A 144,179-nucleotide genomic window follows, 5' to 3' on the forward strand; every position below is an offset into this window, starting at 1 on the left:
TTATACTGTCTGAGGTAATTTTGTGCCTAAACTGAAATCAGCCCCCTTTTAAGTCTGTAATGCCAGTCTGGGTACTGTGTACACATATACTTCGCCCACTGTGTACACAGACTTAGTTTGCCACCTCAGAAGCTGTGCATCTGCACTGTGTACTGAGTCTGGAGACCCAGCCACCCCATTTAGAAGCCGTGCATCTCCGTACCCTCATGCCGCCATAATGGCCGGCGACCCGCTAACCGGGACGCTGGCTTAGTACTCACCACTCTTCTTTCTTCTGGCTCTTTTAGGGGTGTTGGCGTGCTGCGGGAATGTACGCTCGCCGTGGTGGGGCTTGCGAATAGTTCCCTCAGGAGCTAATGTCCAGTCAGTGGGGAACGGGACCATTAACCCTTCAAGAGATTGGGCCATTCCCCACCCTAAGTCCCATGAAGCAGGCAGGCTGGTGCCATCCAGTCCTGCCTGAAAATAATAAACAGATAAAATAAATGCAGAAAACTCTTCAGGAGCTTCCAGCGACGTGACCGGCTCCTCCGGGCACATTTTCTAAACTGAGTCTGGTAGGAGAGGCATAGAGGGAGGAGCCAGCACACACTATCAAATTCTTAAAGTGCCCAAGGCTCATAGTGGACCTGTCTATACCCCATGGTACTAAATGGATTCCCAGTATTCCCAAGGATGTAAGAGAAATCACCATTTTCTCCTTTTTTTCTCCGGATGTTGGGGTTGTTCCGCCTGAGGCCTGCGCATGGATCTTCAAGGGGCCTGCCCAGTGGGATCTTGTTCCTGGGCAGGGCTAGGGGATGGGCCAGGTGTAGGAGCCACCCTGAGACTGTGGCCAGGGAGGTCTGCGATGGCCTGTATGCCTTGTCGAATACTGGCGGAGATGTCACATATGCCTTGTTGCATATTGGAGGACAGGTCACGGACCATGGAGGTCAGGGCACGGACTGAAGAGGACAGGTCACGGACCTCCCGGAGCATCTGGTCATGGAAGTTGGTGTTGATTTTCCCATGGGTCACAATCTCATCCAGAAGCTCTGGGAGAGTGGGTTGGGGCAGTGTGGCCAGTGGCAAACGCAGGATTTCTAGAGAGGGGTTTCCAAATGTAGTCCACAATCTCCGAATCTGCAGAACACTGGAGTAAGTGCAGGAGTCTGGGGGAGCGGTGGAAGAACCTAGTAACGACCCTGGACATTAATGTACACATTCGTCTTTTTATACATTGGATACTGGAATACATTATTAATATTTAAAACTTTAGATGGTCTATAGTATGGGCTGTATCAAACATTTAAATTATATGAAGAAGTGGTCAGGAAAAGGTTAAACAAACTATAAAAGGTTAAACAAACTATAAATAAGTACACAACTATAGTAGAACCAGTACTGCACTTTCTAAGCACACATTCTCCCACCTCATGGTAAGCTCCTGTCTCTTCTTCCTGGTAACTACTCTCTAGTCCAGAGCACTGACTGAGGACTCAGATCCTCACATAGAGCAAATTTGGTAGAAGAAGATGCTACCACTGGGCATGTGCAGCAGCTCTGCTCTGTTCCATAACCTGCATGATGTGGCAGCAGCTCTAGTAATCGTATTATACTGTATACTATTGCTATTATTGTCATAGTTTGAGAAACTTGCCAAGAGGAGGGGGGTTTCCAGGCAACCAGAACCCCCCCCCCCCCCCCCCCGCGTTTGCTTATGGTGGCAGTGTGTGGTTGTGATGGTGGCCCTTCCTGCCCCACACTGGAGCTGTCACTCAATCCCCCCTCCTTTTCTGTGATTGGAAAAGGAGATAAAAGGACCCTACATTTTACAAATTTTAACTAAATACATTTTTAACAATATGAATTTACTTTCCAAGGCATGTGAACCTTCCATGGCAGGTGTGTCGGTGTCAGTAGCGGATCTTGCCACGGGCAAGCAGGACTTTTGCCCGGGGCGCCGCCTTCCGGAGGGCGCTGGCGCCATCCGGAGGGCGCTGCATCGTGGCAAGATCCGCCACTGCTGCCCGCTGTGTCCCCCGTCCGCCTCCGCTGCCCGCTGCCGTCCACGTCCGCCTCCTGTGAAGGGAACTAGTTTCCCTTCGTGGAGAGTAACTTTGCTGAGCGGTGCGCGATGACGTCATCGCGCACCGCACAGCAAAGGTCCTCTCCACGAAGGGAACTAGACGCATAGCGTCTAGTTTCCCTTCGTGGAGAGGACCTTTTGCTGTGCGGTGCGCGATGACGTCATCGCGCACCGCTCAGCATTCAAGCGGCGCTAGCAATGTACAGGGGGCGTAACTGGCCACGCCCCCTGTATTAGGCCACGCCCCGTTTCCTGCCCGGGGCGCAGAGCGCCCTTGAACCGGCCCTGGTCGGTGTCCGTTTTGGACACACCTGCTACCTCCTCATAAGACACACAGACCATCGCCTGCTCCGCCAACTCGGTGAATTCTACAGTCTCAGGGAGTGGCCCTCCACCTGTTGCCCTCGAAGCATTCCAGTGTGCAGACTTTTTTTTGCTTCAGGTGGGACTTGAAGTCAGCCCAACTACAGTTGTATTTGTGTTTGGAGGAAATGAGAAGAAACAAAACATTATTACATTTTATTTACTTTTTTTGTTTTAATGATCAATTGTATACATAAAGCATTCAGAAATATCACATCCTACATTCCTTTGGTTCACTTCTACTTGTACACATACATAGCACTAAGGGGCCTATTTATCACCATCCGCATCCAGGATGATAAAATCGCCCCAACTCGCAATGCGATAATTGATTACATTGCAGGGATGTATCAATTATCGCGTGCAGGAACAGAGCTTGCGGTCAAGCTCTGTCCCTGCGATGCCTCTTCGCAGCATCATCGGGGTATTTTTTGGAAAAAATACCCCGATGTCCTGTAGCGTATGCGCTGACAATGCCGCTACCACCGCCGCTACCTTCTCCTACGCTGTGACCCCCGGTGCTGTAAAAGTGCGCTGCCGTTTTGCAGAATCACTTTACTGCACCGGGGTCACAGCGCAGCATATGGGAGACCCGGCGCCCGGCAGCGCTCACTGAAACAGCGGACACCGGCTCCCTGGACAGGTGAGAATGTTTTGTTTTTGAACGTTTTTTTTATTTTTACACTGTGATCAGCTTGTGCAGCTCCAGGCCCACTCTCCCAAATAGGCCCACAGCATCTTACAGATCTTGGTGTGCTGTAGATAGGAGAAAAAAAAATTCCTGCTACTGCAGCCTGATTCACCCCACTGCCGCCTCTCCCGGAGGTCACCCGCGCAGCCCTGCGCTTCCCTGCTTCGTCCTCCTCAACAGGCGGTGCCGCTTCCCGAGTCCCAACTGCCTCACTCTCTGGCCGGGACATATGCCACTCCTTCAGCACTGGGCCCGGGGCGGGCTGTCCTCTGCTGGCCCAACCCCTCCTCACAGGGCTGCCTCAGCGTTCTGAACGCTGTCAGGAGGAGACCAGGGAAGCGCAGCTCTGCTCTCCAGTACTAACGATTCTTTCAGAAATCTTCAACCATCGGTGAGTTCCCCTTTTTAAAGCCTCCTCTAGTGTCCCCTGCCCGTATTCTTCCCGCATGCTGCTCCTCAGCCAGCGCACAGCATAGCTCCAGGAACAACACGCGCCAGCTCTGCACACCACTGTCACCAATGCAAGATAATTTCAGTTAATACTGGGGTAGTGCCTGCAGTTGCATTGTGACCATTAACCCTGTCACTAATGAGGTGTGGGGATATAGTATGAGCTATGAGTAGATAATTCAGAAGTGTAGTGAAGTAGTGCAGTGTTGTATTGTGGGTAGGTGGTGCAAAGTGGGGAGGTAGTATAGCGCAGCTTTGTAGTCAGGCCCAGTGACAGGGGGGGTCAAAGGGGACTCCCGTACAGGGCCCCGACATTGTGAGGGGCCCCAAGGTTTGGTTATTATAGGCAGTATTCGTACTGTATGTATTAAACATGGCAGTCCCCTTTGCCAGTGCGGTGGCTACCATGATCACTCCGAGTCCGACTCGGCCCACCTCTGGTAACCCACCACTGGCTTCCCCGAGGTCATCTGTCAATATCCCATCGAGTGTGGGCATGGTGTCACGATGTTCGACACTGCGCCCCCCTTCAAACACTTCTATGTTATGTCTGCACTCTGCAGATGGGATTGGGGACGGTCTCCACCTAGGAGGAGCGCTGGAGCGGTACTGCGGCCAGTGGGCTGGCATCATTGTCCTGTCACTGACTGACTGCAGCAGGACTCAGAGAAACAGCCTAACAGGCTCAGCCAGGCAGCGTCAGCATAGGGAGCCTGGATAGTGGCAGTGACACTGTATTGGTAAGTGTGTCACGTGTGTGTGTGTGTGTGTGTGTGTGTGTGTGTGTGTGTGTGTGTAAAGGTTGGGGGTAATAGACTGCGCTCCTGAACAGTGTGTGTGTGTGTGTGTGTGTGTGTGGGAAAAGGTTGGGGGTAATAGACTGCGCTCCTGAACAGTGTGTGTGTGTGTGTGTGTGTGTGTGTGTGTGTGTGTGTGTGTGTGTGTGTGTGTGTGTGTGTGTGGAAAAGGTTGGGGGTAATAGACTGCGCTCCTGAACAATGTGTGTGTGTGTGTGTGTGTGTGTGTGTGTGTGTGTGTGTGTGTAAACGTTGGGGGTAATAGACTGCGCTCCTGAACAAATGCTCTATATCTCCAGAGGTATGCAGCTTTTAGGTGTAGGGGTCATGGCTGGCGACAAGGGTGTACTAAGGGAATACTCTTCCCAGGCCCCAAGGTTCAGAGGGGCACCTAAGTTTGAATCATATGCAGACTGCACCAGCTATCCATCTGGTGCCATACAATAGCACCTAACACACACACAATAAAGCCTGCCAGGGTAAACCCCCACCCCCTCAAACGATCCCCTCCACATTCTAATGTAAGGTCAAGGGGGACGGAGGGACAGGAGACCCCGACGACATAAGTGTACCGGGCCCTGAGATTTCTGTTGCCAACCATGTTTGTAATGTGGGGAGACAGTGCAGTGAAGTAGTATAGTATGGGGAGTTAGTGTAGTGATATTGGGGGTCATTCCGAGTTGTTCGCTCGTTGCCGATTTTCGCCATGCTGCGATTTGTTGCTAATTGCGCATGCGCAAAGCACGCAGTGCGCATGCGCTTAGTTATTTAACTAAAAACTTAGCAGATTTGCTGTGGATCCTGCGGCGCTTTTCAGTCGCACTACTGATCGGTGAGTGATTGACATAAAGGGGCGTTTCTGGGAGGTAACTGAGCGTTTTCCGGGAGTGTGCTAAAAAACGCAGGCGTGTCAGGGAAAAACGTGGGAGTGTCTGGAGAAATGGGGGAGTGGCTGGCCGAACGCAGGGCGTGTTTGTGACGTCAAAGCAGGAACTAAACGGACTAAGCTGATCGCAATCTAGGAGTAGGTCTGGAGCTACTCAGAAACTGCAAAGAATTATTTAGTAGCAATTCTGCTAATCTTTCGTTCGCTATTCTGCTAAGCTAAGATTCACTCCCAGAGGACGGCGGCCTAGCGTGTGCAATGCTGCTAAAAGCAGCTAGCGAGCTAACAACTCGGAATGAGGGCCATTGTGTGGAGACATGGGGGTCATTCAGATCTGATCGCTGGGCTGCGTTTTTTGCAGCCCTTCGATCAGATAGTCGCCGCTTACAGGTGGAGTGGTTTTTCGCTGTGCAGGTGTGCGATCGCATGTGTAGCAGAGCCGCACAAACTGATTTTGTGCAGTCTGTGCGCAGCCCAGGACTTACTCTTCCAGCGCGATGAGTACAGGCTGATCGGGACCAGAGCTGACGTCACACACCCTCCCTGAAAACACTTGAACCCGCCTGTGTTTTTCCGTACACTCCCTGTAAACGGTCAGTTGCCACCCACAAACAGCCTCTTCCTGTCAATCTCCTTGCGAACGCCCGTGGGAATGGATCCTTCGCACCATCCCGTTGCAGGACGCCGATGCCCATTGTAGCTGTGTGATGCACCGGCGCAGTGCGGCTCAGACGCATGCGCAGTTCGGATCTGATCGCCCAATGTGCAAAAACGCACAGCAGCGATCAGATCTGAATGACCCCCGTAGTGCAATAATGTGTAGGGAGGTAGCACCGTAATGTGGTGTGGGGGTCAGTACCCTGCTACTCTCTTGACATGATGATATCTTAGCAAGGCTGTGTGTGTCTCAGAGACTGTCACGGTAATGGGCCCCATAGAGCTGCTGACGCCTCGCAGTACTGTTTCCAGCAAATCTGTATAACCACTTGCTTGTACGCTTACACTCTGTGTGTGGGTCTCCCATGGCTCCAGACTGTGACCGCTGATTCTCCACAGCAGCGAGCAGCCGTATGCTCACTGCTGCTACAGTGACATTACCTGAGCCCAGAGAAGGCCACTGGCACCTGTGCGGTGAACTCAGACAGCTCCCAGCAGTGACCACTGACACTACAGTGTAGTCCTGCGATACCCGGCTGACTCCCCCCAGAGGTAACCTCTGGCCAACTACACTTAGCAGTGGCCACTTTACAGTGCAGCTTACTGCTCGGGGTCGCCCCTGCCGCCGGAAGGAGGTTGTCAGTCGCTCCCTCGACCATGGCACACCCTGTTGGAGCCGTCTCCTGCCAGAAGGAGGATGCTGGCACTCCTCCACCGTGATCCCAGCCAACCCCGCACTGGAGGCAAGCATTGCAGCCTGGCATCCTCCCCCTCTTCTTATTATTGATAAGGGCCCACAGGTTTGTTGCCCAGAGGCCCCCACAAACCTTAATCTGGTCCTGAAGGTAGCGCAGTAATGTGGTGTGGGAAAGTAGATATGGGGGGTCATTCCGAGTTGTTCGCTCGCAAGCTGCTTTTAGCAGCATTGCGCACGCTAAGCCGCCGCCTACTGGGAGTGACTCTTAGCTTATCAAAATTGCGAACGAAAGATTAGCAGAATTGCGAATAGACACTTCTTAGCAGTTTCTGAGTAGCTCCAGACTTACTCGGCATCTGCGATCAGTTCAGTGCTTGTCGTTCCTGGTTTGACGTCACAAACACACCCAGCGTTCGCCCAGACATTCCTCCGTTTCTCCAGCCACTCCCGCAGTTTTCCCAGAAACGGTAGCGTTTTTTCGCACACACCCATAAAACGGCCAGTTTCCGCCCAGAAACACCCACTTCCTGTCAATCACATTACGATCACCAGAACGAAGAAAAAACCTCGTAATGCCGTGAGTAAAAAACCTAACTGCATAGCAAATTTACTTGGCGCAGTCGCACTGCGGACATTGCGCATGCGCATTAGCGACTAATCGCTCCGTTGCGAGAAAAAAATAACGAGCGAACAACTCAGAATGACCCCCATAGTGCGGGAATATAGTCTGGGGAGCAGTGAACTAGTGGTGAGGTAGCATAGTGATATACTGCAGGGATGTAGTGTGGGGAGGTAGCTTAGTGATGTCGTGTGGAAGGTATAGTGTAGAGATGTAGTGTAAGTAGGTAGCCTAGGGATGTAGTGTGGGGAGTAGTTTGGGGAAGTAGATATAGTGAGGTAATGCAGTGTGGGGAGTAATATAGTGGTGTAGTGTGGGGAGGTAGTGCAATCAATAGTATGTCACCACAGCCTCCTACCCACCTGGAAGAATTTCTCTATGGTGCTGATCACACTACCTGCGACGGCACATAATAGGCCTTTCCTAAATTTCAGCTCCAGGCCCATGTGGACCTTAATCTGGCACTGACTCTGCCGGGTTCCCACTCAGCTTTCTCTGCTAGGAGCAAAAACTGGGCAAATGCCACATTATCGCAGTGCTGCCCTGTGAACTCGCCAGCCTGAGCTGGCGAGATTATCACAGGATACATTGCGATATTTTTTTTATTTTTTTTTTAGTAAATTTGGCCCCATCACATTTCCCATTATAAAAAGGGGGAATGCGATATGGGTTACCAAAAAAAAAAAAAAGTGAATTAAAGGGTTTGGAGCAGTTTTTTTATGAAAACGGCTCCAAATGCCCTTTAATACATTCAAGTGATACTAAAATAATGTGAAAAGGGTGTGAAAACAGAAAACCCCCTTTTTCACATTATTTTAGTAAAAATAATGTTAATAAATAAACCCCTAAATCTTGTAATATGGAAATTTAACTTAAAGATCCATATAGAAACATAGCAAACAAAGACTAAGCTGTTCATTTATGTAGCACCTTCTACAAGTGTACATATGTAATATTCTTAGTTGCTATAGGCAACATTACTTCAAAACCAACCTCCCATCTTAGTGAATGCAGACAATAGTGTGTTTGAGTGTGTCTCAGTATGTACTCACCGTCTCCTGACTTCTTGTGGTGTGCGGACACTTGTTCCCACCACATTAACTGCATTGTTGATCTCCCTCCAGAGACGGTCCTTGGTCCCAGCGCCCATATTTTTACTGCCAAAATGAATTTTCTTAATGGATTGTGGGACCAGAATGATCAACTCCCTCTTGGTAAATGGTGGTTGGCGTCTTCTCTTTTGGGTCCTTGTCTGTGATGCAGTAGCCTGAGAACTATTTTCAGCTTCCTCTTCACTGTGTGGGGCTGATTCTTGAGTTTGCGTAGTTGGCCCAGAGTCTTCCTCAGTTTTGACCCACATCTTCCTCAGCCAGGGAACTCACACCAGCCTCTTGTTGTGTTTCTTCTCCAGTAGATGGAGCTACTTCACTACTGGGTTCTTCTGCTGGCTCCTCAAAGCCTCTTTCTTGCTGTTCAACCAATTGCTGGAGCCTAGCTTCTACTCGCTACTGTCTCCTCCTGACTGCTGCATACTCCTCTCTGATTTTCCGCATAGGGCTCTGGGGTTGTTGTTTTTTTATACCTGCATATGCATGCGTAATCGTAATTAGCACAGGTGATGCATACGCAATGTGATTGTAAACACTATTTAAGCATGTTCTACCCACCTGTGGTTTGTGGGTGTATGCAGGGGGATCCGGTCTGAAGATCGACAGTATCTAGGTCGACAATGTTTAGGTCGACCACTATAGGTCGACAGTCACTAGGTCGACATGGATGGAAGGTCGACAGGGTTTCTAGGTCAACATGTGCTAGGTCGACAGGTCTAAAGGTCGACATGAGTTTTTCACATTTTTTTTCTTTTTTTGAATTTTTTCATACTTAACGATCCACGTGGACTACGATTGGAACTGTAATCTGTGCCGAGCGAAGCGGTAGCGGAGCGAAGGCACCATGCCCGAGCATGGCGAGCAAAGCAAGCCATGCGAGGGGACGCGGTGCACTAATTTGGGATCCCGGTCACTCTACGAAGAAAACGACACACACAAAAAAAATCCCCATGTCGACCTTTAGACCTGTCGACCTAGCACATGTCGACCTAGAAACCCTGTCGACCTTCCATCCATGTCGACCTAGTGACTGTCGACCTATAGTGGTCGACCTAAACATTGTCGACCTAGATACTGTTGATTTGATGAACCACACCCGTATGCAGGCGTGGAGTTGGTGTTTTGTCGAGGTGGTGATTGTTTATTTAAGGTAAGAGATGTTTGTGTTTTGATGTTTTCATATGCATTGTATCCATGCAAATTTGTATGAAGTAATGTAGATGTGTAGGTGTGTGTAATTTTGTGACCAATTGTGTGAAGTATGTTGTTTGCTGATGTGTATGCACCACGTTCCGGTGCATTTTTTTTTTTTTGTACTAATGCACAGCGTGATGCACAAACATATTTTTATTTTATTTTGGGTCTCTTGTTTTTGTGTTGGCATGTATTGTAGTGTACTGGAAACCTGATTTAAAAAAAAAAAATCTCAATTTTTCACAAATGAACAACAGTATATTTATCTGAGAGTAAGTATATGCATGTTCACAGGTGTGTGTGGTGTGGTTTTTTTTTGTATCTATGTGTGTGTTTATTATGCTTTTTTCTTTTTCTTCTGAAGGAAGCATATTTTTTGATTTATAATTTTTTTGGCAGAGTAGCCCTTTTATTTTGTTGTGGCCTCTTGCCTTTTTTTGGACTCAAGTTCATCTGCGGGTAAGTATGTGCATGCTCATAGGTGTGTGTTGTGGGGTGTGGTGTTGGGTTCTCTTAGTGTGCTTATTCTGTGTTTTGTTTGTTCCCTTCTGAAGGAAGCATATTTTTTGTTTTTTGTTTTGTTGCCAAAGGAGCCCATTTATTTTGTTCTTTGGTCTTTTGCCTTTTATATCCATTTTTGAAGCTCATCTGTGGGTTGGTATCTGCATGCTCATAGGTGTGTGTTGTGGGGTATGGGGTTCTCTTAGTGTGCTAATTCCATGTTTTTGTATTTTCTCCACCTTCTGAAGGCAGAATATATTTTTTTTTGTTTTTGGCTGTAGTAGCTTTTTCTTTCAGTTATTTGACCTTTTGGCTATTTTTGGGGGGATAGAAGCTCATCTGCAGGTATGTGCATGCTCATAGGTGTGTGTTGTGTGGTGTGGTGTGGTGTGGTGTTCTGTTATTGTGTTTTCTTTCTTTTTTTTTTAAAGTTTATCCTCTCAAGGCAGTGTTAATTGTTGTTATTTGTGGGGTAATTCCGACCCGATCGCTCGCTGCAGTTTATCGCAGCGCAGCGATCGGGTCGGAACTGTGCATGCGCCGGTACTGAAGACCGTCATTGCCTAGCGATCGCCTCTGCCTGATTGACAGCCAGAGGCGGTTGCTGGCCGGGAGGCGTTGAGCTGCCATTTAGGGGTTGCGGTCCGGCCAACGCAGGCGTGGCCGGATCGTTGGGGGGCGGGCCGCGGCGGCTGCGTGACGTCACATGCAGGGCCGGTGCTAGGGTGTTCGGCGCCCCCCTGCAAACTATAAATTTGCGCCCTCCCATATTCCTTTGGCACGCGCCAGGAAAAGGGGTGTGGTCTCACAAGGGGCATGGCAACACAATAGTACCCCCATTTAAAATTACGCCAAAATGTAGCACAATCTTATTTATCTTATACGTAATGCCCCACCCGTAGTAGTAGCGTCCTTATGCATAATGCCCCCCCCCAGTAGTATTAGCGTCCTTATACATAATGCCTCCCCCGTAGTAGTAGTGTCCTTATGCATAATGCCCCCCCCAGTAGTATTAGCGTCCTTATACATAATGCCTCCCCAGTAGTAGTAGCGTCCTTATGCATAATGCCCCTTCCAGTAGTAGTAGCGTCCTTATACATAATGCCTCTCCAGTAGTATTAGCGTCCTTATACATAATGCCTCTCCAGTAGTAGTAGCGTCCTTATACGTAATGCCTCCACCAGTAGTAGTAGCGTCCTTATACGTAGTGCACTCCAAGTAGTAGTAGCATCCTTATACATAATGCCCCTTCCAGTAGTAGTAGCGTCCTTATACATAATGGCCCCCCCAGTAGTAGTAGCATCCTTATACGTAATGCCCCCCAGTAGTAGTAGCGTTCTTATACGTAGTGCACTCCAAGTAGTAGTAGCGTGCTTATACGTAGTCCACCCCCAGTAGTAGTAGCGTCCTTATACGTAATGCCCCCCCCCCCCAGTAGTAGTAGTAGCGTCCTTACACGTAATGGCTTCCCCAGTAGTAGTAACATCCTTATACATAATGCCCCCCAGTAGTAGTAGCATCCTTACAAGTGATGCCCCCCCAGTAGTAGTAGCGTTGTTATACGTAGTGCCCCCCCAGTAGTAGTAGCGTTGTTATACGTAATGCCCCCCTGTAGTTGCGTCCTTATACGTAATGCCCCCCAGTAGTAGTAGCGTCGTTATACGTAATGCCCCCCCAGTAGTAGTAGCGTCCTTATACATAATGCCCCCCAGTAGTAGTAGCATCCTTACAAGTGATGCCCCCCCAGTAGTAGTAGCGTTGTTATACGTAGTGCCCCCCCAGTAGTAGTAGCGTTGTTATACGTAATGCCCCCCTGTAGTTGCGTCCTTATACGTAATGCCCCCCAGTAGTAGTAGCGTCGTTATACGTAATGCCCCCCCAGTAGTAGTAGCGTCCTTATACGTAATGCCCCCCCTGTAGTAGTAGCGTTGTTATACGTAATGCCCCCCCTGTAGTTGCGTTCTTATACGTAATGCCCCCTAGTAGTAGTAGCGTTGTTATACGTAATGCCCCCCCAGTAGTAGTAGCGTTGTTATACGTAATGCCCCCCCTGTAGTTGCGTCCTTATACGTAATGCCCCCCAGTAGTAGTAGCGTTGTTTTACGTAATGCCCCCCCTGTAGTTGCGTTCTTATACGTAATGCCCCCTAGTAGTAGTAGCGTCGTTATACGTAATGCCCCCCCAGTAGTAGTAGCGTTGTTATACGTAATGCCCCCCCTGTAGTTGCGTTCTTATACGTAATGCCCCCTAGTAGTAGTAGCGTCGTTATACGTAATGCCCCCCCAGTAGTAGTAGCGTTGTTATACGTAATGCCCCCCTGTAGTTGCGTCCTTATACGTAATGCCCCCCAGTAGTAGTAGCGTCGTTATACGGAATGCCCCCCCTGTAGTTGCGTTCTTATACGTAATACCCCCCCTGTAGTAGCGTCCTTACATGTAATGCACCCCCCAGTAGTAGCGTCCTTATACATAATGCCCCCCCAGTAGTAGTATCGGCCTTATACGTAGTGCACACCAAGTAGTAGTAGCGTCCTTACATGTAACTTCCCCCCATAGTAGTAGCGTTATACATAATGCCCCCCCAGTAGTAGTAGCAACCTTACACGTAATGGCCCCCCCAGTAGTAGTAGCGTCCTTACACGTAATGGCCCCCCCAGTAGTAGTAGCGTCCTTACACGTAATGGCCCCCCCAGTAGTAATAGCGTCCTTACATGTGATGCCCCCCCAGTAGTAGTAGCGTCGTTATACGTAATGCCCCCCCTGTAGTGGCGTCCTTATACGTAATGCCCCCCCAGTAGTAGTAGCGTCGTTATACGTAATGCCCCCCCTGTAGTGGCGTCCTTATACGTAATGCCCCCCCTGTAGTAGTAGCGTCATTATATGTAATGCCCCCCCAGTAGTAGCGCCCTTACACGTAATGCACCCCCCCAGTAGTAGCGTCCATAAAGCACGTGCGCACACACACAATTCACACATATAGACGCACACATACACAGCCACCATATATATACACACACACACACACACACACACACACACACACACACACACACACACACACACACACATTTCTCAGTCACCCTCCACTTACCAAAGACCGAGAGTAACCTCACCGCTGAGCAAAAAGTTCCCACCATTGGTTACAATGGAGCGCATAGGCGCTACATTGTAACACTGCCGTGTGCCGCCTGTCATACAGTACAGGAGCACACAGCCAATCAGGAGGGTGCCAAACGTGGCGCTCCCTGATTGGCTGATGGAACCTTCTTGGACTTAAGTCAGAGGGGGTTCCAGGCATTCGGGGAAAGGGGACCCATGTGAAAACATGGGTCCCCTTTCAGTGCGAGGTCGGGTATCCGTTTTTTTATTTTTACAAGTACGTGGATTACAAAAGGATTTACCGAGGAGCCGAAAACACTGGATTATGTGAGTATAATTTTTTCTACAGGTACACCATGGATTCTACTGGAGAAGAGGACCGACCTGCGTGGGAACATAAGGTGATAAAGCTAAATATTTATCGTATATAAAACACTTTAAGAGGTCTAAGAACACTGTACGCTATCTACGTAAGAAGTACCGTAAGGGTACGCAAGTTGTGTAGCGATCGCTCAACCGTAGTCGAGACGCTCAAGCGTCACGTTCGCTTACGGCCCAGTGATCACAGGCAGGCACGCTATTGGCTGCCGACTAACGTAATGATTCGCTATAGCGTAGCGTACGCTCGGGACCACGAGGAGATCACCAGCGGTGCAGACGCTTACAACGTTTAAACCTTTATATCTATACCTTTAACAATGAGATACACAGTATACCTTAGTGTAGAGACAGAGTGTAAGTGCAACCTGGTGTAACCTGATTAGCTACAAAGCTGATTGAGCGTCACCGATGCTCAGAGAATACTTAACACTATAAAGAATACACAGATACCTGGGCTTAGGGTCCAAAACCTATTATATGTATTTTAACTATTATACTTGCAAAAGGAATCACAGTACAAATGATACACTACAATATAACATAAACCAACTAACCAGATAACTACACTGGAAATACCATACAATACAATTAAAGGAAAATACGAGAGAAAGAGTAGAGAGAGAGAGAGATGGCTCACAGTAAGACAATATGATTACGGAGAAAACTTACGCACAAGGGGAACGATCGCATGCGCCTCGATATCCAGCTCCCGATTATCAGCAATGAGAACCGTTGATGAGAGTGAATCTGGATATGGTCGGCCTGCCTATTTATGCCCCACACACAATACAATTCAATGGTCCCTACAATCTCATTGTCCATTGGACACAGGAATTCGGCTTCGCATTATAACAAAAGGTCATAGGTTGATTCATACAGGTGGGCTGTGACTGTTTCCAACTGTTCAGGTGGGTGGGATACTGGGTTTCCCGCCGCATGACTAAGTAAGAACAAATAATAGTAAATGGACATAAACTTCTTATGTCCATAACTATTCGCACGAGCGATTAATCCGCTCCAAACCAACACCGGAATATTGCTATTTAAATACTCTTCCGATGGGTACCAAACACTACTGTATGACCCCTGTTAGACCCTTCGTACAATACAAAGAGGAATCTCTCCGTTCAGGAACATGCTATGTTAACCAAACTTTCAGAATCTATCAAAGGGACCATGATCTATAAAATACCTTATTAGTGAAAATATGTAACGATTGAGTCGCACGCTACGACTACACAAACTTTACCGTAAATACGCATACCGAGCACCAGCGGGTGCACGCAACAGCGGGTATGCGCACTCACGGGAGAGCGCACGCATGCGCAGCGCGGACCTGAATGAGGTGCAAATATGGCAGTGTGCATAGAGATATTTTTCTGACTTTGACAGTCCACCCTTTGGCAGTCAATAATAACTGCCACCTTCTAAAACATTTCAAAAGGAGAAAAATATATGTCAGGGGTTAATTCATTTCCATGGTTGGGTAAGGGAGGAGAGAGGAGTAGGTGTGAAGAGGGTATGACCTAGTGAGATAGCAGAAGCATGTGTGTATGAGTCCATGTTTGGGGGGTCATGTATCATCGTGCCGTACGTGTTGTAAATCAAGCTTCGAGGTATTGCGAAGTATACATTTGAATTCCTTCTTATCCCGTGGTACGGGTCTGTGGATGGGCTGTCAAACTTTACCGAGCTCTTTTCGGATTTTGAACAAAATGGGGAGCACATTTTAGTTGATGATACATGAATGGGGGAATATGTGATTGCTGATATCTGTGCCTGTATTCCCTATACTATGTGTGTCATTACCTGAGGGTTGTAGAAATGAAGAAAAGACATAATTACGGTAAATGCGGTGGTATTCTATGTCAGGTTAATGTACATCTGTCGGTTGAAGTTTTGTTCGGTATCAGTTGAAAGTCGTCTTCTTTGCGCTGTGTTGCCCATTAGGTGTGAGCAAAAAGCTTTGTCAATGCCATTAGATTTACAAAAAATGTTGGGCTAGCGTAAGTTTAAGAATTCTAGGGAAACTGGGGATCCATGGCAAAGTTCATCAAATGTCCGTATCTACAGTGGTCAAAACTTCTTCTTTGGTCAATCCGTTGTCTGTATAGCGTCTCGTCAACTTCCTCGTCCAAGGGGGTCTTTTTATCTTGGAGAAAAGCAGAAAAACAGGTGAAAGAAACGGACCGTATAATCGCATTTTCATTACATCATTGTTTCTATCATTGGGTCATAAATCAAATCCAGGTTAATTACAGTTTCCTCACTCCTCAAACTCATTACCCTGGTACGATGTTTGCACTTCATTAAAGCCTGACCGCATCTAAATATCAATCCAATCGATATGACAACACCTAAGATACATAGGAGAAACTTCCCAACATCCATTATGACTCCTTGAGCCCAGTCTCCCAAACCGAAGAACCAATTTCGCGGGTTCAACCATGACACCCAACCAGTCAGCTCATTACCTACAGCAGCAAGAGTGAGATTGTGTTTTCGGCGAAATTCCCACTTCAATTGGAGAATATCGTCCATCTTTTGGTCTATGACCTCGACCGGATCCTCGGTGCTATTCGTGATATACGTGCAACACTTCACGCCGTACTGTGTTGCTAATGTAACACAATATCCGCCTGTCACTGCTGTGAGGTAATTAAGAACCATTCTATGCTGCACCAGTTCTGTTTTATAAGCTTGAAGTTCCCTTCCAGTATATCTAAACGTGTCATCATACATTTCAGTGATATTATCTAACAAATTTGCGAGCGCCGATATGTATTTATAATTCAGCACTCCTCTGGCGGTGCGGGTGAAATCTAACGCGATTAAGAATTGAATCCCGGTGGATTCACTTATCAGATCAGAGGCCGGATGCTCTGTCTTCTCTATCAGGTGCCTTTTAACAACGTGCTCGTAATGGGTGTGAGTATAAGGAGCTTGGGCACCACGATGTATGTCTTTCATTTTATCATGTGTTATAGTCATTACTTCAGGCAATACTTTTCCAATATAACACAATCCTTCAGAGTTTGGGGCAAGCCACTTGTACGCCTTTCTCCCGCATATGAAATATGCATCATCGGGGAGAACATATGGGACGGAGTAGGACATAACCATATTACACACCTTCCATGTGAAATCTCCTAACCCTAATTCTTCCATCTGCTTAGTACACGTATCAGGTTGTACGATATGTGCACAGTATCCTGGTGATACTTCTCCAACTCTCGTAATCCTATTTCCTAAGGTGTACCTATACCGGAAAGATTTTCCTCTACTGGCTATGTGGCGTACAAGCTCTGTATCTGTAGGCATTCTATCTGCTCTATGCGAAAAGGTCATGGTGTGGTTACTCCATGACACTTCCCAATTTCCCGGCTTTCTGGGATTGGAGATGTTGAAACATAATAGGGACCTATCCACATGGTATTGGTGGAGCTTCAAACTAGGAGGGCTGGAGATATTAAACCTCCTGTCCACCGGTCTCCCACCATTTAACTCAAGTACCTCCTCTATCGTTAAAGGAAATGGCACTAGCCCTGATTTGCTATGACCTTGAGGTACTTGAGAGCATACCCAACAATCTGTTTTGTTTAACACATTACCCACTAAGGAGTGATAGTCACTCAATGGATGCCGGTCCATATGGATATTAAAACTGGATTGGCATTTCTTAATGCACCCATCTTCAATGACATTGTTACAGAGCCTACAGATACAGTTTTCCTCAGCTAACAATCCGTCACAATTCCTTCTATGGTCAATGCTATCGGATCGTTTTCTGATACTCGCCTTTGCTTGTTGGTTAGGTTGATCTTGGAAAACTACGCCTCCATCTTTATCATCAGAACCCATTCCAGAACCTCTATCGACCTCCATGGTACTCTCGCCGGAACAGACTGCTCTGGTCAACATCATGGTCAACAGGAAAATCCGGATCACAGTCTCTTGGGGCAAGTCCATCTTATAGGAGGAAACGGAGAAGAATGAGAAGGAGGAAAAAGAAATTTGAGGGAGAGGGGATGGGAAGTGGAGGAAAATAATAAAAGGGAGTGGGGAGTCGACAACAGCTCTCGGTCTTCAAGGCTCAGGTGCCGCCTCAGTCCTCCTGGAACAGACACTCCAGTGATACAACCTCTACCGTCTGTTCCTTATCACGGGACTTCTCTGGATCAGCAACCTTCTTGCAGTGGGATGAATGGACCCAAGTCTCTCATCAACGGTTCTCATTGCTGATAATCGGGAGCTGGATATCGAGGCGCATGCGATCGTTCCCCTTGTGCGTAAGTTTTCTCCGTAATCATATTGTCTTACTGTGAGCCATCTCTCTCTCTCTCTACTCTTTCTCTCGTATTTTCCTTTAATTGTATTGTATGGTATTTCCAGTGTAGTTATCTGGTTAGTTGGTTTATGTTATATTGTAGTGTATCATTTGTACTGTGATTCCTTTTGCAAGTATAATAGTTAAAATACATATAATAGGTTTTGGACCCTAAGCCCAGGTATCTGTGTATTCTTTATAGTGTTAAGTATTCTCTGAGCATCGGTGACGCTCAAGCAGCTTTGTAGCTAATCAGGTTACACCAGGTTGCACTTACACTCTGTCTCTACACTAAGGTATACTGTGTATCTCATTGTTAAAGGTATAGATATAAAGGTTTAAACGTTGTAAGCGTCTGCACCGCTGGTGATCTCCTCGTGGTCCCGAGCGTACGCTACGCTATAGCGAATCATTACGTTAGTCGGCAGCCAATAGCGTGCCTGCCTGTGATCACTGGGCCGTAAGCGAACGTGACGCTTGAGCGTCTCGACTACGGTTGAGCGATCGCTACACAACTTGCGTACCCTTACGGTACTTCTTACGTAGATAGCGTACAGTGTTCTTAGACCTCTTAAAGTGTTTTATATACGATAAATATTTAGCTTTATCAATTGGGGGCTCGTCCGGGATTCCCGCCGCATGACTAAGTAAGAACAAATAATAGTAAATGGACATAAACTTCTTATGTCCATAACTATTCGCACGAGCGATTAATCCGCTCCAAACCAACACCGGAATATTGCTATTTAAATACTCTTCCGATGGGTACCAAACACTACTGTATGACCCCTGTTAGACCCTTCGTACAATACAAAGAGGAATCTCTCCGTTCAGGAACATGCTATGTTAACCAAACTTTCAGAATCTATCAAAGGGACCATGATCTATAAAATACCTTATTAGTGAAAATATGTAACGATTGAGTCGCACGCTACGACTACACAAACTTTACCGTAAATACGCATACCGAGCACCAGCGGGTGCACGCAACAGCGGGTATGCGCACTCACGGGAGAGCGCACGCATGCGCAGCGCGGACCTGAATGAGGTGCAAATATGGCAGTGTGCATAGAGATATTTTTCTGACTTTGACAAAGGTAAGTATGTGTATATGGAGGTGTGGATGGATGTATTAAAGTTATACTTTCAAGGTGTGTGTGTGTTGTCTTTTTTGGGGTATTTTTTTAGTAGTAGTACTACAGGTACCAGCGGGCCCATTTTTCCGCCGCATGCTGGTACTTGTGGTTCTCCAAGTACCAGCTTGCGGGGGAGGCTTGCTGGGCCTTGTAGTACTGCTACTAAAAACAATATCATTCACTTTGAACAAAGGCTATCAGCCCCCCATCCGCAGCCCATTGGATGGGGGGGACAGCCTCGGGCTTCACCCCTGGCCCTTGGGTGGCTGGGGGGGGGACCCCTTGATTGAAGGGGTCCACACTCCCCCAGGGTACCCCGGCCAGGGGTGACTAGTTGGATATTTGATGCCACGGCCGCAAGGCACTGTATAAAAGTGACCCCCGGCTGTGGCATTATCTGTCCAGCTAGTGGAGCCCGGTGCTGGTTTCAAAAATACGGGGGACCCCTACTCTTTTTGTCCCCCGTATTTTTGGAACCAGGACCAGGCGCAGAGCCCGATGCTGGTTGTTTAAATATGGGGGAACCCCTGTCCATTTTTTCCCCATATTTCTGCAACCAGGATCGGCTCAAAGAGCCCGAGGCTGGTTTGCCTTAGGAGGGGGGACCCCACGCAATTTTTTTTTTACATTTAAACATTTTTTTATTTTATTTACAAGGTGCACAATGAAGCCCAGCACGGATCTCTCAGATCCGGCCGAGATTCATTGTATTAAAGTCGGCAGTGTTTTACAAGTCACTCACGTAAAACACTGCCAAAAAAAACGAATGACATCGACATTGGAAAACCCGAAAATGCAGAATACGGCAGCTTAGTAAATTAGTCGTAATCAATTCAAAAAGTTGCATATTTACACTTTCGATGTCATTCGTGATTGAACTTTGACCTCAAACGGGAAAATACGAATCTTAGTAAATTTACCCCACTGTCTCCCTCAGTACAGCACTGCAGCAGCCTGGTCCGTGTAGCTCTGCCCCTTCTGTCCCGTTTAGCTCCGCCCATTCCGGCCAGTGTAGCTCCGCCCCCTCCTTTGATATGTACCGAGCCACTGACACAGACACACAGGTGAGGGGAGGAGGTGAGGGGAGAGGAGGGGAGGGGAGGGGAGGGGAGGAGGGGAGGGGGAGTGGGTTTTTCATGCTGCCAGCGCCGCACAGCCGCTGGCAGCAGCAGCAGCAGTGGGGTCAGGACGGCGCAGCAGGGAAGGGATGCAAAGCAGGGTGAGCGCCTCTCCCTCCCAGCGCCTCCCTGCACTGCATCCCTTCGCTGAGCGGGTAGCGCCGGGCCTGGTCACACGCAGCCGCTGAGACCCGGGCAGCGAAGAGTTTCTCTCGGCCATCCGCAGGAGCTGTGTTGGCCGGGAGTTACTCCTCGAATGCGAAAGCATCGCCGCTGTGCGATGCTTTTGCATTTCTGCGGCGGGGGGGGGGGGGGTATGGGGGGCACTGACATGCGGGGCGGACTAGCCCTGTGCTGGGCATCCCCCCGCATGTCTGAGTGCCTGATCGTAGCTGTGCCAAATTTAGCACAGCTACGATCAACTCTGAATGGCCCCCTGTATGCCCTAAACATCCTTGTTTTTGTGTTTTACTTATTGTTGTTGTTTTATTTAGTATATGCATGCTCATTGTGTTGTTCTGCTGTGTTGTGTTTTTATGACTAATAATGGTTTATGAAATTATTCTTAAAGTTAACAAGGTTTCTTTTCTCCTGGTGTTCCCAATTTATGGATTTCCCCACAGCTGCAAGTGGTTATTGTATTCTTTAATAGATTGTGACAAATGTTTTGGTAATATCTTTGGATTTTGCCTTTATACTCTGTTAAATCTGTCTTTCAGATGGTGATGGCAGCACACCTGAATGCCTTATCTGGCCAATCCCATTCTGACCCTCATCCTCGAAGGCAACGGAGATGTGCAAGGCCTAGTATCTTCCGTACCACTGTCACCCTTTTTGGAATGCCAGATGATGAGGTGTTGCACCGCTATAGGCTGCCCCCTCATGTCATCCTACAAACTCTCTCAATAATAGAGAGTGACCTAGAGAGTTCAATTCGGCATCCTACATCAATTCCACCACTGACACAATTTCTTGCTGTCTTACATTTCTGCGTCTCAGGGTCCTACCAGCATGTAGTTGGTGTCCTGGTAGGCAGAGCTGGCCCTAACCAATATGATGCCCTAGGCAAGATTTTGGCTGGTGCCCCCTAGCACCGCCGCTAGTTCTGCAGGAGATGCCTGGCATGAGTCAGCTGGCAGCTCTGCTAACGTTGGGAGCCTTTTGTTTGTGAAAATGCATCTTATTTGCATTACTATGTGGCTAGGATGCACAAGCAGCTTCTGCTGATTAAAATGATATGCAGTATGCCTATATTCTATGTGCAACTGCGGCTGTATCTGCATATGAAATGCTACATTACATTGATTTCCAGGAATGCACTGCAACATAGCATTTCGTATGCAGATACAGCCGCAGTCACACACAGAATATAGGCATGCCACAAATCATGTTAATCAGCAGAAGCTGCTGGTGCCCCTAAGCATAACAAATGCCCTAGGCATTTGCCTAGTATGCCTATGCCTAAGGTCGGCTCTGCTGGTAGGCGTCTCCCAGGCAGCATTTTCAAGGATCCTGAGGTGCATAATTGCTGCCTTCCTGAAAAGAATGAAGCAGTTCATTTCTATGCCATTGGATGTGGGGTCCCTAGCTGTGTTAAAGCATCAATTCCATGAAAGGGGGGAGTCGCTTCTCACACGTTATTGGGGTAGTGGATGGGACACATGTTCCACTTGTGGCACCAACACATAAAGAAATATATAGGAACCGAAAAATGTTGCACTCTTTGAATGTGATGGTTGTTTGTGGCCCATCCCTCCAGATCCTGTCCCTGAACGCCCAGTACACAGGAAATGCCCATGATTCCCACGTGATTCGGCAATCAGGGATATGGCAAAGATTAAGGATGTTGGAAGGCCAAGATGCGTGGATATTGGGTGAGTTTGATCGGTTCTGGTATGAATGGTCGACCATGTTATGGTTGACAGTCATTAGGTCGACCACTATTGGGCGACATTGGCATGGTCGACATGGACAAAAGGTCGACACATGAAAATGGTCGACGTGTGAAAGGTCAACACATGAAAAGGTCGACATGAGTTTTTTTACTTTTTTGGTGTCGTGTCCTGCCTAAAGTGACGGGGAACCCCAATTAGTGCACTGCGTCCCCTCGCATGGCTCGCTTCGCTTGCCATGCTTCGGGCAAGGTGCTTCGCTCCGCTACCGCTGCGCTCGGCACAGATTTCCGTTCCCGATCGTAGTCCACGGGGATCGTAAAGTATGGAAAAGTTCCCCGAAAGAAAAAAAAATGTGAAAAGCTCATGTCGACCTTTTCATGTGTCGACAATTTTCACGTGTCTTCCATGTCGTCCATATCAATGTCGACCAATAGTGGTCGACCTAATGAATGTCGACCATAACATGGTCGACCATCCAAACGGATACCAGTTTGATCCACATCATGTAGTAAAGGTTAAGTGCTGTTGGTTTGTACTTGCTGTTCTTATTTTTGAGGTCATATTGTATTGTGCTTTGACTCCTTACAGCACACCCACACCAGGGCCACAAACGACATTTAATTCCGCGCTTACAGCCACTAGGCAGCTGGCGGAGCGCACAATTGGCATCCTGAAAGGAGGCTTCCGTGTGCTTCACCGCACTGGTGGAGACCTCATGTATTCACCGGAAATGGTAAGTAAAATTGTGGTCCTGTGTGCAATCCTGCACAATATTGCTGTAAGGAGGCATGTGGAGCTGCCTCAAAATGAGGTATTGGCCTCAGAGGATGAGGAGTCAGTGGTTGGCCAGACATGGAGGCGGGGCTCCGATTCCCAGCGGGGACATGCCCTTAGGGCACGAATAGTCAATGAATATTTCAGGTGCAGTATGTTGCGGTTGACATCACATCAGAAAAGTGTTCATGGGTGTATTTATACAGATATTTCAGCAAGGTATAACATATGTAGTTACTGATTTAAATCAAACAATGGCCCTCATTCCGAGTTGTTCGCTCGTTATTTTTCTTCGCATCGCAGCGATTTTCCGCAAACTGCGCATGCGCAATGTTCGCACCGCGCCTGCGCCAAGTAAATTTGCTAAGAAGTTTGGTATTTTACTCACGGCTTAACGAATAAATTTCTTCGTTCTGGTGATCGGAGTGTGATTGACAGGAAGTGGGTGTTTCTGGGCGGAAACTAGCCGTTTTATGGGTGTGTGCGGAAAAACGCAGCCGTTTCTGGGAAAAACGCGGGAGTGTTTGGAGAAACGGGGGAGTGTCTGGGCGAACGCTGGGTGTGTTTGTGATGTCAAACCAGGAACGAAACTGACTGAACTGATCGCAGTGGCAGAGTAAGTCTCGAGCTACTCAGAAACTGCAAAGAAATTTCTAATCGCAATTCTGCTAATCTTGCGCGCGCAATTCTGCTATGCTAAGATTCACTCCCAGTAGGCGGCGGTTTAGCGTGTGCAAAGCTGCTAAAAGCAGCTAGCGAGCAAACAACTCGGAATGAGGGCCAATGTGTTTTGTTGTTGTTTATTGTTTAAATATTATTACTGTTTTTGTTTTTGGTGGAAAATATAAATATGTAATTGTTTTAGGCTTAAAAAAAACAAAAAAAAATTATGGTTTTGACATTTTTTTTAAAGCATGTAGATAATTAACCCCAGTAGTGTTGTGGTGTCAACATATATATTGTATATATCAGCAATCTGGAAATGTGTTGGTTTTTTTTACACATTTTATTTTATGTGTTTTTCTTTATAAATGGTACATATCTGTTTTTGTTAACATTCATTCATCTGCCTTATTTGGTTTCTTTTTCCCTCCACGTATAAAAATATACACACTAATACAACAATTCTGCAATGTTTAGCTGAGTAATGAGCAGATAATTATGGTAAGTTTGTTTGCGAAAGCTCCATTAACAGTAGCATACAGTCGCAAATGCGTACGCAACTAGGCACACGGATCACACTGTTAACGTACAGTAAAATAAATAAAGTTTATCAATACATGTCTGCACCATAGGTGACGTCCAATCAACAGTAAGTAGACAGTATAAATATTAGCATCTGTGATTAATACACCATTGGCACCATGGGAGCTGCCACGTTCAGCCTGAGGGAGCTGCAGCTCCTCACTGTGGTGATGGAAAGCTGTGTAGGCTGCACGGGCCCATATGTGTCCAATGGGCGAAAGTGTGCAGCCTACGCGGAGGTCCGCAGAAAACTGTGACAGAGGGTCCGTACCCGGCAGACTATTGTCCAACTTGAGCGGTGGTGTTCAGACCTCCGCCGCCATCAATCTTCCTCCTCCTCTCAACCACCCTGCCCCCTCAATCTTCCGTCGCTTCTCAACCACCCGCCCCCTCTCAATCTTCCTCCCCTCTCAACCACCCTCCACCCTCAATCTTCCTTCCCCTCTCAATCTTCCTCCCCCTCTCAACCCCCCCTCAATCTGCCCCCCCATCCTCCATCGCCCAATCAAAATCTAACCACCCTTGACCTTCCCACCCCCTCACAATCTGATCCTCCTTCCCTATTTAACCTCCCACCCCCTTTTTATTATTATTATTATCCTTTATTTATATGGCGCCACAAGGGTTCCACAGCGCCCAATTACAGAGTACATAATTAATCAAACAGGATAACAGCAACTTACAGTTGATGACAGTATAGGACAAGTACAGGGTAAATAAACATAGTTACATCAGAAGATGACACTGGAATAAGTATCAGGTGGCAGAAGACTGCAGGATTTGATGCAGTTGAAGACTATTAAAGTAAGAAAAAGGATAAGCACATGAGGGAAGAGGGCCCTGCTCGTGAGATCTTACATTCTAAAGGGGAGGGGTAGACAGACATGGGTGACACAGACGGGGTACATAGAGAACGTGGAACAGAGGGTTAGGATGAGATTTGGCTGGGTTTGGTGAAGAAGTGGGTCAAGACCCTTCCCCCATCCAACCTCCATCCCCTTCTTTGCTAAATGAAGAGGAGGCAGAGTGGACGGCTATGGCCTCACATCAAGAGGAGGATGATTGGCGGATATGGAGGATAGTAATCATATTTATTTTTCCTAACTTTTTTCTTCATTCTTATAATTGGATACAACATGTGTCTTCAACCTGTGTCCCTGCAGCTGCTGTGGAAATCCACATCCCACCATTCCCTGCCACAGTTTGCCTATTAAGGCATGCTATCACTGAGGCAGGCCATGCTTGGATGTGTAGTTCCACAGCAGCTGGAGGCACACAAGTTCAGTACACATGTACTGCAACAGATTACAGTAAAACATTCATTGTTTAGCAAAGTTGGTCATAACAGACATAGAGGTAGGTAGGCACAGATTCTTACAAAACAAATAAAATATATTTCTGAATTTCAAACAATACTAGGAAGAAATTCTAGCACTATCATAGTGAGCCAACTTTCATTATGTATTTTGTAATGATTTAAAAAAGGATTAAGAAAGTAATGTGTTGTAGGTGCAGAGGTGTAACTAGGTGCCGTGGTGCCCTGGCAAGGGTATGTTTTGGCGGCCCCCTACCCTGTACTGAATTAGGAGCCTAGCCAACATATGGTGGCATGTTACATTTCAAAATAAACATTATTTAAAATTCCTAATTTGATCACAGGGGCTGTTCTAGACTTGGTGGAGCTCAGGGCGGAAGTTTCCTTTGGGTGTCCATGTTTAAAATAGGGTCAGTTCATGCCAAAGGCTTGCAACAACAATAAAGAGGCATGGCAGTACGGATGGTGTAATGGTTAGCATTACTACCTCACAGCACTGAGCTCGTGGGTTCAATTCCCACCATGGCCCTAACTGTGTGGAGTTTGTACATTCTCCCCGGGTACTCCGATTTTCTTCCACAATCCAAAACTATACTGGTAGGTTAATTGGCTCACAACAAAAATTAACCCTGTTGTGTGTGCATGTGTATGATTGATATGATGTAATATAGATTGTAAGCTCCCATGGGGCAGAGACTGATGTGAATGGCGAAATATTCTCTGTCAAATGCCGTGGGATATGTGTGCGCTATATAAATAACCGGTAATAATAAATAAATAATGGCTTCACTGGGAAGGGGTGTGGTCACAGAATAGTACTAATTCACATTACACTGTACAGTAGTGTCCGTTATTCACATTACACCACACAGTAGAACCCCTCATACACATTATGCTACACAGTAGAGCCCATTATACACATTACACCACACAGTAGAACCCCTCATACACATTATGCTACACAGTAGAGCCCATTATACACATCACACCACACAGTAGAGACCCTTATACACATTACACCACACAGTAGAGCCCCTTATACACATTACACCACACAGTAAAACCCCTTATACATGTTAAGCCACACAGTAGAGACTATTATACACGTTGCACTATGGTTGAGCCTCTTATATACATTACATGGTAGAGTCGCTATGGAAGTAGCTGTATTTAACTATATATTTTTTTTAATTCAAACAAAATGAAAAACACTTTTATGCACCGACTGACCTGACCTCCCATCCCCCCCAATTCCTTACTGTAAATAAAGCCCCAAATGTGACTCCCACAGACCTGATAACCCCTAATCTCTGAATGAAAATAATGCACCAAAACTGCCCCCCAGATCAGATAATCCCCCAATGCCTCAATGAAAATAATACCCTAGAACTGCCATCCCAGACCTAATAATCCCACTATGCGTCAATAAAAATAATGTCCCAGAATTGCCTGAGGGGCAGAGAGAGCTGTGCTGCAGCAGCCTGAGGGGCAAAGAGAGGGGCTGCAGCAGCCTGAGTTATAGAGTGAGGTGCTGCAGTAGCAGCTGGGGCAGATAGAGGTTCTGCAGAAGCTAGGGAAGAGAGTGCGCTGCAGCATCTGAAGTAGAGACATATGCTGCAGCTTCCAGAAGATAGAGTAGCTGCAGCAGGGGCAGAGAGTGGTATTGCAGGACAGAAATAACCCTGTTACGCAGCTACAAGCAGACAGTGAGACATATAAAGATGGCGGGCAGAGCTCTGGCATGTGCCGGCTGTCAGTGTCTCCTGCTGTTGCTTCCGGACTACCGTGTTCCCTACCTAGTCTCAGAGTGAGTGTTCGCTCCCTCTGCTTCTCCTCCTCCTGCTCTGCAGCAGTGCCAGTACAGTGGTCAGCTGGAAGGGGGTGTGGCGGATGACAGCGTGCCCTCTAACTTTTTTGGCGCCCGGAGCTCGTGCTCTACCGGAGTCACCCTCGCTATACCCTTGTGTAGGTGCATCTAAAAGGCTTGTCTGAAGAGCTAAGTATACCGGACCATCTTAAGATGTGTGTGAGACCATTACATAAGATCGGTAGTGGCCCAACAAACTCCAGAAATTGTGTTTTGGAAGAAATGAGCCGTTAACATGACAGATGCATAGTGTAGATGGGATCTGTGTGCTTTGACTAGATAAGGGCAGAAATATATATTTAATTATGAAATATGTAGGCTAATAATTGTTTGGAGATGTGATTTTACGTCATTAATCAGTAGCATATGTGAAGACCATAATCATCTTTACAGTGGCATTCTTAATATGCTGTAGTTATGTGGATTTTTGGAATATGTATTTATTTGTTAATTTATTCATTTTCACATTCTTCCCTACTTCTTACAGATCCTGAGGTTGGAGATCGTGACCAGACCACAAGGAGGGAGCTGGTGGCCATGGAACCTCCGGGTCCTGCTGTCAATTTATTGAATTTGTTTTCATTTTTGTTTCTACGTTTAAAAAAACAAACATTTGTTGACATTTTATTTTTAGTAAACTTTAAAAACTATGCTATTGTGTTGCGTTTTTATTATACTGAATTTTAGACCTTTTTATCTGTTTTTTTCTCTATTTCATCTGTCCTCTGATTCTTCAATATGTGTATTTATCTTTCTCCTACATTTCTTTTTTTTTTTTTTTTTTTTTTGGGGGGGGGGGGGTTAAGTACATCACTATTTTTTTTTAAAATGCAGCTTTTAAAAATAGTATTAAGTGTATGATGCAAATAGGACAACAAACATATTTTGTGGAAACAGTATGTTTGGTGTCTTAATTGCTGAATGTTATTGAACAATTAGGTTGACAAACTCTTAATTTTGCAGTGTTTGATCACTTAATTGATTAATCACATTACAATTCCTTATGGTAATTGTTTTTTCAAATGTGTGTGGGGGGGAACTCATTGTGCGATTATTTGCAAGCTAGCGAATGCAACGCACAATTTGCAGCCTTGCAAACACATCGCTCCGGTGTGAAGCAGAATGGCATATGCCTCTTTTTTGCACTGGTACACATTTGTGTGCACTCTTGCATGGTGGACGTGAATTTGCACTCTTGCATCGCGGTCGCTCGCTTGCGAATGCTGCTTGCGTGCGCATCGAACAGCGGTCAGGTCTGAATTAGGCCCATGGTATGGTATATAGACAATGCTGCACCAGCGGACATGAAACCAAGATAAGCATCAGGAAGGCAGAACTGAGAATTACAGTAGGTGCCATTGTAGGGAGTATGCAGTAGTCTAGGTACAGTAAGAGAAGGAAAGCACATGAGGGGATAGGACCATCCTCAGACAGACAGGGGTGGCACAGATGGGGAAAACAGTGAGCATGAAACAGAGGGTTACGATGAGAGATGACTGGGTTTGATGAAGAAGTGGGTCTTGAGAACCTGTTTAAAGTTTTGTAGAGAGGTGGAGAACCTGATAGGGAGAGGTAGAGAATTCCAGGGGTATGGAGTACCACAGCAAAAATCTTGGAGGCAGCAATGGGAGGAAGTAATCAGCTGGCAGGAGAGACGTCATGTATTTGTGGAGCGAAGAGGGTGGGTTGGAGTGTAGAGGAAGATCAGATATGTAAATGGGAGAGGTATCAGTAAGAGCTTTATAAATGAGTGTAAGAAGTTCGAATTGTACTCGGAAAGGGAGCCAGTGTAGGGCTTGTAAGAGAAGGGAGGTGGGCGTAATGCGTTTGGAAAGGAAGATGAGCCGGGCAGCAGCATTGAGGATAGATTGGAGTGGAGAGAGGTATTTGTCAGGAAGGCCAGATAGGAAAAGATTACAGTAGTCCAATCTGGAAATGACCAATGAGTGGATGAGGATTTTAGTAGCATCCATGGTGAGAAAGGGTCTTATCCCGGAAATATTTTTGAGATGGAAGCAGCAGGACTATGAGAGATACTTTCTGTGAAGGAGGAATCAAAGAGAACTCCAAGACAGCGTACTTGAGTACTAGAGGAGATAGATGTGCCATCAATGGGAGGTGAGGTTTTGTGGGAAGTTGGGAAGATGATCAGCTCAGTCTTAGACATGTTAAGTTTAAGAAAGCGCTGTGACATCCAAGAAGATAGTTGGAGAAACGAGTGAGGAAAGAAGGGGAGAGGTCAGGGGAGGATAGGTAGATATGAGTGTCATCAGCATAGAGTTGATATTGTAAGTTGAAAAAGCAAATGAGCTCACCTAAAGAGGATGTATAGAGAAAGCAGGCAGAGATCCGCATAGGCTCGAAGCCACATAAACACCCTGAATTTTTCTGACATGTGTTGAGGATAGGCAGGGCTAGCCTTAGTGATTGACAGTTGTGGTCAGGTGACAGATGGGTGCCTATTGGGGATATGTAGGAGGAGTGTACACAGGGGTATATAGTCCTGAGATTTGGCAGCCATCTTCCTCTTGCCAGTTTTTCTTGGATGGGGTAAGAGTATTACTGTCACTTGCCGATTTATCCTCCTCCTATATATACTGCTCCTACTGCTACTTCCCCTCCTGATACTAGTGCTCCTACTGCTCTTTAATTCCCCTTGCTGCACGTGCGCAAGCTGTACCAGCTTTTATCAGGTTCGGCCCGGCACTATGCCTCGTCCCAAGAGAGCTGCGCCCCCTCCCCGCCGCCTGGCGGAGGCCGCCCGTCCGCTCACAGCGGCTGGCTATCGCCGGCCACGTGTGCGGGTGGTTCCCCCCTCCGATTCGCCGCCCGCCGGAGACAGTGTCCTGCTCTCCTCGGGCGGTGGTGTCTCTCCCGCGACGGCCGCTCTGGGAGCCCGGCGCAGCGGTAGAGCCGCGCACGCCCGGGCTCCGGCCTCCAGGGTCAGTCGTGTTCTCCTCCCCACGGCCTCAGTTAGCGGGTCAGGTGACCCATCGGGCGGGTCCCGCGGCGCCGCACATGGGAATGGGATGAGGGGTCTATCACCAGCCAGCTCCCCTGCGGGTGCCTGGCTGGTGCAGGACATAGTGTCCCTGCCATCTCTCACAGGGACAAGTCGAGGGGCGGGGCCTTCATTTGCACAGTCGCAAACCATGTTTCCCCCCGCGGTTCCCATGGTTTCCAATGCAGTGGGGGGCAGTGGGGTGTCGGGCGTCGGGGGCAGGCATCTGGGATTTACCCGGGGGCGCTCCCGGTATCCCAGATCCTGCTGCCGCCAGTGAGTGGCCTGTGGCCCGGTGAAGCGACGCCATCTGCTGGCCAGCTCATGGTACAGCAGATGGGGTCAGGACACACTTCCGTGGCCGCTTCATTTGCGTACCGAGGCGGCACATATCAAGCTACGCACACGGGTTTCCTACCGGCGGCTTCCGTGGCGGTGGCCTGGTCTGGGGCACTGCAAATCCCGGTCATTACTTCCGGGGCGGCACCCGATTTCCGAGGGGGTCGGGCCCCCTTTTCGTCCCCTTATTTGCCGGCAGCGTTTACGCACGCGCAGGGATCAGTGACCTCCTGGCCCACGCCGAGTGGTCCGGGGTTTGCTCCATGGCGGGGTTCTTACGCCGGCGGTTTTACCCCCGGGGCTCTCGCGCAGACGCCTTACTGGGCGGCGCCGTTTTCTCAGGCTCTGCCCAATTGGTACGCTGGTTTTACCTCCCCGGCCACATGGCCTCCAGCGTCTGGCGCAGCCGTCGAATTGGCTGGCGATGCGTCACTGGGCATGCCCACCCTCGGGTCACGGCCCCCTCTTGCTGCTTCCCCCCCTCCGCTACCTCCGGTTCCCCCGCCGGAGGCGGCCGCTTTTGTGCCTCCCCCCCCCCCCCTTCTGTTTCCCCATCAGGTGCCGGTACGTTGAGGGGGGTCTCTCCCCCGGGTGGATCGTCGGGAGCCACGGCAGCAGCAACATCCGGCGAAGCACAGCCAGGAGCGGAGAAGCAGGCTGAACGAGTGGGAGCGGGGGGATCTCGGGTCCCTGAAGAGGTTCCATCCGGCCCCGCCACCGCGGCAGAAGAAGCGGGCGGTCCTTCTGGAACGGGTGAGACGGTTAATCCTTCTTCTGATAGTTCTTCTTCCAGCTCCTCTTCAGATACTAGGTCTTCCGGGTCCCCCAGGCGCCCGCGTAAATTAGCCAGGCTCATTGCGCATCGCTTGCACAAGAAAGATAGGAAGGCCAAAGGCGCAGTTGCGGCAGTCACACAGGACCCTCCGCGTTTTACGGAAATGGTGCACTGCGCAAACACTGCGATCACCAGGGGTTTACGTAAACGGATGAGGGAGAAGATTAAGAAGGGTAAATATGTCGACATGTTCACCCTTACGGATGACATGCGGAAGGCGTTCCATAAGGCCAAGAAGGTCGGGGGCATTGGCGAGAATGCATTTCGCAATTTTCACCAGTGACTCCGAGGGTTTTTAGTGTTCACAGCGTGCTACGCCGAGACGAGGCCTACGGAATATCACAACACGGTCAAGTATTTGTACCTGGTGCACGAAATGTACTTGACCTCCAAGGGTTACGCGTGGCGGGATTACGATGAGAAATTCCGTCGTAACCAAGACGGTAACCCGACACTGCCCTTGGGGTTCAAGGACGTTGAAGTTTGGTTAGAGGTCACGCAACATAATAAGCCCCTTTATGAAGCCCAAGGCGGCAAGCCGGGTTTATGTGTCCGGCCGAGCCCGCCTATGGGGAATAAAGGGAAATGCTTCGCTTTCAACGAGGGCAAGTGTTCCCGGGGGGCTAACTGCCGTTTTCGCCACTCCTGCAAGGTGTGCGGCGGGGGGCACCCGGCCAAGGATTGCCAGTCCCCTTCCGGGCCCAGGCCCTCTGATGCTGCCGAGGTGCCCGGAAGTGGAAAGTAAGGCTTTTTCCCCCATCAACGTCCCCGAATTGACTAAATGGTTGGGCATTTACCCCGACGTCACTTCGGGGTTGTTTTAGTTGGAAGGTTTCCGTAGCGGTTTCAGGCTTCCCATCCCGGATTCGGTCCTCGTGGTTTCCAGGCGCAATTTAAAATCCGCACGCGATTTCTCCTCCGTGGTCGCCCGTAAGGTCCAGGCGGAAATCGATTTGGGGCGCATGTGCGGCCCTTTCCCGTCCCCACCACTGCCCCGTCTGTGCGTCTCACCATTAGGGGTGGTCCCCAAGAAAGCCCAGGGTCAATTCCGCCTCATTCAGCATTTGTCACACCCCCGTGGCGGCTCGGTCAACGACGCCATCCCGGAGGAAGCTTGCAGGGTGCGATATAAATCGTTTGACGAGGCCCTGCGGTTAGTCCAAAGGGCGGGTCCCGGCGCCCGCATGGCCAAGCTGGACATTGAGTCCGCTTTCCGCCTCCTGCCCATCCACCCCGATTCCCTGCGTTTCCTTGGGTTCAGGTTAGGGGGTGGGTTTTATGTAGACAGGTGCTTGCCTATGGGGTGTTCCATTTCTTGTGCCTACTTCGAGAAATTCAGTTCGTTTTTACATTGGTGCGTAGTGTCAGCTTCCGGCCACCAGGGGGTTGCCCACTACCTAGACGATTTTCTCTTTGTGGGTCCAAGGGAGGGGTCGGTTTGCGGGGATGTACTGGGTTTAGCCCAGAGTTTGTTCGGTCGCCTAGGAGTGCCCGTGGCCTCGGATAAGACCGAGGGGCCCACGGTGTGTCTCAGTTATTTGGGCATTGAAATTGATTTGTAAGCCGGTTGCTGCCGCTTCCGGCCGATAAGGTGCACAAGTTGCTGGGTCTCATAGAGCAATGCCTCCTCACGTGCAGGGTCAGATTACATCGGGTCCAGTCGTTGCTTGGGTCTTTTAATTTTGCGTGCAGGATCATACCCATGGGTCGGGTTTTCTGCCGTAAGCTTGAGAGATCCATGGCGGGGGTGCGGAAACCTCATCATACGGTGTACATTTCTCGCGAGGTCAGGGAAGATTTGAGAATCTGGTCCACGTTTCTGGTCTCTTTTAACCGGGAGGTGTTGTGGCCAGCGAAGCGGTGTTCCAACGCCGCGTTACAACTGTTTAACGACGCCGCTGGGGGTTCGGGCTTTGGGGCTTTTTTCAGGACAGAGTGGTGCGCCGCGCCTTGGCCTGCAGCATGGGTGACCCGAGGTTTTACAAAGAACTTGCTGCTTCTAGAGTTGTTCCCCTTGATAGTGGCTGTCGAATTGTGGGCACCCAGCTTGTCGGATCGGAGTATTGTATTCCGCTGCGACAATCTGGGCGTCGTGCACGCCGTTAATAACCAGCGCTCATCCTCTCCTGAGGCTCTGCGCTTGTTGTGTTATCTAGTGCTTAAATGCTTGAGGCATAACATTCATTTCACGGCTACGCATGTCCCGGGGGTTGACAATAGAATTGCTGACGCACTGTCGCGTTTTGAGTTTGATAAGTTTAGGGAGCTGGTTCCTGATGCTGCGATTGGGGGTCTATTGGTGCCGCCCTTCCTGTGGAGAATCATTGACTAAGGCCCTCCCCGGTGAGTGGGTATTGCCTATGCGGGCTGGATACCGTTTGGGGATGGCAGCCCGTTATCGGTTGGCTAGGCTTGCGCCTGGTCTAAGGAATATGATAAGTATTTTATTATTGCGCCTGTTGCGCGAACCCGGAAACGTGTTTTACTCGTCGGTTTTTGAACGGCTAGCGTTCAGAAATGGAGGGTGTGAAGTGAATTTTTAAATTTTTCTCCGAGGGGACCGAATTACAATTGGCATCACACACGGTTCACGGGAGGTTTTTTGAGTTTTCTCCTTCACTCGGGTTCTTAATTGCATGTTTTAAGTTATTGTTTTTCGGTATGTTATAGTGTCTGACGGTAGGAAATTTTATTTTGCAGCTACTTTGGACGTCTCGGATCAGATTTGGCTCATTGGCCATTCTTTTATTTTTTGGGCGGAGAGGCATCCGATGGCAGGACGAACAGGGGAATTGTTTGGGGACAAGGTAGTCAGATGGTTGGGCGTTAGAGGCTTGCGGTGGATGGGTTTACTTCGCTTGCTGTTTCGCCATGAGCGAAGGTGGGGGTGGCCCGGCTGGGTTGTCATTCACCTCGGGGGGGGAATGATATGGGGCGGGTCAAAGGCATCGATCTCATTTTGAGTATCAAAGCGGATTTAGTGGTGTTGCGGGCTTCCTGGCCCCGGGTGATAGTTGTGTGGTCTGACATGGTGCCCCGCTTCCATTGGCGGGGTGCCGTTCGTTTTTCTGCTATTGAGAAAGCGAGCAAGAAAGTTAATTCCGCGGTGTCAGTATACGTACAGGCGATAGGGGGTTTGGTAGTTAGGCATCCGCTTTTGGTTCTGCACAATGTTCAGTTTTATAGGGAAGACGGTGTTCACCTTTCCCCTGTGGGTATTGGTGTGTTCTTGGAAAGTATTTTCAGAGTGCTGTCTGGTTGAGTCTCTTCTTCTGTTGTTGGTTGGATGGCGGTCTGCGGTTTTTGTTAAAATCCTCGTTGTGGCGGAAAGTCGCTACCAGCCAGCGGTCAAAAAGTTACATAAGTGGTCACTGTGGGGCACCCCCTTTTGATTGAACAGCGAGTATGCCCTCCCCTTGCGGGTGGACTACGGATGTTCCCGTGCGGGTTCGTCCACGGCTCTGCTAAAGTAAGGGGGGTGAGTCCTGCGCAGTGCGGGTTATGTTAAGGAGGTGGTTGTGAGGCCCCTCCTATTTTATTGTTTATTATAGTTGACTGGTGCTGGTGAGTTGGTAGCGCCTTTTCTCGCCATCCTCCAATATTCTTAGTTTAAACGACAGGTCACCAAACAATAAATATCTGTTTGACCTTTAAATCTAGCAGTTGGTGTCCGTGTGGTTATTTCTTAGTGATAAGCTAGCTAATATAAATGTTAAGTTCGTCGGAATAAAGTCATGGGTGGTTTAAGGAAAGGAGAGGAAAGGAGAGGACCAAGAAAAGAACCTTGGGGGAGAGGTGGAGTCATGAGAGAAGACAGAGAAGGAGCAGTCAGAGAGGTAGGAGGACAGCCAGGAGAGGACAGTATCATGCAGACCAAAGGAGTGAAGGATTTGCAGGAGGAGAGGGTGGTCCACAGTGTCAAAAGCAGCATAGAGGTCAAGGAGAATAAGCAGTGAGTAGTGGCCCTTGGATTTGGCAGTTGAAGACCGGATGAGGGCCATTACTTCATCTCTAGACACAGGGAAGAGAGAAAAGAGAAGTCAGGGTTGGTGTGATGGATGGGGAGGAGTGGTCAGTGAAAGGGGGGGTCGGGTTGTTGAGGGTCTGTTGGGTTGTGATATCCTGGTGTACGCAGTCAATTTTGGATGTGATGTAGATGGCACAGTCAAGGGCAGAGAATGAAAAAGGGAGTCGAGGTGGGGGTGGGCGGAGGAGGGAGTTGGGAGTTGTCCTCATCTGGCATTCTCCCTACATCAGCCTCCTGCTTTAGCTCAAATTTGATGGTGTGGCAGTCTGTTTGATGGGATGGCGGCCTGTTTGATGGCAAGGCGGTCTGTTTGATGGGATGGTGTCCTGTTTGATGGCAAGGTGGTCTGTTTGATGGCAGGGCACTCTGTTTGATGGCAGGGCGCTCTGTTTGATGGCAGGGCGCTCTGTTTGATAAGATGTGGTCTGTTTGATGGAAACGCGTTCTGCTTGATGGGATGGCGGTCTGTTTGATGGGATGGCGGTCTATTTGATGGGATGGTGGTTTGGTTGATGGGATGGCGGTCTGTTTGATGGGATGGAGGTCTGTTTGATGGGATGGCGGCCTGTTTGATTAGATCAGGGGTGGCCAACCAGTCAGAGACAAAGAGCCAAAAAATCTTGTTAGGTACGTCAAAGAGCCGAAGGTGAGCATGCAAAAATGGGGTGTGGCCTTGTGCCTGCTAGGACACGCCCCTGGTGTAGAATACATTGAAAAAGCCAGATCCACATAAATAAAATTTTAAATCCAGATCCAACATAAAATACATTGAAGAAGTCACTTCCGCATAAAATAATTGAAAAAGCCAGAACCACATAAAATATAATGAAAGATGATTCACATAGTACACTTCAGCTCTCCCATGTGTCACTCCAGCCAGCGTCCTCCTGTCACTCCACTCAGCTCCCCCACGTGTCACTCCTGCTAGCACCCTCCTATGTCACTTCAGCCAGCTCTCCCACGTGTCACTCCTGCTAGCACCCTCCTATGTCACTTCAGCCAGCTCTCCCACGTGTCACTCCTGCTAGCACCCTCCTATGTCACTTCAGCCAGCTCTCCCATGTGTCACTCCTGCCAGCATCCTCCTGTCACTCCACTCAGCTCCCCCACGTGTCACTCCTGCTAGCACCCTCCTATGTCACTTCAGTCAGCTCTCCCATGTGTCACTCCTGCTAGAACCCTCATGTGTCACTTCAGCCAGCTCTCCCATGTGTCACTCCTGCTGGCATTCTCCTGTCACTCCACTCAGCTACCCCACGTGTCACTCCAGCTAGCACCCTCATGTGTCACTTCACCCCCCCCCCCCCCCCCCATCTCATGCCATTGCAGCAGATCCTTATTACCCCTTTCACACCGCACAAATATCACAGTACCGACCTGGCATATTGCTGTGTCAACACGGCTTGGTGTGCGGTGTGAAAGAGCCATGGTCGAATTCCCGGGTTGCCTGACCCAGTAATTCAACCCGAGTTGTAAGCAGTGTTATTCCCGGGTTGAATACCGTGTCAGCGTAAACGGGTTCCTGGGTCGATGCGACCTGGGACCCGTTTACTACATAGGGAGAGGTGGCGCGGAGATGGCTCATCTCCCAGCGCCACCTCTACCCCCCCCCCCCCCGCTGCTATGGCAACCTGTTAGGGTCCAATGCGGTGTTTCACCTCTAGTATCTGGCTCCCTCAGTCCACAGCCCCCATAGTGCTGCCGCGTGTCTTTCTGGAGTGCAGTGGTTACCAAATCTGTTGTGGTAATGTGACTTCAAGTGTTGGAGCCACATTTAAAGAAAGAAAGAGCCACATACGGCTCAAGAGCCACAGGTTGGCCACCGCTGGATTAGATGGTGGTCTGTTCAAAGGGATAGCTGTCTGTTTGATCAGAGGTAAATAAAGAACAGGAACAATATGCTTCTGAACAAGGTTATGGAGACATAGGTTTTCAAGGGAGGTTAAGGCCCTAATGATAAGGTGAACATCAATAACAACCCTAACAGCTTTCTCAGGCCACATCAAGACAGTATTCTGGGGGGGTGGGGAGCGAGGGGGGTGGAGTCTGCTCTTTGTAAGGGGAGGTGATAAGAGAAGGAAAATTATTTTGCAGGGGATTTAGTCATAGGAGTAGATTTACTAAAGCTTCTAAAAATGAACACTGGTGATGTTGCCCGTAGCCACCAGATTATGTCTATCATTTCTCTATTGCATCCTAGAAAATGATAGACGGAATCATTAGTTGCTATAAGCAACATCACCACTTTTAATTTTTAGAAGCTGTAGTAAAATAACCCCCATAGTGTTGACATCATAATGTGGACATCACATCATTTTCACGGAGAACCTGGCCAGATTCTGAATAGCATTTGTCTTTGTTACTAGATAAAAGTAGTAGATTGCAGCTGCTCCGCATGTAACGTATTACAGAGTGTCATCAATGAGTTAATGAGAACACAAATTCCTGGGCAGATAAATCACACGCATAAGGCTTCTTGTCCTTGAAATTCTGACAAATACTTTCAAAGAAGCCAAGAAAAAGGGAGTGAAATGCGTGAGTTACACACCTGTGAGCGAGGCTGTTTTGCATGGAAATAGCTGCAAACAACCTGAAATGCCTGTGTCATCTGGAGTGCAAATGATAAGCACATAACAGTCTCGGATTAACTATGTCATTAAGTTATATATCTACAGGTAACTCTTAATATGCCCAATCAGTGGCTATATCATTTCAAACACTGGCTCTAGAAGACGTACCCCTTGACTAGTTGTGCATTGAATTTGTGCCTGTGACTAGGGATGACCATCAATGATTTTTTTTGACAAAAAAAAACCTATCCTCAGGTTCTGATTGGCTCATGGGTCAGTCAGTCAAAGAACAGAGATGACCGTTGGTTGGTGAAGCCATCGATGGTCATCCATTACATAGTTGGCTAGCATTGATGGCCACTTGCCATATCACTATGGATGGTAACCAGTGATGGCAATCACACCACTGGCCTATGCTACCTGTGACCTGGTTTCCCCTTTGCCCACTCCCCACACATGCTTCCAGGCATGTGTAGTTGCTGTCTGATGCTGTGGCTCCGGAGGTGTAAAGATCCTGAACTCCAGAGGGGTTTCTGACTGCCAGTTTTAGATTGAAATTAATTCAGGAGATGCATTACCTCCTAGAAGTCCAACACTGGGCCCAGAAGGGGCAGAGATACACCATGAAACATATGTCGTCCTGGACGTAATTGAGGCAGATTTAGGGTGAGATGTATCAAACCTTTTAAAGAGAACAGGTGAAGTTGCTCATAGCAACCAATCAGATTCTAGCTATCAGTTTATAGAATGTACCAGATAAAAGACAGCTAAAAGTTGATTGGTTCCGACGGGCAGCTACTGCACTTGTCCAATAGTTTGAAGCATCACCCCCCCTGAGGAGGGAGCACAAATGTTAAAAAGTGGGAAAATGCTGATTCTCTTGCAAGTAATCACTGTGGGGGCGTGAGGCTGGACACAGGCCGGCAGTACCCACTGTGTGCACAACACTGTGATAAAGGGTGGAAAACACACGTATATAGTCTATTTATTAAGCCTTGGATGGAGATAAAGTCGCTGGAGCTAAAGTATCAGCCAATCAGCTCCTAACTGTCATTTTTCAAACACAGCCTGTAACATGACAGGAGCCGATTGGATGGTACTTTATCTCCAGCAACTTTATCTCCATCCAAGGCTTAGTAAATAGACCCCATAGTGTAAACACTTCTCAACCTACAGACATCCACCAATCAGGGTGCATCATTCTCTACCTGCCTCCTAGCCTGCTGCCAGACAGTGAATGGCTGCAAGAATGCCGATTGGTGGATGGCTGGACTTATCCACCAATCAGAGTGCAGCATTCTCTACCTGCCTCCCAGCCTGCAGCCAGACATTGAATGGCTGTCAGCACGCTGATGGGGGATGGCTAGAGCTATCCACCAATCAGAGTGCTGACAGCCATTCACTGTATGGAAACATGTCTAAGTTATGGGTTATTTTTTTATATGTATTTCCCTACAATCAGTATCTATAATGGGTGCATACGCCCCTGTCTACAATGCTTTTAAACCGGCTCTGCCAGCACCATTATCCCGGTGATATCTTTACTGCAGCGGTGGCAGAGAGGTAAGTATAGTCAAGGTGTGCAGGTTGGGCCCCCCTGGACCCATTCACCCATGTGCACCTTGGTGTGCACACCCTAGAGTTATCATCTATCCAGCATTAGTCTTGACAATCCGGTAATCTAAATAATAGTGCAGACTCCAGTGTCCCGCAGGGCACACTGCCCCGTGAGACACCGTGGCTTGTAGGTTACAGAGTGCATCCCGCCTGCAGAACACTGTGGTACTGCAGTGCCCAAATAAATGACCCATTGAAATTAGGACTATTGGGAGGGATGCCCAAAGAGTCATAGTTATCTGTGTTTGCACTAGTGATGTGCACCGGAAATTTTTCGGGTTTTGTGTTTTGGTTTTGGATTTGGTTCCGCGGCCGTGTTTTGGATTCGGACGCGTTTTGGCAAAACCTCACCGAAATTTTTTTGTCGGATTCGGGTGTGTTTTGGATTCGGGTGTTTTTTACAAAAAACCCTAAAAAACAGCTTAAATCATAGAATTTGGGGGTCATTTTGATCCCATAGTTTTATTAACCTCAATAACCATAATTTCCACTCATTTCCAGTCTATTCTGAACACCTCACACCTCACAATATTATTTTTAGTCCTAAAATTTGCACCGAGGTCGCTGGATGGCTAAGCTAAGCGACACAAGTGGCCGACACAAACACCTGGCCCATCTAGGAGTGGCACTGCAGTGTCAGGCAGGATGGCACTTCAAAAAAATTGTCCCCAAACAGCACATGATGCAAAGAAAAAAGAGGCGCACCAAGGTCGCTGTGTGACTATGCTAAGCGACACAAGTAGCCGACACAAACACCTGGCCCATCTAGGAGTGGCACTGCAGTGTCAGGCAGGATGGCACTTCAAACAAATTGTCCCCAAACAGCACATGATGCAAAGAAAAAAAGAGGCGCACCAAGGTCGCTGTGTGACTAAGCTAAGCGACACAAGTGGCCGACTCAAACACCTGGCCCATCTAGGAGTGGCACTGCAGTGTCAGGCAGGATGGCACTTCAAAAAAATTGTCCCCAAACAGCACATGATGCAAAGAAAAATTAAAGAAAAAAGAGGTGCAAGATGGAATTGTCCTTGGGCCCTCCCACCCACCCTTATGTTGTATAAACAGGACATGCACACTTTAACGAACCCATTATTTCAGCGACAGGGTCTGCCACACGACTGTGACTGAAATGACTGGTTGGTTTGGGCCCCCACCAAAAAAAGAAGCAATCAATCTCTCCTTGCACAAACTGGCTCTACAGAGGCAAGATGTCCACCTCATCATCATCCTCCGATTCCTCACCCCTTTCACTGTGTACATCCCCCTCCTCATAGATTATTAATTCGTCCCCACTGGAATCCACCATCTCAGGTCCCTGTGTACTTTGTGGAGGCAATTGCTGCTGGTGAATGTCTCCACGGAGGAATTGATTATAATTCATTTTGATGAACATCATCTTCTCCACATTTTCTGGAAGTAACCTCGTACGCCGATTGCTGACAAGGTGAGCGGCTGCACTAAACACTCTTTCGGAGTACACACTGGAGGGAGGGCAACTTAGGTAGAATAAAGCCAGTTTGTGCAAGGGCCTCCAAATTGCCTCTTTTTCCTGCCAGTATACGTACGGACTGTCTGACGTGCCTACTTGGATGCGGTCACTCATATAATCCTCCACCATTCTTTCAATGGTGAGAGAATAATATGCAGTGACATTAGACGACATGTCAGTAATCGTTGGCAGGTCCTTCAGTCCGGACCAGATGTCAGCACTCGCTCCAGACTGCCCTGCATCACCGCCAGCGGGTAGGCTCGGAATTCTTAGCCTTTTCCTCGCACCCCCAGTTGCGGGAGAATGTGAAGGAGGAGATGTTGACGGGTCACGTTCTGCTTGACTTGACAATTTTCTCACCAGCAGGTCTTTGAACCTCTGCAGACTTGTGTCTGCCGGAAAGAGAGATACAATGTAGGTTTTAAATCTAGGATCGAGCACGGTGGCCAAAATGTAGTGCTCTGATTTCAACAGATTGACCACCCGTGAATCCTGGTTAAGCGAATGAAGGGCTCCATCCACAAGCCCCACATGCCTAGCGGAATCGCTCTGTTTTAGCTCCTCCTTCAATGTCTCCAGCTTCTTCTGCAAAAGCCTGATGAGGGGAATGACCTGACTCAAGCTGGCAGTGTCTGAACTGACTTCACGTGTGGCAAGTTCAAAGGGTTGCAGAACCTTGCACAACGTTAAAATCATTCTCCACTGCGCTTGAGCAGGTGCATTCCCCCTCCTTTGCCTATATCGTGGGCAGATGTATAGGCTTGAATGGCCTTTTGCTGCTCCTCCATCCTCTGAAGCATATAGAGGGTTGAATTCCACCTCGTTACCACCTCTTGCTTCAGATGATGGCAGGGCAGGTTCAGGAATGTTTGGTGGTAGTCCAGTCTTCTGTATGCGGTGGCTGAATGCCGAAAGTGGCCCGCAATTCTTCGGGCCACCAACAGCATCTCTTGCACGTCCCTGTCGTCTTTTTAAATAATTCTGCACCACCAAATTCAATGTATGTGCAAAACATGGGACGTGCTGGAATTTGCCCAGATGTAATGCACGCACAATATTGCTGGCGTTGTCCGATGTCACAAATCCCCAGGAGAGTCCAATTGGGGTAAGCCATTCTGCGATGATCTTCCTCAGTTGCCGTAAGAGGTTGTCAGCTGTGTGCCTATTCTGGAAAGCGGTGATACAAAGCGTAGCCTACCTAGGAACGAGTTGGCGTTTGCGAGATGCTGCTACTGGTGCCGCCGCTGCTGTTCTTGCTGCGGGAGGCAATACATCTACCCAGTGGGCTGTCACAGTCATATAGTCTTGAGTCTGCCCTGCTCCACTTGTCCACATGTCCGTGGTTAAGTGGACATTGGGTACAACTGCATTTTTTAGGACACTGGTGAGTCTTTTTCTGAGGTCTGTGTACATTTTCGGTATCGCCTGCCTAGAGAAATGGAACCTAGATGGTATTTGGTACCGGGGACACAGTACCTCAATCAAGTCTCTAGTTGGCTCTGAATTAACGGTGGATACCGGAACCACGTTTCTCACCGCCCAGGCTGACAAGGCCTGAGTTATCTGCTTTGCAGCAGGATGACTGCTGTGATATTTCATCTTCCTCGCAAAGGACTGTTGGACAGTCAATTGCTTACTGGAAGTAGTACAAGTGGTCTTCCGACTTCCCCTCTGGGATGACGATAGACTCCCAGCAGCAACAACAGCAGCGCCAGCAGCAGTAGGCGTTACACTCAAGGATGCATCGGAGGAATCCCAGGCAGGAGAGGACTCGTCAGACTTGCCAGTGACATGGCCTGCAGGACTTTTGGCTTTCCTGGGTAAGGAGGAAATTGACACTGAGGGAGTTGGTGGTGTGGTTTGCAGGAGCTTGGTTACAAGAGGAAGGGATTTAGTGGTCAGTGGACTGCTTCCGCTGTCACCCAAAGTTTTTGAACTTGTCACTGACTTATGATGAATGCGCTGCAGGTGACGTATAAGGGAGGATGTTCCGAGGTGGTTAACGTCCTTACAGCTTGACAAAGGCAACACACGGCTTGACACCTGTTGTCCGCATTTGTGTTGAAATAATTCCACACCGAAGAGGTGATTTTTTTTGTATTTTGACCAGGCATGTCAATGGCCATATTCGTCCCACGGACAACAGGTGTCTCCCCGGGTGCCTGACTTAAACAAACCACCTCACCATCAGAATCCTCCTTGTCAATTTCCTCCCCAGCGCCAGCAACACCCATATCCTCATCCTGGTGTACTTCAACAGTGACATCTTCAATTTGACTATCAGGAACCGGACTGCGGGTGCTCCTTCCAGCACTTGCAGGGGGCGTGCAAATGGTGGAAGGCGCAAGCTCTTCCCGTCCAGTGTTGGGAAGGTCAGGCATCGCAACCGACACAATTGGACTCTCCTTGGGTATTTGTGATTTAGAAGAACGCACAGTTCTTTGCTGTGCTTTTGCCAGCTTAAGTCTTTTCATTTTTCTAGCGAGAGGATGAGTGCTTCCATCCTCATGTGAAGCTGAACCACTAGCCATGAACATAGGCCAGGGCCTCAGCCGTTCCTTGCCACTCCGTGTCGTAAATGGCATATTGGCAAGTTTACGCTTCTCCTCAGACGCTTTTAATTTTGATTTTTGGGTCATTTTACTGAACTTTTGTTTTTTGGATTTTACATGCTCTCTACTATGACATTGGGCATCGGCCTTGGCAGACGACGTTGATGGCATTTCATCATCTCGGCCATGACTAGTGGCAGCAGCTTCAGCACGAGGTGGAAGTGGATCTTGATCTTTCCCTATTTTAACCTCCACATTTTTGTTCTCCATTTTTTAATGTGTGGAATTATATGCCAATATCAATAGCAATGGCCTACTACTATATTTACTGCGCACAACTGAAATGCACCACATGTATGGATGGATAGTATACTTGACGACACAGACGTAGGTACAGCAGTGGCCTTCCGTACCGTACTGCTATATATAGTATACTGGTGGTCACTGTGTCAGCAAACTGCAAAACTAAAATGCACCACAGATATAGAATGTAGATGAGTATACTTAATGAATGACGACACAGAGGTAGGTACAGCAGTGGCCTTCCGTACTGCTATATATAGTATACTGGTGGTCACTGTGTTAGCAAACTGCAAAACTAAAATGCACCACAGGTATAGAATGTAGATGGATAGTATACTTAATGAATGACGACACAGAGGTAGGTACAGCAGTGGCCTTCCGTACTGCTATATATAGTATACTGGTGGTCACTGTGTCAGCAAACTGCAAAACTAAAATGCACCACAGGTATAGAATGTAGATGGATAGTATACTTAATGAATGACGACACAGAGGTAGGTACAGCAGTGGCCTTCCGTACCGTACTGCTATATATAGTATACTGGTGGTCACTGTGTCAGCAAACTGCAAAACTAAAATGCACCACAGGTATAGATTGTAAATAGATAGTATACTTAATGAATGACGACACAGAGGTAGGTACAGCAGTGGCCTTCCGTACCGTACTGCTATATATAGTATACTGGTGGTCACTGTGTCAGCAAACTGCTAAACTGAAATGCACCACAGGTATAGAATGTAGATGGATAGTATACTTAATGAATGACGACACAGAGGTAGGTACAGCAGTGGCCTTCCGTACTGCTATATATAGTATACTGGTGGTCACTGTGTCAGCAAACTGCAAAACTAAAATGCACCACAGGTATAGAATGTAGATGGATAGTATACTTAATGAATGACGACACAGAGGTAGGTACAGCAGTGGCCTTCCGTACTGCTATATATAGTATACTGGTGGTCACTGTGTCAGCAAACTGCAAAACTAAAATGCACCACAGGTATAGAATGTAGATGGATAGTATACTTAATGAATGACGACACAGAGGTAGGTACAGCAGTGGCCTTCCGTACTGCTATATATAGTATACTGGTGGTCACTGTGTCAGCAAACTGCAAAACTAAAATGCACCACAGGTATAGAATGTAGATGGATAGTATACTTAATGAATGACGACACAGAGGTAGGTACAGCAGTGGCCTTCCGTACTGCTATATATAGTATACTGGTGGTCACTGTGTCAGCAAACTGCAAAACTAAAATGCACCACAGGTATAGAATGTAGATGGATAGTATACTTAATGATTGACGACACAGAGGTAGGTACAGCAGTGGCCTTCCGTACTGCTATATATAGTATACTGGTGGTCACTGTGTCAGCAAACTGCAAAACTAAAATGCACCACAGGTATAGAATGTAGATGGATAGTATACTTAATGAATGACGACACAGAGGTAGGTACAGCAGTGGCCTTCCGTACTGCTATATATAGTATACTGGTGGTCACTGTGTCAGCAAACTGCAAAACTAAAATGCACCACAGGTATAGAATGTAGATGGATAGTATACTTAATGAATGATGACACAGAGGTAGGTACAGCAGTGACCTTCCGTACCGTACTGCTATATATAGTATACTGGTGGTCACTGTGTCAGCAAACTGCAAAACTAAAATGCACCACAGGTATAGAATGTAGATGGATAGTATACTTAATGAATGACGACACAGAGGTAGGTACAGCAGTGACCTTCCGTACTGCTATATATAGTATACTGGTGGTCACTGTGTCAGCAAACTGCAAAACTAAAATGCACCACAGGTATAAAATGTAGATGGATAGTATACTTAATGAATGACGACACAGAGGTAGGTACAGCAGTGGCCTTCCGTACTGCTATATATAGTATACTGGTGGTCACTGTGTCAGCAAACTGCAAAACTAAAATGCACCACAGGTATAGAATGTAGATGGATAGTATACTTAATGAATGACGACACAGAGGTAGGTACAGCAGTGGCCTTCCGTACTGCTATATATAGTATACTGGTGGTCACTGTGTCAGCAAACTGCAAAACTAAAATGCACCACAGGTATAGAATGTAGATGGATAGTATACTTAATGAATTATGACACAGAGGTAGGTACAGCAGTGGCCTTCAGTACTGCTATATATAGTATACTGGTGGTCACTGTGTCAGCAAACTGCAAAACTAAAATGCACCACAGGTATAGAATGTAGATGGATAGTATACTTAATGAATGACGACACAGAGGTAGGTACAGCAGTGGCCTACTGTACCGTAATGCTATATATTATATACTGGTGGTCACTGGTCAGCAAAACTCTGCACTGTACTCCTCCTATATAATATTATACTGGTGGTCCCCAGTCCCCACAATAAAGCAGCACACTGAGCACAGATATGGAGTGTTTTTCAGGCAGACAACGTATACTGGTGGTCACTGTCAGCAAAACTCTGCACTGTACTCCTGCTATATTATACAGCTGCTCCCCAGTCCCCACAATTAAGCAGTGTGAGCACAGATATATGCAGCACACTGAGCACAGATAAGGAGCGTTTTTTTTCAGGCAGAGAACGGATAAAACTGGTGGTCACTGATCAGCAAAACTCTGCATTGTACTCCTCCTATATACAGCTGCTCCCCAGCCCTCCCCACAATTAAGCAGTGTGAGCACAGATATATGCAGCACACTGAGCACAGATATGGAGCGTTTTTTTTCAGTCAGAGAACGGATAACTGGTGGTCACTGATCAGCAAAACTCTGCATTGTACTCCTCCTATATACAGCTGCTCCCCAGCCCTCCCCACAATTAAGCAGTGTGAGCACAGATATATGCAGCACACTGAGCACAGATATGGAGCGTTTTTTTTCAGTCAGAGAACGGATAACTGGTGGTCACTGATCAGCAAAACTCTGCATTGTACTCCTCCTATATACAGCTGCTCCCCAGCCCTCCCCACAATTAAGCAGTGTGAGCACAGATATATGCAGCACACTGAGCACAGATATGGAGCGTTTTTTTTCAGTCAGAGAACGGATAACTGGTGGTCACTGATCAGCAAAACTCTGCACTGTACTCCTCCTATATACAGCTGCTCCCCAGCCCTCCCCACAATTAAGCAATAGTGCACAGCACAATCAAGTTCAACAATAACGGAGAGGACGCCAGCCACGTCCTCTCCCTAACATTTCCAATGCACGAGTGAAAATGGCGGCGACGCACGGCTGCTTATATAGAATCCGAATCTCGCGAGAATCCGACAGCGGGATGATGACGTTCGGGCGCGCTCGGGTTACCCGAGCCATACGGGAGAATCCGAGTATGGCTCGGACCCGTGTAAAAAGGGTGAAGTTTGGGGGGGTTCGGTTTCCAAAAAACCGAACCCGCTCATCACTAGTTTGCACTAATGCTACGACCTTACTTTGCTGACCTTCACGCCGATAACGTAAAATATGTGTCAGAATATATCACATATGTGATGGAGGACTGTAGTGTGCATGACTACACTCTGCTAATCACATGCAGTTACCAACCAACGCTGGCTGCATCCTCTTTGCTGGAAGGCTCTGGAACACATCCTAAAATAAAAGTTTCATTTAATACTTCAGCTTACCAATGCTTATAAAAGTAATATTCTAATAATCATAATAAAAAATAAGGGCACATATTGCAAACCTCCCCCAAAAACTAAATATTAAATAAAAGGACTATACAGGCGGGAGAAAGGAGGTGAGAGGGGGCTGCTGCAGGGCGTGTTTGGAAGGAAAACGGGAGGGATTTGAAAAGATCTGCGTGCCAATCGGAGCCTGGGATTAGACTTCGCAGGAGCATCAGGGGTTGATCATGGCTCCGTGTCCCAGCACTAATAAAAAAAAAAAAAACAGGGGGCTCTAAGCCATTGATTGTGAAGAACAATTGGATCTTCGCCATCAATGGCAACACCATCTAACATTGGTGGTTAACCATCGATGGTTTGCAGCCATCAATAGTTAGTAAAAGGCAATGATCGATATCCAACCCTAGGCTCTTTTGCGTTACCTCTACATACATATCTGCGCAAATTTTAAAATGTGAAATGTTTTTCTTTTTTTTCTTTTATGAACAGAATGTTGATAAATATGCCCAGAATGAGCATTATATAGTGAAAGGAACAGAGATTCCCAACAGCACAGTGTAGGAAGATTGTGGTGAACACACACACACTACTGTAGATGTCCCACGGGCCACGGCGTTGAAAGGGTTCTCCTCCTCTCTCTCCCCCTCTTACGCAGTGTCTCTCTTCTTCCTCATACGTCTCTCTCTCTTATCAGCACTTCATTTTATTTTATTGTTAATCCTTAGCATTACTTTTCATCTTCACTGTTGTACATTTTGGGATGATCTCACCTTGACCCATCTACAAAACATGCACCCCTGTGTGCTGATAAAGCTAAATATTTATCTTATATAAAACCCTTTATGAGGTCTAAGAACACTGTACGCTATTCACGTATGGAGTACCGTAAGGGTACGCTCGTTGCGTAGCAATCGCTTAGCCGTAGTCGAGACGCTCAAGCGTCACGTTCGCTCACAGCCAAGAGATCACAGGCAGGCACGCTATTGGCTGCCGTCTAACGTAATGATTCGCTATAGCGTAGCGGACGCTCGGGACCACGAGGAGATCACCAGCGGCGCTGACGCTCACAATGTTAAACCTTTATATCTAAACCATAAACAGTATATTATGCAGTAAAACCTTAGTGTAGAAATAGGGTGTAGATGCAACCTAGTGTAACCTTATTAACTCAAAAGCTGTTTGAGCGTCACCGACGCTCTGTGAATACTTAACACTACAAGAAATACACAGATACCTGGGCTTAGGGTCCAACGCCTAATATATATATATTATGAATGATATACTTGCAAAAGAATTAACACAATACAAGTCATACACTACAATATAACATAGACTACCTAACCAGATAACTACACAGGAAATACAATACAATACAATTATGTTTTAAGGGAAAATAAGAGAGAAAGAGGAGAAGAGAGAGAGAGAGAAATGGCTCACAATAACAGTAAGAACAATATGGTTGCGGAGAAACACTTACGCACAAGGGGAAATGATCGCATGCGCCTCTGGACATCCAGCTCCCGATTTTCAGCAATGATAACCGTTGAAGAGTGAGCTGGATGTGATCGGCTTGTCTATTTATGCCCCACACACAATACAATTCAATGGTCCCTACAATCTCATTGTTCATTGGACACAGGAATTCGGCTTCGCATTATAACAAAAGGTCATAGGTTGATTCATACAGGTGGGCTGTGACGATTTCCAACAGCTCAGGTGGGTGGGATACTGGGTTTCCCGCCGCATGGCTAAGTAAGAGCAAATAATAGTAAATGGACATAAACTTCTTATGTCCATAACTATTCGCACGAGCGATTAATCCGCTCCAAACCAACACCGGAATATTGCTAATTAAATACTCTTCCGATGGGTACTAAACACCACTGTATGACTCCTGTTAGACCCTTCGTACAATACAAAGAGGGATCCCTCTGTCCAGGAACATGCTATATTAACTAAACTTTCAGAATCTATCAAAGGGACCATGATCTACAAAATACATTATATAGTTAAAATATGTAACGATTGAGTCGCACGCTACGATCACATAAACTCTACCGTAAATACGCATACCGTGCGCCTGCGGGTGCCCGCGACTGTGAGTATGCGCACGCACGGGAGAGCGTACGCATGCGCAGCGCGGACGTATATGAGGTGCAAATATGGCAGTGTGTATAGAGATATTTTTCTGACTTTGACAGTCCACCCTTTGGCAGTCAATAATAACTGCCACCTTCTAAAACATTTCAAAAAGAGAAAAATATATGTCAGGGGTTAATACATTTCCATGGTTGGGTAAGGGAGGAGAGAGGAGAAGGTGTGAAGAGGGTATGACCTAGTGAGATAGTAGAAGCATGTGTGTATGAATCCATGTTTGGGGGGGCCATGTATCATCGTGCCGTACGTGTTGTACATCAAGCTTCGAGGCATTGCGAAGTATACATTTGAATTCCTTCTAATCCGTGGTACGGGTCTGTGGATGGGCTGTCAAACTTTACCGAGCTCTTTTCGGCTTTTGGTTGTAACAAAATGGGGGAGCACATTTTAGTTGATGATACATGAATGGGGGAATATGTGATTGCTGATATCTGTGCCTGTATTCCCTATACTATGTGTGTAATTACCTGAAGGTTGTAGAGATGAAGAAAAGACATAATTACGGTAAATGCAGTGGTATTCTATGTTAGGTAAATGAACATTTGTCGGTTGAAGTCTTGTTCGGTGTCTGTTGAATGCAGTCTTCTTTGTGCTTTTGCCCATAAGGTGCGAGCAAAAGCTTTGTCAATGTCCATAGATTTACAAAAGTGTTGGGCTAGCGTAATTTTAAAATTTCTAGGGAAACTGGGGATCTATGGCAAAGTTCATCAAAAATCTGTGTATCAGGTTGTCAAAGCTTCTTCTTTAATCCATCTGTTGTCTGTATATCGGCTCATCAAATTCCTCGTCCAAGTGGGTCTTTTTACCTTGGAGGAAACGGAAAAACAGGTGAAAGAAACGGACCGTAGAAATCGCATTTTCATCACATCATTGTTTCTACATTTGGGTCATAAATCAAATCCATTGGAATTACAGTTTCCTCACTCCTTAAACTCATCACCCTGGTACTTCGTTTACACTTCGTTAAAGCCTGACCGCATCTAAATATCAAGCCAATCGTTATGATAACACCTAAGATACATAGGAGAAACTTCCCAACATCCATTATGACTCCTTGAGCCCAGTCTCCTAAACCAGAGAACCAATTTCGCGGGTTCAACCATGACACCCAACCAGTCAGCTCATTACCTACAGCAGCAAGAGTGAGATTGTGTCTCCTGCGAAATTCCCACTTCAGTTGGAGAATATCGTCCATCTTTTGGTCTATGACCTCGACCGGGTCCTCGGTGCTATTCGTAATATATGTGCAACATTTCACGCCGTATTGTGTTGCCAGTGTGACACAATATCCGCCTGTCACTGCTGTGAGGTAATTAAGAACCATTCTATGCTGTACTAGTTCTGTTTTATAAGCTTGAAGTTCTCTTCCAGTATACCTAAACGTGTCATCATACATTTCAGTGATATTATCTAACAAATTTGCAAGCGCAGAGATGTATCTATAGTTCATCACTCCTCGAGCGGTGCGAGTGAAGTCTAACGCAAGTAGAACCTGAATCCCGGTGGATTCATGGATCATATCCGAGGCCAAATGCTCTGTCCTCTCTGTCAGTTGCCTTTTAACTACGTGCTCGTAATGGGTATGAGTGTAAGGAGCTTGGGCACCACGGTGTATGTCTTTCATTTTGTCATGTGATACAGTCATTACTTCAGGCAGTACTTTTCCAATATAACACAATCCTTCAGAGTTTGGGGCAAGCCACTTATACGCCTTTCTCCCGCATATGAAATATGCATCATCGGGGAGAACATATGGGACGGAGTAGGACATAACCATATTACACACCTTCCATGTGAAATCTCCTAACCCTAATTCTTCCATCTGCTTAGTACACGTATCAGGTTGTACGATATGTGCACAGTATCCTGGTGATACCTCTACAACTCTCGTAATCCTATTTCCTAAGGTATACCTATATCGGAAAGATTTTCCTCTACTGGCTATGTGGCGTATAAGCTCTGTATCTGTAGGCATTCTATCTGCTCTATGCGAAAAGGTCATGGTTTGGTTACTCCATGACACTTCCCAATTTCCCGGCTTTCGGGGATTGGAGATGTTAAAACATAATAGGGACCTATCCACATGGTATTGGTGGAGCTTCAAACTAGGAGGGCTGGAGATATTAAACCTCCTGTCCACCGGTCTCCCACCGCTTAACTCAAGTACCTCCCCTAACGTTAAAGGAAATGGTACTAGCCCTGATTTGCTATGACCTTGAGGTACTTGAGAGCATACCCAACAATCTGTTTTATTTAACACACTACCCACTAAGGAGTGATAGTCACTCAATGGATGCCGGTCCATGTGGATATTAAAACTGGATTGGCATTTCTTAATGCACCCATCCTCCACTACGTTGTTACAGAGCCTACAGATACAGTTTTCTTCAGCTAACAATCCTTCACAATTCCTTCTATTGTCAATGCTATCGGATCGTTTTCTGATACTCGCCTTTACTTGTTGGTTAAGTTGTTCTTGGAAAACTACGCCTCCATCTTTATCATCAGAACCCATTCCAGAACCTCTCTCGACCTCCATGGTACTCTCGCCGGAACAGACTGCTCTGGTCAACATCATGGTCAACAGGAAAATCCGGATCACAGTCTCTTGGGGCAAGTCCATCTTGTAGGAGGAAACGGAGAAGAATGAGAAGGGGGAAAAAAAATAATTTGAGGGAGAGGGGATGGGAAGTTGGAGAAAAACAATAAAAGGGAACAGGGGATCGACAACTGCTTTTGGTCTTGTGATTTTCAATGCTCAGGTGCCGCCTCAATCCTCCTGGAACAGACACTCCAGTGATACAACCTCTACCGTCTGTTCCTTATCACGGGACCTCTCTGGATCAGCAACCTTCTTACAGTGGGACGAATGAACCCAAGTCTCTCTCTCAGCAACCTTCAATGCTGTAGTGCTAGTCAATAAGACCTGGTATGGTCCTTCCCATCTGTCAATAAGGCAACCTGAGCGTAGAAAATTCCGTATCATTACATAATCCCCAGGTTCAATGTCATGACAATTACTATCTGGTAAATCAGGAATCACTAACTTCAGATTATCATTTTGATTCCTTAACTGTTTACTCATGTTAATCAAGTATTTTACAGTCACTTCATTGTTACACTTCAAATCATCCTGAGGGTTAATCATAACATGCGGTTGTCGACCAAACAAGATTTCAAAGGGAGACAGATTAAGAGGGGACCTGGGAGTGGTTCTGATGCTGTACAGTACAATGGGTAAAGCTTCTGGTCATGTCAATCCTGTCTCTGCCATCACTTTACTCAGTTTATTTTTAATAGTGCTGTTCACTCTTTCCACTTTCGCACTCGCCTGTGGACGGTATGGAGTGTGCAGCTTGCTATCAATTCCCATCAATTTACACATTCCTTGAAAGACATCACCTGTAAAATGGGTACCCCTATCACTTTCGATAATTCTAGGGATACCATATCTACATACAAATTCCTGCACAATTTTCTTAGCAGTAAACATAGCGGTATTTGTGGCCGCAGGAAATGCTTCAACCCAATTTGAGAAAACATCTATACAAACAAGTACATATTTCAAATTCCGACAAGGGGGTAATTGTATAAAGTCAATCTGTATTACCTGGAAAGGGCCGCCTGCAGGTGGGATATGAGATGGTTCTGTAGGTATTGCCTTTCCGATGTTCTTTCTCAAACAGGTAAGGCATGACATTGCTCTTTTACTCGCATGAGATGAAAATCCTGGGGCACACCAATATGCTCTTACCAACTTGCACATCCCTTCCTTGCCCAGATGAGTCAGCCCGTGAGCTGCCTCAGCTAAACATGGAAGGTATGCTCTGGGGGCCACTGGTTTACCGTGTCCATCCGTCCAGAGTCCTGAGGACTCCTGGCCATATCCTTTTGCCTTCCAGACTGCCTTTTCCTGTGTGGAACACAAATTTTGCATCTCACACAACTTCTGTGTGTTGATGGTATTAAATACCATCAGTTGTGTGGTGTCTGTCTGTCTGGGGGTACCAGCTGCTAACTTAGCAGCTTCGTCTGCTCGGCTGTTACCAAGTGATACTGGGTCTTGGCTATATGTGTGTGCTTTACATTTGATAACAGCCACTCTGTCGGGTTCCTGTATCGCTGTTAGAAGCCTTTTTATGTGAGCTGCATGCGCTATCGGTGTACCAGCTGCCGTCATTAAATTTCTGAGGCGCCATAGGGCTCCGAAATCATGGACTACCCCGAATGCGTATCTAGAGTCGGTGTAGATATTGGCTGATTTGCCCTTAGCCAATTCACATGCTCTGGTTAGGGCGACCAGTTCAGCAACCTGGGCTGAGTGAGGTGGGCCTAGCGGTTCCGCTTCTATGGTGCCTTGGTCATCTACGACTGCGTATCCAGTACATAAGTCTCCCGAGTCTGACTGTCTATGACAACTACCGTCCGTGTAGAACGTAAGTTCTACATCTTCCAGTGGGTTGTCACTGATGTCAGGCCTTGCGGTAAAATTTTGGGTCAAATATTCCATACAATCATGTGTGTCTTCCTTTGTATTAAATCCTCCTTCCCCACCACTCTCATCCTCCACCCCTTGTGCCTGTCCAGGCACACCTGGGAGATATGTTGCAGGATTTAATGCACTGCATCTCCTTATGGTGATGTTTACGGGGGCCATTAGTGCCAATTCCCATCTTGTAAACCGCGCTGATGAGACGTGCCTGGTTTGGGCAGAATTCAGCAAGGCTGACACTGCATGTGGTGTATGAATTGTGAGGTTGTGACCTAGCACTACATCTTCGCTTTTTGTTACTAGCAATGCTATCGCAGCAACGCTTCGCAAGCATGTGGGGAGGGATCGCGCTACCGTGTCTAGCTGAGCGCTGTAATATGCTACTGGCCTGCTGGCATCACCGTGCTTTTGGGTTAGTACGCCTGCCGCGCAACCAGCACTTTCTGTTCCGTACAGCTCAAAGGGTTTCCCATAGTCTGGCATACCTAATGCTGGTGCCTGCGTTAGGCACTGTTTAAGTCTCTCAAATGCCGTCTCAGACTCGTCTGTATGCGAAATCCGATCAGGTTTGTTTGAGGAGACCATCTCCTGCAAGGGTAACGCTAGAATGGAAAACCCTGGGATCCAGTTACGGCAATACCCACACATTCCTAAAAACGTTCTGATCTGTTGCTGGGTTTGTGGCAGAGTCATGTCTCTAATTGCTTGAATTCTATCAGCGGTCAGGTGTCTCAGTCCTTGTGTTAGACAGTGTCCCAAATATTTTACCCTAGTTTGGCATAATTGCAACTTGTCTTTGGAAACCTTGTGTCCTGTGTCTGAAAGATGAAACAGGAGCTGTTTCGTATCCTTCAGGGATGCTTCCAATGAATCAGAACACAGTAGTAGATCATCCACGTACTGTATTAATACTGATCCACTCTCTGGTTGGAAAGACTGTAAACAATCATGCAAAGCCTGGGAAAATATACTTGGACTATCTATGAATCCTTGTGGTAATCAAGTCCATGTGTATTGGACTCCTCTGTATGTAAATGCGAACAAATATTGGCTGTCAGGGTGCAGAGGTACCGAAAAGAAAGCGGAGCAGAGGTCAATAACAGTGAAAAATTTTGCAGTGGGAGGGATTTGCATTAGGATGACAGCTGGATTTGGCACTACGGGGAACTGACTCTCAACTATTTTGTTAATCCCCCTTAGATCCTGCACTAGCCGGTAACCCCTCCCCCCACTCTTTTTCACAGGGAAGATGGGACTATTGGCAGTGCTGGACGTTCTTACCAGAATGCCCTGTTGTAGCAAGCGCTCTATTACTGGGTAAACTCCTAACTCCACCTCTGGCTTCAGAGGGTACTGTGGGATTTTTGGAGCTATCCTACCATCTTTTACTTGTACAACTACCGGAGCTACGTTTGCCATTAATCCAGTGTCCTGTCCATCTTTAGTCCAAAGTGACTCTGGTATCTGAGATGTCATTTCTTCTACTTGGGAGGGAGTCCTATTTGTCATAATGGTATGTGACATTAATTTTGATGGGGAGTCTAACATGTCTCGCACTTCCTGAGCGTGATTCTCAGGTATGTCCAAGAATACACCTTCAGGAGTACAATAAATGACGCACCCCATTTTACACAGTAAGTCTCTTCCCAGGAGATTGGTCGGTGCCGATGCAGCCAGCAAAAAGGAATGCTTGGTATGTAAAGGCCCTATTGTAATTAGTGATGAGCGAGGTTCGGTTTTACTCGGTTTTACTCGGTTCTCAAAACGGCATCTTATTGGCTATCCAAAACACGTGACATCCGTGAGCCAATAAGATGCCGTTTTGAGAACCGAGTAAAACCGAGTAAAACCGAGTAAAACCGAACCCGCTCATCACTAATTTGTAATCTCGGCTGGCTTGCTAACAGGGTAATGCTGGACTACTCCTGTTACTCCCATGGCTGGAATTGTCCTACCAGTGGTTCTCATGCCCACTGTCGAATTTATCACTGATTTGGCCGCCCCCGTATCTACAAGAAAGTTTAATGATTTACCAGCTACATTAATTGCAACTTCGGGTTCACTTCCAAGGCTTGCAATCAATTTTACTGGCTGCAGATTACAGGTATGGCCACACCCCTATTGGGTATGGTGACCTCCCTGAATCCCGCTGGCAGCAACTACTTGTGGGGGAGTTAGCTGGGAACTACCAGAGGCGTGCCAGTCTCTGTTCGGGGGGTATCTTTTTGTTTCCCCTGTATGTGGCTCATAACTCCGTCTCTGTGGACCCTGATCCCAATGTCGTGTGTCGTGTCGTTGTCTAGGGGGTTGATAAGATTTTTGTACATTTCTCGATCTACAGTCTCGTGCAAAGTGTCCCTGTTTGTGACAAAAATAACATGTTACCACATTTGACTTACCCACAGGGTTTGGTGATATTAACACAGGCTGTTTTGTGGTCAGGGCCTGTATACTTACTGACATTAACTTATCACCTTGTGACTCCCTGTGTCTGGTGATATTCCGGTCGTGATCAATAGCAGCCTCTCTCAAAGTAGCCACAGACAGACCTCGCCAACATGGTTGTGTGGTCTGTACCCTAGTCTTTAATGACTCTTTTAAACCATCCATCAGTACCGATACTGCTACTTCTCGATGGTTTATGTTTGTTTTAATGTCCTCTATGCCTGTGTATTTTGCCATCTCTGATAATGCTCTGTGAAAATACTCTGCAGCTGTTTCTGACTCCTTTTGTTTAATGGAGAATATCTTGTTCCATTTAACTACCGCTGGGAAATATTCCTTTAACTGTAAACTTATTCTTTTTGCATTATCTTTGTTGTACACATCTGTAAGAGGTACATCCTGATCTAATCCACAGTCAGCTAAAAATTGAGCTGCGTCGACATTGGAGGGTAAACAAGCTCTTAGCAGTACTTGCCAATCTTTATTATTGGGCTCTAAAGTGTTTCCTAGGTCTCTGATGTATTTTTGGCTAGCAACTAAATCTTTTCTAGGGTCAGGGAATTCAGACACTATGGTTCTTAATTCCATTCGGGTAAACGGGCTATACATGGCGATGTTCCTAACAGGAGTGACTCCTGAAGTGTCCGTTTTCCCATTTGGCACTACTATTACCTTAACAGGATTAATTCTAACAACATCATTCTGTGTAGATTCTGCAGTTTGTGGTGAAATAGTTTCAGCATAGTGTATGGTGCCGTACTTACCCGTTGATACGACCTCACCTGTCCCTCCGCTAGGGGGCTTTGTTACTAATCTTATGGGTTGGGCCGTGCCTACTGTTGTTTCTGATATGGTGGCTGCTAGAGAGAGCGCTGATATTGTTGCCGATTCGTCCTCTTGATCACACTCCTGGGGAAAGTTCAAAACAGGGTACAACTTGCACGGGTTAATACTTGCATTGGTTAATTGGTTAACATTATCTTTGACATTTACACAGTTGCTAAGTGTTTGTTTGTTACACCTTAGTGCGTCATTCTCCGCAACCAATTTCTCTCCTGATATGTATGGTGGCGGTGGGGCCGTGGCTATCAGTTTCTTGATAGAGCCAGATCCCGCCGCCTGAGCCAATCCTCTCTGTATGTCACCCTCCTGTTGCCACAACTGCAAATAATCATAATGCTTGATTCGTCTCTTTGCTGATTTAATGAGACATATCCTTCTCCTTAAATTCGTTAACACTTCTGTGCAGAAGCTACCTACTCTTGGGAATTTCTCCCCGTCATGTACTGTCGTTCTCTCCCATTCATCACATAAAGCTTCTGTGTGACTTCCGTACTTTTCACACATTACGTACCTTGCCGACCCGACTGGTCGGTTTATAGAATCAACCCGAACCGAGGTTGATCGCCCCCTTCCTGAACAACTGGCCCCCATAATTTGCAGGTGTTACGGAACCTTACAAAAAACCAAGATATTCACGATAGGTTGGCGGTGAAGTTTACCGAGCACCTCACTCACTCGCCCACGCTGACCAATACGACCTGATCACACTGATATAGTGCTGGCGTACTCCACCCAGGGCCCCTATTAACCTTTGTTTACTGGAACATGTGAGTGTGATCCGCAGAGCATTAACCCCTTCCAGTTAAGGTGTGGTTGTCAGATAGTTCCTGAGTGACCAGCGAACTTCCCTTTTTGAAAAAATAAAAAATTACACAAATCACGTTAGAATGTACAAATAGCGTTTATGACCTTCGTACACAAATAGTACCGGTCAGGTTTACTAATGCACACAATTACGTGCGGTACAATCGTTCAGCACATAAGCAACTAATCTTATGTACGGAGCGACCAGCGGAATCGAAAATTGCGGCTGCGAATTCCTTCAGCAAGAGCTTGTATGGCCTATATGGGTGTTGCACCAACCCTTTTCTTTGGTGTTGTGCCTGTGGACTCTATAGCGGACTTCCTTGTCTGCTGTACCTAGACCTCCTGGTCTGTTATGCGACCTCCTGGTCTGACCTCCTGGTCTGTTACAGTATGACCTCCTGGTCTGCTACACTCTAATGCTCAAATTTTATGTTTAACCAAGGATGCCTCCCTAGCCACCATGTATGTCACTTACACGTATGTACCTCTGCGAGAACTCGACTTCTTGTGGTTCAACCTGTAAAATTGTATAAACTTATATATACAAAACACTCACTCACCACACGTACACTTTTGCTTCTATTTCTATTTCTGCGCAGAAATTTCTCTTTAGACCAGATGTGTTACAAATTAGGAGAAGGATCTGTTAATTTAAATTTCGAATTTAAAATAGATTTGCGCTACTTATCGCCTGTTGCGCTATTTATCGCTTGTTGCGCTATTTAAAAATCAACACTATCGTGTGACCTGAGTTACGTGGGCGTACCCAGACGCTCCGTTGCGTAATTTACGCTGCGTGCGTCGGCCTTTGCGTACGCGAGTCTCAGCCCTTTGTTAGAGACACGTGTACACAAAACCAATGTCCACCGCAACACACCTAACACGTTTATCAATGTAGATGATCCTCGATCATCTACCGCACACCACACCAATCTCTCCTTTTTCCTTTAGGTAGAGCTGTGTGTATTTCTATACCTTAACTGTATTACCTTTACTCTTTAACTATGAAATAGCGGCAAATCTCTCTTAGTACGTTTATCAATTATACAATGGCAAACAGGAGAGTGATATATGAAAATACACGAATGAAAAGAAATGCAGATATGCGTGCGTGTGTACGCAAGACAGAAATAAACAGTTTTAAAAAGACACTATCGTTTTGTTCTTACCTCCGGTCCCGGATTCCTTCAGCACCCTTTACTAAGCGAAGCAGACGCTTATCCAAACAGCACTACGAGGAATATGACCTCCCGCCCTTTGCTGCTGGATAATGTCTGCTGAAATTACCTAGTGCAGATATGTGAAGGACGGGCGAGCCGCCAATTGATAAAGCTAAATTGATAAAGCTAAATATTTATCTTATATAAAACCCTTTATGAGGTCTAAGAACACTGTACGCTATTCACGTATGGAGTACCGTAAGGGTACGCTCGTTGCGTAGCAATCGCTTAGCCGTAGTCGAGACGCTCAAGCGTCACGTTCGCTCACAGCCAAGAGATCACAGGCAGGCACGCTATTGGCTGCCGTCTAACGTAATGATTCGCTATAGCGTAGCGGACGCTCGGGACCACGAGGAGATCACCAGCGGCGCTGACGCTCACAATGTTAAACCTTTATATCTAAACCATAAACAGTATATTATGCAGTAAAACCTTAGTGTAGAAATAGGGTGTAGATGCAACCTAGTGTAACCTTATTAACTCAAAAGCTGTTTGAGCGTCACCGACGCTCTGTGAATACTTAACACTACAAGAAATACACAGATACCTGGGCTTAGGGTCCAACGCCTAATATATATATATTATGAATGATATACTTGCAAAAGAATTAACACAATACAAGTCATACACTACAATATAACATAGACTACCTAACCAGATAACTACACAGGAAATACAATACAATACAATTATGTTTTAAGGGAAAATAAGAGAGAAAGAGGAGAAGAGAGAGAGAGAGAAATGGCTCACAATAACAGTAAGAACAATATGGTTGCGGAGAAACACTTACGCACAAGGGGAAACGATCGCATGCGCCTCTGGACATCCAGCTCCCGATTTTCAGCAATGATAACCGTTGAAGAGTGAGCTGGATGTGATCGGCTTGTCTATTTATGCCCCACACACAATACAATTCAATGGTCCCTACAATCTCATTGTTCATTGGACACAGGAATTCGGCTTCGCATTATAACAAAAGGTCATAGGTTGATTCATACAGGTGGGCTGTGACGATTTCCAACAGCTCAGGTGGGTGGGATACTGGGTTTCCCGCCGCATGGCTAAGTAAGAGCAAATAATAGTAAATGGACATAAACTTCTTATGTCCATAACTATTCGCACGAGCGATTAATCCGCTCCAAACCAACACCGGAATATTGCTAATTAAATACTCTTCCGATGGGTACTAAACACCACTGTATGACTCCTGTTAGACCCTTCGTACAATACAAAGAGGGATCCCTCTGTCCAGGAACATGCTATATTAACTAAACTTTCAGAATCTATCAAAGGGACCATGATCTACAAAATACATTATATAGTTAAAATATGTAACGATTGAGTCGCACGCTACGATCACATAAACTCTACCGTAAATACGCATACCGTGCGCCTGCGGGTGCCCGCGACTGTGAGTATGCGCACGCACGGGAGAGCGTACGCATGCGCAGCGCGGACGTATATGAGGTGCAAATATGGCAGTGTGTATAGAGATATTTTTCTGACTTTGACAGTCCACCCTTTGGCAGTCAATAATAACTGCCACCTTCTAAAACATTTCAAAAAGAGAAAAATATATGTCAGGGGTTAATACATTTCCATGGTTGGGTAAGGGAGGAGAGAGGAGAAGGTGTGAAGAGGGTATGACCTAGTGAGATAGTAGAAGCATGTGTGTATGAATCCATGTTTGGGGGGGCCATGTATCATCGTGCCGTACGTGTTGTACATCAAGCTTCGAGGCATTGCGAAGTATACATTTGAATTCCTTCTTATCCCGTGGTACGGGTCTGTGGATGGGCTGTCAAACTTTACCGAGCTCTTTTCGGCTTTTGGTTGTAACAAAATGGGGGAGCACATTTTAGTTGATGATACATGAATGGGGGAATATGTGATTGCTGATATCTGTGCCTGTATTCCCTATACTATGTGTGTAATTACCTGAAGGTTGTAGAGATGAAGAAAAGACATAATTACGGTAAATGCAGTGGTATTCTATGTCAGGTAAATGAACATTTGTCGGTTGAAGTCTTGTTCGGTGTCTGTTGAATGCAGTCTTCTTTGTGCTTTTGCCCATAAGGTGCGAGCAAAAGCTTTGTCAATGTCCATAGATTTACAAAAGTGTTGGGCTAGCGTAATTTTAAAATTTCTAGGGAAACTGGGGATCTATGGCAAAGTTCATCAAAAATCTGTGTATCAGGTTGTCAAAGCTTCTTCTTTAATCCATCTGTTGTCTGTATATCGGCTCATCAAATTCCTCGTCCAAGTGGGTCTTTTTACCTTGGAGGAAACGGAAAAACAGGTGAAAGAAACGGACCGTAGAAATCGCATTTTCATCACATCATTGTTTCTACATTTGGGTCATAAATCAAATCCATTGGAATTACAGTTTCCTCACTCCTTAAACTCATCACCCTGGTACTTCGTTTACACTTCGTTAAAGCCTGACCGCATCTAAATATCAAGCCAATCGTTATGATAACACCTAAGATACATAGGAGAAACTTCCCAACATCCATTATGACTCCTTGAGCCCAGTCTCCTAAACCAGAGAACCAATTTCGCGGGTTCAACCATGACACCCAACCAGTCAGCTCATTACCTACAGCAGCAAGAGTGAGATTGTGTCTCCTGCGAAATTCCCACTTCAGTTGGAGAATATCGTCCATCTTTTGGTCTATGACCTCGACCGGGTCCTCGGTGCTATTCGTAATATATGTGCAACATTTCACGCCGTATTGTGTTGCCAGTGTGACACAATATCCGCCTGTCACTGCTGTGAGGTAATTAAGAACCATTCTATGCTGTACTAGTTCTGTTTTATAAGCTTGAAGTTCTCTTCCAGTATACCTAAACGTGTCATCATACATTTCAGTGATATTATCTAACAAATTTGCAAGCGCAGAGATGTATCTATAGTTCATCACTCCTCGAGCGGTGCGAGTGAAGTCTAACGCAAGTAGAACCTGAATCCCGGTGGATTCATGGATCATATCCGAGGCCAAATGCTCTGTCCTCTCTGTCAGTTGCCTTTTAACTACGTGCTCGTAATGGGTATGAGTGTAAGGAGCTTGGGCACCACGGTGTATGTCTTTCATTTTGTCATGTGATACAGTCATTACTTCAGGCAGTACTTTTCCAATATAACACAATCCTTCAGAGTTTGGGGCAAGCCACTTATACGCCTTTCTCCCGCATATGAAATATGCATCATCGGGGAGAACATATGGGACGGAGTAGGACATAACCATATTACACACCTTCCATGTGAAATCTCCTAACCCTAATTCTTCCATCTGCTTAGTACACGTATCAGGTTGTACGATATGTGCACAGTATCCTGGTGATACCTCTACAACTCTCGTAATCCTATTTCCTAAGGTATACCTATATCGGAAAGATTTTCCTCTACTGGCTATGTGGCGTATAAGCTCTGTATCTGTAGGCATTCTATCTGCTCTATGCGAAAAGGTCATGGTTTGGTTACTCCATGACACTTCCCAATTTCCCGGCTTTCGGGGATTGGAGATGTTAAAACATAATAGGGACCTATCCACATGGTATTGGTGGAGCTTCAAACTAGGAGGGCTGGAGATATTAAACCTCCTGTCCACCGGTCTCCCACCGCTTAACTCAAGTACCTCCCCTAACGTTAAAGGAAATGGTACTAGCCCTGATTTGCTATGACCTTGAGGTACTTGAGAGCATACCCAACAATCTGTTTTATTTAACACACTACCCACTAAGGAGTGATAGTCACTCAATGGATGCCGGTCCATGTGGATATTAAAACTGGATTGGCATTTCTTAATGCACCCATCCTCCACTACGTTGTTACAGAGCCTACAGATACAGTTTTCTTCAGCTAACAATCCTTCACAATTCCTTCTATTGTCAATGCTATCGGATCGTTTTCTGATACTCGCCTTTACTTGTTGGTTAAGTTGTTCTTGGAAAACTACGCCTCCATCTTTATCATCAGAACCCATTCCAGAACCTCTCTCGACCTCCATGGTACTCTCGCCGGAACAGACTGCTCTGGTCAACATCATGGTCAACAGGAAAATCCGGATCACAGTCTCTTGGGGCAAGTCCATCTTGTAGGAGGAAACGGAGAAGAATGAGAAGGGGGAAAAAAAATAATTTGAGGGAGAGGGGATGGGAAGTTGGAGAAAAACAATAAAAGGGAACAGGGGATCGACAACTGCTTTTGGTCTTGTGATTTTCAATGCTCAGGTGCCGCCTCAATCCTCCTGGAACAGACACTCCAGTGATACAACCTCTACCGTCTGTTCCTTATCACGGGACCTCTCTGGATCAGCAACCTTCTTACAGTGGGACGAATGAACCCAAGTCTCTCTCTCAGCAACCTTCAATGCTGTAGTGCTAGTCAATAAGACCTGGTATGGTCCTTCCCATCTGTCAATAAGGCAACCTGAGCGTAGAAAATTCCGTATCATTACATAATCCCCAGGTTCAATGTCATGACAATTACTATCTGGTAAATCAGGAATCACTAACTTCAGATTATCATTTTGATTCCTTAACTGTTTACTCATGTTAATCAAGTATTTTACAGTCACTTCATTGTTACACTTCAAATCATCCTGAGGGTTAATCATAACATGCGGTTGTCGACCAAACAAGATTTCAAAGGGAGACAGATTAAGAGGGGACCTGGGAGTGGTTCTGATGCTGTACAGTACAATGGGTAAAGCTTCTGGTCATGTCAATCCTGTCTCTGCCATCACTTTACTCAGTTTATTTTTAATAGTGCTGTTCACTCTTTCCACTTTCGCACTCGCCTGTGGACGGTATGGAGTGTGCAGCTTGCTATCAATTCCCATCAATTTACACATTCCTTGAAAGACATCACCTGTAAAATGGGTACCCCTATCACTTTCGATAATTCTAGGGATACCATATCTACATACAAATTCCTGCACAATTTTCTTAGCAGTAAACATAGCGGTATTTGTGGCCGCAGGAAATGCTTCAACCCAATTTGAGAAAACATCTATACAAACAAGTACATATTTCAAATTCCGACAAGGGGGTAATTGTATAAAGTCAATCTGTATTACCTGGAAAGGGCCGCCTGCAGGTGGGATATGAGATGGTTCTGTAGGTATTGCCTTTCCGATGTTCTTTCTCAAACAGGTAAGGCATGACATTGCTCTTTTACTCGCATGAGATGAAAATCCTGGGGCACACCAATATGCTCTTACCAACTTGCACATCCCTTCCTTGCCCAGATGAGTCAGCCCGTGAGCTGCCTCAGCTAAACATGGAAGGTATGCTCTGGGGGCCACTGGTTTACCGTGTCCATCCGTCCAGAGTCCTGAGGACTCCTGGCCATATCCTTTTGCCTTCCAGACTGCCTTTTCCTGTGTGGAACACAAATTTTGCATCTCACACAACTTCTGTGTGTTGATGGTATTAAATACCATCAGTTGTGTGGTGTCTGTCTGTCTGGGGGTACCAGCTGCTAACTTAGCAGCTTCGTCTGCTCGGCTGTTACCAAGTGATACTGGGTCTTGGCTATATGTGTGTGCTTTACATTTGATAACAGCCACTCTGTCGGGTTCCTGTATCGCTGTTAGAAGCCTTTTTATGTGAGCTGCATGCGCTATCGGTGTACCAGCTGCCGTCATGAAATTTCTGTGGCGCCATAGGGCTCCGAAATCATGGACTACCCCGAATGCGTATCTAGAGTCGGTGTAGATATTGGCTGATTTGCCCTTAGCCAATTCACATGCTCTGGTTAGGGCGACCAGTTCAGCAACCTGGGCTGAGTGAGGTGGGTCTAGCGGTTCCGCTTCTATGGTGCCTTGGTCATCTACGACTGCGTATCCAGTACATAAGTCTCCCGAGTCTGACTGTCTATGACAACTACCGTCCGTGTAGAACGTAAGTTCTACATCTTCCAGTGGGTTGTCACTGATGTCAGGCCTTGCGGTAAAATTTTGGGTCAAATATTCCATACAATCATGTGTGTCTTCCTTTGTATTAAATCCTCCTTCCCCACCACTCTCATCCTCCACCCCTTGTGCCTATCCAGGCACACCTGGGAGATATGTTGCAGGATTTAATGCACTGCATCTCCTTATGGTGATGTTTACGGGGGCCATTAGTGCCAATTCCCATCTTGTAAACCGCGCTGATGAGACGTGCCTGGTTTGGGCAGAATTCAGCAAGGCTGACACTGCATGTGGTGTATGAATTGTGAGGTTGTGACCTAGCACTACATCTTCGCTTTTTGTTACTAGCAATGCTATCGCAGCAACGCTTCGCAAGCATGTGGGGAGGGATCGCGCTACCGTGTCTAGCTGAGCGCTGTAATATGCTACTGGCCTGCTGGCATCACCGTGCTTTTGGGTTAGTACGCCTGCCGCGCAACCAGCACTTTCTGTTCCGTACAGCTCAAAGGGTTTCCCATAGTCTGGCATACCTAATGCTGGTGCCTGCGTTAGGCACTGTTTAAGTCTCTCAAATGCCGTCTCAGACTCGTCTGTATGCGAAATCCGATCAGGTTTGTTTGAGGAGACCATCTCCTGCAAGGGTAACGCTAGAATGGAAAACCCTGGGATCCAGTTACGGCAATACCCACACATTCCTAAAAACGTTCTGATCTGTTGCTGGGTTTGTGGCAGAGTCATGTCTCTAATTGCTTGAATTCTATCAGCGGTCAGGTGTCTCAGTCCTTGTGTTAGACAGTGTCCCAAATATTTTACCCTAGTTTGGCATAATTGCAACTTGTCTTTGGAAACCTTGTGTCCTGTGTCTGAAAGATGAAACAGGAGCTGTTTCGTATCCTTCAGGGATGCTTCCAATGAATCAGAACACAGTAGTAGATCATCCACGTACTGTATTAATACTGATCCACTCTCTGGTTGGAAAGACTGTAAACAATCATGCAAAGCCTGGGAAAATATACTTGGACTATCTATGAATCCTTGTGGTAATCGAGTCCATGTGTATTGGACTCCTCTGTATGTAAATGCGAACAAATATTGGCTGTCAGGGTGCAGAGGTACCGAAAAGAAAGCGGAGCAGAGGTCAATAACAGTGAAAAATTTCGCAGTGGGAGGGATTTGCATTAGGATGACAGCTGGATTTGGCACTACGGGGAACTGACTCTCAACTATTTTGTTAATCCCCCTTAGATCCTGCACTAGCCGGTAACCCCTCCCCCCACTCTTTTTCACAGGGAAGATGGGACTATTGGCAGTGCTGGACGTTCTTACCAGAATGCCCTGTTGTAGCAAGCGCTCTATTACTGGGTAAACTCCTAACTCCACCTCTGGCTTCAGAGGGTACTGTGGGATTTTTGGAGCTATCCTACCATCTTTTACTTGTACAACTACCGGAGCTACGTTTGCCATTAATCCAGTGTCCTGTCCATCTTTAGTCCAAAGTGACTCTGGTATCTGAGATGTCATTTCTTCTACTTGGGAGGGAGTCCTATTTGTCATAATGGTATGTGACATTAATTTTGATGGGGAGTCTAACATGTCTCGCACTTCCTGAGCGTGATTCTCAGGTATGTCCAAGAATACACCTTCAGGAGTACAATAAATGACGCACCCCATTTTACACAGTAAGTCTCTTCCCAGGAGATTGGTCGGTGCCGATGCAGCCAGCAAAAAGGAATGCTTGGTATGTAAAGGCCCTATTGTAATTAGTGATGAGCGAGGTTCGGTTTTACTCGGTTTTACTCGGTTTTACTCGGTTCTCAAAACGGCATCTTATTGGCTATCCAAAACACGTGACATCCGTGAGCCAATAAGATGCCGTTTTGAGAACCGAGTAAAACCGAGTAAAACCGAGTAAAACCGAACCCGCTCATCACTAATTTGTAATCTCGGCTGGCTTGCTAACAGGGTAATGCTGGACTACTCCTGTTACTCCCATGGCTGGAATTGTCCTACCAGTGGTTCTCATGCCCACTGTCGAATTTATCACTGATTTGGCCGCCCCCGTATCTACAAGAAAGTTTAATGATTTACCAGCTACATTAATTGCAACTTCGGGTTCACTTCCAAGGCTTGCAATCAATTTTACTGGCTGCAGATTACAGGTATGGCCACACCCCTATTGGGTATGGTGACCTCCCTGAATCCCGCTGGCAGCAACTACTTGTGGGGGAGTTAGCTGGGAACTACCAGAGGCGTGCCAGTCTCTGTTCGGGGGGTATCTTTTTGTTTCCCCTGTATGTGGCTCATAACTCCGTCTCTGTGGACCCTGATCCCAATGTCGTGTGTCGTGTCGTTGTCTAGGGGGTTGATAAGATTTTTGTACATTTCTCGATCTACAGTCTCGTGCAAAGTGTCCCTGTTTGTGACAAAAATAACATGTTACCACATTTGACTTACCCACAGGGTTTGGTGATATTAACACAGGCTGTTTTGTGGTCAGGGCCTGTATACTTACTGACATTAACTTATCACCTTGTGACTCCCTGTGTCTGGTGATATTCCGGTCGTGATCAATAGCAGCCTCTCTCAAAGTAGCCACAGACAGACCTCGCCAACATGGTTGTGTGGTCTGTACCCTAGTCTTTAATGACTCTTTTAAACCATCCATCAGTACCGATACTGCTACTTCTCGATGGTTTATGTTTGTTTTAATGTCCTCTATGCCTGTGTATTTTGCCATCTCTGATAATGCTCTGTGAAAATACTCTGCAGCTGTTTCTGACTCCTTTTGTTTAATGGAGAATATCTTGTTCCATTTAACTACCGCTGGGAAATATTCCTTTAACTGTAAACTTATTCTTTTTGCATTATCTTTGTTGTACACATCTGTAAGAGGTACATCCTGATCTAATCCACAGTCAGCTAAAAATTGAGCTGCGTCGACATTGGAGGGTAAACAAGCTCTTAGCAGTACTTGCCAATCTTTATTATTGGGCTCTAAAGTGTTTCCTAGGTCTCTGATGTATTTTTGGCTAGCAACTAAATCTTTTCTAGGGTCAGGGAATTCAGACACTATGGTTCTTAATTCCATTCGGGTAAACGGGCTATACATGGCGATGTTCCTAACAGGAGTGACTCCTGAAGTGTCCGTTTTCCCATTTGGCACTACTATTACCTTAACAGGATTAATTCTAACAACATCATTCTGTGTAGATTCTGCAGTTTGTGGTGAAATAGTTTCAGCATAGTGTATGGTGCCGTACTTACCCGTTGATACGACCTCACCTGTCCCTCCGCTAGGGGGCTTTGTTACTAATCTTATGGGTTGGGCCGTGCCTACTGTTGTTTCTGATATGGTGGCTGCTAGAGAGAGCGTTGATATTGTTGCCGATTCGTCCTCTTGATCACACTCCTGGGGAAAGTTCAAAACAGGGTACAACTTGCACGGGTTAATACTTGCATTGGTTAATTGGTTAACATTATCTTTGACATTTACACAGTTGCTAAGTGTTTGTTTGTTACACCTTAGTGCGTCATTCTCCGCAACCAATTTCTCTCCTGATATGTATGGTGGCGGTGGGGCCGTGGCTATCAGTTTCTTGATAGAGAGCCAGATCCCGCCGCCTGAGCCAATCCTCTCTGTATGTCACCCTCCTGTTGCCACAACTGCAAATAATCATAATGCTTGATTCGTCTCTTTGCTGATTTAATGAGACATATCCTTCTCCTTAAATTCGTTAACACTTCTGTGCTGAAGCTACCTACTCTTGGGAATTTCTCCCCGTCATGTACTGTCGTTCTCTCCCATTCATCACATAAAGCTTCTGTGTGACTTCCGTACTTTTCACACATTACGTACCTTGCCGACCCGACTGGTCGGTTTATAGAATCAACCCGAACCGAGGTTGATCGCCCCCTTCCTGAACAACTGGCCCCCATAATTTGCAGGTGTTACGGAACCTTACAAAAAACCAAGATATTCACGATAGGTTGGCGGTGAAGTTTACCGAGCACCTCACTCACTCGCCCACGCCGACCAATACGACCTGATCACACTGATATAGTGCTGGCGTACTCCACCCAGGGCCCCTATTAACCTTTGTTTACTGGAACATGTGAGTGTGATCCGCAGAGCATTAACCCTTTCCAGTAAAGGTGTGGTTGTCAGATAGTTCCTGAGTGACCAGCGAACTTCCCTTTTTGAAAAAATAAAAAATTACACAAATCACGTTAGAATGTACAAATAGCGTTTATGACCTTCGTACACAAATAGTACCGGTCAGGTTTACTAATGCACACAATTACGTGCGGTACAATCGTTCAGCACATAAGCAACTAATCTTATGTACGGAGCGACCAGCGGAATCGAAAATTGCGGCTGCGAATTCCTTCAGCAAGAGCTTGTATGGCCTATATGGGTGTTGCACCAACCCTTTTCTTTGGTGTTGTGCCTGTGGACTCTATAGCGGACTTCCTTGTCTGCTGTACCTAGACCTCCTGGTCTGTTATGCGACCTCCTGGTCTGACCTCCTGGTCTGTTACAGTATGACCTCCTGGTCTGCTACACTCTAATGCTCAAATTTTATGTTTAACCAAGGATGCCTCCCTAGCCACCATGTATGTCACTTACACGTATGTACCTCTGCGAGAACTCGACTTCTTGTGGTTCAACCTGTAAAATTGTATAAACTTATATATACAAAACACTCACTCACCACACGTACACTTTTGCTTCTATTTCTATTTCTGCGCAGAAATTTCTCTTTAGACCAGATGTGTTACAAATTAGGAGAAGGATCTGTTAATTTAAATTTCGAATTTAAAATAGATTTGCGCTACTTATCGCCTGTTGCGCTATTTATCGCTTGTTGCGCTATTTAAAAATCAACACTATCGTGTGACCTGAGTTACGTGGGCGTACCCAGACGCTCCGTTGCGTAATTTACGCTGCGTGCGTCGGCCTTTGCGTACGCGAGTCTCAGCCCTTTGTTAGAGACACGTGTACACAAAACCAATGTCCACCGCAACACACCTAACACGTTTATCAATGTAGATGATCCTCGATCATCTACCGCACACCACACCAATCTCTCCTTTTTCCTTTAGGTAGAGCTGTGTGTATTTCTATACCTTAACTGTATTACCTTTACTCTTTAACTATGAAATAGCGGCAAATCTCTCTTAGTACGTTTATCAATTATACAATGGCAAACAGGAGAGTGATATATGAAAATACACGAATGAAAAGAAATGCAGATATGCGTGCGTGTGTACGCAAGACAGAAATAAACAGTTTTAAAAAGACACTATCGTTTTGTTCTTACCTCCGGTCCCGGATTCCTTCAGCACCCTTTACTAAGCGAAGCAGACGCTTATCCAAACAGCACTACGAGGAATATGACCTCCCGCCCTTTGCTGCTGGATAATGTCTGCTGAAATTACCTAGCGCAGATATGTGAAGGACGGGCGAGCCGCCAATTGATAAAGCTAAATTGATAAAGCTAAATATTTATCTTATATAAAACCCTTTATGAGGTCTAAGAACACTGTACGCTATTCACGTATGGAGTACCGTAAGGGTACGCTCGTTGCGTAGCAATCGCTTAGCCGTAGTCGAGACGCTCAAGCGTCACGTTCGCTCACAGCCAAGAGATCACAGGCAGGCACGCTATTGGCTGCCGTCTAACGTAATGATTCGCTATAGCGTAGCGGACGCTCGGGACCACGAGGAGATCACCAGCGGCGCTGACGCTCACAATGTTAAACCTTTATATCTAAACCATAAACAGTATATTATGCAGTAAAACCTTAGTGTAGAAATAGGGTGTAGATGCAACCTAGTGTAACCTTATTAACTCAAAAGCTGTTTGAGCGTCACCGACGCTCTGTGAATACTTAACACTACAAGAAATACACAGATACCTGGGCTTAGGGTCCAACGCCTAATATATATATATTATGAATGATATACTTGCAAAAGAATTAACACAATACAAGTCATACACTACAATATAACATAGACTACCTAACCAGATAACTACACAGGAAATACAATACAATACAATTATGTTTTAAGGGAAAATAAGAGAGAAAGAGGAGAAGAGAGAGAGAGAGAAATGGCTCACAATAACAGTAAGAACAATATGGTTGCGGAGAAACACTTACGCACAAGGGGAAACGATCGCATGCGCCTCTGGACATCCAGCTCCCGATTTTCAGCAATGATAACCGTTGAAGAGTGAGCTGGATGTGATCGGCTTGTCTATTTATGCCCCACACACAATACAATTCAATGGTCCCTACAATCTCATTGTTCATTGGACACAGGAATTCGGCTTCGCATTATAACAAAAGGTCATAGGTTGATTCATACAGGTGGGCTGTGACGATTTCCAACAGCTCAGGTGGGTGGGATACTGGGTTTCCCGCCGCATGGCTAAGTAAGAGCAAATAATAGTAAATGGACATAAACTTCTTATGTCCATAACTATTCGCACAAGCGATTAATCCGCTCCAAACCAACACCGGAATATTGCTAATTAAATACTCTTCCGATGGGTACTAAACACCACTGTATGACTCCTGTTAGACCCTTCGTACAATACAAAGAGGGATCCCTCTGTCCAGGAACATGCTATATTAACTAAACTTTCAGAATCTATCAAAGGGACCATGATCTACAAAATACATTATATAGTTAAAATATGTAACGATTGAGTCGCACGCTACGATCACATAAACTCTACCGTAAATACGCATACCGCGCGCCTGCGGGTGCCCGCGACTGTGAGTATGCGCACGCACGGGAGAGCGTACGCATGCGCAGCGCGGACGTATATGAGGTGCAAATATGGCAGTGTGTATAGAGATATTTTTCTGACTTTGACAGTGCCTTTTCCCTTCCTTCTATATTGTTTTACTTGTTTGGTTGAGATTATCAGGAGTGTCTGTGTTACCATCAAGAGGTGGTTTGGGATAAGTAAGTATGGGAAATAACAGAAGTGTTTCGGGGACTGTAGATATGTTGTAACAGGAGGGTGGCTAAAATGCGTTCTGATACAAAAATTCCACCAGCGACCGTCTCCAGGCTTGTTCAAAAACGACAAATACCTTTTATTCAGGTTGCTCAAGTACAAGGTTAAACATAAATCAAAGATCACTGTCTCCAGCAAAACAACTAGGGAGGTTAGGCCTCACTCCCTTTCACTTAATAAAGAACCCTTCAGGTCCCAGCGTCCTGACACTAACGTCCAGTCTAACGGATCCCACTGTCACTAGCAGGCCTATCGCCTGGGCACTAACTACCGTCAGGAGCCATGACTTGTGGGAGAGACTAAGCTTTAAACCCAGCAGCCAGGTGCTGACTGATGAAACAGCTTCCTGTGCTGAGAAGCCCATAAGACCTGGTCTGGGCCCAATGGATGGGAACCCGGTCCTTCCACTCTTCACATCCATTCCCAGGACCCTGTAAGTGGCTTCCAGCAGCCACTCTATCAGCGGCACAAGCCTTTATTAATTCCCTAGGGTTATTTCCAAGTGGCAGAGTGCCTCTCCTGCCACAGTGTGTTATGCCGGAACTCTCCGGTACTAGTAAACCTCCATTTATTTCTCACAATCACATTTGCTATATATAAACTACACCTAGTAGGATTCCAGAAGATTGCAAGAACTCGCAAGTGAAAGTAAAATAAAGGTGAATATACTGTATACAAGGCAAGTTGTAACTGACTTACTGGTTTCATTGTGATGTGGAAAATTCCACCCGTACAGTAAACACATATCTTTAATTACAGTTAAGCTTCCGCACACACACATTAAGTCCTACTGTATATACTGTATATACGGTGTGTAAATTATGAACTGTTACCTTTCACTTTCAGCAACACGCAACACAAGCTATACTACACAGTGTTTATACTGTTGTATATTTATACAGAACTGGACTGGCGGAGTAGCAGGATGTGGAAATTCCCGGTGGGTCACACAGACTGGGTGCTCCGCCTTCTACCCAGGGAGGTGTAGGCAGTGGCTTATCTATAGTGATTGCAGAGTGTACTGTGCACATGGGCCCCTGGGTCAAGAGGGCCACACACCCTGCACCCATTTCCTCAATATAAGCCTCTCCGGAGTCTCACGTCAACAGCGGCAGCTCTGCAAAAAAAAACCTGGAAAATGGTGCGGTGGACAATTTCCCAACATTTCGCGCAGTAGTGAAGTTGCATGTGTGTACACTGGTGACAGAGGGTTCTATGTACTAAGCCTTGAGATAAAGTGGAGAGAGATAAAGTACTAACCAATCAGCTCCTGTCATTTTTCAAACACAGCCTGTAACACGGCAGTAAGGAGCTGATTGGCTGGTACTTTATCTCGACCCATTTAATCTCTCTACAAGGCGTAGTACATAGACTCCAGCGGCTCAGCGTCCGCTCCGGAGCCATGATACATGCAATAAAACACTGTGAGTCTCTGTAGCTGAGATCTGCTCCCGGTCTCAGCTCTGCATGCTTGCACACACCAGGACTCAGTCTCTCTTTCTCTCTCACTCTAAGATGGATGAGCAGGGATTACATCACATAGCTCCACCTCCGAGTGACTCTTGGCACTAGGGTATTAACACTAGGGTATGCGCTCATAGACGGCTGTGTAGAAGGAGACAGGCACAGAGTACACCACATCCTAACAATACTCTAATAGCGCTCATAATTGCGCTGCCGGCTAGAGAGCAGGGGGCTCGAACGGAGACTATACACGCAGACCCCTTCCTCTCTTAACTCCTTTCCTGGCCACACCATTTGTGACCACTGCAGGCGGTGCGTAATCTGAATTGGTCGCAAACGACGCGACCAGTCAGATATACAGTGTGGATGGCTGCAAGAAGAGACTCTTCCCACAGCTGCTGCTCTCAGACGCACCTCCAGGTTCCTCTGCTTCCCTGTACCATCCCTCAGTGTCTGCCGTGCAGCCAATCACTACTGATCCTTCAGCACAGCAGGACCCCTGGCCGCTGCAGACATTAGCAGCAGCTGGGGAAATGTAAATTAAAAACACCCCCAGCCCCTACCTTTGTGTACCTGGTGAGAGAAAATCAACATCGTGATGTTCCAAAAAAACAACAATTTTGTTTACAAATACTTTGAAAAATGTTTTTTTGTTAAATCATTTAGTATAAGTTTAAATACATGTTCTTCACCTAATTCACTCATAAAAAAATAAAAACACGACAATTTCTGAGCAGTTTTTAGATTTTTTTCTGTCACTTAAGTGGTTAATATGCCCCTGGATGGAGGGTGGGTGATTTCCTACCACATGGTCACAGGCTTAATTTTGCCAGGAGCCAATTGATCTACCAGTATATCTTTGAATGGAGGTATGCGCTGAAGACAGAGGTAGAACATATAAACTCTGCACAGATATGGCCCCGATTGGGATCGAAACCCAAAGCTGTGAGGCAGTACTGCTGAACACCATGTCACTGCGCCACAAAATACTATGTCTGTGTAAACTGAGTAGCTTAAAATGTATGAAAGTGGAGAATATAATCAGGGAAATGGGCTGATCTAAATGCTTTAGTGCATGGGTCTTCAACCTGCGGCCCTCCAGCTGCTATGGAACTAGACATCCCAGCATGCACTGCCTCAGTTTTAGCATACCTTAATAGCAAAACTGTGGCAGGGCATGCTGGGATGTGTAGTTTCACAGCAGCTGGAGGGCCGCAGGTTGAAGACCCATGCTTTAGTGAATGAGAGGACCGTTAAAAACATAAAATACCACAAAACCATTAAGATAAGGGAATGTAAAATAAAGGTTTCACTGTAAATGTATATTATACAGACAGCATGGTGGCACAGTGGCTAATATTATGGCTTCACAGGTCTGCATAGTCTTCTGGCTGTTACGCAAGCCCAGCAATCCTTTGGTCTCCTCAGTACTAAAGCTTCGCCTTTAGCAGCCGCCTTTCCCAGGTGAATTAGGTCCACCCAGTACTCAGATGCCTCAGGTCTTAATGTGGACAAGGAAACTATTGGAGACTGGGAAAGTGCAAAGAAAATATGCAGGAGTAGACACCCTCCTGGCACGGAGTGGGTTGAGGCTAAACAAATGGGCACACACTGGACAAGGACTAGACAAACCTGGACTGGCAGGTACTGGTGAATAACAGAAGTATGAACACACTACAGAACCAGGACTGGATAAGGTAAGACTGGACTGGCAGGTACTGGTGAATAACAGAAGTATGAACACACAACAGAACCAAGACTGGATATGGTAAGACTGAACTGGCAGGTACTGGTAAATAATACCACTTTCAGACAGAAAAGTCTGAAAGTCCCGGCAATTACTCGGCATTTCAATGCCAGGTCATTTTGCCAGGACCTTCCTGAACCCCCCTTTCACACAGACATGCAAATTACTGGGGCGAGAATGTCGACTCGGTAATTTGCAGATCAACACGGGTATTTTGTCTGTGTGAAAGGGTCAACCCGTGTTGAAGTTCCTGTGTCTCCGACCCTGGTAGATTCCAGGGTCGAAGTCCCGGGAATTTCAACCTGGGTCGACCCTTTCACACAGAAAGAGGTATAAGACAAGTATGAATACACAACAGAACCAGGACTAGATAAGGTAAGACTGGACTGGCAGGTACTGGTAAGTCACAGAACCAGGACTGGATAAGGTAAGACTGGACTGGCAGGTACTGGTAAATAACAGAACCAGGACTGGATAAGGTAAGACTGGACTGGCAGGTACTGGTGAATAACAGAAGTATGAACACATAACAGAACCAGGACTGGATAAGGTAAGACTGGACTGGCAGGCACCGGTGAATAACAGATCCAGGACTGGATAAGGTAGCACTGACAAGGGTAATAACACAAAATCCAGGGACTACTTCTGGAAGCTGGTGAGCAATAACTGAAGGGACTGGAAGTGATGCTATGGACAAACACACGCAGGCCAAGCATAGAAAAGACTGAGGGACAGAGTTTGTACTTAGCACAGACGCTGTATATGGGAGCAGCTCACATACAGATAGATAACCTGGAGCTTGTGGAAACACTGCAGGTAGGATTTCATACCTCCCAACATGACCCTCTCCAGGAGGGACAGAATGCTCTGCTCCTGGACTTCTCTCTTAATTTATGATTGCAGACACCTGTGGTGAAACACCTTTCTTATCCATTCACCTGTTCAAAACAGGTGCCAGCAATCATACATTAAGAGAAAAGGGTCATGTTGGGAGGTATGGGATTTGCAGGTAGCTGTTCAGCAGGGACGTGCGGTGAGCTAAATGGCTCAGGAGGCACTGGCTAACCCCAGAGCCAGATTTACATGCAATATATGAGCCAAAGGGTACATCTGGGCATTATACACAGGTGCAGCAGTATAAACTCCTGGAAATTTGGTGAGTTTTGATCAGAAAAGATAGTCAGGGGAGGCACGGCCTCACCTGCCATAGACTTTTTACTCCAGAGTTTTGGCTATAAAAATGATTAGAATAATGCAAAGAGGGGGCGTGGCCTGGAGGTTGTCTGAGCAGGCTGCATTTTGTGTAAGCTCCCAGAGACTTGGCAGTTTTGGGCAATAATTCGACCTCTTTAAACCTCCCACCCGCCCTAAGTGTTCTTATTAGCACCTACTATTAGTGGAGCAGGCAGCGAGACGGTGCTGCGGAGTCGGGGAGCCGGTTTCCTGGCTCCTGCGGACTACTCGCTGCCCCTCAATTTATACCTCACCCACGGCCGTGCTACTGGCCCGCCCGGGTCGCCTGTGGAGCCTTCCTGAATCCTGTCCCTGGCTGGGACACCACTGTATAACACCCGGTGCTCGTACCTGCCAGTTGGGGGTGATCCGAGACCTGTTTGGGGCCGTGAAGTGCACTCCGGAGAACGGGCGGCAGCCATCTTGGGAGCTGAAGACTGCAGAGAGACGGGACGGCGGCACGGGGGAGACGCCCGACGGCCCCCGAGCGTAAGAGGCCGGCTGACTCGCTATCACCTCCCTGCCTGACGCTATCCTCGGCTGTGGACACGGCCGTGGACACCCGCACCAGCACCAGCAGCCGGGACCTCGAGACTCTCACTCTCCCGACTCTGAGCTCCGGGCCCGGACCGTGGTAGGAACGGGACCCGCGGCACCGCCCACCTCCTCCTGTTTCTCCTCACACCGCCCTCCAGCCTTCCTTAGACCCCCGGGCACTGGTAAAACAAAGGGCAGCTGTCCACGGGCTACGGGAGCCGCTCTCACCTGACGTCTCCCCGGCCTGTACACACGCCGGCGGCCATCTTGGAATTTCGGCCTGTAATACCCGGGGCCCTCCCGGGGAACTGCCGGAGACCCTGCTGGGAGCCCGGATCGGGTGGGGGAGACAGGGGCCCAGAAGCTCTGGACCTACACCCACTGACACCACCAACGATTTCAAGGTACGTGTGGCACATACACCACAGAGACCTGTGACTGGAAGCTGGAGGCGCCATCTTGACTGCTGGCAAGCAGCCAGTACTACGTCCCTACCCTTATCCCACACCTTTTCTACGAAATACGCCGACATCTCTGTACCTCTGCATGTGAGGAGGACCCAATATATGCACATTCCCTGTTACACAAATCTGCTTTTACAGAGAAAAGCCAGACATACTTATAAGGACAATCCACCCCCGATGACTCCAGGTAACTGGACGTCGTGGGGAGTTTTGAATCTCGCCAGACCGTTCTGATGTGATCTTTAACGTGATGTGAGGAACTCCCCCCCCCCCCCGCTCCTGAAGAAGTAAAGCTGCATGGGCATGCATATTGAGCCGACATAGCCTTATTTCCCCTCCCCTTGGGTCCGATTTCTATATCTACGACAACCGTGAGAGGATCCGTGTATCGGGACTATGGCGCCGAAATGCCCAAAAGACCCGACTCCAACCCGCCAGGTCGCCTTTTTTAAACAGTCCCCGTCTTCCCAAAGCCAGAAACACTCTACCATACAGGATTCCTTGCCTAAACAGCCCCGGAGTGGTGATTACATATCCGTGACCCCTCGGGTGACCCAAACAAAACTCTCTCAACTCGATGATGACGCACCCCTCACATTAGGCACTATGCGGCAACTTCTGGTTTCCTTTAAAGATTATATCACGATGGAAGTTAAGACGGCGCTTCAAAGCTGCCAACAGTCGGTCGACGCTATAGGCCAACGCACGGATCATCTTGAAAAAAAATGTGAGGAGGTGGTGAAGTCACATAATGAGGTGATTACCCAACTTGAAGTCCTACAGGCCGAAGTAGCGGACCTACGGCGGAAGACCTGTGACCTTGAGGACAGGTCACGCCGTAATAATATCAAGCTCCGGGGCATCCCAGAAACCGTCACCACCACGGAACTTACCCAATTTGCGACGGATCTCTTCATGGAGCTTCTTCCATCCAACTCTATTGATGACTTTCTCATCGACCGCATCCATCGCCTACCGAAGGCTAGAAATGCCCCAAAGGATGCTCCAAGAGACACTCTAATGAGGATGCATTACTTCCATATCAAGGAACAAATCCTACGGGCGGCTATGCGCCCGGACCTGTCAGCCAAGACCCTGGGAGAAATACAAGTTTACGGAGATCTCTCAGCGGCCACCCTGGCCTTGAGACGTTCGTTCCACACGGCGACCTCTGCTCTCCGGAAAGCCGATATCCTGTACAGGTGGGGGTTTCCGACGAAATTGCTGGTTAGACGTAACGGCGTTATGCACGCGATAATCTCTCCAGAAGCGGGTCTGAAATTACTGGACTCCTGGAGGGGAGAAGACACAACTGCAAAGGCACCGGCAACTCTCAAGCTGACTCAGGAGTGGACGATGGCAGACAATGATCGTTAGAGACTGATTTTCCCAATCAGGTTGTATGTCATTGTCGAGAATGTTCTCGCTTTTCCTGTATTCTCCTATGTCACTGGTACCAATGCTCTGCCCCCCCGGTCAATACCCCGGGGGAGCATGAAGTAGTCGATTTTCCTTATCTATATGGACGACACCAGTTTAACTTGGGTTGTTTATTGTATACGGTATTCACTGTGACTAGGCCGACCATGCATAGCCATACACCCCTAAACGGGACAATACTACTCCCCTTGATGCTATGATGTTATTTTTGTTATTTGTTGAGTTTCCCGAGAAGAGGCATGTGCCCTTTGACCCCACGCAGTTTTGTATTTTTTAAGTTGAAAGTTCTAGGAGCGAGGGGGAGACTACTCCCCACACCTCGCCACGACCCCATGTGTTGCCCTGCTAGGCAACCCTATTTGGCATCCCTGAGGTGCCCGCTCTATGCCCTCTTCTTACTGTTTCTTCCACCCCTTCTGTTCTTCCCATCTCCCCAAGTTTTAACACACACACACTCCGGCAGATCCCGTTACATAATTTCTATATGCAACCTGACATTAGCACGGCTCCCAAACAAGCCTAATGGTTAATGTACTATCCTTAAATGTAAAAGGGTTGAATTCACTGAATAAACGACGATTGGCCCTACGTCACTTTGCTAAATGTAAGGCGCATATAGTGGCCTTACAGGAAACCCATTTCATGCTTTCATCACCCCCCTCCTTTAGGGATAATAAATACCCCATTGGCTATATGTCCAATGGCCTGAAAAAAAGAGCCGGAGTGGCAATATTATTCTCAAATTCTTGTGAATTCTCCCTAGAATGCCAGATCTCAGACCAAGATGGCAGGTATCTCATACTGACGGGTAAATTGGAAGACAGACCGGTCACCATAGCCACGCTTTATGCTCCCAATACCAAACAACTACCTTTCCTTTGGAAATTTTTTACAACCCTCCAGAAGCACCTATCGGGTGCCTTATTACTCCTGGGGGATTTTAACATGGTCCTTGACCCAACGGTTGATAGATCCCAAGCCCGCACTTCTCCCAAGGGTGGCTCGCAACGTGATAGTTCCCACGCCTTTAGAAATATACTACATGAATATGATCTCTATGATGTTTGGAGGGCTAAGAACCCGACTTGTAGAGATTTTTCGTTCTTCTCCCCAGTACACGGCTCGTATTCTAGGATAGAAATAGCGATATCAGATAAGTGGACACTCCAACAGGTTTCAAAGGCTTCTATCCTGCCGGTATCGTGGTCCGACCACTCTGCCCTTTTTATCCGTTGGAACCCCCGCAAAGTCAGGTCCTCGCCTACCCTATGGCGCCTTGGGGACTACCTCCTTTTGAACACAGACGCCCAGCGGTCCATCGCACAGGCCCTTTCCTTATATATTGAGACTAACACCCCAGCTGAAACTTCGGTGTTTACACATTGGTGTGCCCTTAAGGCGGTGGTTAGGGGAGCGTCCATTCAAGCGGCTGCTTACATACGCAGGACCTCCCGGGAAAAACAGGCAGAACTCGAAGCCCGTCTTAAAGAACTAGATGCTTCACTTAAGCTGCATCCATCTAATAAGACGATATATCGAGAGTTGACCCGGGTCAGAGATGAGCTGAATAAATTAGACTTAACGGAGGTTCGTAAAAATCTTTTCCGATTGCGGCAAAAGTTCTATATGCAAGGAGACAGGGCGGGTAGCTAGCTCGCAAATTGCGGGGGAAAACAGCTAAAGAGAGGGTGAAATATATCATCAACTCAAATAATATCAAAATAACCGACCCATCAGATATAGCTAACTCCTTTGCTTCATATTACTCCGCCCTATATAACCTAAAAGACGATATCTCTACCCCACAACCTACACCAGCTAATATAGCAGCCTTTTTGAACAATGTTAATCTCCCCTCTATTAATTTAGACACTTTGCAGACTTTAAACCTACCATGGTCCCAGAAGGAAATCACTCAAGCCATAGACTCACTCCCATTAGACAAAGCTCCAGGCCCTGATGGGTTTATAAACAATGTTTACAAATGTTTCAAAGACACTCTGGTCCCGGTCCTAGAGGGAGTTTTTAATCACGCCTCCTTCGTAGGGAATTTCCCAGGGGAGATGCTAGAAGCCCGAGTAGTAGCCTTTCCTAAACCGGGGAAGAGCTCTGCCATGATGTCCAACTACCGCCCCATAGCCTCATTAAATACCGATTTGAAAATCTATGCTAAGTTGGTGGCTAACAGGCTTAACCCTCTGCTTCCCTCTATCATCCACGGGGATCAGGTGGGCTTCGTCCCCGGCAGACAATCCCCTGACAACACTAGGCGAGTGGTTAATATACTGGACGCCCTCTCTAAATCAGAATCTCCTCTATTATTGCTCTCGCTAGACGCGGAGAAGGCGTTCGACCGCCTTCACTGGGGGTACCTGCAAGTGGTTCTTAGAAAGTTTGGCCTTACTGGTAGAGTTCTATCATCCATTATGGCTTTATACTCTCTCCCTTCGGCGAGGGTGTGTGTGAACGGTCTGCTCTCATCTCCATTCCCCATTACAAACGGCACTCGCCAAGGGTGCCCCCTATCCCCATTAGTCTTTGCGATGGCAATGGAACCATTGGCCGAGAAAATACGCTCCTCACCCACGATAAGAGGTGTGGAATTCTCGGGACACTCTCATAAGTTATGTCTTTTCGCAGACGATGTCCTATTGACACTCACTAGCCTTCCTCCTCCCTGAGAGCGTTACACACACTTTTGTCCGAATATTCAGCAGTATCCTACTATAAACTTAATAACACGAAGACAGAAGCACTCCCCATTAACTTTCCGCCTTCTCTCTTGTCCGATCTGAAGGCTACCTACTCGTATTCCTGGCAGGATAGAAGCCTCAAATATCTGGGAATCCATATCACAAAGAAACTAGATGATTTGATATCCGCTAACTTCCCCCCTCTTTTACGCAAATCCACAACTCTAATCTCAGACTGGATGATGCAACATGTATCATGGCTGGGGAGAATAGCTGCACTGAAAATGACGATCCTTCCCAGACTTATGTACCTGTTCCGGGCCATTCCCCTCATCGTACCCAACTCCCTACTATCCAAATTTAACGCGATATTTAACTCTTATGTCTGGAAGGGCAAGAAACCAAGGTTAGCAAGGAAAACAATGACCCGATCCAAGCGGGACGGGGGCTTGGCTTATCCAGATTTGCACTCATACCAACTGGCATGCCGACTAGCTCAGATAGGGGCATGGTATACCCAACCTACGGACAAATCGTGGGTACATCTTGAACAAGATCTTATAGCCCCACTACCCCTGACTGATGTATTGTTACTCCCTAAAATGGAGGGCACAGTACTAACCAATAAGTCCCTCTCTGTCCAATCTACTAGGAAAGCTTGGCTAGAGATAGTGCGAAGTGGGAATGACATAATTCTCCCTACGACGGCCATATCTTTGACGGGAGTAGCCTCCTTGATCCCCGACTTGAGACTTGACTACTGGATATCGCAGGGAATCCGGTCTTTACAGGATATGATGGCGCATGACGCCCTTCTTTCTTTTACCCAGATCCAGGAAAATTTCTTGCTACCACATGGGGAATTTTATAAATATTTGCAGTTTAGACACTGGCTTCAGGGAGTCTCGATACCCACTACCCCCCCTCCCTCCTTGCCTAAACTAGTTCAAAGGTTCCTGGAAACTGGAGGAGGTAGAGGTGGTATCACCAAATGGTATGATTACATTAATACTCCCCAACCATTACAGAAAGCCCCATTTCAGATGAAATGGGAGATAGATCTTCGATGCTCAATCTCGGAGGAGGAGTGGGATATGATATATAAATCCTGCTACACAGTCTCTAAATGTATATCACATATCGAACTATCATATAAACTCCTTCACCGCCTGTATTTCACCCCATCCCGCCTCCACGCGATGCAATCCACCACATCCAAAATGTGCTGGCGGAACTGCGGTATGGTCGGTACTCTAATACATGTTTTCTGGGATTGCCCGGTACTCACCCCGTTGTGGACATCGGTCTTCCACCTCATAGAATCAGTGCTCGGCCGCCATATTTCCCCTCACCCACGACTGGCCCTTCTACATCTATACTATGGGGACCTACCGCCACCAGACCGCTATATTCTAGGCCATATCCTCATTTCAACAAAACTCCTAATCGCTCGCCTTTGGCGTTCCACCAAGGCCCCCCATATCTCTGCAATAGAAATGGCCGTACAGTCGCACTACGAATTCGAGACCGCGGGAGTGGCCTATACCTCTTCCCCAACTTCCCCACTGCTCAGATGGTATTCATGGTCCACCTATTGGCATAGCCGAACACCGAACCCCAAGCCCCCTCCTGACGTTTAGATAGGCCAGCTATTGGATTAGTATGAATGCTAGGATGACATGATATACACTTACATTACTCATGGAATTTTGTACAGTGTTGTGTATAATACTCTCTCTGTTTCATTGTAAACTGCAGACTGTTGTGTGTACCCCCCCTACCCCTCCCCCCCTTGTTTCTTTTCTGTACCCCATTCCCAAATGCTTTGTTTACCCGCAAAATAATAAAAATTAATATTGAAAAAAAAAAAGAATAATGCAAAGAATATATTTTAAACATATCCTTTGTATTTTTCATATACTTTATGCAGTCAAAACTCTGGCACAAATGTTAGTGTGACAGAAAAGGCTCTGCCTCACCCCACCGCTCGTCACTGCTGTTTAGAGGAGAAGCTCCAGGTGCTGCTATGGAAGCAGCTGATACTACAGGCTGACAGGCTGCACACGGGTTCAGTATGGCATGCCGGCGGCCGGGCTCCCGGCGACCAGCATACCGGTGCCGGGAGCCCGACCGCCGGCTTACCGACAGTATGGCGAGCGCAAATGAGCCCCTTGCGGGCTCGCTGCGCTCACCACGCTACGCGCGCCACGCTATTTTATTCTCCCTCCAGGGGGTTCGTGGACCCCCACGAGGGAGAATAAGTGTCGGTATGCCGGCTGTCAGGATTCCGGCGCCGGTATACTGTGCACTGGGACCCCGTCAGTCGGCATACTGAAGACCACCCGAACACACTGCTTGGTGGTATTTTGCAGGTAGCTGTTAAGCGGGGAAGCTCTGGATACTGCAGGTAATGACAGGATAAAACTCAGGGAAGCTTGGAGTAAACTAATAGACAAGGTATCCTCAGGTTTCAAGACAAGAACACGGCTGGACCAGGTTTCGTACACAAGGCAGAAGCTATAACCAGCATAAGATACAGGGCAGGCTGGGTAATATTAGGAGCAATTCCCAGTCAGAGCAGCCAGGGAAACTTTGCCCTCTGATGAGGAGACTCAGTGCATCTGTTCAGCTATACACACCCAGACAAAACTCCTCATTATACTGCAGCTGAAGCTGAACACACAGGGAACCTGCAGGGATATGAAATGCACTGAGAATGCAGGAAAACATGGCAAGCTGATCCAACAGAAACAGATTATAGCATCATAACATGAACAGACCACAGTCTGCGGCTGCAGCTCATAACAGTGCCCCCCCAAAGGCGGACACTGGGCACCAACTGGACATGAAGAATTTCTGAAGACCTGACTCAGACAAAAAAAAAAAAATCTAAACAAAAACAAGGCAAGGTCAGACTATAATCAGCGAAGATATTTGGAAAACATTTGGAACTGGATGTGGTCAATTTACCTACAACCAAAATCCCAATGGTCAAAATCCTGACAATAGAAACAGTGGCTGATGATATATGAATAGGCGCACTACACCCCACACCCCACACAAACAGCACAAAAAGCCTCTCAGAAGTAAAACCTAACTTCAAGCATTTTGTTCTTTCCAAAATCCTGACAACCATTGACCTATGGTCAAAATCCCGACATTTAAAATGTCAACAGGTCAAAAAAATCGACATGAGTTTTTCCTGATTCTTTTATTGAAACCAACTTGTTCATACTTTACCATCCCAGTGGACCTGGAGGGGGAATATAATAGTGTGCCGAGCACAGTGAAGCACTGTGACCGAAACATGGCAAGCGCAGGGAGCCATGCGAGGGGATGCGGTACACTTATACAGTGTCCATGTCAACCTATGTCGACATACACACAAAAAACAATGAAAAACTTGTGTCGATTTTTTGACCTGTCGACATTTTAAATGTCAGTATTTTGACCTTGTCTGTATTTTAAATGTCGGTATTGTGACTTTGTCGGGATTTTGACCGTCGGTCAATTGTTGTCGGGATTTTGACCGTCTGGATTTTGATTGTAGGTATTTCATACTGATACCTTTGGAACAGTTGGAATTTCCTGCTTGGAAAAAACTTCCTCTAAGAACATAGGCCCTGCAATGAATGGTATTTCATTAGCTTTAAAATCAGAATCAGAATCTGAGTCCCATCCAAAGATTGATTCTATTTTTTTAGGAGCTGAAACTTCAGGAAGACTACTCTCCCAGTGGACCTCCTCCCCCTCTTATGTGAATGGGAGCTCACTGGATCTGGTCTTCACTCACCATTGTGATATTTCCAATTTCTCCAACTCCCCATTTCCCCTCACTGACCATCACCTGCTTTCCTTTAATGTATCTCTCTCTGCTTCCCCATCTCTACCTCCTAAGGCTACCATCACTAAGCGTAACATTGAAGCTATTGACACCACATTCCTATCCTCCCTGTTTGACTTACCTCTCTCCTATTCTCTCTCTCTCTTATGTCCTGAACAAGCCACTTCCATATACAATGCATCCCTTACTTCTGCTCTTGACTCTGTCGCCCCACCGCACCAACCACTGTTCACCCTTGCAAATTAACACATCAACCCTGGCACATCAAATGTACAAGAAATCTGCAAAAATGCTCACGTACTACTGAGCGACAGTGGAGGAAATCACGCTCTAAGGCAGACTTCCTCCATTTCAAACTTATGTTCTTGTTCTTCAGTGCTGTCCTTTCCCTTGCTAAACAGTCATACTTCAGGAACCTCATCTCCTCCCAGTCTTCCAACCCCTGGCGTCTCTTTGCCAATCTCAACTTGCTCCTCTGCCCACTCCCACCTCATCTCCCCTCCTCACTCTCTGCTCTTGACTTTGCCACTTACTTCACATCCAAAATTGACTCCATACATCAGGACATCACACCAGACCAACAGCAACCATACACCTTCCCCCTTACCACCCCTCTCACAAACTCAGACATCTTCCGCCCATGTATCTGGTGAGAAAGTCATGGCCCTCATCTGTTCCTGCCACCAAACTCCTTGAGCAAATTGTCTACAACCGCCTTACTTCCTTTGTTTCCTCACACTCACTGCTTGACCCATTCCAGTCTGGCTTCCGTCCTCTCCACTCCACTGACACTGCCGTCACGAAAGTCTGCAATGACCTCCATGCTGTCAAAGCTAAGGGCCACTACTCTCTACTTATTCTTCTTGACAACTCTGCTGCTTTTGACACTGTGGACCATCCTCTCCTTCTGCAAATCCTCCACTCCATTGGTCTGTGTGATACTGCCCTCTCCTAGCTATCCTCTGACCGTTCCGTCTCTGTCTGCTCTCATTACTCCACCTCCCCACATTTCCACAAACTGTAGGTGTCCCCCAAGGTTCTGTTCTTTTTCTCTCTCTTTATGTCCCCTTTTGGTGAACTCATTAGTTCTTTTGATTTACAATATCATGTCTATGCTGATGATACTCAAATCTACCTTTCCTCCCCTGACCTCTCCCCTGCTCTCCTCACTCGTATCTCCAACTGTCACTCTGCTATCTCTTCTTGGATGTCCCAGCGCTTTCTTAAACTTAACATGTCTAAGACTGAGCTGATCATCTTCCCACTCTCCCACAATATCATTATCTATTTATGGCACAACTATCTCCTCTAGCCCCAAGTGCGCTGTCTTGGAGTAATCCTTGACTCCTCCCTCCCCTTCAAACCACACATTCAGCACCTCTCACAAACCTGTCATAGGGGGTTATTCAGACCTGATCGTTCGCTAGTATTTTTTGCAGCGCTGCGATCAGGTCAGAACTGCGTATGCACCGCAATGCGCAGGTGCATTGCACAGGTACAAGGTGGATCGCTGCTCAGTGATATGTATGTGCGAAGAATCCATTCGCACGGGCTATCGCAAAGAGATTGACAGGAAGAAGGCGTTTGCGGGTGGTAACTGACCATTATTAGGAAGTGGTTGGAAAAATGCAGGCGTCTCCAAGTGTTTGCAGGGAGGGTTCCTGACATCAATTCCGGTCCCGGACAGGCTGAAGTGATCGCAGCGGCTGAGTAAGTCCTGGGCTGTGCAGAGACTGCACAAAATCTGTTTGTACAGCTCTGCTACACATGTGATCGCACACTTGCAAAGCGAAAATACACTCCCCTATGGGCGGCGACTATCTGTTCGCAGCAGTGCAAAAAAAACCCTAGCGAGCAATTAGGTCTGAATTAGGCCCATAACCATCTAAAAAATATTTCCAGAATCATATTCTTTATCACCCAGAATGCTGCTAAGGGCCTAATTCAGATCTGATTGCAACAGGAAATTTGTTAGCTAATGGGCAAAACCATGGCCCTCATTCCGAGTTGATCGCTAGCTACCGTTGTTCGCAGCGCAGCGATCAGGCTAAAATTCGGCACTTCTGCGCATGCGTATGGTGCACACTGCGCACGCGCGACGTACTTTCACAAAAGCCGATGCAGTTTCACACAAGGTCTAGCGACGCTTTTCATTCGCACTGTTGGCCGCAGAGTGATTGACAGGAAGTGGGTGTTTCTGGGTGGTAACTGACCGTTTTCGGGGAGTGTGTGTAAAAACGCAGGCGTGCCAGATAAAAACGCAGGCGTGCCGGGGGAAACATAGGCGTGGCTGGCCGAACGCAGGGCGTGTTCGTGACGTCAAAACAGGAACTAAACAGCCTGAAGTGATCGCAAGCTAGGAGTAAGTCTGGAGCTGCTCAGAAACTGCACAATTTTTTTTGTAGCAATGCTGCGATCCTTTCGTTCGCACTTCTGCTAAGCTAAGATACACTCCCAGAGGGCGGCGGCTTAGCGTTTGCACTGCTGCTAAAAACAGCTAGCGAGCGATCAACTCGGAATGAGGGCTCATGTCCACTGCAGGTGGGGCAGATATAACATGTGCAGAGAGAGTTAGGTTTGGGTGGGGTGTGTTCAAACTGAAATCTAAATTGCAGTGTAAAAATAAAGCAGCCGGTAAATGCTCTTTTCCATTACCATCCAAGTTTACTTACAAATGGCGACTCATATCTGTTGGGCCATGTTTTAATCGCCACAAAACAGCCATCGCCCAACAGTGGAAATTGGATACGATCCCTTCCCTTAGCCTCATTATTAATAAAGTTCACAAACACTACCTATTTGAAACATCTATCTATCAAACATTCCCCGTCGGTTTCAACCTCTTTGAGGAAATAGTCCAAATGGACTCTGTACGTGCAGCGGCAGGATCCCACACTCACTAGCAACGCATTTATTGACACAACAGTATTCGTGTTTGTTAAGGCCATGCACCTGATTCACCCCCCCCCCCCCCCCCCCACCCCCACATTCTCCTTCTGTTTCTCTTGCTCTATTTCTTTCCTTTTCTGGATTTGGTTGTTATACCGTTTGCTATATTGTGTATTGATCTGGGGTCGTGGTTTTGAGAGTGTTTATCTTTATTCTGCATTTAATTTTTGGCTTTCTGCTCTCCTGTGGTCCTGAGATATTTTGGTTCACAGTGTGGAATACGTTCATGAAGAGTGATTATTTATTATGTGTACCAAACCTGTACCCTGAATGTTACCCACCTCTCTTGTTTCTATGCCCTTTTTTTGCTTCTGCTTATAAATCAAATAAAAAGTATTGTAAAAAAAAATAAAAAATTTAAGCAGCCAGTATTTACCCTGCACAGAAACAAAATAACCCACCCAAATCTAACTCTCTCTGCACATGTTACATCTGCCTCACCTGCAGTGCACATGGTTTTGCCCATTAGATAACAAATTTGCTGCTGCGATCAGATCTGAATTAGGCCCCAAGACCATTATCCACTCACTAGTCATCTCCAGACCAGGGGCCTCATTGAGGTTGGATCGCAGTGTACAATCCAACCAGAATTTCTGATGAAAAGATGCGGGCGCATGAGCAGAGCCCGACCTGCGCATGCGCCTGCTTTTTCTGCGGTGGGGCCACAGAAAATGCGATCGACTCTGCCTGTCAATCAGGCAGAGGCGGTCACGGGGCGGGCAACGCTGCGTTTCCAGGGAGGAGACGGAGCATTGGGAGGGCGGGACCGGACGAATGGTGGGTGGTGCAGCGTGAATGGGGGTGTGATCGCTGTGGCTGCATGACATCACACGCAGCTGCCACGATGGCTAAGCTGCGCCAGCAGGAGGCTCCCACAGTTTCTGCTGACTAGTAGAAATTGTGAAGCGTTCGCAATTTCTGCTTGTTGAACTGGGGGAGGCTCCGCTTAGCATGCTGGGTGGCCTTGCCCAGCGATGGGTGACCCCCAGCATGTGATCCAAAGGATAATAAATTCTGCTGATTAGCAGAATTTGCTATCCTTACTGAGTGAGGCCCTAGACTACTGTAATCTCCTCCTGACTGGCATCTCTGACAAATGCCTCTCTCCACTCCAATCTATCCTCAATGCTGCAGCCCGGCTCATCTTCCTCACCAAACGCACTACGTCCACCTCCCCTCTCCTACTAGTCCTTCACTGGCTTCCCTTCCCTTCAGAATCCAATTCAAACTTCTCACCCTCACTTACAAAGCCCTCACCCACTCCTCTCCCATCTACATCTCTGACCTCATCTCCCTTTACACTCCCACCCGTCCTCTTCGCTCTGCTAATGCACGCGGCCTCTCCTGCCTACTGATTACTTCTTACCTCCAAGATTTCTCATGTGCTGCTCCATTTCTCTGGAATTCTCTACCTCTCCCCCTCAGACTCTCCACCTCTCTACAAAACTTCAAACGAGCTCTCAAGTCCTACTTCTTCACCAAACCCAGCCAACTCTCCTCCTAACCCTCTGTTCCACGCTCTCTATGTACCCCATCTGTCTCACCCCTGGGCCCTGTCTGTCTGACCCTCCCCTTTAGAATGTTAACTCTTACGAGTAGGGCCCTCTTCCCTCATGTGCTTATCCTTTTTTTTATCTTAATAGTCTTCAACAGCACAAAATCTGTGGTTTTCTGCCACCTGATACTTATCTCAGTGTCATCTGCTGATGTAGCTATGTTTATTTACCCTGTACTTGTCCTATATTGTCATCAACTGTAAGTCGCTGTATTCCTGTTTTGATTATTTATGTACTCTGTAAATGGGCGCATCGGAACCCTTGTGGCGCCATATAAATAAAGGAAAATAATAAATTGTACAAAAAAGTGCATGATCTGCTCCACATCACCACCTGATGGCCATAACTAGTACTACAGTTGTGTTTTTTATTTATTTCTTAGGGCAGTGGTTTCCAAACTTTTTTGAATCACGGCGCCCTAGAATATCAGAATTTTTTTCACGGCACCCCTAGGCCAAAAATTTCTGATTGAGAAATTTAGAAAGAAATATTACATTAAGTAGATCACGTTTATATGTCATCCTTAGGGTCAGTTGTGTGGTGAGGGACAAGATTTGCTTCTGTTTGGCCACATATTTTATGACTGGCAGCCACCAGCACTGGTTTTGCCTATTATATTGACCATGAATAATTTGAATTGGTCCTGGACCACCAACCCAGGGCACCCCTGCAAGTGTCCCGAGGCACCCCAGGGAGCCACGGCACACAGTTTGGGAACCTCTGTCTTAGGGGCCTGTTTATCAAGCATTTATTGCATGGATGTATGTGGAAACAGCTGTATTCTGACAAATCGTAGAATAACGGCTATTTAACAATAAGGTAAAGCATGAATAATGTAGATATCTCATGCTTTAATCAAACTAATAACTCAGTAGCGCTGTTTCCTTAATTTTCTAAAGTCTATTTACTAATCTCTTAGAAGCTTACCTTTTCTGAGGATGACATTAGCAGCTGAAGTCTATGGCCACCTAACCATCTGCAATGGGTATAGGCCGGGATTTTTTTTCCAGTCCTTCCCCAGTCATGTTATTGGCGCATCCCCGGACTCTGGGACATCTTGTCTGATTACGTCTATTGAGAATAGAACCCGGAATCGTCGATTAGACTGCAGTAAAAGCGATCTCATTTGAATGGTCTTATTGGAGCCTATGTCCCAGCATGACTAGGACATACCTTCCAACTTTAGAAAGTTGGGAGGAGGGACATGGACGCGTGCCCAAAATTAGGGGGTGTTTTTGCCGCTGTGGGGTCATGCCCAGCGCTCTGTGTGCAGCTGGCATGACCCCTGTCGCTCTCTCCCAGTGACCTGAAAAACGGGTCTGTCCCGAAAAAACAGGGAGAGTTGGGAGGTATGCTAGGACCATAACTTGATCAGCGGTAGCAATGATAAGAACTGCTACCTTGAGGCCCAAACAGTGGCATGTTAGATAAATTGGAGCCTTTGAGGTGAATTTACTAAGACGGGAGTTCTATTTAAGATGGGATGTTGCTCATAGCAACCAATCAGATTATTCTTCTCATTTATCTAGCATCTTCTAGAAGATAATACCTGGAATCTGAGTAGTTGCTATGGGCAACATCCCATCTTAAATAGATCTCAAATCTTAGTAACTTTACCCCTTTGTGCATACCTCCCAACTTTTGGGTTGTAGATAGCGGGCCGACCCAAACTGGGGGCGTGGCCTCGCCCGTGATGGGCGTGTCCTCGCTCGAGTGGGCGTGGTCTCACCAAATGGCTCGGTTTTTTCCTTTTGGGGGCGTGCCCAGCGCTCCCCCAGCAGCTGGGCAGCCCCCGCTCCCCTCCTAGCTCTGAATACATGCCGTGCGCACAGCATGTATTCAGTGATCACCGCCTGCTTTGCAGAGCAGAGCAGCGGGTGATCAAAGCCTCCCCCAACTGCCCCCCCACCCGCGGGACACTGCTGCTCGCGGGTGGGACAGCGGGACAGGGTCCGAATAGCGGGACTGTCCTGCTAAAAGCGGGACAGTTGGGAGGTATGCTTTGTGTGTTCTGTGCAATAGCTCTTGTCTTCAAGGTTGTGTAGTCACATACTGTATGGTAGCGTCTAGTTTACCTTCGTGGAGAGGACCTTTCTCATAACCCCCTGGGTCCATGTCACAATCTATTTGGAATAGTAAAGCGTGGCGAGGTTCCAATGCTGCATAGAAAAAAATAATTACCCCAAACGAACGGAGAACGAAGAAAACATTTAGGTGCTGTAAGGGCGGAAGTTCTCTCCTGCCCTCTCGTTTTGTCACTTCCAGGTCCTGAGCACGAAGGTAACATAGACACAACCCATACTGTATTATCACCCAGAGATAGCCTGTAAGCTTGCGGGCAGGGCCTGCCTTTTTGTCTGTTATTACCCAGTCTGGGTCTTTTGCTCTACATTTTTGCTTACAGTTATAAAGAGTAACAGAATATTTTTGTGCTATAGAAATAAATGTTAAAGAAAAAATGGTGCTTATATCCAACAGGAATGTAATCGTAGAACTGTGATTGAGCCCCTTAGACCTGTACAGTGCACTGTGACATACTGTAATATAATAAGATTCTGTGTTTAGTAAAATGCCCCAGTATATACTAGAGATGAGCGGGTTCGGTTCGTCGAGATCCGAATCCCCCCTCAACTTCACGTGGTTTACACAGGTCCGAGCCAGCCTCGGTTCTTCCCGCCTTGCTAGGTTAACCGTCATCATCCCGCTGTCGGATTCTCGCAATATTTGGATTCCATATAAAGAACCGCGCGTTGCCGCCATTTTCACTCGTGCATTGTAGATTGAGCGGAGAGGACGTGGCTACATTCTCTGCCTGAAAAGCTCAATATCTGTGCTCAGTGTCAGTGCTGCATTGTGGTGACCACCAGTATATAGTACTACAGTACAATAGCCCATTGCTGTATCTTGCTGCTCCGTGTCACTTCTAGTATCCTGAACAGTGCTCAATATCTGTGCTCAGTGTCAGTGCTGCATTGTGGTGACCAGTATATAGTAGTAGTACAGTACAGTAGTCCATTGCTGTATCTTGCTGCTCCATGTCAGTTCCAGTATCCTCATCAGTGCTCGCTCAATATCTGTGCTCCGTGTCAGTGCTGCATTGTGGTGACCAGTATATAGTAGTACAGTACAGTAGCCCATTGCTGTATCTTGCTGCTCCGTGTCACTTCTAGTATCCTGAACAGTGCTCAATATATGTGCTCAGTGTGAGTGCTGCATTGTGGTGACCAGTATATAGTAGTACAGTACAGTAGCCCATTGCTGTATCTTGCTGCTCCGTGTCACTTCTAGTATCCTGAACAGTGCTCAATATCTGTGCTCCGTGTCAGTGCTGCATTGTGGTGACCAGTATATAGTAGTACAGTACAGTAGCCCATTGCGGTATCTTGCTGCTCCGTGTCACTTCTAGTATCCTGAACAGTGCTCAATATCTGTGCTCCGTGTCAGTGCTGCATTGTGGTGACCAGTATATAGTAGTACAGTACAGTAGCCCATTGCTGTATCTTGCTGCTCTGTGTCAGTTCCAGTATCCTGAACAGTGCTCAATATCTGTGCTCCGTGTCAGTGCTGCATTGTGGTGACCAGAATATAGTAGTACAGTACAGTAGCCCATTGCTATATCTTGCTGCTCCGTGTCACTTCTAGTATCCTGAACAGTGCTCAATATCTGTGCTCAGTGTGAGTGCTGCATTGTGGTGACCAGTATATAGTAGTACAGTACAGTAGCCCATTGCTGTATCTTGCTGCTCCGTGTCCGTTCCAGTATCCTCATCAGTGCTCGCTCAATATCTGTGCTCCGTGTCAGTGCTGCATTTGGTGACCAGTATATAGTAGTACAGTACAGTAGCCCATTGCTGTATCTTGCTGCTCCGTGTCACTTCTAGTATCCTGAACAGTGCTCAATATCTGTGCTCAGTGTGAGTGCTGCATTGTGGTGACCAGTATATAGTAGTACAGTACAGTAGCCCATTGCTGTATCTTGCTGCTCCGTTTCACTTCTATTATCCTGAACAGTGCTCAATATCTGTGCTCCGTGTCAGTGCTGCATTGTGGTGACCAGTATATAGTAGTACAGTACAGTAGCCCATTGCTGTATCTTGCTGCTCCGTGTCACTTCTAGTATCCTGAACAGTGCTCAATATCTGTGCTCAGTGTGAGTGCTGCATTGTGGTGACCAGTATATAGTAGTACAGTACAGTAGCCCATTGCTGTATCTTGCTGCTCCGTGTCACTTCTAGTATCCTGAACAGTGCTCAATATCTGTGCTCAGTGTGAGTGCTGCATTGTGGTGACCAGTATATAGTAGTAGTACAGTACAGTAGTCCATTGCTGTATCTTGATGCTCCATGTCAGTTCCAGTATCCTCATCAGTGCTCGCTCAATATCTGTGCTCCGTGTCAGTGCTGCATTGTGGTGACCAGTATATAGTAGTACAGTACAGTAGCCCATTGCTGTATCTTGCTGCTCCGTGTCACTTCTAGTATCCTGAACAGTGCTCAATATCTGTGCTCAGTGTCAGTGCTGCATTGTAGTGACCAGTATATAGTAGTACAGTACAGTAGCCCATTGCTGTATCTTGCTGCTCCGTGTCACTTCTAGTATCCTGAACAGTGCTCAATATCTGTGCTCAGTGTCAGTGCTGCATTGTGGTGACCAGTATATAGTAGTACAGTACAGTAGCCCATTGCTGTATCTTGCTGCTCCGTGTCACTTCTAGTATCCTGAACAGTGCTCAATATCTGTGCTCCGTGTCAGTGCTGCATTGTGGTGACCAGTATATAGTAGTACAGTACAGTAGCCCATTGCGGTATCTTGCTGCTCCGTGTCACTTCTAGTATCCTGAACAGTGCTCAATATCTGTGCTCCGTGTCAGTGCTGCATTGTGGTGACCAGTATATAGTAGTACAGTACAGTAGCCCATTGCTGTATCTTGCTGCTCTGTGTCAGTTCCAGTATCCTGAACAGTGCTCAATATCTGTGCTCAGTGTCAGTGCTGCATCGTGGTGACCAGAATATAGTAGTACAGTACAGTAGCCCATTGCTATATCTTGCTGCTCCGTGTCACTTCTAGTATCCTGAACAGTGCTCAATATCTGTGCTCAGTGTGAGTGCTGCATTGTGGTGACCAGTATATAGTAGTACAGTACAGTAGCCCATTGCTGTATCTTGCTGCTCCGTTTCACTTCTATTATCCTGAACAGTGCTCAATATCTGTGCTCCGTGTCAGTGCTGCATTGTGGTGACCAGTATATAGTAGTACAGTACAGTAGCCCATTGCTGTATCTTGCTGCTCCGTGTCACTTCTAGTATCCTGAACAGTGCTCAATATCTGTGCTCAGTGTGAGTGCTGCATTGTGGTGACCAGTATATAGTAGTACAGTACAGTAGCCCATTGCTGTATCTTGCTGCTCCGTTTCACTTCTATTATCCTGAACAGTGCTCAATATCTGTGCTCCGTGTCAGTGCTGCATTGTGGTGACCAGTATATAGTAGTACAGTACAGTAGCCCATTGCTGTATCTTGCTGCTCCGTGTCACTTCTAGTATCCTGAACAGTGCTCAATATCTGTGCTCAGTGTGAGTGCTGCATTGTGGTGACCAGTATATAGTAGTAGTACAGTACAGTAGTCCATTGCTGTATCTTGATGCTCCATGTCAGTTCCAGTATCCTCATCAGTGCTCGCTCAATATCTGTGCTCCGTGTCAGTGCTGCATTGTGGTGACCAGTATATAGTAGTACAGTACAGTAGCCCATTGCTGTATCTTGCTGCTCCGTGTCACTTCTAGTATCCTGAACAGTGCTCAATATCTGTGCTCAGTGTCAGTGCTGCATTGTAGTGACCAGTATATAGTAGTACAGTACAGTAGCCCATTGCTGTATCTTGCTGCTCCGTGTCACTTCTAGTATCCTGAACAGTGCTCAATATCTGTGCTCAGTGTCAGTGCTGCATTGTGGTGACCAGTATATAGTAGTACAGTACAGTAGCCCATTGCTGTATCTTGCTGCTCCGTGTCACTTCTAGTATCCTGAACAGTGCTCAATATCTGTGCTCCGTGTCAGTGCTGCATTGTGGTGACCAGTATATAGTAGTACAGTACAGTAGCCCATTGCGGTATCTTGCTGCTCCGTGTCACTTCTAGTATCCTGAACAGTGCTCAATATCTGTGCTCCGTGTCAGTGCTGCATTGTGGTGACCAGTATATAGTAGTACAGTACAGTAGCCCATTGCTGTATCTTGCTGCTCTGTGTCAGTTCCAGTATCCTGAACAGTGCTCAATATCTGTGCTCAGTGTCAGTGCTGCATTGTGGTGACCAGAATATAGTAGTACAGTACAGTAGCCCATTGCTATATCTTGCTGCTCCGTGTCACTTCTAGTATCCTGAACAGTGCTCAATATCTGTGCTCAGTGTGAGTGCTGCATTGTGGTGACCAGTATATAGTAGTACAGTACAGTAGCCCATTGCTGTATCTTGCTGCTCCGTGTCCGTTCCAGTATCCTCATCAGTGCTCGCTCAATATCTGTGCTCAGTGTCAGTGCTGCATTTGGTGACCAGTATATAGTAGTACAGTACAGTAGCCCATTGCTGTATCTTGCTGCTCCGTGTCACTTCTAGTATCCTGAACAGTGCTCAATATCTGTGCTCAGTGTGAGTGCTGCATTGTGGTGACCAGTATATAGTAGTACAGTACAGTAGCCCATTGCTGTATCTTGCTGCTCCGTGTCACTTCTAGTATCCTGAACAGTGCTCAATATCTGTGCTCAGTGTCAGTGCTGCATTGTGGTGACCAGTATATAGTAGTACAGTACAGTAGCCCATTGCTGTATCTTGCTGCTCCGTGTCACTTCTAGTATCCTGAACAGTGCTCAATATCTGTGCTCAGTGTGAGTGCTGCATTGTGGTGACCAGTATATAGTAGTAGTACAGTACAGTAGTCCATTGCTGTATCTTGATGCTCCATGTCAGTTCCAGTATCCTCATCAGTGCTCGCTCAATATCTGTGCTCCGTGTCAGTGCTGCATTGTGGTGACCAGTATAAAGTAGTACAGTACAGTAGCCCATTGCTGTATCTTGCTGCTCCGTGTCACTTCTAGTATCCTGAACAGTGCTCAATATCTGTGCTCAGTGTCAGTGCTGCATTGTAGTGACCAGTATATAGTAGTACAGTACAGTAGCCCATTGCTGTATCTTGCTGCTCCGTGTCACTTCTAGTATCCTGAACAGTGCTCAATATCTGTGCTCAGTGTCAGTGCTGCATTGTGGTGACCAGTATATAGTAGTACAGTACAGTAGCCCATTGCTGTATCTTGCTGCTCCATGTCACTTCTAGTATCCTGAACAGTGCTCAATATCTGTGCTCCGTGTCAGTGCTGCATTGTGGTGACCAGTATATAGTAGTAGTACAGTACAGTAGTCCATTGCTGTATCTTGCTGCTCCATGTCAGTTCCAGTATCCTCATCAGTGCTCGCTCAATATCTGTGCTCCGTGTCAGTGCTGCATTGTGGTGACCAGTATATAGTAGTACAGTACAGTAGCCCATTGCTGTATCTTGCTGCTCCGTGTCACTTCTAGTATCCTGAACAGTGCTCAATATATGTGCTCAGTATCAGTGCTGCATTGTGGTGACTAAAAGTCCAGTGTCTTGTGCTGCATCTTGCTGCTGTAGGGTGCTGTGGTAGTGTCCTGTCACTGTGCATAGGTCATCATCATTCTAGTCACAGTGGTATTTGGTATCTATCTAGTGGTATCTAATTCCAGACATTACTGCCGTCTAATTCCAGATATATTACTGGCATATAATTCCACACATTAACAAATGGAGAACAAAAATTTGGAGGGTAAAATAGGGAAAGATCAAGATCCACTTCCACCTAGTGCTGAAGCTGCTGCCACTAGTCATGGCCGAGACGATGAAATGCCATCAACGTCGTCTGCCAAGGCCGATGCCCAATGTCATAGTAGAGAGCATGTAAAATCCAAAAAAACAAAAGTTCAGCAAATTACCCAAAAATCAAAATTAAAAGCGTTCAATTGTGTTGGTTTGCGATGCCTGACCTTCCCAACACTGGACGGGAAGAGGTGGCTCGTTCCACCATTTGCACGCCCCCTGCAAGTGCTGGAAGGAGCACCCACAGTCCAGTTCCTGATAGTCAAATTGAAGATGTCACTGTTGAAGTACACCAGGATGGGGATATGGGTGTTGCTGGCGCTGAGGAGGAAATTGACAAGGAGAATTCTGATGGTGAGGTGGTTTGTTTAAGTCAGGCACCCGGGGAGACACCTGTTGTCCGTGGGAGGAATATGGCCATTGACATGCCTGGTCAAAATCACCTCTTCGGTGTGGAATTATTTTAACACAAATGCGGACAACAGGTGTCAAGCCGTGTGTTGCCTTTGCCAAGCTGTAATAAGTAGGGGTAAGGACGTTAACCACCTAGGAACATCCTCCCTTATACGTCACCTGGAGCGCATTCATCAGAACTCATTGACAAGTTCAAAAACTTTGGGTGACAGCGGAAGCAGTCCACTGACAACTAAATCCCTTCTTCCTTTTGTACCCAAGCTCCTGCAAACCACCGACTCCCTCAGTGTCAATTTCCTCTTTAGACAGGAACGCCAATAGTCCTGCAGACCATGTCACTGGCAAGACTGACGAGTCCTCTCCTAACTGGTATTCCTCCAATGGAGTATTGATCACAGGGAAAAGGGGAGGTGGGAAGTCCACTGCACTAGTATTGAAATTTATAACAATTGCATACAAAATGCCCCAAAATTATATCATGCCATCTATTATCTGGTCACAATTTGTGGGGGTGCTGCCACACCATATATTGTTGCCAATATATGAAACAAGTTTTAAAGGGAAGGAAAGAGATTGGGCTTTTGGGTGGCGCACAAAGAATGAATAATCATACAATAAAATATAACTTTTATTTCATTAAATTAAAAGAGCCAATAACTGTGAAATATTAAAATTACTAAAGACAGGTGCAAGACACAGTGTAACATGTATTGTTAAAAAACCACACTCCCTTAGTCCACTGTGCTGTGCAATGTCCAATGTAATCAGTGAAATATTTTCAGGTTCTATGACCTTATACTTAAATTAAGTCAGTGCTGTCAGACTATAATTCCAATAATCAATTGGGTTTATTAAATGCGAACACTAGTATGGTAATCACATATGTGTTGTCTGAGGTTTTTTAAGATCTCAGGTAACTGTCCTCTGATGCATTAAATGATCCACAATGGGAAAAATTAGCGAACAACTAGTATTGTCACATATACGTTTTTAATATAGATGCTCTATATTCCTTTATGAAAGATATTCCCCAGTTATGAAACAATTAAGGGATTTCCAGACATCACATGCATTAGTGGGTATAATATAGATGGTGCCTTTATATGCCCAGCTGATTGGCGCTCTCAGTCTTTGCTGTCAGCGCTTATAAAAGAGCATATATTGATAACATGTACGTGTGAAATCAGCTGGTTAATGGCAATATTCAGACCATAATATACATTATTATTTATTAACAGTTTCTTATATAGCGCAGCAAATTCCGTTGCGCTTTACAATTTGAAATAACAATAACAAACTGGGTGATAACAGTCATAGAGGTAGGAAGGCCCTGCTCGCAAGCTTACAATCTATAGGGAAATAGGCATATGTACACAAGGGAAGGTGCTATCTATTGCATAGATTGAGAAGACATGTGAGGATATGTGTGGACTGTACAGAGTGGATGTAATTTGATAGGAAGGTTTATGAAAGTTATGTGGGCGGTTCAGGAATTTGATACGCTTGCCTAAAGAGGTGAGTTTTGAGGGAACGCTTGAAGGTTTGGAGACTAGAGGAGAGTCTTATTGTGCGTGGTAGGGCATTCCACAGGGTGGGTGCAGCCCGATGAAAGTCCTGCAGTCGTGAGTGGGAGCGAGTAATGAGTGTGGATGAGAGACGCAGGTCTTGTGAAGAGCGCAGAGGTCGGGTTGGGAGATATTTTGTGATAAGCGAAGTGATGTACATTGGTGTAGTTTGGTTAATGGCCTTGTGTGTGAGTAAAAGTATTTTATATTGAATGCGGTAGAGTACAGGTAACCAATGGAGGGACTGACAGAGTGGATCTGCAGACGATGAACGTCTAGCGAGGAAGATAAGCCTCGCCGCTGCATTCAGAATGGATTGTAGTGGTGAGAGTCTTGTTTTGGGAAGACCAGTTAGGAGACTATTGCAATAATCAATGCGGGAGATAATGAGAGCGTGGATTAGAGTTTTAGCAGTGTCTTGTGTAAGGTATGGTCGTATTTTGGATATGTTTTTTAGATGCATGTAACATGATCTTGAGACAGATTGAATGTGGGGAACAAAGGACAGATCAGAGTCAAGGATGACACCTAGGCAGCGAGCTTCTGGGGTAGGGTAGATAGTCGAGTTTTCAACAGTGATAGAGATATCAGGTTGGTACCTACTATTGGCCGGTGGAAATATAATTAACTCTGTCTTTGAAATATTCAGTTTGAGGTGGCGAGATGTCATCCAGGATGAAATGGCAGAAAGGCATTCAGTGACACGGTCCAGTACAGATAGGACAAGTCAGGGGAGGATAGGTAGATTTGAGTATCATCTGCGTACAGATGATACTGAAAACCAAAAGAGCTGATTAGTTTACCAAGAGATGAGGTATAGATAGAGAAAAGCAGAGGACCCAAGACTGAGCCTTGCGGTACTCCAACTGAAAGAGGTAGCGAAGAGGAGGTAGATTCAGAGAAGCGAACACTGAAGGAGCGATTAGATAGGTACGATAGGAACCAAGAAAGGGCTGTGTCTTTAAGACCTAGGGATTGTAGTGTCTGTATGAGAAGAGAGTGGTCTACAGTGTCAAATGCAGCAGATAGATCTAGAAGAATAAGTAGTGAGTAGTGGCCTTTAGACTTCGTAGTGACCAAATCATTAACCACTTTAGTCAGTGCCGTCTCTGTGGAGTGATGGGAACGGAAGCCTGACTGAAGTGGGTCCAACAAAGTGTATGAGTTAAGAAAGTGTGTGAGTCGAGTGTAGGCAAGTCTCTCAAGTAGCTTAGAGAGACAAGGGAGCTGAGAGATAGGGCGGTAGTTTGAGAGAGCATTAGGGTCAGAATTTTGTTGTTTTAAAATGGGAGTAATCACTGCATGCTTGAAGAGTGAAGGAAAAATACCATTAGAGAGAGAGAGATTACAGATGTTAGTTAAGGTAGGGATGAGCACCAGAGACAGAGCTTTACTTATTTGTGAGGGTAAAGGTAGGGTATTGGTAGGCTATTTTGCATATAGTATTGCTCAAAGTTCTCAGTCTATGCTGTCAACGTATGCAGAACCACCCTTTTGGACAATAACCAACTGTATGTGTAGAGCTGGTTAACTGGCGTTCTCAGTCACTGCTGTCAGCGCCTTTCTATTATAGTCTACACACAGCATGTATTAATGTAGTAAAATAGGAGACCTATTAACCAGCTCTACACATACAGTTGGTTATTGTCCAAAAGGGTGGTTCTGCATACGTTGACAGCATAGACTGAGAACTTTGAGCAATACTATATGCAAAATAGCCTACCAATACCCTAATGTATATTATGGTCTGAATATTGCCATTAACCAGCTGATTTCACACGTACATGTTATCAATATATGCTCTTTTATAAGCGCTGACAGCAAAGACTGAGAGCGCCAATCAGCTGGGCATATAAAGGCACCATCTATATTATACCCACTAATGCATGTGATGTCTGGAAATCCCTTAATTGTTTCATAACTGGGGAATATCTTTCATAAAGGAATATAGAGCATCTATATTAAAAACGTATATGTGACAATACTAGTTGTTCGCTAATTTTTCCCATTGTGGATCATTTAATGCATCAGAGGACAGTTACCTGAGATCTTAAAAAACCTCAGACAACACATATGTGATTACCATACTAGTGTTCGCATTTAATAAACCCAATTGATTATTGGAATTATAGTCTGACAGCACTGACTTAATTTAAGTATAAGGTCATAGAACCTGAAAATATTTCACTGATTACATTGGACATTGCACAGCACAGTGGACTAAGGGAGTGTGGTTTTTTAACAATACATGTTACACTGTGTCTTGCACCTGTCTTTAGTAATTTTAATATTTCACAGTTATTGGCTCTTTTAATTTAATGAAATAAAAGTTATATTTTATTGTATGATTATTCATTCTTTGTGCGCCACCCAAAAGCCCAATCTCTTTCCTTCCCTTTAAAACTTATTCCTCCAATGGATCCTTGAGTGTAACGCCTACTGCTGCTGTTGTTACTTCTGGCGCTGCTGTTGTTGTTGCTGGGAGTCGATCGTCATCCCAGAGGGGAAGTCGTAAGCCCACTTGTACTACTTCCAGTAAGCAATTGACTGTCCAACAGTCCTTTGTGAGGAAGATGAAATATCACAGCAGTCATCCTGTTGCAAAGCGGATAACTCAGGCCTTGACAACTATGTTGGTGTTAGACGTGCGTCCGGTATCCACCGTTAGTTCACAGGGAATTAGAGAATTTATTGAGTTAGTGTGTCCCCGGTACCAAATACCATCAAGGTTCCACTTCTCTAGGCAGGCGATACCGAGAATGTACACAGACGCCAGAAAAAAGAGTCACCAGTGTCCTAAAAAATGCAGTTGTACCCAGTGTCCACTTAACCACGGACACGTGGACAAGTGGAGCAGGGCAGACTAAGGACTATATGACTGTGACAGCCCACTGGGTTGAAATATTGCTTCCCGCAGCAAGAACAGCAGCGGCGGCACCAGTAGCAGCATCTCGCAAATGCCAACTCGTTCCTAGGCAGGCTACGCTTTATATCACCGCTTTCCATAAGAGGCACACAGCTGACAACCTCTTATGGAAACTGAGGAACATCATCGCAGATTGGCTTACCCCAATTGGACTCTCCTGGGGATTTGTGACATCGGACAACGCCACCAGTATTGTGCGTGCATTACATCTGGGCAAATTCCAGCATGTCCCATGTTTTGCACATACAATGAATTTGGTGGTGCAGAATTATTTAAAAAATGACAGGGGCGTGCAGGAGATGCTGTCAGTGGCCCGAAGAATTGCGTGCCACTTTCGGCATTCAGCCACCGCGTGTCGAAGACTGGAGCCCCAGCAAACACTCCTGAACATGCCCCGCCATCAGCTGAAGCAAGAGGTGGTAATGAGGTGGAATTCAACCCTCTATATGCTTCAGAGGATGGAGGAGCAGCAAAAGGCCATTCAAGCCTATACATCTGCATACAATATAGGCAAAGGAGGGGGAATGCACCTGACTCAAGCGCAGTGGAGAATTATTTCAATGTTGTGCAAGGTTCTCCGACCCTTTGAACTTGCCACACGTGAAGTCAGTTCAGACACTGCCAGCCTAAGTCAGGTCATTCCCCTCAACAGGCTTTTGCAGAAGCAGCTGGAGAGATTGAAGGAGGAGCTAAAACGGAGCGATTCCGCTAGGCATGTGGGACTTGTGGATGGAGCCCTTCATTCGCTTAACCAGGATTCACGGGTGTTCAATCTGTTGAAATCAGAGCACTACATTTTGGCCACCGTGCTCGATCCTAGATTTAAAACCTACGTTGGATCTCTCTTTCCGGCAGACACAAGTCTGCAGAGGTTCAAAGACCTGCTGGTGAGAAAATTGTCAAGTCAAGCGGAACGTGACCCGTCAACAGCTCCTCCTTCACATTCTCCCGCAACTGGGGGAGCGAGGAAAAGGCTAAGAATTCCGAGCCCACCCGCTCGCGGTGATGCAGGGCAGTCAGGAGCAAGTGCTGACATCTGGTCCGGACTGAAGGACCTGCCAACGATTACTGACATGTCGTCTACTGTCACGGCATATGATTCTCTCCCCATTGAAAGAATGGTGGAGGATTATATGAGTGACAGCATCACTGTAGGCATGTCAGACAGTCCGTACGTATACTAGCAGGAAAAAGAGGCAATTTGGAGGCCCTTGCACAAACTGGCTTTATTTTACCTAAGTTGCCCCCCCTCCAGTGTGTACTCCGAAAGAGTGTTTAGTGCAGCCGGTCACCTTGTCAGCGATCGGCGTAGGAGTTTACTTCCAGAAAATGTGGAGAAGATGATGTTCATCAAAATGAATTATAATACATTCCTCCGTGGAGACATTTACCAGCAATTGCCTCCAGAAAGTACACAGGGACCTGTGATGGTGGATTCCAGTGGGGACAAATTAATGCTCTGTGAGGAGGGGAATGTACACAGTAAAAGGGGTGAGGAATCGGAGGATGAGGAGGAGGTGGACATCTTGCCTTTGTAGAGCCAGTTTGTGCAAGGAGAGATTGATTGCTTCTTTTTTGGTGGGGGCCCAAACCAACCAATCATTTCAGCCACAGTCGTGTGGCAAACCCTGTCGCTGAAATTATGGGTTTGTTAAAGTGTGCATGTCCTGTTTATACAACATAAGGGTGGGTGGGAGGGCCCAAGGACAATTCCATCTTGCACCTCTTTTTTTATTTATTATCTGCATCATGTGCTGTTTGGGGACTATTTTTTTATAGTGCCATCCAGTGTCGGACTGGGGCATGAAGGGCCCACCGGGGAAATGCAGTGGTAGCGGCCTATACTTAGGGGCGTGGTCAGCCTACAAAGGGGGTGTGGTCAACCCCCACAGAGGCTTGAAATGCACAATAGACTTGTGCAGTGTAATGCAACATATCTACCATGTATAATACAAGGGCACAGTCTGGCACCTGATCCGTAGAGAAAGGAGTGGGCCCCCAGGCAGTGGGGCCCACCGGTGGTTTCCCCTGTACCCCGATGGGCCAGTCCGACCCTGGTGCCATCCTGTCTGACACTGCAGTGCCACTCCTAGATGGGCCAGGTGTTTGTGCCGCCCACTTGGGTCACTTAGCGTAGTCATTCATCGACCTTGGTGCAAATTTTAGGACTAAAAATAATATTGTGAGGTGTTCAGAATAGACTGGAAATGAGTGGAAATTATGGTTATTGAGGTTAATAATACTATGGGATCAAAATTACCCCCAAATTCTATGATTCAAGCTGTTTTTGAGGGTTTTTAAAAAAAAAAAAAAACCTGAATCCAAAACACACCCGAATCCGACAAAAATTCTTAAGGGAGGTTTTGCCAAAACGCGTCCGAATCCAAAACCAAAACACAAACCACAAAAAGTGGCCGGTGCACATCTCTAGTATATACATATCATTCTTTTGCCTGTCAGACATACTGCAACAGAAGCATCATGTAACTCACAATGAATTTCAAGAAGACGTTGGGCAGACATTGGGGTACCCTTGTTTAATAAATAAAAGGCATACAAAACATATATTTATGAGGTGATTTACATGGTGCCATAACTTGCACTTAGCACTGTTAGTTAGAGTATATTATGTACGGGGGAACCAAGAGCAATGAGAAAACATTATGAGTAAGATCCCATCGTGAGTGCTAAAAAAGTGGTGGTCTGCTATGGTCCCTCCATTTTCGTTACCATGAGCAGCCACCATAGTAGGGATGGCTGAGTAGAACCATGGAGCTTAGCCTCACCCCCAGGTACCTTCTAAGCCCTGCCTCTGTGTTTGTTATTGGCCTGCGGCCCGGCTAGCCCCTACCAGCGGTGGCGATCTAGTGATGCAAACCATCGATGGTTCACCATAGATGGTTTAAGTGTCATCGATGGTTATAACCAATGGCAACCATCGATGGGCAGCCAACAAATGGCAATCCCTACACCACAGATTTAAAAAAGGGCTGCTAAAGTAGAAAATGTACCAAGATATGCTTGAGGTAGCATCTTAGAAGTTCAACAGACAACATCTGCGTTAAGTTTAACACGGATTCATCTCTCAGAGTTATCCTTAATTGTGTTATAAGAAAATTCAGGACTGCCCCCCCCCCCCCCCCCCCCCCTTCAGATACTGGCAACCTAGGCAGCTGCCTAATGGTAAAGCTGGACCTAGAAAGGTCCATCACATAGCCATCCAACACTTGTCCCTGCTGCTGGCACTTCCATCACTTGGGTACTTCTGCACACAGGGATCTCTTCCATTTGACCCCTGCCCAAATAAAATGGAAACCTGCGATCTAGATCCCAGCAGGCACTTTTGCTCCTTTCCCTGATTTCCTCAGCCCATTACTGGGCTCAGCCACCCACGATCATCTGGTCTTCTTTCCATGGAAAATCTCCTCACAGAGCTCAACACAAGAGTTCTTCGACCACCTTGAGCCAGAGCTTCAAACTATGTTCCACCTGCTGCATCATTGAAGTGGCTGCTTCTGGGGAAATCTTCTTCTGGTCACTCCATGGACTTTCTCTGGCATAATGTCCAAGCTGCTGGCCTGTCCTTCAGGAGTTTACAGAGGTTTTCTTGAGCTAGCTTTCCTGGCACATTTCCTTGCTGTGCTGTATCACCTGCTGCGTAACCCTGATGACGTCTTCTCCAGACAACTTGATACACTACCTATGTCCTTACACATCTGGGGATGAGTCTGTACTGGAGCTGTCATCAGGAGGGGTTCTAATAGGTGTTCCACATCTTGTTCCACATCTTGTCCATCGTCCAGATCCTGCGGCCGACTACACAAAATTTAAGATGCAATTCCTTGCAGGGTGTTCACCATACCAAAATGACTTGCTAGGATGATCCTTCAGTTCAGCATGATATGGACCATGAAATGGATCTCAAAAGAAAAGGACAAGACAAGTGATCTGTAAGGTCCCTGCTTGATACAGTGGGAACGTAGTGGTAGATCATCATTGGCACTTTTGGTCTTAGATCCCGAGTTTCACCTATGGGTGCTTGCTCACTAGGTGGAGACTGAGATTTTTCACCAGAGTGCAAGGTCCACTGGCGCCTGGAAAGAACGTGGACAGAAATAAAAACACTCAATTTTCAGAGGGAAAACCCTGGTGCACTTTTGGTGGGAAAACACAAAGTATGGGAGCTGAATTAGCTGTAGATCACGGCCTAGCACCTGTCCTAACAAATGGGCACAGACTTAATGCCCGGTCTAACCAATGGGCACGGGTTTAATGACCGAATGAAGGGCCTGGTTCAGAGATGGACGGAATTGCAGAGCCACACACAAGCGGCTTTGCAATTCTGTCCATCAAAATGCTGCATTGCATTTGCGATCCGAGTGCAACGTCCGTAGACGCTGCCTTGGATCACCATCTCTACCATCGGTTGCGATGGTTGCAAGTTTGGCCAGGCTGCGTAAGCTAAGCCTTGCTCAGCCTGGCCAGTTCCTGGCAGCTTGTGAGGCCAGGAACTATGAACTAGAACAAGTGCGTATGCTGTAGCCACAAAGCAAAATCACCTCGGCAGCTAGAATTCAGCATATGGGTGAAAATTGTCCCACTCTGTCTGCACTTTTTTAAATTGTAACCCAATTTGCATCGTCCAGGGAAGCGATTGTCAACTCCAGTCATCAAAACAACCTATTGGGGATACTGGAGATTTAAAACCCTGGTCCAGTGAATTGTGATAAGCGTGCCAAAAAGAATAAAATTCACCTAAACGAGGTGTTTTCAAGATTTTAAATAATCTCCATGTTTTCCAGTATGCTGACAGAATATCAGTTCCACAAGTGCTAACAAACACACTGGTGTTCTCTGTGTTGATAAATTGAGGTAAGGATTGTTATGCTACCTGCTCATTTGCAGGAGTCCCCATATAAGATAGCATTTATCAGCAGAAGTGGATATTGCAGCTGCCACTTCTACGCGTTTCTCAATTTACCTCTTCCTCAGGAAATGTGGCCTGCAGCTCAAGCTCTTTCACATATCTTTGAACTGTGTTGGCCTATAACCTTCCTCTCCGCATGTGTGAGGTCATCGTCCAATGTGGAATTACAGCAGAGAAAAGCAACTAGACGTACTGTGGGATTGGATGGTGCCTATGCCATCAGAGTTTTGGCTGCATTCCCAAATGTGATACATTCCGGAGCTTGTACCCAATGGCATTACCCAATAGATATAACATGTGCAGGGAGAGTTAGATTTGGGTGGGGTGTGTTCAATCTGAAATCTAAATTGCAGTGTAAAAATAAAGCAGCCAGTATTTACCCTGCACAGAAACAACATAATCCTCCCAAATCTAACTCTCTATGCACATGTTACATCTGCCCCCCCCCCCTGCAGTGCACATGGTTTTGCCCATTAGCTAACAAATTTGCTGCTGCGATCAGATCTGAATTAGGCCCACAAACGGATCATTTGCGGCGTTATTAACTTTGGTATGTACCTCAAAGTGGTGTGATGTATCGCATCACAGATGCAATGCGTAGTACATGTGGATACTAGAAATAATTATTTCATTTTAAGAACAGGATTCTATTGTGCAGAGAAGCCTAAATACACAAATGTTCAGAGAGATAATCAAGACTCTCACCTGCTCATAGGGGGGTGTATGTATCAAAGCTTAGAGAGAAATAAAGTACCAATCAGCTCCTAACTGTCAGCTAGGAGCTGATTGGTTGGTACTTTATCTCTCTCCACGTTATCTCTCTCCAAGCGTTGATGCATACGCCGCCATAGTTTTCTAGGAACAGGTGAGCCACAAAAGTTGGAAGCGACACTCAGTTCACACTTATATAGCAGTCAGGGGAAAATGCAGGATGTGTACAGGAAGGGGGGGTTTCCAAATGCAATCCACAATCTCCTGCTGTGCAGAGCACCGGAGCAAACTTGGGAGTCTAGGGGAGCGGCAGATGAACCTAACCCTGGACCTATATACACATATTAGTCCTGTATACACTAGACAGTGTATGGAATACATTATTAATAATTAAAACTATAGATGGTCTAAAGGGAATCAGCAGAGTGACGCTGGAATACCGACGGTGAGCGCAGTGTGTCCCCTTGCGTGCTCGCTGTGCTCACCACGCTTCAGGCCTGGTGGCGACCTTAGGTCGCCACACTAATCTATTCCCCGTCGGGTGGGATTCCGGACATCGCTCGAGATGCCGACCACCTGCTTTTCATCAGTCGGCGTATTCCGGCATCGTTATCCTGGCCGCTGGGATCCCGACAGCCATCAAATTGATTGCCTCCTGTCTAAAGTAAAGGCTGTATCAAACATTTAATTCATGTAAATAACTGGTCAGGAAAAGGTTAAACTTCATATAATAAATATACATAAATAAAATAGGAGACAAAACTGAGCTTTCTAAGCACACATTCTCCCTCTTCATGGTAAGTCTCCTGTCTCTTCCATCTGGCAGCTGCTCTCTGGTCTCTCTGGTCAAGTGCACTGATTGAATGCTCAGATCCACACTCCATTATACTGCATATTATGGCTCTAGCTCTAATAATAATAATATTACTATTATTATTATTATTATTATTATATACTATTGCTATTGTGGTCATAATTAGAGCCACTGGCTGGGAGGAGGGGGGGTTTCTGGGCATCCCCCCCCCCCCCCCGCATTTGCCTATGGCAGTGGTGTCACTGTCAAACAGGTGTTTGCAGCGTTCCAACAACTGGAAGTCTGATAAATTGCATTATTACACAGTTCAGATAGAGGTCTATGGGGATGGCGGTAAGCAGTGCTACATAGGCGCACTACAGAGAAATCTCTAAGCGCTAGGTAACATTAACTAGTACATTTGATTTAAGTCAATAAAATGATTTGTCTCCTGATCTCTGCACTGTGCAAAAGACGAGGGTCACCCATTGCAATTGCACAAAGTGATTTCTGCCACCAGGGGGTGCTCTTTTCTACTGCAATAGTAGCTGCTGGGCTGATTCATTAAGGACTTTTACCTCACTGAGGGGTCTATTTTTCATTCAATATTTGCTGCATATGCCCTGAAAACTGGTATCACCTGCAAAATGTTATCACCCCAGAGTATGAATTAGGGAGCGCAACACATATCTCCATAACTGCTAATGTCCCTCAATTTCTACGGGGGTTGCAAAGCTGTCAGATTTACCATCTCATGATGGCGGTAGTCTATGGGCTACATTTTGCAAAACGTTCCTGGAGAGGGTTCTTCCAGGAACCCTCCCTGGAAATGGCAGCTGCGCATTCGTGATCTGCGCAATAGAACAATGAGGGTCCCAATAGAGAAGTTAAGTGACTGCTATCACTCCTAGCACATCGCTGGGACGCGCCCCTTTCTGGGCCCTGGCCCTGAATGTGATTATTAATACATCCAGGCGAATGTTCATTTTTCTATTGCAACGAACAGTGCCTGTAAGAAATTATAATTATCGGGTATAAAAGCGGAAAATTTTAAAATATGCCCCAATATGGTCAAGAACCTGAGGCGATGTGTCTGCCTCCCATACTGGAGAGAGGGATTTGAATTCCTCTGGAAGAACACAGAATTTGGGAAAAGTGTTACTTGATTAACCTTTGTCTGTCTGTTTTCACCATTATTGTGTAATTATGTAAAACAGGAGAGCAACCACCAGGGGGAGCCCTTTCAGCAGAACCTCACCATCTACCAAGGAATACAGTGTAACATGTTCAAAACAGTATCGATGGGATTCATGTACAATGGGGGTAATTCCAAGTTGATCGCAGCAGGAATTCTGTTAGCAATTGGGCAAAACCATGTGCACTGCAGGGGAGGCAGATATAACATGTGCCGAGAGAGTTAGATTTGGGTGTGGTGTGTTCAATCTGCAATCTAATTTGCAGTGTAAAAATAAAGCAGCCAGTATTTACCCTGCACAGAAACAAAATAACCCACCCAAATCTAACTCTCTCTGCACATGTTATATCTGCCCCCCCCTGCAGTGCACATGGTTTTACCCAACTGCTAAAAAATTTCCTGCTGCGATCAACTCAGAATTACCCCCAATGTGTGAGTTACAAGGACGATCACTACAGACTCAGTATGTCAATAGTGAAAGTGTCAAAAGCCAACGCAGTTGTAATGCTAGATAAAGCATTTGAACTGTGTTGACATTATGACTTTAAACATGATGGTAAAGCATGTGACTGACTAGCTGTTGGGGAACTACAAGCCACAGCATGCCTTGACAGCTGGAGAGCCAAACGTTGCTAATTACTGTTCTAAATGTTGTATTATTTGTATAGTATTGTGCATTTAGTGTATAAATTATGTATCCTAAAAATGATGTTATAGGACATGCTGGGATATGTAGTTGCACAACAGTTGGTACAGACTGCTGCTTATATCTGCTTTCTGTTTGTACACTATGGTACATTTTTTCTATAAAAGGAACTTTCTACCTCTTGATACTATAATTTATTAATATATCTTGCAACTGTGATGAATTACTGTTCGTCATCTTTCTGGGTACCTTCTGGATTTTTCAGTCTTGTATTTATATCATCAGGTATGTTTCATTTGGTTGCCCTGGGATAAGACACATCTCCCCTGGTCGTTCAGCGCAAAACTGCAGCTTCATGTCATATCACAAAACAACAAATATAAATCCCCCTGATGATAGTGACAAATGGATGAAAAGCACAGGAAAGGTAAAGAAGGATATCCAGTAAAAGTGGCATTATGGCGCTTGTACAAGTCAATAAATGAATGTTATCTGAAAATATAACCTGAGTAAAAAAATTGAACTTCCGACCAATGTGATCACAAAGACAGCCGTCTCAGAGCAGGTTGCGCTCCTGCTTCTCCGCTCAGAAACTTTGAGGCCAGGTTTCAGGGGAAACTCTGGTTGCTCCCTCCTGAGTGTCTGAGGTGAGGACAACACCTGGGAGCTGGCAGACAGGGAGAGTGCTGTGCAAACAACAGACTTATGTCTGAATATGTAAATATGCCTTGCATATTCCTCGTGACAAGTCGTATCAGGTTCCCAGCCTCCTCCAGCTGAAGCTATCTCCTCCAGTACGCCAAACCACCTTGTTTTGGAAAGGTGGGGTCAGGCAGGGCAGGTTACTGTCTGGGTTGCTGGGTTCTGGCCTGGATGTGCGCGAACATTCTCTGGCGCAGCTAAGGCTGGCAGAACCACTGTGGATGACCCTACGAATAAACCTGTAGGACAGACATGTCACATACTGTACAGATGAGCTAGCTGCAAGGGAGTTGTGCTCATATGTTTATGTATTGTGTTAGCCGCTGCAGAACCCTTGTGGCGCCATATATATTAAGGATAATAAAATAATTTCGACAATGTTTCCTTCAATATCCTTTCTTCTCCAATATCCAGTTATACGGTTTTGGTGGTGACCTGATCATTTGTTCTGCTGAACAAGGTTCCGGGTTATGAATTGAGCTGAGACCTCCACCCGTCTCCTTTGGCAATCTTCAGGTCCTGTATATCTTGAGTGTAAAATCGTCTGGAGTTGACCTTGTAAACTCTGAGTTGGCGGCTTTTCAGTTCAGCCACTATGTGAGTATTGGGTCCATTCTATATGTCAGTTAGGGGCAGAGGCGGATTGGTCATAGGGTTCACAGGGAAGATTCCCGGTGGGCTGACGCACCCGTGGGGCCTGTTTTGTTTGAGGACATGTGGTCCTATTTATAGACATAATGAATAAGATGCTAAACAATTTGCATATATGAAAATGACTTTGCCACTTAGCCTGTGATTGCAGATGATCTAGTGTATACTTTGTCTGCCTGCTTGGCTGACATATAAGATTGAGTGAATAGTGATTGGGATACGGTTGGTGTAATAAGCAAGAAAATATATCTTTCTAAAGAATTATATAGTTTCCTAAATTCTGAAGGTGTATCATATAATGTGCTCATAATATTTAATTTTATTTCCTTTTAACTTCCCCCTTGATGCTGGACATGCCCACTATCTGGAAAGTCTTGGGGGGAGGGTGCTGCTGCCATGGCCCATGGCTAGACCTTACACCTCTGGTGCTGCCCATGTGGGGCCACTAGTACAAATTTTTCCAGGGCCGCTTTTTGTTCCCAATCCGCCCCTGGTTAGGGGGACATGTACTAAGCAGTGATAAAAGTAGAGAAGTGAGCCAGTGGCAACCAATCAGCTGCTCTGTATATTTTTAAAGTATGCAAATTCTAAATGTTACATCAATGCTGATTGGTTGCCATCGGCAACTTCTCCACTTGCTCACTTCTACACTTTTATCACTGCTTAGTACATGTCCCCCTATGTGCATGCAAAATATACAGTGAAGCAGGCAGGGCGTTTACAGTATCTTATTGTTTCCAATGTTAAATACAAAATATACTGTACTGACATTGTTCCCAGGGATATCTCTACCAGGGCCGTAATTAGGTGTGTGCGGAGGGGGAACTGCATACAGCTCTGCTAGGTAGGGGACGCTCTTGGCGGCTCTTGTCAATTATTACTTTCACTTGCAGCTTCTCCCTTTTTGAAGCCCAGCATCTCCCGACCACCGCTGTCTCGTACCCTGATCCCTTCTGTTGCTAATTCCTACGCAATGTTCATCAACTCAACTTGAGATTCTTTGTTATTCAGTCACACTGTCCTTTGTTACATTTCAAGATGCTAACATACCCGGGATTCTAACCCATTGCCTGTGGCATTGCAGTCAGACACTCTATACATTGAGATATCTGCCCTTGCATAGAAAGGTAGATAATTCTAAGCTAGAGAATTCTATTTGAAGCTTACCTTGTACTTTGTGAAAAAGTGATCAGCATTGCGGCTGAGCAGATCTATGTAGTGTATGACTGTAATACCCCTTTCACATCGCACAAATAACCCGGTATCGACACGGCATATTGCCGTGTCGAACCGGGTCAGTGTGCGATGTGAAAGGTCCTTTGACGATTTAGCGGGTCGCCTGACCCGGTAATTCAACCCGGTAAAAAAGAAGGGTTTTACCCGGGTTGATTACCGGGTCAGGTGCGGTGTGAATGGGAGCCGTGTCGATGCGACACGGTTCCCATTCACAGCATATGGAGAGGCGGCGCAGGAGATGAGCTCATCTCCCGGCGCCGCCTCAACCCCCGCCCATGCTGCTGCTGCTCCCTCCGCTGCTATGGCAACCGACCCGGTATATTGCCGGGACCCGGTATATTGCCGGGTCGTAAAGCCAGCAGCGGAGCGCAAATGCCGGATCCCACCCGGTAAGTACACGTTTGTCTTACCGGGTAGGATCCGGCATTTGCGGTCTGAATGCGGTATAAGAGATTGGATGTGTGGCTGCACACTACATAGATCTGCTCAATTGCAATGCTGATTATTTTCTTTACAAAGTACCAGTAGCTTCATATAGTGTTCATAGTCCTTATGCAGGATCAAATAGCTCAGTGAGTAGGGTGTTTGATTTGAATTCAAAAGGTTACAGTTTGAATCCTGGGTATGGCAGTATAGTGAAATGTGTTATTTAATAAAGGGTAATGTAATTGAATAACAACGAGCTCTCAAGTTAAGTGCCTGAATGTGGTATAAAGAGGATCTGTGTCCAAATCCATTTTCTTGTAGTGGTCTATAAATATACATATATATATTTAATATAAAATGTGGGAAGGGGTATCATAGCATGGGCTTTCTCCGGGATCAATCTTGTCATGCCTCTTCCCCATGAGGAATGCGCCTTATGTCCCTACTGAAAAAATGGGGGGAGGGGATAGGCGCCAATTCTCTCTGGTGGCACAGGGCACCACAAAGTCTAGTTACGCCTCTGATCTCTACTGATGTCCCTGAATCGGGACTTCGTCTGGGACCAAATCAGCCCCATAGTTATGTTTCGCTTAATTGACCATTAGGTATACACAGTGTCGGACTGGGGCATGAAGGGCCCACCGGGGGGTTGCAGTGATAGGGGCCCATACTTAAGGGTGTGGCCAGCCTCCAAAGGGGGTGTGGCCGGCCTCCACAGAGGCTTGAAATACACAATAGTCTTGTGCAGTGTAATGCAACATATCTACCATGTATAATACAAGTGCACAGTCTGGAACCTGATCCCTAGAGGAAGGAGTGGGCACTCAGGCAGTGGGGCCTACCGGTGGTTTCCCTGGTACCCCTGTGGGCCAGTCCGACCCTGGGTAAACAGATGGAGCCATCTTCATCTTGGCCTTTAATAGGATTAAGTGAGCCAGGGCAGTTGGACTTAATCCCCTGATGTATTGTTCTCGCTGTATTGTATTGAAGCTGAGAACAATAGATGAGTTTATGCTAATAAACCTTGGTGCACCTAGTTACCAGCCCATCAGAAAAAAACGAAACAAGCTAACAGTAATGTCAGTGCCGCCGGCTGTGCACCTCTGAACGTAGCAACACTTGAATTGTTCCGTTGGGTGCCATCTAGTGGCCGCCATCGCACAAAACACTTGAATTTCCGCCATAGAGGTGAGGAGCAGCGTTAGCCTTTTATTATATAGGATTTTTCCAGCACTGAGTAGTTATAGTGTAAGAAAATGATATGATGGCATAGCGTAGGTCAGTAAATATATCTTCCTGGGGATTGTCGTGGCTCTGAAGGGTTCCAAACCCAACTGCGCCGCACATTTATACAATAAATAATGGTGAAAGTGCTGCACTTATTTATCCTATGGGAAATATTACATAATAAGAATGATAATGGTGAGATTGACCAAAGCTTAACGGGCCTGGACCTGGCAGCCTGAGAAGCCTTTACGCTGCGTGTTGTTTTATCTGGATTTATCTGATTTCTAGAAATGTTGCATGACGTTGTGTTACTGTCCTTTGTTATGTACACACAATGTTTCTTTGTTGCCCGCACCATTCTCGTGGTGGCCGTGATGACACAGCAAGTGATCCTTACCAGGAAAGATAACAAGTCGCTGATTGCTGTGACACAAAAACCAATCGGTCCAAGAATGGTCACGAGAAGGACAGTAGGCCGTCACCGGCCGTGCAACTGCTGTATACTAGGACAGCTTTCCTCCAAATTTGCCAAATCAGGTCCTATATATTCAGTTTAAAAAAACAACAACAATGCTATAATTAAATTTGATATGAAAAACAAGAATACACTGTGTGTGTGTGTGTGTGTGTGTGTGTGTGTGTGTGTGTATATATATATATACCTTTTTTTTTTTACATTTTTATTTATTTTTTTATGTATGTTTGTTCTTTAAAAAAAAAAAGGACACAAAACGGACACTTTGGCCAGGAAAAAACTGTACATGGTACGGACACTTCAAAAGATGATGCAGAAAATGTATCAAGTGTCCAAAAAAATATCCGTGACAATTCAATCAAAACATGACAATAAAACACATAAGACAAGTCAAACAATGAAAGAGAAACAGTAACAACACACCAAAAGAAAGAAGATAAAAGGGATGGAAGGGGGTGTGGGGGGCGCTGGGTCAAAGGGAGGAAAAAGGGTGACAGGTAGAAAGAGTTGGAGGCCTAATAGTACATATGGAAAGAATTGCTATAAGCATATCATTCTACCACGAGGCTATAAAACTACGAGAAGACAACCCAAGCGCATGCAACAGAAATAAGGTAAGTTTGTGAGGATTTGAATTCCAGCCAAGGGAGCCGGGTGACCGTGAAGTCACCGGAATGTCCTCCATTGCCATGTAATGTCAATACTAGTGAACCATTCCTTAATGGTAGGAGGAGATGTAGAATGCCAGCACACTGGTATCATGGCTTTCACCGCGGATTCAGTATATGTTGGCGTTTGGGATTCCGGCGGTCAGAAGACCAATGCTAGGATACCGAAGGCTGCAATGCCGATAAGGGTGAGTTGGAGCTGTTCTCCTCTACCCACTAACCCTACCTTCCCGCAACTTAACCCTAACCTCCCTCTATAGTGCCTAACCCTAACCTCCCTCTGTGGTGCCTAACCCTAACCTCCCTCTATAGTGCCTAACCCTAACCTCCTCCCTCTATGGTGCCTAACCCTAACCTCCCTCTATAGTGCCTAACCCTAACCTCCCTCTATGGTGCCTAACCCTAACCTCCCTCTATAGTGCCTAACCCTAACCTTCTCCCTCTATGGTGCCTAACCCTAACCTCCCTCTATAGTGCCTAAACCTAACCTCCCTAAATGGTGCATAACCCTAACCTCCCTCTATGGTGCCTAACCCTAACCTCCCTCTATAGTGCCTAACCCTAACCTCCCGCTATGGTGCCTAACCCTAACCTCCCTCTATAGTGCCTAACCCTAACCTCCCTCTATAGTGCCTAACCCTAACCTCCCTAAATGGTGCATAACCCTAACCTCCCTCTATGGTGCCTAACCCTAACCTCCCTCTATAGTGCCTAACCCTAACCTCCCGCTATGGTGCCTAACCCTAACCTCCCTCTATAGTGCCTAACCCTAACCTCCCTCTATAGTGCCTAACCCTAACCTCCCTAAATGGTGCATAACCCTAACCTCCCTCTATGGTGCCTAACCCTAACCTCCCTCTATAGTGCCTAACCCTAACCTCCCGCTATGGTGCCTAACCCTAACCTCCCTCTATGGTGCCTAACCCTAACCTCCCTCTATAGTGCCTAACCCTAACCTCCCTCTATAGTACCTAACCCTAACCTCCCTCTATAGTGCCTAACCCTAACCTCCCTCTATAGTGCCTAACCCTAACCTCCCTCTATAGTGCCTAACCCTAATCTCCCTCTATAGTGCCTAACCCTAACCTCCCTCTATGGTGCCTAACCCTAACCTCCCTCTATAGTGCCTAACCCTAACCTCCCGCTATGGTGCCTAACCCTAACCTTTCTCTATAGTGCCTAACCCTAACCTCCCTCTATGGTGCCTAACCCTAACCTCCCTCTATAGTGCCTAACCCTAACCTCCCTCTATGGTGCCTAACACTAACCTCCCGCTATGGTGCCTAACCCTAACCTCCCTCTATGGTGCATAACCCTAACCTCCCTCTATAGAGCCTAACCCTAACCTCCCTCTATAGTGCCTAACCCTAACCTCCCTCTATGGTGCCTAACCCTAACCTCCCTCTATAGTGCCTAACCCTAACCTCCCTCTATGGTGCCTAACACTAACCTCCCGCTATGGTGCCTAACCCTAACCTCCCTCTATGGTGCATAACCCTAACCTCCCTCTATAGTGCCTAACCCTAACCTCCCTCTATAGTGCCTAACCCTAACCTCCCTCTATGGTGCCTAACCCTAACCTCCCTCTATAGTGCCTAACCCTAACCTCCCTCTATAGTGCCTAACCCTAACCTCCCTCTATAGTGCCTAACCCTAACCTCCCTCTATGGTGCATAACCCTAACCTCCCTGCGGTGGTGCCTAAACCTAAACCACCCTCCCTGCACCTAAACTTATCCCTCCCTCTCCCAGCCTAACCTCCCCGTGGGTGGCTAAACTAAAAATAAAACCCGTCCCTAAACCTAACCCAGGCGCTATACTTACATAGGTCGGGATGCTGACTATCGGGATTCCGACGACTGTCTCCTGCCCATTCCATGATTCTGGCTCCGGCATTGTGAGAGGTGTCGGGATTCTGGCTTTAGTATTCCGACAACCGGGATCCTGACAGCCGGCAAATTAACTGCATCCCTATACAGCACTGTTGAGGAATTTCAATAAATAATTTTTATATAAGGTCGGAGAGCCGGAGTACGAATTAAGAAAGAAAGGGGGAGTGGAAGGGATCTCTACATCTGTTAGCAACCTAGTATTTAATATCACTTGTTCCCAAAAAGGCCGCAGGAGGCGACAATCCCACCAAATATGAAGAGGGGAGCCAACATCTGTATTACAACGCCGACATGTTTCAGGCACCCCAGGGAACATCTTTGCCAGCATTTGAGGACATCTGCACCAGCGTGAGAGAACCTTAAATTGAGTCTCAATCACAGAATAACTCACAGAGCTAGCAAACGTGTTCTGGAAAATCCTAGTCCACTCATCGTCATCCAACGCAAGTTGCAAGTCACCCACCCAGTCTCTAGCATATTTGGGAAGAGCAGGGAACATATGCTCGATCAGGAACCCATATCTCCTTAAGAGATATAGAACCCTAGGCAGAGCCGGCCATAACCAATATGATGCCCTAGGCAAGATTTTGGCTGGTGCCCCCTAGCACCACCCCTGGTTCCGCCTCTGACCTTGCACTTCTTTCCCAGAACCATCACCCCTCAGCCATAACAGTCCTTATTTTGGTGTTTGTACCCCCTATATTTTAAATAGGAACAGTTCGCACATTTGGCGCACAGCCCAAAAAGGGGTGTGTTTTTGCTGGCAAGGGGCATGGCCACACAATAGTAACCCCAATTCCAAATACGCCACACAGTACTGCACTTTATTTACATTTGATCATGCGATAGTTTCCATAATTAATATTACATCCCACAGTAGTATCACTTTACCTTATAAACGTTACTCCTCACAGTAGAGCCCCTTATTCACATTACATCACACTGAATTGCTCCTTATTCACATTACACTACACCCTATTGCTCTTTATTCACATTAGACGACACAGTAGTGCCCTTTCTATACGCAACACCACATAGAAGAGCACCTTAAACACATAATGCCACACAGTAATGCCCCTAACACATATGAGACACATTATTAATGTCCTTCTAAACATAATGGGGGTAATTCCAAGTTGATCGCAGCAGGAAATTTTTTAGCAGTTGGGCAAAACCATGTGCACTGCAGGGGAGGCAGATATAACATGTGCAGGGAGAGTTAGATTTGGGTGTGGTGAGTTCAATCTGCAATCTAAATTGCAGTGTAAAAGTAAAGCAGACAGTATTTACCCTGCACAGAAACAAAATTACCCACCCAAATCTAACTCTCTCTGCACATGTTATATTTGCCTCCCCTGCAGTGCACATGGTTTTGCCCAACTGCTAAAAAATTTCCTGCTGCGATCAACTTGGAATTACCCCCAATGTGCTTACACATTATGACGACCTTTATTAATGCCCTTTTACACATAATGTCCCTTACACATATGCCGCACATTATTAATGCCCTAATACACATAATGACACACATAGTGCCCCCTACACATTTGCTGCACATTGTTAGTGCCCCTATACACATAATGACAAATACAGTAGTACCCTGTTACACATACTGTATGCCACACATTATTAATGCCCTTATACACATAATGACACACATAGTGCCCCTTATACATATGTTGCACATTAATGCATTTTTACATGACACACATAATGCTCCTTACACATATTCCAAACACTACTGCACAATCAACCCACTCACATGCACACAGCACTCACACTTCCACTAACACTGTGACCCCTGCCTCTGCTTGGATACAGATGTGTCCTCATAAATCTTGCCTCAGTGCTAACGTCGGGCACATTTTTTTTAATGAAAATGCATCTTATTTGCATTGTTATGTGGCTAGGATGCACAAGCAGCTTCTGCTGATTAAAATGATATACAGCATGCCTTTATACTGTGTGAGACTGTGGCTGTATCTGCATATGAAATGCTACACACAGAATATAGGCATGCCGCATATCATTTTAATCAGCAGAAGCTGCTGATGCCCCTGGGCATATCAAATGCCCTAGGCAATTGCCTAGTTTGCCTATAGCTATGGCCGGCTCTGACCCTAGGGAGGATGTTCATTTTCACCACGCTAAGCCTGCTGAGCCACAAGAGACGTTTGGCATTCTCTGAGTTCAGGGCGAAGTGTGTGGAAAAAGCGTTTAAAATTGTCGTCAACGAGATGGGAAAAGTCAGTATGCGCTGTAACCCAAAGGTATTTGAGAGTAGAGGGGTGCCAGGTAAAGGAAAATGACTGCATATTTGTATTAGTATTGCACAGGTAATAGATTTGGGATCACCATTGGGGCTTACAGCAGCAGTTGGGTATACCAGCAGTAGCTACAGTAGATGTCCACGCAGTGTCAATTTAGTACATCTAAGTCCCACGGCGTATGTGCCGCAATGGTTTTGCGACTGCGGTCGCAAGGAGGATTTATTGGCAAAGTGATTGACAGTCAGGGGCTGTTTGGGGGAGGTAACGGAGAATGAAGGGAAAAATGCAGATGTTTGAGGGGCGTTTTTGAGGCTGCCACTGCAATCCCGTATACAGCTGAGCAACCACGAGGCTAATCAAAACTTCAAGTGGTGCCCAAAATGATTCCATTTGTACTTGGAATTAGTAATACCCAATAATATCTAGAGATGTGCGCTTCGTTTTTTTATAAATCCGAAGTCACCGCATTTAGGGGATCCGAGCCAAACCAAGTCCCGATTTGCAGCGTCCCTCGTGTCGGAACTCAAATGTAAAATCCGAGTTTTGGTTTGCTTGTAAGTCCCCCCACTCATTATTATTTATTTATTATTCAGGATTTCAGGTGCCATTCACACAGGAGAGTGTGGTGAAAATTGACTGGAAATTACTGGAATTGAGTGTTATTGATGGTAATAATACTGTAGGAACAAAAATAGGTAAAAATGACATGATAATAGCTGTTTTTTTTTAATCAATTTTCAAGAAATCCAAATCCAAAACCAAATCCGATCCAAAATATCATATGTGCCCAGTAGCGATGGCTCCTACCTTTGTAGAGGAGGAGGGCTACCGCTGGCCATGCTGCTTGGTGTGGAGGAGGAGTGCCCCTACACCCGGCTGGGTCCTGGCACCTGCATAATGGAGCTGATAGGCGGCAAGATTGCTAGACTGTGCATGCGCAACCCCCCGGCTTCTATGGACTGCATTGGCTGCAGCCCATAGAAGCTGGATTGGGCTAACGATCAGACAGGGGGTGGCTTCCTACAGGAAGCCAGCTCTCTGCTATTCGGAGAGATGTCTGGCAGTCCCAGAGGTAGGAAACACCTCCCAATGGGACTGCCTGTCCTGCGGGTGACTAGCAGGTAGGACTTCCAATAGGAAATCGCTGCCAGTCACAGTGAAGCCAGTGCAGTTACAGACTGCAACTGGCTCACTGCAGTGGTGGATTTTACTGGGGGACCTGCAGTCCTTCAGCCTATAGGTATAATGTGCCACTGGGGCCCAGTCATAATACCAGCATTAATAATCACAATGTCCAATAATGTCATCAGCTGTTGTAATATCTAAAGAGAAGCCAGTAATGTTAATTCTCAGCAGCCACTGGGCAACAAGGAACAGTAATAGTAATGTCCAGCCAGGGGTGTATCTAGGTGTCCGAGTGCCCCTGGCAAAGTAAGGGGCTGGCACCCCCCTACAAACATTTGGAATAAAGTCTGAGTATTGGAAATGGGGCATGGACTTTTGGGGGAAGGGCGTGGACACAATAGTACTTCCAATTCAAATTATGCGACACAGTAGTGTCCCTTATTCGCATTACACCGCACAGTAGTGTCCCTTATTCGCATTACACCGCACAGTAGTGTCTCGTATTCACGTTATACCATCCCTCCCCCTAACCCACCTTTCCCACAGCCTGACCTTAACCTGCCTCCCCAAAAGCCTCTTCAGTGGTGCCTAACCCTAACCCACCCTTCCTAATCTCCCTCCCTGCAGCCTAACCCTCCCACCATCGCAGCCTAACCCTAACCCTCCCACGTGGCTTGTCAGTGGAGACTTTGGCACCAACTCGATCCGGATTTTGGCATTCTGCATCGCTATCTATGTTGGGATGAAAGCATCAGCATTCCGAGCAGTTTTGGGATGCTGGCGTCAGCTTTCCGACCGCCGGGATGACAAACGCCGACATCTTGACTACATCCTGAATGAAATGCTTAAATGGACACAGCCATTAACCAAACACCATCAGTCGGATAGTAGAAGTGCTTCCTGTTAGAAGAAACATCAGGGTGTCTTAACTTCCAAGATAAAATGATCAATTATACAATTAACTGATATACATTTCCTTGAACTTGGCCTTGAAATAGGTAAGATATGTATTTTCTTTATTACACGTAACAAGTTAAAGTTTTCTCTTACTTACTACTTACTTACTTACTATTTACTTACATCTAACATGCATGAAAATCGTGTCATTTTCCAGGTACTACAGTCCCTTCTCCCAAACACTGACACTTTTTTTATTATCTTCAACAACAAATAGATCTATAGCACTGTGCTATATAACAATTGCTGTGTACCTGGTGAGAGTCTGTTACTGCCGGCGCGGCTCCAGTGTCCGGCAGCACCGCACTTGTAATCAGACTCAAAATAAACTACAGTTCCCAGCAGCCCTTGCTGCCGGGAGCTCCCAGCAACAAGGGCTGCTGGGAGCTGTAGTTTATTTTGAGTCTGATTACAACTGCGGTGCTGCCGGACACCGGTGCCACTCCAGCAGTAACAGACTCTCACCAGGTACAGTCTGACAGTACTGCTTTTCTACCCTTTGGCCGCGGGTGGCACAGCCAGGCAGCGCCCCCTCCTTGCCTGGCGCCCCTGGCGAGTGCCATCCTGGCCAATGGGTAGATACACCCCTGTGTCCAGCAATCAAACATCAGTAATACTAATGCCCAGGAATGAGCCCCATAGTAATAGTAATACCCAGCAACCAGCCACCAGTAACTGCAATGCCCAACAACCAGCCACCCGTAACTGCAATGCCCAGCAACCAGCCACCAGTAACTGCAATGCCCAACAACCAGCCACCAGTAACTGCAATGCCTAGCAACCAGCCACCAGTAACTGCAATGCCCAACAACCAGCCACCAGTAACTGCAATGCCCAGCAACCAGCCACCAGTAACTGCAATGCCCAACAACCAGCCACCCGTAACTGCAATGCCCAGCAACCAGCCACCAGTAACTGCAATGCCCAGCCACCAGTAACTGCAATGCCTAGCAACCAGCCACCAGTAACTGCAATGCCAAACAACCAGCCACCAGTAACTGCAATGCCCAGCAACCAGCCACCAGTAACTGCAATGCCCAACAACTAGCCACCCGTAACTGCAATGCCCAGCAACCAGCCACCAGTAACTGCAATGCCTAGCAACCAGCCACCAGTAACTGCAATGCCCAACAACCAGCCACCAGTAACTGCAATGCCCAACAACCAGCCACCAGTAACTGCAATGCCTAGCAACCAGCCACCAGTAACTGCAATGCCCAACAACCAGCCACCAGTAACTGCAATGCCCAGCAACCAGCCACCAGTAACTGCAATGCCCAACAACCAGCCACCAGTAACTGCAATGCCCAGCAACCAGCCACCAGTAGCTGCAATGCCCAACAACCAGCCACCAGTAACTGCAATGCCCAACAACCAGCCACCAGTAACTGCAGTGCCCAGCAACCAGTCACCAGTAACTGCAGTGCCCAACAACGAGCCACCAGTAACTGCAATGCCCAACAACCAGCCATCCGTAACTGCAATGCTCAGCAACCAGTAACTGCAATGCCCAACAGCCAACCACTAGTAACTGCAATGCCAACAACCAGCCATCCATAACTTCAATGCCCACCAGCCACCAGTAACTGCAATGCCCAGCAACCAGTAACTGCAATGCCCAGCAACCAGCCACCTGTAACTGCAATGCCCAACAACCAGCCACCAGTAACTGCAGTGCCCAGCAACCAGCCATCCACATCTGCAATGCTCAACAACCAACCACTAGTAACTGCAATGCCCAACAACGAGCCACCAGTAACTGCAATGCCCAACAACCAGCCACCCGTAACTGCAATGCCCAGCAACCAGCCACCAGTAACTGCAATGCCCAACAACCAGCCACCAGTAACTGCAATGCCTAGCAACCAGCCACCAGTAACTGCAATGCCCAACAACCAGCCACCAGTAACTGCAATGCCCAGCAACCAGCCACCAGTAACTGCAATGCCCAACAACCAGCCACCCGTAACTGCAATGCCCAGCAACCAGCCACCAGTAACTGCAATGCCCAACAACCAGCCACCAGTAACTGCAATGCCTAGCAACCAGCCACCAGTAACTGCAATGCCCAACAACCAGCCACCAGTAACTGCAATGCCCAACAACCAGCCACCAGTAACTGCAATGCCTAGCAACCAGCCACCAGTAACTTCAATGCCCAACAACCAGCCACCAGTAACTGCAATGCCCAGCAACCAGCCACCAGTAACTGCAATGCCCAACAACCAGCCACCAGTAACTGCAATGCCCAGCAACCAGCCACCAGTAGCTGCAATGCCCAACAACCAGCCACCAGTAACTGCAATGCCCAACAACCAGCCACCAGTAACTGCAGTGCCCAGCAACCAGTCACCAGTAACTGCAGTGCCCAACAACGAGCCACCAGTAACTGCAATGCCCAACAACCAGCCATCCGTAACTGCAATGCTCAGCAACCAGTAACTGCAATGTCCAACAGCCAACCACTAGTAACTGCAATGCCAACAACCAGCCATCCATAACTTCAATGCCCAACAACCAGCCACCAGTAACTGCAATGCCCAGCAACCAGTAACTGCAATGCCCAGCAACCAGCCACCTGTAACTGCAATGCCCAACAACCAGCCACCAGTAACTGCAGTGCCCAGCAACCAGCCATCCACATCTGCAATGCTCAACAACCAACCACTAGTAACTGCAATGCCCAACAACGAGCCACCAGTAACTGCAATGCCCAACAACCAGCCATCCGTAACTGCAATGCTCAGCAACCAGTAACTGCAATGCCCAACAGCCAACCACTAGTAACTGCAATGCCCAACAGCCAACCACTAGTAACTGCAATGCCCAACAACCAGCCACCAGTAACTGCAATGCCCAGCAACCAGTAACTGCAATGCCCAGCAACCAACCACCTGTACCTGCAATGCCCAGCAACCAGCCATCCACATCTGCAATTCCAACAACCAACCACTAGTAACTGCAATGCCCAACAACCAGCCACCCGTAACTGTAATGCTGAACAACGAGCCACCAGTAACTGCAAAGCCGAACAACCAGCCATCAGTAACTACAATGCCCAACAACCAACCACCAGTAATAATAATGCCATGCAACCAGCCTTCAGTAATTGTAATACCCTGCAACCAGCCATAAGTAACTGTGGGGGAGATGTAGGATGCAATGAAAAGAGTTGAGAAGTGAGTCAGTGAAATAGTTGCCAATGGCAACCAATGCCCAACAACCATCCATCAGTAACTGTAATGCCCATCTTCCAGCTATCAAGTAACTGCAATGCCCAGCTTCCAGTCTTCAGTAACTGTAATGCCCAGCTTCCAGTCTTCAGCAACTGTAATGCCCAGCTTCCAGTCTTCAGTAACTGTAATGCCCAGCTTCCAGTCTTCAGTAACTGTAATGCCCAGCTTCCAGTCTTCAGTAACTGCAATGCCCAGCTTCCAGTCTTCAGTAACTGCAATGCCCAGCTTCCAGTCTTCAGTAACTGCAATGCCCAGCTTCCAGTCTTCAGTAATTGTAATGCCCAGCTTCCAGTCTTCAGTAACTACAATGCCCAGCTTCCAGTCTTCAGTAACTGTAATGCCCAGCTTCCAGTCTTCAGTAACTGTAATGCCCAGCTTCCAGTCTTCAGTAACTACAATGCCCAGCTTCCAGTCTTCAGTAACTGTAATGCCCAGCTTCCAGTCTTCAGTAACTGCAATGCCCAGCTTCCAGTCTTCAGTAACTGCAATGCCCAGCTTCCAGTCTTCAGTAACTGCAATGCCCAGCTTCCAGTCTTCAGTAATTGTAATGCCCAGCTTCCAGTCTTCAGTAACTACAATGCCCAGCTTCCAGTCTTCAGTAACTGTAATGCCCAGCTTCCAGTCTTCAGTAATTGTAATGCCCAGCTTCCAGTCTTCAGTAACTACAATGCCCAGCTTCCAGTCTTCAGTAACTACAATGCCCAGCTTCCAGTCTTCAGTAACTGTAATGCCCAGCTTCCAGTCTTCAGTAACTGTAATGCCCAGCTTCCAGTCTTCAGTAACTGTAATGCCCAGCTTCCAGTCTTCAGTAACTGTAATGCCCAGCTTCCAGTCTTCAGTAACTGTAATGCCCAGCTTCCAGTCTTCAGTAACTACAATGCCCAGCTTCCAGTCTTCAGTAACTGCAATGCCCAGCTTCCAGTCTTCAGTAACTGCAATGCCCAGCTTCCAGTCTTCAGTAAGTACAATGCCCAGCTTCCAGTCTTCAGTAACTGCAATGCCCAGCTTCCAGTCTTCAGTAACTACAATGCCCAGCTTCCAGTCTTCAGTAACTGCAATGCCCAGCTTCCAGTCTTCAGTAACTGTAATGCCCAGCTTCCAGTCTTCAGTAAGTACAATGCCCAGCTTCCAGTCTTCAGTAACTGCAATGCCCAGCTTCCAGTCTTCAGTAACTGTAATACCCAGCTTCCAGTCTTCAGTAACTGTAATGCCCAGCTTCCAGTCTTCAGTAACTGTAATGCCCAGCTTCCAGTCTTCAGTAACTGTAATGCCCAGCTTCCAGTCTTCAGTAACTGTAATGCCCAGCTTCCAGTCTTCAGTAATTGTAATGCCCAGCTTCCAGTCTTCAGTACAGCAATGCCCAGCTTCCAGTCTTCAGTAAGTACAATGCCCAGCTTCCAGTCTTCAGTAATTGTAATGCCCAGCTTCCAGTCTTCAGTACAGCAATGCCCAGCTTCCAGTCTTCAGTAAGTACAATGCCCAGCTTCCAGTCTTCAGTACAGCAATGCCCAGCTTCCAGTCTTCAGTAACTGTAATGCCCAGCTTCCAGTCTTCAGTAACTACAATGCCCAGCTTCCAGTCTTCAGTAACTGCAATGCCCAGCTTCCAGTCTTCAGTAACTACAATGCCCAGCTTCCAGTCTTCAGTAACTGCAATGCCCAGCTTCCAGTCTTCAGTAACTGTAATGCCCAGCTTCCAGTCTTCAGTAACTGTAATGCCCAGCTTCCAGTCTTCAGTAACTGTAATGCCCAGCTTCCAGTCTTCAGTACAGCAATGCCCAGCTTCCAGTCTTCAGTAACTGTAATGCCCAGCTTCCAGTCTTCAGTAACTGTAATACCCAGCTTCCAGTCTTCAGTAACTGTAATGCCCAGCTTCCAGTCTTCAGTAACTACAATGCCCAGCTTCCAGTCTTCAGTAACTGTAATGCCCAGCTTCCAGTCTTCAGTACAGCAATGCCCAGCTTCCAGTCTTCAGTAACTACAATGCCCAGCTTCCAGTCTTCAGTAACTGTAATGCCCAGCTTCCAGTCTTCAGTAACTGTAATGCCCAGCTTCCAGTCTTCAGTAACTACAATGCCCAGCTTCCAGTCTTCAGTAATTGTAATGCCCAGCTTCCAGTCTTCAGTAACTGTAATGCCCAGCTTCCAGTCTTCAGTAACTACAATGCCCAGCTTCCAGTCTTCAGTACAGCAATGCCCAGCTTCCAGTCTTCAGTAACTGTAATGCCCAGCTTCCAGTCTTCAGTAATTGTAATGCCCAGCTTCCAGTCTTCAGTAACTGCAATGCCCAGCTTCCAGTCTTCAGTAACTGTAATGCCCAGCTTCCAGTCTTCAGTAACTGTAATGCCCAGCTTCCAGTCTTCAGTACAGCAATGCCCAGCTTCCAGTCTTCAGTAACTGTAATGCCCAGCTTCCAGTCTTCAGTAACTGCAATGCCCAGCTTCCAGTCTTCAGTAACTGTAATGCCCAGCTTCCAGTCTTCAGTAACTGTAATGCCCAGCTTCCAGTCTTCAGTAACTGTAATGCCCAGCTTCCAGTCTTCAGTAACTACAATGCCCAGCTTCCAGTCTTCAGTAACTGTAATGCCCAGCTTCCAGTCTTCAGTAACTGTAATGCCCAGCTTCCAGTCTTCAGTAACTGTAATGCCCAGCTTCCAGTCTTCAGTAATTGTAATGCACAGCTTCCAGTCTTCAGTAATTGTAATGCCCAGCTTCCAGTCTTCAGTAATTGTAATGCCCAGCTTCCAGTCTTCAGTAACTGCAATGCCCAGCTTCCAGTCTTCAGTAACTGTAATGCCCAGCTTCCAGTCTTCAGTAACTGCAATGCCCAGCTTCCAGTCTTCAGTAACTACAATGCCCAGCTTCCAGTCTTCAGTACAGCAATGCCCAGCTTCCAGTCTTCAGTAACTGTAATGCCCAGCTTCCAGTCTTCAGTAATTGTAATGCCCAGCTTCCAGTCTTCAGTAACTGCAATGCCCAGCTTCCAGTCTTCAGTAACTGTAATGCCCAGCTTCCAGTCTTCAGTAACTACAATGCCCAGCTTCCAGTCTTCAGTAACTGTAATGCCCAGTTTCCAGTCTTCAGTAACTACAATGCCCAGCTTCCAGTCTTCAGTACAGCAATGCCCAGCTTCCAGTCTTCAGTAACTGTAATGCCCAGCTTCCAGTCTTCAGTAATTGTAATGCCCAGCTTCCAGTCTTCAGTAACTGCAATGCCCAGCTTCCAGTCTTCAGTAACTGCAATGCCCAGCTTCCAGTCTTCAGTAACTGTAATGCCCAGCTTCCAGTCTTCAGTAACTGTAATGCCCAGCTTCCAGTCTTCAGTAACTGTAATGCCCAGCTTCCAGTCTTCAGTACAGCAATGCCCAGCTTCCAGTCTTCAGTAACTGTAATGCCCAGCTTCCAATCTTCAGTAACTGTAATGCCCAGCTTCCAGTCTTCAGTAACTGTAATGCCCAGCTTCCAGTCTTCAGTAATTGTAATGCCCAGCTTCCAGTCTTCAGTAACTGCAATGCCCAGCTTCCAGTCTTCAGTAACTGTAATGCCCAGCTTCCAGTCTTCAGTAACTGCAATGCCCAGCTTCCAGTCTTCAGTAACTGCAATGCCCAGCTTCCAGTCTTCAGTAACTGTAATGCCCAGCTTCCAGTCTTCAGTAATTGTGATGCCCAGCTTCCAGTCTTCAGTAACTGTAATGCCCAGCTTCCAGTCTTCAGTAACTACAATGCCCAGCTTCCAGTCTTCAGTAACTGCAATGCCCAGCTTCCAGTCTTCAGTAAGTACAATGCCCAGCTTCCAGTCTTCAGTAACTGCAATGCCCAGCTTCCAGTCTTCAGTAACTGCAATGCCCAGCTTCCAGTCTTCAGCAACTATAATGCCCAGCTTCCAGTCTTCAGTAACTGCAATGCCCAGCTTCCAGTCTTCAGTAACTATAATGCCCAGCTTCCAGTCTTCAGTAACTGCAATGCCCAGCTTCCAGTCTTCAGTAACTATAATGCCCAGCTTCCAGTCTTCAGTAATTGTAATGCCCAGCTTCCAGTCTTCAGTAACTGTAATGCCCAGCTTCCAGTCTTCAGTAACTGTAATGCCCAGCTTCCAGTCTTCAGTAACTGTAATGCCCAGCTTCCAGTCTTCAGTAACTACAATGCCCAGCTTCCAGTCTTCAGTAATTGTAATGCCCAGCTTCCAGTCTTCAGTAACTGCAATGCCCAGCTTCCAGTCTTCAGTAATTGTAATGCCCAGCTTCCAGTCTTCAGTAACTGTAATGCCCAGCTTCCAGTCTTCAGTAACTGTAATGCCCAGCTTCCAGTCTTCAGTAACTGCAATGCCCAGCTTCCAGTCTTCAGTAATTGTAATGCCCAGCTTCCAGTCTTCAGTAACTGTAATGCCCAGCTTCCAGTCTTCAGTAACTGCAATGCCCAGCTTCCAGTCTTCAGTAACTACAATGCCCAGCTTCCAGTCTTCAGTAACTGTAATGCCCAGCTTCCAGTCTTCAGTAACTACAATGCCCAGCTTCCAGTCTTCAGTAACTGCAATGCCCAGCTTCCAGTCTTCAGTAACTGCAATGCCCAGCTTCCAGTCTTCAGTAAGTACAATGCCCAGCTTCCAGTCTTCAGTAACTGCAATGCCCAGCTTCCAGTCTTCAGTAACTACAATGCCCAGCTTCCAGTCTTCAGTAACTGCAATGCCCAGCTTCCAGTCTTCAGTAACTGTAATGCCCAGCTTCCAGTCTTCAGTAAGTACAATGCCCAGCTTCCAGTCTTCAGTAACTGCAATGCCCAGCTTCCAGTCTTCAGTAACTGTAATGCCCAGCTTCCAGTCTTCAGTACAGCAATGCCCAGCTTCCAGTCTTCAGTACAGTAATGCCCAGCTTCCAGTCTTCAGTAACTGTAATGCCCAGCTTCCAGTCTTCAGTACAGCAATGCCCAGCTTCCAGTCTTCAGTAACTACAATGCCCAGCTTCCAGTCTTCAGTACAGCAATGCCCAGCTTCCAGTCTTCAGTAACTGTAATGCCCAGCTTCCAGTCTTCAGTAACTACAATGCCCAGCTTCCAGTCTTCAGTACAGCAATGCCCAGCTTCCAGTCTTCAGTAACTACAATGCCCAGCTTCCAGTCTTCAGTACAGCAATGCCCAGCTTCCAGTCTTCAGTAATTGTAATGCCCAGCTTCCAGTCTTCAGCATACCTCCCACCTGTCCCAAATTTAGCGGGACAGTCCCGCTAATAGAACATTGTCCCACCCGTGGGCCGCAGTGTCCCGCAGGCGGGGGGGAGGGGGACACAGTTGGGAGAGCCAGTGATCACCACTGCTCTACTCTTCAAAATGCACACGCCATCTATCAGTACAAGGAGGGGAGCCAGGGGCTGTCCAGCCGCTCATGAGCTCTGGGCACGCCCCAAAATGACGAAAACGGGGGTTGTGGCGCTAGGCCACGCCCCCTCCTTATAAGGCCCCACCCCCTTTCAAGCCACGCCCGCACCTCTGGCACGACATGTCCCTATTCAGAAGAGATGTAAGTTGGGAGGTATGCTTCAGTCTCCATATATCCTGACTGGGCCTGACACCCCCTTAGCAAGATCATTCTGCTGTACTTGAGGAAGAGTTCCTTCTGGTTCCACTGTGGTTATGGGCCTAGACTGTCAGTGTGTTTATGCTGCAATATCCAGCTACCTGAACTGTGTGATCTACCCAGGATGATATACCCCTTTCACATCTCCAATGCCAGATCCTACTCGGGAATTGGAAATGGATCCTTCCCGGGTGGAATCAGGTATTGGAGACTAAGTGCTGGCTTCTCGACCCAGCAAACTGCCGGGCCGGTTGCCATAGCGGCGAGGCGGGGATGGGGTTGGAGCCGGCAGTGGGGGCTGAGGTGGAGGCGGCGCTGGGAGATGAGCTTATCTCCGCGCCACCTCTCCCAATCTAGTAAACGGGTCCCGGGAATCCGTTTACTTTGGCACTGACCCGGTATTCAACCGGGGAATAACCCTTCTTATAACCCGGGTTGAATTACCAGGCCAGGCACACTGACCCGTGTCGACCCGGCAATATTTCGGGTCGATACCGGGTTATTTGTCTGATGTGAAAGGGGTATTACATTATATTACTTCCTTACAATCTTCCCATTTTCTTTTCAGAAGGTCACCATTGCATACTCTGTGCTTGTCACTGCATACTCTGTGCTTGTCATTGCATACTCTGTGCTTGTCATTGCATGCTCTGTGCTTTTCATTGCATACTCTGTGCTTGTCACTGCATACTCTGTGCTTGTCACTGCATACTCTGTGCTTGTCATTGCATGCTCTGTGCTTGTCACTGCATACTCTGTGCTTGTCATTGCATGCTCTGTGCTTTTCATTGCATACTCTGTGCTTGTCATTGCATGCTCTGTGCTTTTCATTGCATACTCTGTGCTTGTCACTGCATACTCTGTGGTTTTCATTGCATACTCTGTGCTTGTCACTGCATACTCTGTGCTTGTCACTGCATACTCTGTGCTTGTCACTGCATACTCTGTGCTTGTCACTGCATACTCTGTGCTTGTCACTGCATACTCTGTGCTTGTCATTGCATGCTCTGTGCTTGTCACTGCATACTCTGTGCTTGTCATTGCATGCTCTGTGCTTGTCAGTGCATGCTCTGTGCTTGTCAGTGCATACTCTGTGCTTGTCACTGCATACTCTGTGCTTGTCAGTGCATACTCTGTGCTTGTCACTGCATACTCTGTGCTTGTCACTGCATACTCTGTGCTTGTCACTGCATACTCTGTGCTTGTCACTGCATACTCTGTGCTTGTCATTGCATGCTCTGTGCTTGTCAGTGCATACTCTGTGCTTGTCAGTGCATGCTCTGTGCTTGTCAGTGCATACTCTGTGCTTGTCATTGCATGCTCTGTGCTTGTCAGTGCATACTCTGTGCTTGTCACTGCATACTCTGTGCTTGTCAGTGCATACTCTGTGCTTGTCAGTGCATGCTCTGTGCTTGTCAGTGCATGCTCTGTGCTTGTCAGTGCATACTCTGTGCTTGTCATTGCATACTCTGTGCTTGTCAGTGCATACTCTGTGCTTGTCACTGCATACTCTGTGCTTGTCACTGCATGCTCTGTGCTTGTCATTGCATGCTCTGTGCTTGTCAGTGCATACTCTGTGCTTGTCACTGCATACTCTGTGCTTGTCATTGCATGCTCTGTGCTTGTCAGTGCATACTCTGTGCTTGTCATTACATGCTCTGTGCTTGTCACTGCATACTCTGTGCTTGTCACTGCATACTCTGTGCTTGTCACTGCATACTCTGTGCTTGTCACTGCATACTCTGTGCTTGTCATTGCATGCTCTGTGCTTGTCATTGCATGCTCTGTGCTTTTCATTGCATACTCTGTGCTTGTCACTGCATACTCTGTGCTTGTCACTGCATACTCTGTGCTTGTCATTGCATGCTCTGTGCTTGTCACTGCATACTCTGTGCTTGTCATTGCATGCTTTTTGCACTAGGGGCCTGTTTCAGAGACGCACGCAAGTTAAAGTTTAATCCGCCTTTGTATTTTGTAAGCTTTCCTGTTACTTGAGATAAATTTTCTTTCTTCTTGAGCGAATGTCTATTTTCCAAATAATTTATTATATGATTTATTTAGAGAGCGGACACAACTACAGTACTACAGTTAGTGGTAAAGGAAGAACTCTTGAGACTTAACCACACCAACCGCTAAACAGAGAAGTTGTGGTTTTATTTTAACTCTCTACTGTCGATGATCTATAAAATACCTCCCCTTTTAATATAGCTGTGAGAGACAGACGATGAGAACAGTAATTATAGAAGAGACCTACTGTATACTATTAGCGTACAGCTGGGGACACATGCAGCACTCATACAAGGCCATCCTAACAATTCTTTACCTGCCTCCCAGCCTGCAGCCAGACAGTGAAGGGCTGTCAGTATGCTGATTGGTGGAAGGCTGGGGCTATCCATCAATCAGAGTGCTGTATTCTCTACCTGCCTCCCAGCCTACAGCCAGACAGTGAAGGGCTGTCAGTATGATAATTGGTGGAAGGCTGGAGCTATTCATCAATCAGAGTACAGTATTCTCTACCTGCCTCCCAGCCTGCAACCAGACAGTGAAGGGCTGTCAGTATGCTGATTGGTGGATTGCCTGGAGCTATTCGCCAATCAGAGTGCTGAGAGCCAATCACTGTATAGAAGCATGGGGAGAGACGGCGCGGAACCCCAGGAGGGGTAAGTCATCTTTTTCTTGCATTTATTCCCGGGAATAGATGTGTAGGGGCCCCAGTGCAACAAAGAGACTAGAAAATCTCTGTCTGAGGCCAGGATCTCCGTGGATCCCTGTGGAGGCGCAGCTTCTACGTCTGAACACGGCCGTCTGTGTCAACGCAACCGCTTCTGTAGACTCAGTCACTGACTGCGACACCTCCATGTCTGGCTAGCCATTCCCCTGCTGCCACCCAGAAGTGCCACTGAAATTGCATCTCTCTGAATGCAATATCGATCTGCATCTTTGAGCATTAACCATCGGATGCATGCGCAGACTGAACACAGCAATCTAGTGACTCATGTGCAGTTGCTGCAGGGAGAAACGGCGAAACTCATACGCAATGTAGAGAGCAAGCTAGTGACTCATATGTAATATAGAGAGCAATCAATACAGAGACCATTCTAGTGACTCATATACAATACAGAGACCATTCTAGTGACTCATATACAATACAGATACCATTCTAGTGACTCATACACAATACAGAGACCATTCTAGTGACTAATATACAATACAGATACCATTCTAGTGACTCATATACAATACAGAGACCATTCTAGTGACTCATACACAATACAGATACCATTCTAGTGACTCATACACAATACAGAGACCATTCTAGTGACTAATATAAAATACAGATACCATTCTAGTGACTCATATACAATACAGAGACCATTCTAGTGACTCACATACAATACAGAGACCATTCTAGTGACTCACATACAATACAGAGACCATTCTAGTGACTCATACACAATACAGATACCATTCTAGTGACTCATATACAATACAGAGACCATTCTAGTGATTCATATACAATACAGAGACCATTCTAGTCACTACCATACAATACAGAGACCATTCTAGTGACTCACATACAATACAGATACCATTCTAGTGACTCACATACAATACAGATACCATTCTAGTGACTCATACACAATACAGAGACCATTCTAGTGACTAATATACAATACAGAGACCATTCTAGTGACTCATATACAATACAGAGACCATTCTAGTGACTCATATACAATACAGAGACCATTTTAGTGACTCATATACAATACGGATACCATTCTAGTGACTAATATACAATACAGACACCATTCTAGTGACTCATATACAATACAGAGACCCTTCTAGTGACTCATATACAATACAGAGACCATTCTAGTGACTCATATACAATACAGAGACCATTCTAGTGACTCATATACAATACATATACCCTTATAGTGACTCATACACAATACAGAGACCCTTCTAGTGATTCATATACAATACAGAGACCATACTAGTGACTTGTATACAACTGACATATAATTCCAGTAAATTAATACACAATTTGAAACATTTGTAGTAGTAATACAAATTACCTGCATTGTAAAAGTCAACGTTCAACAAAGAAAAAACTAATTAGCGTAACTAATTCAGAGATAGGCTCAGTGTTGGTGTTGGACACAGTGGAGTGAGTTTTTGCTATTACACATGCCTCTAAAGGCCCATACACACTTGACGATAAAATGAGCGACGTCGTTCATTTCAGCCCTCATCAACGACGTCGCTCATTATATCGTCAAGTGTGTATGCATCCGACGACCACCGATGCGCGGCCCCGCGGGACGTTAACGACCCTTGCTTATCTGTGGAGCATGTATGCTCAATTTCCACTATGGTCGTTACCGACCAGAGACGTCGTTGAATGTGTATGGTGTGAACGACCAACGACCAAGCCACTGTTCACCAGCCCTGTTCCCAGCTCATTAGTTTAATAAACTGTTCAGCTTGGATGCTTCAACGATGAATGGTCTTTGGTCGTTGGTAGTGTGTATGCTCATGTCGTTTGCTCAGCTGTTCAAGGGAAGTTCAAGGGAAGTCGTTAACGACGTGTGCATCGTCAAGTGTGTCTGGGCCTTAAGTCTCAATGCGCATGTGTCACGGTGGTCCTGCAATGCCGGTGTGGATTTATTCGCAAAGTGATTGTTAGACAGCAAGCATTTGTGGGTGGTAACAGGGTAGTGGCGAATGAAACACAGGCATACTCGGGGGAATATTACAGCTTGCGATGGCAATCCAGTCCGCAGGGTTACTTAGGAGGTCAATGTTTGACCGATGTGTGTTTCTGATGGTTGTGTCTTTGCAAGCAGTGGATCAGAGATGCCTCCAATAGGCATTTAAATACAAATCCCGGCAGCTGCGACATATGCGTATTTCCGTACATCCACTGCATACATCTCTGACTCAGCCACTTCGTTTCATTTAACATGGGAACTAGGTAATACTTCCTATGTTGAGCAGGCTGACCTGTACGAGAATAATTTATTAATAATCGGCTAATTCCCGCATTATGGCAATTAACAGACACATTCGCTGGCTAGATTGCCAAAGCGTTGTTGATTATTTTTCCCTTCCCTCTCAGATGCGGCGCATGCCAAGCCTTGGCAGATGGTGGCACGACAAGCAGAATACATGGTATCACAGTGTGCCCGCAGCCTGATTCTAAGCAATAATGCAGAAATGAGATTTTATTTTGCCTCTAATGCTGGTAAGTGTTTTAGAGGAAAATAGGAAAAGCTTGAAACTAATGAAGGGGGGGTTAAGAGATTAGTGAGCGAGTGTGCAAGACCAGTGCCAGGATCACGCAAGTCTGAGTGTGTTCTGTGTTTCATCTCTATGTGACTCATCACAGCCTCGCAGTTATGTCTGACAGCTATTTAAGGAGCTTCTATTGAACAATAAGCACAACTCTAATGCTGAATTCACGGGCCTGTTTCATGTGTACCGGGAACCACAATTACTGGCAGCCTTCACAGAGGGGACCCACCTTTGTAACCTGTCCACCCCTGCCTGCTCCCCTACAGTCATGATCCAGAGTAAGCAGTCAGCAAAAAGAGGTGCTGCAGCAGCTACACACAGCAGCTTGTCGTAAATGGAGAAGGAGGCCCCGGTGGTATTATCATGTTCACAATGTGAGACTATTAGAATACATTACTCCTGACCTTCTGCGCTGGACAAGCTTGGTATAAAGAGAGCAATTCACTGGCAGTAGTGTTTGGGATGACTAGACCATCAAAAGAGATTGGTATGACGAAAAACAAGTACTGTGCTTTGCAGAGCCAATGGTTCACCGCATATAGGGGGTCATTCAGATCCGATCGCTGATGTGCGTTTTCGCACAGCATTGAGCTGGTCTGAACTGCGCATGCCAGACACCCGTCGGCTGTCTTAGGCTAGCGATCGCCTCTGCCTGCTTGACAGGCAGAGGCGGTCGCTGGGTGGGAGGGGGTGGGCTGGCGGCGTTTGGCCTCCGTTTAGGGGGCACGGTCCGGGCAACGCAGGCGTGCCCGGACCATTGGGGGGACGGCCCGCGGCGGCTGCGTGATATCAAGGGTATCTCCCTGCCAGCGCGCAGGAGCTGCGCTGGTAGGTAGCTACTCCTAAAATACAAAAGCATCGCCGCCGTGCGATGCTTTTGTACTTGTGCGGCAGAGAAGGGCCTGATATGCGGGGCAGACTAGCCCTGTGCTGGGCGTCCCCCTGCATGTCAGGGAAGCTGATCGTAGATGTGCTAAATTTAGCACATCTATGATCAGGTCTGAATCACCCCCACTATACAGTTTAATGCCTAGTGTAATAGCCAGACGGCCACCATGTACAGTTTCATGCCTAGTGTAATAGCCAGACGGCCACCACGTACAGTTTCATGCCTAGTGTAATAGCAAGACAGCCACCATGTACAGTTCCATGCCTAGTGTAATAGACACATGGCTACAATGCACATTTCTATGCCTAGTGTAATAGCCAGATGACCACCATGTACAGTTCCATGCCTAGTGTAACAGCAAGAAGGCCACCATGTACTGTTCCATGCCTAGTGTAATAGCCAGATGGCCACCATGTACAGTTCCATGCCCAGTGTAATAGACACATGGCCACCATGTACATTTCCATGCCTAGTGTAATAGCCAGATGGCCACCATGTACAGTTCCATGCCTAGTGTAATAGCCAGATGGCCACCATGTACAGTTCCATGCCTAGTGTAACAGCCAGATGGCCACCATGTACTGTTCCATGCCTAGTGTAATAGCCAGATGGCCACCATGTACAGTTCCATGCCTAGTGTAACAGCCAGACGGCCACCATGTACAGTTCCATGCCTAGTGTAATAGCCAGATGGCCACCATGTACAGTTCCATGTCTAGTATAATAGACACATGGCCACCATGTACAGTTCCATGCCTAGTGTAATAGCCAGATGGCCACCATGTACAGTTCCATGCCTAGTGTAATAGACACATGGCCACCATGTACATTTCCATGCCTAGTGTAATAGCCAGATGGCCACCATGTACAGTTCCATGCCTAGTGTAATAGACACAAGGCCACCATGTACATTTCCATGCCTAGAGAAATAGCCAGATGGCCACCATGTACATTTCCATGCCTAGTTTAATAGCCAGATGGACACCATGTACAGTTCCATGCCTAGTGTAACAGCCAGATGGCCACCATGTACTGTTCCATGCCTATTGTAATAGACACATGGCCACCATGTACAGTTCTATGCTTAGTATGGTCACCATGTACAGTTCCATGTATTGTGTATATAGCCATATGGCCTCTATGTATAGTTCCATGCCTAGTGTAACAGCCAGATGGCCACCAGGTACCGTTCCATGCCTATTGTAATAGACACATGGCCACCATGTACAGTTCTATGCTTAGTATGGCCTCTATGTATAGTTCCATGCCTAGTGTGACAGCCAGATGGTCACCTTGTGCAGTTACATGATTATTGCGGCCACCATTTACAGTTCCATGCATTGTGTAAATAGCCCGATAGCCACAATGTATAGTTCCATGCACTGTGTAATAGCCAGATGGTCACCATGTACTGTTCCATACCTAGTGTATGAGCCAGATGGCCAGTATGTACTGTTCTATGCCTAGTGTAATACTTAGATGGTCACCATGTACTGTACAGTTCCATGCCTAGTGTAATAGCCAGATGGTCACCATCTACTGTTCTTTACTTAGTATGGTCACTTGTACTGTTCCATGCCTAGTGTCAGAGACAGATGGCCAGTATGTACTGTTCCATGCCTAGTGTAATAGGAAGATGGCCACCATGTACAGTTTCATGCTTAGTGTAATGGTCAGATGGCCACCATGCACTGTACAGGTCCATGCCTAGTGTAATAGCCAGATAGCCACCAGGTACAGTTCTTTGCTTAGTGTGGCCACCATGTACAGTTCCATGCATTGTGTAATAGCCAGATGGTCACCATGTACTGCTCCATGCCTAGAGTCAGAGACAGATGGCCAGTACGTACTGTTCCATGCCTAGTGTAATAGCCAGATAGCCACCATTTACATCGCCATGCTTAGTATAATAACCAGATAGCCACCATGTACATTTCCATGCTTAGTATAATAGCCAGATGGCCATCATGTACATTTCCATGACCCGCATTATAGCCCATGGTCATCATGTACAATTCCAGCCACTTAACCATCATATACTCATGCTAGACCCAGGGTAATAATGCATTGGCCACCATGTTGATCGCGGTGGTGTAGTGGTTACATTTACTCATGAATTCAGTTCTTGTCAGGACTCTTTATGAGTGTAGTTTATATGTTCTCCCTGTGTATGTGTGGGTGTCCTATTTGTTTAGAGCTCAAATTGGCTGCTTCTACAGTGCTTACTCAATGATTATGATTTCATTGTTCAATTGCAGGGGGGAAAAAAGCCCATTCTTTAATATGTAGGAGATGACAAACTCGCTAGCTGTGTGACTTCCCAAGCACCGACTCATGACTGCAAAATGTCTATTGAATGACTTGTTTCCTAAGAATAGAGCATCCTTGCTTTATTCAGCAGGAAATTAAACTTCCTCTTTAAATGGGAGGGCTGGTGTCCCGACCCTTGTTCCACACGCCGTCAATTGGGGACATTACAAGACTCATGAATCAAGTTGATTCAGTCATATAACATGCGCATATACTGTGTCTACAACATTCTACTTCTGGGGTGGGGCTCCAGCTGTTGCAGAACTACAACTCCCATGATGCATCACATCCTTGTTTTCAGATTGGTTATTATCGGCTTTAAACTTACAAAAGGGGTACAAAAAAATAACAATAGGAGGACTCCATAAGAGGATCACCCTGTGAGCCAGGATTCCGGCTGTTGGTATGGTCAGCAGTCGGGATTCCGGCGTTGGTATCCAGACCGCCGAGATCCTGACTTCTGACAAATTAACTTCATCCCCTGGCACTTTTTATTTTTTTATTTTCTGTGTATTTTCTGAAAAACATCACATGGTATATGGCACCGCCGACACTAGTATTGGCAGATCCTACGTTGGTAATTGGTGTTAGCAGTGTGCAATGGGGTTTTATATGGGGTTTATATATTGAGCAATACATTTAAGCTTGCAGGCCTCGTCAAGGGACCCCATTTTTCTGCAAGTTCCTACTCTATCAGTCATAATTATACACATGGCAACTGCTATCACATTACACCTAATAGCTGGTTTAAAGCTCACGGTACATTGGGCCTAATTTAAGGTTGAATGCAAAACAATATTTCCTTCTAATGGGCAAAACCATGTGCAGTGCAGGTGGGGCAGGTGTAACATGTGCAGAGAGAGTTAGATTTGGGTGCATGAGACGACGTGATGACACAAATCAGAGTCATGCAAAAACTAATCAAATAAACAAAAGGCGTTAGTCCTCTGCACTCACCACTCCTAGATCAGGGGCACAGAGACTCTGTGATTATTATGTAAACAATGTGGTCACATACCATTCTGCCCCCCAGATCTAGGAGTGGTGAGTGCAGTAGTGGCGACGCAGCTATATTGGGAGGTGTTGGCCTGTAGCATACAGTCTTCCATATAGGAGATTCCCAGGGGCACATCCTCCACTATAGACGCTGAACAGGTCAAGAACACATGGAGAGGCACGCATGCGCAGTAGCTCAGAGGTGACGCCTCCGGCGGTCCAGGGGTTGGGGTGAGAGGGAGGCTGCAAACGCCCATTTTGTGCGCAGTGAGATCCGCCCAAGATCCGTCTGTCTCAGAATTGGACTTAGATAGATAAAAATGCATAAATTAGCTTATGTGCACGCGCAGTTAGCTAAAACTTGACTTTTACAGCCCACCGGCGTATCTCTAATGGCATCTCATTCCCGATATTGATACATCGGGCAGCATCACATCCCCCATAGAAGCCTAGGGAGGGATCACAGAAGGTATCGGAGATATCTGCTGCGATCCCTCCTTTATACATACCACCAAGGATACTTAATATTTGCAGCTAACCCCCATAAACCTATGTTTTTGGAGACATAGGGGTATATTCAATTGAAGTCGAAAACTGCCGTCTGTTGAAAAGATGGCAGTTTCCGACTTTTTTAGGTCGTAAGGGGTTCCGACTTATTCAATCTAACCCCGAATTTTTCAACAAGTCGAGGAATTCGACTTGTCGAAAAGCACGTGGAACGGCGGAATAGCTGCCGATCTGCGTGCTTGTGTCGAAAACGGGGCCAAAACCGACAGGTTTAGGCCCCCTTTTCGACCATCTCAATTCGACTTTAAAAAAAGTCATAGCGAGATGGGGAGAGCAGCGCTAGAGACGGGGAGAGCACGCGCTGGAGGATGTGTCACAGCCGCCGCTCACAGCAGCGTCCGCCCGGCTCAGGCAAGCGAGACCTCGCTTGCTGGAGCCGGGTGGACGCTGCATGAGTGGCGGCTGTGATGCGGGGACGGGGAGAGGCAGAGAGACGGGGGGGGGGGGGGGAGACGGGGGAGAGCCACGGGCAGAGGGGGAGAGCAGTGCTACAGCAGCGGCTATATAGCTGCTGCTGTAGCGGCTGCTCTACCCCGTCTGCCGGCGGCTCTCCCCCGTCTCCCCTCCCGCATATCAATTTGACTTTTTTAAAAGACGAATTGAGATGGCATTGACTAACCCAGGTCGGATCCATTCCGACAAATGAATGTCGGGATGGATCCGACTTCAATTGAATATACCCCATAGCTGCAAATATTAATTGATGAATGGGCACCTTAAAGCACCTCTGTAACCACCATATATGGTAACAAGCTACGTCCAACTCCATTTTTTTTTTTTTAAGCAGTCAACCTGTAAGAAGTAAAATCTCTTCGTGTAACCACAGCAGTGGGAATTCTTTCCCGGATGCATGAACATTACATTAGTCGACCTATAGTTTGGTCGGGTGGTATTCAGTATGCCGGCTGTTGGTATCCCGGTGCTCAGTATACCGGCGCCGGAATCCCGACACCCGGCATACCAACAACTATTCTCTCTCTTGGGGGTCCACGACCCCCCCTGAAGGGAGAATAAATATCATGGTGTGCGTATCGCACCACCGTGCCTGCAGCGTGGCGAGCGCAGCGTGGCGAGCGCAGCAAGCCCGCAAGGGGCTCATTTGCGCTCAGCATGCCTGTGGTCGGGATCCCAGCGCTGGCATAACATACTACACCCATTTGGTCTTGTCACTATGCTGCTTTGTAATGGAGTCCTGTCATCTAACAATCAGTTGTACCGTGTCTGCTAGTCAGAGGTGTAGCAAGGTGTCATAGTGCCTGGAGGAACAAGGTATGTTTTGGCGCCCCCCTCCCCTGTACTGAATTGGGGGCGTGGCCACCCGGGCCGGTTCTAGATCTTGTGGCACTCAGAGCGAAGGTTTCCTTTAGTGCCCCCCCCCACACACACACACATACCCGCAGGGGAAATATAGTGCCAGGGCAAAAAAAGGAGCGTGGCTTCATAGGGAAGGGGCGTGGCCACAGTTATGGTGCCTGTAGTTATGGACCCAGTGGTTGTGCCCTCTGTAGCTGTGCCCGGAGTAGTTGTGCCCCCAGTAGTTGTGCACCCTGTAGCTGTGCCAGCGGTAGATTTGCTCCCTGTAGTTGTGCCCTCAGTAGATTTGCCACCTGTAGTTGTGCACCCTGTAGCTGAGCCCCGGGAGTTGTGCCCCCTGTAGCTGTGCCCCTGTAGCTGAGCCCCTGTAGCTGAGCCCCCTGTAGTTGTGCCCCCTGTAGCTGTGCCCCTGTAGCTGAGCCCCTGTAGATTTGCCCCAGTAGTTGTGCCCCTGTAGATTTGCCCCCAGTAGTTGTGCCCCTTGTAGATTTGCCCACAGTAGTTCTGCCACCTGTAGATTTGCCCACAGTAGTAGTGCCCCCTGTATATTTGCCCCCAGTAGTTGTGCCCCCTGGTTTGTGCCCCCTGGCAGTGCCGCATACACACACAAAGAAAAACAACAAAAAAGCAATACTCACCTGCCCCGCTCCTGCTTGCCGTTGCTGCTGCTCCGTCTCTGCAGTCCTGTGCAGTCTGGCTGCGGCACATCTCCACCCGTCTGGCGTCATGACGTCAGCCGCTCGTGCATCACGGAGCACGGAGGGGTGGAGGGGAGGGTGGTAGAGTGCTGACGCCGCTCCGTGCGGCCAGACGGAGATTCCGGCGGAGTCAAGCTGCGGCGCCCTGTACTTGGGCGCCTGGAGCTCGAGCTCCACCGGAACCACCCTCCCTACGCCTCTGTTGCT

General features: G+C 46.7%; 2 protein-coding genes across 2 annotated transcripts; both read left to right on the forward strand.

The window, feature by feature from the left end:
- The first annotated feature begins 124,164 nt into the window (after positions 1 to 124,164).
- Positions 124,165 to 124,602, forward strand: LOC135051339 (uncharacterized). Its single transcript, XM_063957393.1, has one exon. The coding sequence runs from the start codon at positions 124,165 to 124,167 to the stop codon at positions 124,600 to 124,602; it is 438 nt and encodes a 145-aa protein (XP_063813463.1).
- Positions 124,603 to 124,715: 113 nt separating this feature from the next.
- Positions 124,716 to 125,543, forward strand: LOC135051352 (uncharacterized). Its single transcript, XM_063957398.1, has one exon. It carries the CDS (start codon positions 124,716 to 124,718, stop codon positions 125,541 to 125,543), a length of 828 nt encoding a protein of 275 aa, XP_063813468.1.
- Positions 125,544 to 144,179: the final 18,636 nt, after the last annotated feature.

This window comes from Pseudophryne corroboree, chromosome 1 (assembly GCF_028390025.1).
Source record: "Pseudophryne corroboree isolate aPseCor3 chromosome 1, aPseCor3.hap2, whole genome shotgun sequence".
NCBI classification, from domain to species: Eukaryota; Metazoa; Chordata; class Amphibia; order Anura; family Myobatrachidae; genus Pseudophryne; species Pseudophryne corroboree.

Excerpts from the sequence above, each read along its gene's own strand:
- LOC135051352 (XM_063957398.1), top strand. The coding sequence starts at position 124,716 with ATGCCCAGCAACCAGCCACCTGTAACTGCAATGCCCAACAACCAGCCA.
- LOC135051339 (XM_063957393.1), top strand. The coding sequence starts at position 124,165 with ATGCCCAGCAACCAGCCACCAGTAACTGCAATGCCTAGCAACCAGCCA.